Source organism: Toxorhynchites rutilus, chromosome 2 (assembly GCF_029784135.1).
Source record: "Toxorhynchites rutilus septentrionalis strain SRP chromosome 2, ASM2978413v1, whole genome shotgun sequence".
Lineage (NCBI taxonomy): Eukaryota > Metazoa > Arthropoda > Insecta > Diptera > Culicidae > Toxorhynchites > Toxorhynchites rutilus.
Genome location: NC_073745.1, coordinates 200,962,128 through 201,084,023, shown reverse-complemented (window position 1 = coordinate 201,084,023; position 121,896 = coordinate 200,962,128). Strand labels below are relative to the sequence as shown.

The following is a 121,896-nucleotide window of genomic DNA, read 5'->3' as shown; positions in this document are numbered from 1 at the left end:
ATGAGGAACCGAAGAGATAATAAATTGAAGCGATCTTTTAGTGGGAGTAGGCCTGCCAAAACCTCGAGACTCATGGTATGCGTTGAGGGCATACATCCCAACGCAATACGGAGACAAAGATACTGAATTCGCTCGAGTTTAATGAGGTGTGTTTTGGCAGCTGATTGAAAACAGAAACTGCCATACTCCATCACTGAGAGAATAGTTGTTCGATACAACATTATAAGATCTTCGGGATGGGCTCCCCACCAGGTGCCGGTAATTGTACGGAGAAAGTTTATTCTTTGTTGACATTTTTTACTCAGATACCTAATATGGGCCCCCCAAGTACATTTGGAGTCGAACCATACCCCAAGATACTTGAATGACATAGCATGAGTGATCGGTTTACCCAAAAGTTGAAGCTTTGGTTTTGCTGGTCTATGCTTCCTAGAAAAAACCACCATCTCTGTTTTCTCCGTGGAGAATTCGATCCCTAGCCCAATGGCCCAGGTTGAAAAATTGTTCAAAGTATCTTGTAAGGGTCCTTGCAGGTCGGATTCGTTTGATCCTACGACAGACACCACTCCATCATCTGCAAGTTGTCTTAGGCTGCAATTTTGTGTAAGGCAATTGTCGATGTCGCTTACATAGAAGTTGTACAAAAGGGGGCTTAAACATGAGCCCTGGGGGAGGCCCATGTAAGAGAACCGACTTACTGCCGAATCTCCGTGAGAAAAGTTCAAATGTTTCTCACAAAGCAAGTTATATAACATATTATTCAATAGAGGCGGCAGACCCCGAAAGTGTAATTTGTCTGACAAAACCTCTATTGAAACAGAATCAAAGGCCCCCTTTATGTCCAAGAATACTGAAGCCATTTGTTTTTTTCCGGCGTAAGCCATTTGAATTTCTGAAGAAAGCAACGCAAGACAATCATTCGTCCCCTTGCCCCTGCGGAACCCATATTGTGTATCTGAGAGTAAGCCATTCGTTTCAACCCAACGATCAAGGCGAAACAAGATCATTTTCTCCAACAATTTCCGTATACAAGACAGCATTGCTATTGGGCGGTACGAATTGAAGTCGGACGCGGGCTTTCCGGGTTTTTTAATAGCTATAACTCGTACTTGTCTCCAATCATCTGGAACAATATTATGCTCCATAAACCGATTGAATAAATTCAACAAGCGATGTTTCGCCACATCAGGGAGGTTTTTCAGCAAGTTGAACTTAATTCTATCCGATCCCGGCGCAGAATTGTTACATGAAAGGAGAGCAAGAGAGAATTCTACCATCGAAAACTCGGAATCAAGATCGCACCTATCTTGTGAAATATCTCGAACAATTTTTTGTACAGGAACGGAATCGGGACAAACCTTCCGTGCAAAATTTAAAATCCATCGATGTGAATATTCCTCGCTTTCATTCGTTGAAGAGCGATTTCTCATGTTTCGAGCCACTTTCCATAATTTTTTCATTGACGTTTCTCGTGACAGACCTCCCACGAAATTTCGCCAATAAGCACGTTTTTTCCCTTTGATCAAGTTTTTAAATTGATTTTCAAGGGATAAATACGTTTGAAAATTCTCAATGGTTCCACTTTTCCGAAAAGCTTTAAATGCATTCGATTTATCCTGATAAAGCTTGGAACATTGGCTATCCCACCATGGATTGGGAGGCCTTCGACGAATAGTGGAACCTGGGATGGGTTTCGTTTGAGCGCGAACCGCGCTGTCATAGATCAAACGAGAAAGGAAGTTATACTCCTCCAATGGAGGTAAACCATCTTTGGAATTGATGGCTAGAGCAATCGCGTCCGCATATTTTTTCCAGTCAATGTGTCTTGTGAGGTCATATGCCATGTTTATAGATTCAGAAGAATTCGACCCTATGGTGATGGAAATTTCGATTGGCAAGTGATCACTACCGTTGGGATCCTGGATTACATTCCACTTGCAATCTAACGATAGTGAATTCGAGCAAAGCGAGAGATCAAGAGCACTTGGGTTAGCAGGAGGTTTAGGTACACGTGTTGTTTCCCCAGTGTTCAAAACGGTCATATTGAAGCTGTTACAAAGGTCATATATCAACAGTGAACGATTGTCGTCGTACTGTTCCCCCCAGGCAGTTCCGTGAGAGTTGAAGTCTCCCAAGATCAATCGTGGCTCAGGAAGGAGTGAGCACATGTCAACAAGTTGCTTGCGGCTAACCGCAGATCTCGGAGGCCAATACAAGCTGACTATACAAAGGTCTTTGCCTCTGATGTTTGCATGACAGGCAACAGCTTCGATCCCTCCAATAGGTGGAAGGTCAATTCTAAAAAAAGAGTGACACTTATTGATCCCCAATAGTACCCCTCCGTATCTGTCATCGCGGTCCAAGCGTATTATATTAAAATCGTGGAAAGAGAGATCATTTTGAGAAGAGAGCCAGGTTTCGGACAGTGCAAAAACATCACAATTGACTTTATGAATTAGAAATTTGAATGTATCCAATTTAGGGGTAAGACTACGACAATTCCACTGTAAAACAGTGATATCTCCGACCTCTCTATTTAAATTAGACATCAAGAGAGATAATCATTGCAAGGAGGGGCCATGTTTGCATCAATTGTTGCAAAATTGTCTTTAATACTGGAAGCATTGAGATGACAATGGTTCTGATGGAGTCGGAAACATTAAAACACTTGAAGATTTGATCCAAAAGGTCAGACAACTTTATAAATCCCGATTGGGAAGTTGAGCTGGACGGAAAAATAGGGACAGTTGGGGTTTTCGATGTCCCCTCGAGTGCTGGGTCGTTCGAAGATGAACTATTCCCACGGAAACCAGGGGGAACCTGATTTTGCTTGTCCGCTGCACTCGATTTTTTAGGCAAGCTAACAGGGGTTATCACCGGAGGGACTTGTCCTTGAACTTTGGGAGTGGTCACATTTTTGCGCCGGGGATTCCCTTTGGAAATAACCGTTGTGCCCCCGCTAGCTGTGTCCGCTTCTATTTCGTCAACTGGCAACGTAGCGAAAACATTATGTGTGTTGATTGGTTGTTGCTCTTGAGCCAGTGGAGAAGCGCCCTTCAAAATTTCCGCAAAAGTGCGCTTCGAGCGTTCCTTCAAAGAGCGCTTCTGTTTATCCCAGCGACTCTTGTAAGTTTCACAAGCTGAGAGCTCATGTGGGGATCCCCCGCAATATGGACATTTATGCTCAGTCGCACTGCAGGATTTCCCCTCATGTTGCTCTCCGCAAGTGGCACAGCGCTCCTTGTTGGCGCAATAATCTGCTGTATGACCAACTGACTTGCATTTGTTGCAAGTCATGGGCTTTGGCACGAAGAGTCGCACTGGAAGCCTTAATTTATCCACCATAACGTAGTCAGGGAGGGCGGAACCAGCAAAAGTTACTCGAAACGAGTTGGACGGCGTGAATTTTTTTTCTTCCCCATTCTGGGAAACTTTTCCTAGTTGCTGGCAGTCCAATATTTTAATTTGCTTCAAAGGGAGCTGTTTAAATCTGCCATCTCCCTCTTTTATTATTTCGCTCGTCAGACCCGTTTCTGTAATCACCCCCGCAATTTCTACGTTATGGCAGGGCACATATACGCGATATTCTATTACAAAACGATTGTCGACAACAATATCGTTAGCGTGCTTCCGATTAGCCACGACAACACGCAGTTTGTTCGGTCTAGCCTTTCTAATTTCGACCACGGAGGAATAATATCTTGCCAGATCTTTAGAAATTTGAATGACATTTAGAGATTTTCCTTTTGGTTTGGGCCGGAAGAAAACAACCCATGGGCCAGATCCAGGTGAATCTTCTGGATAGACCTTGACACGAGGAGAGGAAACAACTGAGGGGGACGAGGTCGATTGTTGAGCGGGATCAGGAACAGTAGGGCTGGGAGGCAAGTTCGGGAGTTGATCGGAAGCGGGAGCAGGAGATTGAGGGGGTGAAGAGGAAAGGTTTGCAAATTTTCTTGAGGGGGGCTTGTTTAGGTGACTTAACTCTCCCTCTAAAGAGACATCCGAGGGGGGAACGCGTTTAAGCGACTTTCCAGCTCCCGTAGATATGGAGGGGTAGACAGTGGATTCAATCTCCATGTCAACGGTTCCTTCTTCATCTGCCATTTAAAGTGGCAGATGTACACTTTTTAGTTAATTTTTCAATTTTTTGTTTGTTTTTTCTTTCTAAAGCTAATAAACTTAACCTAATAAAATTATTGATACTTATAATGCACACCACACCAATGCGGATAATCTCCAACGCGTATCAATCCTTCGGTGCAGCTGAACCGGTGTATCGCACCACAGCACGATAATGGTGTCGATGACGAGAGGCGATAAATTCACCAGCACACAGCACACAGCGCCCGCGCTGCAGGCCTTCTTCCTCCTGCTTGTTGTGTCCGCTTCAATGCAATCCAGCTACAATCTAGGGAATCCCGTTATTGCGCACAATCACTTGACCAGTCACGAGAATAACGGTATCACTTCAACGATACACGATCACGAAATATATGCGTCCGGCGGCTTCGAACTTAGGAAGACGAATGAAGTACGTTGCTCTAATTCTAATTTAAACAATTTTCTATGAATTTTTCAGATATTTTTACCAAAATTTACCGTTATAATATAAAATTATCTTTAGACATAATTTTTGTATAACATGTTTTCACCACTTGCAGGCAAAAGTGATTTTCATTTACATGGAGTACCAATTTGAAGTTGGAAAAACAATTTTCATTCATAATTTTTATTCCAAAGTGTGTTCATTCCTTCTGCGAAATCATGTTGTCATGCATGCTCCCCCAATTCGTAGGCTCAATGCCGTTAACGCGAATGACTTGTGTATTGTTTTTACTTGTATTTTGAGAAGTGGAATTAAAATACGCGAAATGGAGTAAGTGCAAATGTTTTTTTTTATTCTTGTATTTTAGTAAATAATATTTTTGTCGTATTTTAGGCATCAGAAAACAAACAGACAACAATTCGCTCACCTTCTGGCCATCATGGAACAGAATCCCGGTGTGGCCAGAGGTTGTAAATTTATCTCTAGGGAATCAGTAAATGCTTTATGGAAGACCATAAAGGATTCCCTGGATAGTTTGGGTCCTCCCACACGCACCGTTGCAGCATGGTAAAAAGTGAGTTTGTTTTTTGGACTACCAATTGATAATAAATGTTCTGTTTTCAACTTTCAGGTTTGGACCGACAAAAAATTGCAAATTAAAAAAAAAATGCAGCACAACAAAAAAGAGATAACGGCCACTGGAGGTGGTCCTAATACCCTCCATACATTCAATGATGTAGAGGAAAGCATGATCCGTCTTCTTTCTTTAGAAAGAACGGTAAATAATGACGGTATAGTATTGATTTATCTTTAAATATATTATGATATTTTACATACCCACATTCAACATTTTAGGACACATTTTTGGACTCGGTGAACCTTCTACATCAGTGATTGTCGAAGAGACACATTCTGACCAGGTTCCAATAACAGAACCTAGCATAACGATCGATGAATCGTTTCCAGCTGATGGATCCATCGAAACCGGGACTGGAAGAAGTCGAGGCCGCGAAAGAGGGACTAAGCGGAATTACAGAAGAGCTTTTCTCGAAAAACAGTCCGACGACCTTTCCGAGATGAAGAAGCATGTCTCGGATTGTGCCAGATACGCTCGCAAAACTTATGATTTGCAAGAAAAGCGTTTGCGCTTCGAAAAAGAGAAGTTTGAATTCAAAAAGAAGATAATGCTCGAGGAACAAAAAAATCGAAAACTGCAGTTGGAACTGATGAAGCAGATTCTTCAAGAGATAAAACGACCTGGCGGTTATATTCAAGAGCAAGATCAGAGTGATACGGATTGTCTTTTATCTTGTTTTAAATTTTTCATAAATAAAAAATAAATCTATATGCAGGGTGGGCCATTTAAAGTGGAAGGATTTGTTTTTGCAATAGCAAAGTAAAGAAGTGGAATTTTAAATATTTTTTTTAAATTCATTTATTTTGGTCCAAGTAGATTTGTTCTAACTACTTTTTGATTATGATATCTCGTAAATGACCGCCTCTGGCCTTGACCGCAAAATGTGCCCTTTTTTCGGCATTTTCCAGCACTTTGCCCAATGTTTCGGCCGATATGGCAGCAATTTCTTGTCGGATATTGTCTTTCAGCGCAGCCAGGGTCCTTGGTTTACCAGTGTATACCTTGGATTTTAAATATCCCCATAAAAAAAAGTCAGGAGGCGTCAAATCAGGTGATCTCGGTGGCCAGTCATAATCGCCGTTTTTCGATGTTAATCTTCCGGGGAACATTTCGCGCAATAATTTGGTCGTGGCAGCCGCTGTATGGCATGTAGCGCCGTCCTGTTGGAACCAGTAATTGTCCAATTCATTTTCACGAACAAATGGCAATAAAAAATCGGTTATCATTGTCCGATAACGCTCCCCATTCACGGTTACCGTTGCTCCATTTTCGTTTTCAAAGAAGTACGGGCTGATGACTTTATCGGCATAAATGCCACACCACACAGTAACTTTTTGGTCGTAAAGAGGTTGCGTTTCGATGAATTGAGGGTTTTCAGTAGCATAAAACCGACAATTTTGTTTATGTACTCCTCCATTCAAGTAGAAATGCGCCTCATCAGACATTATGATTTTTTGCCAAAAGCCACAATTGAGAAGTTATTTTGAATGTACAGCTGAACAATTTCAGCGCGTTGTTTAGGTGTGTATTGTTCCATGGTTAAAATTGTACTGAAATGACGCTTCCAACGCGGTATGACATTTGTTAATCTGACATCTCTGTCAAAAGTTATGGGGTTGCCAGATGCTTCCACTTTTAAATGGCCCACCCTATATATATATATATATATATATATATATATATATATATATATATATATATATATATATATGTATATATATATATATATATATATATATATATACGGAATTCTATCTGTCTTTCTGATTCTTATGAACTCGGAAACTACTTAACCGATCGACATGAGAACTGGTATGTTTTTGGGTTTTTGGTATCGGGGAAGGTACTTATGATAGTTCGAGACCCCTCCCCCTCTCTGCCATACAAATGAATCGCAAATTTCTGAATTACTCGAGAATTAACTAAGCAAACGGAATTAAATTTGCCATGTGAGCAATGTTTCCAAACGAATAATATGCTAATACAGCCGACTGATAAGCTCTATGGGTTGAATAAACGGAAATGATTATATTTAGGGCGGGTCGAATGGTTCTGAGTAAAGTCGCTTATGGCATGGCTTGGATGATATACATATAAGTAATGACACTGGGACTGCTAGCCCGGCCTTCTCGCCTGTTAGCCTTCTTGCTTGCTTTGGAAATCCTAAGTTTTTCTTCCTCCCATTCATTCCACTGCTCCCGGATAATCTCTTTGATACATTCGCCGAAGACTGTGAATTTATGTTTAATTCCATCCTCGTTAACAAGATTGCAAGGTTCCAACAGACGAGCTTCGATGGCAACTGAATGTTTATTCGCTTACGTTCCTTTTCCTCTTTTAGCAACTTCCCCTTCGATTGTTGTAACGCGAAGGATGTGAGATTTTTGCTCGAGATGGAAGATAGATTCCGATTATTCCGATTCCGACAATTCAATTCCTTCTCGTGTAACGCCTGTGCCCAAGCTCACTCATGATCAGTCTGTCTCTTTCACGCTTCAAGCAAATAATTTCCCTTCTGCTTTCCTCCGTACTGTTTTCATACACCGCTCTCTAACCAACTTAGTGATGAAACGGCCTCACCTTAGGATATACTTCTAGGCGCCTTGGTCACAACATTTGTCGATTCATCGAGTCAAATGTTTGAGTCCAACATTCGAGTGAAACGTTGGACGAGTCGTGTGGCGCCCGCATTACAAACGATTGGTAATATTTATAGAAAATTTGTACATTCTACTGTTTGCATTACAAAAGATCTGGAAGCATTTTTTAGTAATCCATTTTCTGGGTGTATCGACACAACTCGATGATAAACAAAACAAAGTACAACTGACGTTTCTTTTACGGTGGGTATAAACTAGTGATATATTCATGTGAAGAAATATGATGAGATTTATAGAAATCGCATCAACCGTTTACACTAGCGCGAACTTATATACTGATTATATTCTTATTTTCAGTGAATTTATTCACCTGAAGTAGAACTGCATCCAACTTTAGTGATTTCTCACCAGTGAGAAATTCACCAGCGTTTACATATGCCTGAATTTATCCTATACATAGTGGTTATATATACCTCGAAGAAGAGTATCATACATATTCTCACCCGTTTACATCTATTTCCGTGTGATAAAATTTATCTATAGCTATAGATCTCCCAAATGTAAACGCGCCATTAGAAACGACATCGGAAATGAACACAAGGTCATTTTGGTATCCACTCCACATTCTACACGAAGTTCATTTTTACACTTCACGATCGGTGGAAACGCAAAAAAGTGAAGTGAGATGTAAGCGTAGTGGAAACGTAAGTGTAAGTGGATACGGGAATAAGGCCCTGTATGCAATAGTGAAAGTAAACAACCACATTGAGTTGTATTGGTGTGGTTACATTGCTTCCCCCTTGCTTCGTTCGAATTCGTCTGTTTCTATCGAACAAAATTGTTTGTTTCTATTCGTACAATCAAATTTTCGTGCGTACTCCTATCCAAAGTAACCTTAGCCTAATAGTGAACGCGATGAGATGCAGGCGCGGGAGCGGGCGTGGGCTCGTTTGCGGGAAAGCTCTTTTGTACACAAATGCGGTAATAAAATGCAAAGCTCCTGGACCTGTCATAGTTAATGCGATGCGTATCTCAATGCGGAGAAACTGTTCGTGGAGCGTTTTGCCGCGTGTGAACGCAATGACGGTTGCTAGGTGATTTTCATCTATGACAAATCATGACAACTGGCTTCTTACTCTTCTGTTTGCCTTTTCCTCAACCATGAGCGAGAAACAGGGATGCCGAACCACTCGCAATGTTTTAAAAACAAAAAACTTTGAAGTGGCTTGGCTGTAAGTAGTTCATGCAAATCAAATGTCAAATTTCGTGGCATAGGTGCGTTCGTAATTCTTCGGATCGTTTGACGTTCACTCGCAACCGAGTAACAGACAACGTCTAACCCCGGCTTTAAGGCTCATTTAAACGTTGTTATTAACTGACTTGACAGTGAGCAGCTACTGAGCCAGTGAACTCGCTTGACAATTGGTTGCCTCGCGTTGTCCGTTCACACGGTGTGAGCTGGTGGCGAGAAATTAGATACTACAGCACGAGTTTACCAGCGACGCCAGGTGATATCTCAAATGCCCATCAAATAGTCAGAAACAGCAATCAGGTCCGAATTTGACAGATGATTTGCAAGTCATTCGTGTGTTTTATGATGATTATACATAGTTTTTTTGAATGTAGATTGCATACTATCATTTTTTATCAAGCTGCCACCACGATGTTTGACCAAATCCTTTGATCTCAAAATAGCGTTCATCTTATCGTTGCTGAGCCGATTCCAAAGCTTATTTTTGTTCTGATCATAATCGCTCGACAGTTGACAAGGAGTGAGGCATAGTGAGAACGTTACAAATAAGGCATCGAAGCGTCGGAAAGGCGAGCAAACCGCCAAAACTCTACTTTCTCTAGGCATACAATTTTTGTCCATCAACCCTGCACATACCTATTCCTACCGCGAAGGTTAAGTGACCCTTTATGAATAGTTAGTGAACAATGACTCGATTTATATGGTTTTGTTGAGAAACGTGACTCCTCTACTCCTCTCCTCTCCTCTCCTCTAAATAATGAAATAAAAATCTTTCAGTTTTCAGTTGAGGTTTTTCCGCCTGGAACAAAGGATTCAATCTGTTGATCTGGGGCAAAACATACGTCGCACCATCCGACGCGAATCCTTGTAAGGAATTTCGTCCTTATGAAACTGATCAGTCATTGCATTGTAAATGTTTTTATGATCAGCAGCACCAAGCGATACTCCGGCGTAAAAGTCGTCATGTACCTTAATGTTGCTTTGTTCAAATGTAAGAAATTTCACAAATGGAAGAAATCTGTACCAATCTGTACTTTTTGACGAAAATCTGTACTCTGTACCATACAGAATCTGTACCAAAAATAACGAAAAAATCTGTACGTGTGGCAACACTGTTCATGAGGGATAATATACTTGCAAGAGTGAAATAGGAAAAGAAATTTATGTGCCTTTCTTCTGGAATATCGTTCAGAACATTGTCGATATTTTTTAGAATCTCTTAGCATCCATAGCTAAGATAATTCTGGAAGTATGTGAAGCCAAAATGGCAGTCTAAGGCCATCTACACACTAGGCAACCTAAGTTGGAAACCAACTTAACGAATATGTCAAAAAAGTTGAGAGCATTTGTAATCAAATGGGGGCATACACACTAGGCAACTGACAACTTAGGTTGGGCCAACTTTTTCGATTCAACTCAGCATGTCGTGTGTTGGCAACTTTTTCGTTCAATTACTTTTGACGTTTTGATTCCTGCGTTCGTTGAACTTCAATGTTTATCAATGGTAATATATATGTATTTACAAAGTTGGCGCAGTTGTTCTGTAAACGAACGAGATGTAATGCAGAAAATTATTTATTTAGCATTCGTATACATTTGAGTTAAAAGTAAAACCATGTAAAATGATATAGATTTCAATTTATAATTTTCCTCATTGAATTTTAGAGCGGTACTTTTTTCAAGACTCAATAAATGGGACCTAAAAAGGAAAAAAATACGTTTCCAGGGTATCGACTACCTGGAAACTCCTTGAATATCAGTGAATTTCGTTTTACCATTGTACAACTTAATATCCGGTCAAACCGACACGCTTCAGTTGTGTGGTGATGGGCTTTGGACTATGAAAGTGTTTGAATTGTCCAAGTGTGGCAAATATCTGGCCATCGGTGGAAGTTTTGGCGAAATTTATCTGTTTGTACTAGGAGCAAAGATAATCATAACCAAGCCCCGGGCAAGGGGATATGATCCGCGAGTCAAGATGTGCTACAAATTTAGCTGTCATTGCCAAACCTATCAAATTACTCGGCGAACTCAAGGCAAATCTATGGAACAAGGTGCGCCCATTCGCTAACTAAAAAAAGAATTGTTTTTTGAAAAAAAAATTTATGTGAAATGTAATGATCATGATGATCACAAGGGTCTGAATGATAATATAAAACGTAGAACCCTAGGTTGATCACTTGAAATGTAGTATTATATTATAATGTAAACCAACTTAAGAAATTGAAAGAATTTAAGTGAAATAAAAGGGTTTGAATGAATTCTGCATTATTTCAATAATTTCAGTTGTATTTAGCTGCTGCTCATGCTTTATTCGAAAATTTGCGTTTTACGTGCGGAAAAAATGAAGCGTTTGCCGAATAAAACGTTCTATTGAATAGAGTTCACAAACCGTGCACAAGTGTAACACAATAATCACAAAAACTCACCATTATAATATAAAATCAGCATCAAACACAATTTCAGTTTCATATTATTTCACAATTTTCGAGGAAACGTATTACTCTATTACATAGAATACATATTGAATACAGAAAAGTAAATTTTCATTCATTATTTTTTGTTCTAGAAGTGTGTTAATTTCGTCCTTAATTTCGTTTTCCAAATGGCGCAAATCATTATGGTGCCTTCAACGCAAAGACAATAAATGAAACGCTTGCAGCGTAAAACGTAATGAATATAATGAATATAGCAATGAGTATTTCATAAAGTATCAGTATATTCCACAAATTGTGCTCAATCGTCTTAATTTACTTTTGTGTATTTTTTAAATGGCTGCAGAAAACCACTTCACGTTTTGACCCACCTGGTAGTATGTTAAGTGCCTTGTTTTACACCAGCTTGAGAGTTTGGCAGTTCTCGCGAGTGACAGTGGTCGCAAATTGCATTTGCGACCCGAACATGTTTGACGCTGTCAAATCCTATGTGCTAGTATACGGATGCCCTCAGGCTGATCATAACAGATACAAACCTTAAATTCAAAATAAAACTCCTAAATATAAAGGTCAAAAGTCTGGCAGTACATTTGCGAACAGTGGCACGTAGCAATATATTTGTGAACAACGTACACGGTGTCAACAAAAATATTGAATTCAAAATTCTTTGGCGTTTTCGGCTTTCGACAACAAAATCCCTCGAAAATTTGATGCCATCTGACGATTATAGGCAGAACCATATCGGAAGCGGAAGGTATAAGCAGTGAATCAAGAACTATTAAAAAAAAATATAACAGGTTGTGTCCAAGACACGACCGCATTGTTGACGTAGAACTACGTTGTAGTTTAATTCAAGTCGCTTGTTTATAACTGCGAATATTATTTTATAACGCCATGAAATATTTTTTCTTGTAGAATCATTTGACGATTATTCATTCTTGTTCTCGCAGAATAATAATGCTCGAGATAAGCGCAGTTATCATCCTTAGTAGAGAATGTTTTGCTACTGGCAAGCGAAACCAAATCATTGACAAAATTCCAGAACATTTATTTGGTGAGCTGACGATAGCCTAGCTTGATGATTCCCCACACAATTGTGTAGCTTAGAACCTTAATGCAATGGCGTCAGTTTGAGGCAATTATTGCAATGCTAGAGACATTAGCGAGTCAGTAGTTTGGTCTCGTCTACAGCTCAATCCGAAACTAAGACATGTGAGACTTCAAACTTCTTCAGTTTATTCGACTCTAACCTTCAAAAAGGCCCTTGGAAAGCTTTACTTTTTCCTCGTATTACTCCTCACCGTCCAGCTCGCCCAGCAACGATGTTGTTCAGTCGGTGTCCTCACGAAGAATGAAAGTTTGCCTCAGCGAGATCCACTGTTTATACTCTAGGCAAATATTCGCCTTCGTTCTTCTTCTTTTCCTTTGTTCACGGAGACTTTAAATCTAACGATTTCACCTTCGTTGCTCGTCCATAAGTTGTCCTTTATAGACAGTTCTGTTCGGGAAAATGGAAACGTTTATAGTTTTTATGAATTTTAACCATTTACACACCATGGGATTGTAATGAATAGCATATAAAACAAATCTTAGAGAATTTCCGATTCGTTTGGTATGTAAATCGGCAAAATCCGTTCGCGGCAAAAATAGTTATTAACGTTATATTTATTTCATAAAAATGTGACTTGTTTTCTGATTTGGCACCCTTAATGAAAGACGTAGTTCTACGTCAAAAAAACGCTTCAATGTCGTGTGATATTTTGACCCGTTGTTGTGGTACATTTTGGATATGCAAAAGGACGTCTTTCCTCGCTTATTTAAGAATTTTAGTTCAAGAAAACAAATGTGGCTATGATGTGGATGCGAAGAAACGTTGAAAAAAGTAGTAAAAATACATGTTCCATCCTGTTTTACTTAAGATGGGTGTCTTACCTTATAAGAAAGCTACTGAACAACGAAATGGTTGAAGGAATCAACATTAGTCCCTAGAGTGAATCAATGGAAACTGTACGTGCAAGTTGTATGGCAGTGAAACAGAGCATGAATTAGTTCACACAGATTTGTGCGGGAGAATGGAGAATACGTCCTTTGATGATTATAAGCTGGGCTAAGCAAAGTCATATTCAACTGAGGATAGCCAGGGGACTGTAAAGATTTCCGCCTTCGCATTCAATTAGAAATTAGTTTCGGCTTCAACTAGCAGTTTCTCCTTCAACATGACTCAACAGTAATTTGGGGGTTTAGTTTTTCCTCTACGACGCTCCGAGTTCATCTCATTCTACGTTGTCAAATGAACTTTGCAGCAAATTGAAGTGACTCCCCCAGACTAAATTCGTTTCTCTCTCTCTCAACGTAAATAGAATATGTCCCCGCTTTCTACAAGTAGTGGTAGGTAAAGAAAAAAGCCAAAAACTAATTTCAACATAACAGTTGCACAGTGCTTTTAAGATTAGCTCTTACATGTATCATGTATGCATGTATCGATGATTGAGTTCACGGTACCATTAATGGACGGTGAACAATGGAGTCGTCCATGAATGCTAAAATAAGAATTGTGTACGCGGGCATCGAGATTCAGGTCAGGGTGGAGTAGTAGTGGTGGATTGAAGTAAGGTTGAATGAAGAGGCAGATTTGTATGCATTCGTCACGTCAATTAGAATAACCATTTGCTAGGATAGATTATCAGTCATCCCCGATTTCAACGTTTGTCAATTCATTTCTAGTCATTTCAAGTCATATCGACGGCGAATGCCGTAGTCGTCCTACATGCAGCGAAGCGACTGAGAGGAGAGTCGATTTTCATGTTTTGTCTTCGAAAATGTTGGACCTTGATTAGTACACAGACGCGATTTCGAGCTAAAAATTGACACACAAACAGTTTACAAGTTATAAGACGTATTGTCGCGTAGAAGTGCTCAACTATTTCGATTGTGATACTCGGGTTGAGTTCGGTTTTCATCAATAAGTGAAACAATTATTTTAGTGTAGATATTTAGTAGTAAAACTTTTTTTTCGATAAGCGCAATAAAAATATATAGAATAACAATAAAAATATATACTTTAAAATATACGTAAACAGTATTTGAGCATTACTATTTGCAAAGTAATTCGTATTTTCTCCGTAACATCATAACTGCAAGCTTAACTTTCTATCGATTAAACTACGAAGCTTTGATTATTATCACAAAATTCGTAAATATTGTCAACAAATTCGGTTTCTTTAACATTATTCCTCTTGGATGACATGCTGGATTTCGATGATGCAGCAGTGCTGTTCCCAGGGAGGGCCATCGCTCCGATTGCAGTCGAAGAGGACATCTCGTTCAGACTGTCCGCCGTGGAAGCGGAAGGAGAGTAGGAGGAATAGTATCCTCGGAATTGTTTGGCTTCTTGAGCTTCCAGCATAGATTTCAGGTTATCGATCAGTGGAGATTTTTCTTCAATTTCAGCTTTCGTATGAAGCAGTTCCTGCTCGATTTCGATTATCTCCTTGGCGCAAGCGTCGATCGATTCCTGCAGGCGTTCAACGTGAAAATCGAGTCCGATGTGCGATCGGTAAATTTGATTCTCCGCCCGAAATTTGGCACTCTTCAGTTTTAGGCGACGGAGAAGTTCTTCTTCTTTCTCGAGCAACTGTTGCATTTCCCGCATTTTCGTTGCGATTTCTTGGCGTATCAAATCAAAGCGGAACGATGTCCGGTTGAACGTTCCTTTGCGCAACTCGAGATTAATATTTTCAAAATCGTCTATTGGTGGTGTAACGTCATCGCTGTCATAGTCCAGCTTGCGTCGATTTGCGTTTCGACTTCGTAGTGAACCATACCGTCGTTTGGAATTGAATTTTCGTTTCGGTGTGTCGTCTAGAGTAACCTCCTCCATAGGTTCCCTAGTGAGCTTGTCGATTTCAACCATTGATCCAAAATTTGGCTTCTTGGGGAGTGTATTCTTGCGCCCGAGGGCATTATTCGTGAAGATTCCACTGTCACTGTCGGAAGTATGCTCGATAACCAGCAGCAACTCGTCTTCGTTTTTCAGAGCGTCGATGTGGTCAGATGATTCGTAGAATCTGGGCTTAAGGACCTTGGTCTCCTTAGCTTTCTTGGCGGAGAACAGCTTGCTGGGAAACGTGTTACGTTTCACCTTCTCCTTACACCTGCACTGTTCATCGGACTCATCGCCAGTAACGGCAATATCATATAACGTTGTGGCATCCTCGAGAAAGTTCTCCATGATGACCGTTTTGCCAGAGTGTCGCTTGACATATTTGCTGTATTTGTCTTGGTTACGTTTCTCCGTGGTTTTCTGGCTGTGGGTGGATGAAATTAAGGAGAGTATTATTCGTTAGTAAACAGTTCGCACTGTTCTATTAGGTTGAAGGTGAGGAATGAATGAAATATGATTACATTAAAATTTGATATTAGGAATTTTAATCATCTCTTTCACGAAATAACCCTGAATTTCTACCATGATTCTGAAAATAAAGCCCAGTGTACTGACAGCTGCCAAACTTGGATGTCATTCAACATGTGATATTTCTGAGTTTATAGGACTGCGATTATGCGTAATAATTGCATTTGAATTGAGTTTTTTCATTGTTTCAAAATCTGTATTTTTCCTCTTTCGATACATCAAATGGAAGCCATGAAAAAATCCTTTCCTTAATGAACTTGTATCCTTTTAATGGGTTAGATGAGATAACGTGGTAGAATCCGGAACCACTTTCTGTTCAAAAATGTACACAAAAATACGATTGGAGCCATTACTTCCCCTTTTTTCTGTTTATTCAATTATACAGAAGAAGACAAAGAGTCATCATTTATCATTTTTAAAAATAAGTCTATAGTTAAGATCTACATAAATATAATCCGAAGTCAAATAAATCCATGACTACAGAAATATATTATAGATAAAAATAGCATTTCTCCTTCGTTGCCACGTTGTTCGGAACATTGTTTGGAAGGGATTGTAATAACTTTATAGCCAGTGACAGCGGCGTAGCGTGACCGGGTAACAGGGTGTCTCTCCTTCAATCGACACTTGTTAACATGTTTTTTTGTTTTTTAATTAAAGGTAAATTATACTAAAAAACCTGTTTATTATAATATTAGAACAAGAAAACAATAAGCAAATTCGACAGAATTGACAACAAAGCCAATCTATTGAGGCGTGAGGCGTGAATTGCTTTCGACTAGACTGCTTCTTTTAGCAACAAGAAAAATTACCAGTCTGCTCTCAATGTTACCCAGATGTTATATTTAATTTTGAAATTGTTCTGAGCTAGACCTACTTCACGTACTACACAGAATTATAATCAAAAATTGCTGATAGAAGGGACTGTGTACTAGATCTAGTATTGGAGTTCTTGGTAAGATCGCCAAAAAATTTAATAGCTGTGATCAGTCCATCGTAGTTCGCATAAATTAGTTTCTCAACATTATAATGAACACTTTATCGAATTTGCAACAATCTTTTTTCCATCAAACCTGCATGGCTAAGAAGCGTATCTTAGGGATGAGTTGATCTTTACTGAATCGATTTTTGAAAAACCGAATGCCTTTTTTTCCAATTTATTTATTTATTCTATTTAAGTGTTGCCTTTGTTTAAACATGGAATAAACATTCACATTTCTATCCAAATTTTATTTTGATTCGCAGCATGAAGCATAGAATTTAATCGGCTGAATGGAGGTGTTCACATTTAACATGGAGTTTAAAGTTAGCCACTATTCGACTATATAACCGGACCGAGTTGTAAACAACAGTAATTGATAGAACCAAAATGTCAGTGAACCGCATCAATATTGGGTACACTGGCAATATGAGAGATTTGACGTTTTAGTCGTACCCCAGAATTTACCACCATCTGACATATCGTGATGTCGATGATGAACTTTTATGGGCACCTTACACGATCAAACTGATTGACAATAAGTGTCTTCAATATCGTGACAGCTAGGCTTTCGACATCCGATCTAACCTCAATCAATATTTTGCCACCTTACACGGTCAATATAGCCCTCAACCCGAGACAACGAAAATGTTCGCGATGGCTAGTGGCGACATTCGAGTTTGGAATTCAAACTATTCTCCATCAGATTAGAAGTCTAAAAGGCAATTTTCAATTGGTAAAATTTGAATGAAAATATCTACTTGATATTATTTAATTAGTTGAAGCGCGTAGTCCTAACTCTAATTTAACCTATTTTCTATGAATTTTCAGATATTCCTACTAAAATTTATTATTATTATATAACGTTAGTTTCAGATACAATTTTTGTATGGGATTTTCTCACCACTTGCAGAAAAAAAGTGATTTGCTTTCACATAGAATACTAATTTGATTTGGAAAAGTTAATTTTCATTCATAATTTACACTTTAAAACTCGTTTTTCCTTCTCAAAAACACATCATAATACTCGCTTCACAAATACAGACTGATCCTTTCAGTTTCAGGGATGCCAGATTATTTTAGATTCCGAAAATATATGCAAATTATATTATCTGCAAGCAAATGTTTTTATTCGATAAATAAGACTATGACAGTAGAACCCGATTATCTGTATCTGTATCTATTTCTGTATTGATAAAACATAGTTTCTATGTTTAAACATCATCCCGACTATTCGCGGATAATAGGGATTCTATTGTAACTTGAATTAACACATGATGTTTTTTCACCTGTGATTTTCCCAGATCTTCTCATTCTACAAATTTTATAGCGGAGTGTGAAGAAAAACACAACTTAGACTAAAGTGGCTGCTCCGCTGGCTAGCGCAAAGAATGACCGAGTTCAATGTTAAAAAATTCCTAAGGCGTTGTTAATTTTCATTCACTCTCTCACCATCACATTGTCAGTTTACTTTGAGGTTTTGATTTGTATCGCGAAAAGTACTGTATTTTGCTATTTCAGGTGCAGTAATTTACATTTAATGCGACATATTTCTAATTGGACAGACCTGTATGCTACACGTTTAGTTAGACATTTTTGTAAACATCGAGTTCGGCCAGACGTCGACGCTGTACCACTCTCATCTTCAATGTCCAATTACAGGTCAAATCGCCTCCAATGCGACACTGAGTGGTTCCTCGGCATGTCGCATTAAATGTAGATTACTGTATCAGTTTTCCAAACCAAAAGCTTTCATTTATGATTCCTACAATTTCAGAAGTTTATAAATTTTAATTGCAATCGCAAAAAAGACTAACAAACATTAAATGTCCGCTTGCAAACTGGCAACTCAGTCTGGAAGTCCGTGAGGTGAAACGTTATCATCATGCATCCATATGAAACGTCACGATATTGATGCCCGAAAATCAGAAAATCCGGATTTCTGCGTTGTCGGCCATGTTCAGCTGTCATTATGCTCTCAAATGTCATCATATTGTCAATAAATTTGATCGTGTAAGGTCCGCTTAAGGTCCGCTTTACAGCAGAGGGATAGTGAGATATGCGATGCTAGGTAGAGTGAGATAGCGATAATCGTGCCATACACCTGGACTGAACAGTCGGGCGTTTAGTCGCTATCTCCCTCTACCGAATCGACTATATCATTTCATTCTTTCCAGTCCAATTGTCCTCATTGCATTTTGAATCGACTTCCCCAAAACGAATTCGTTCCTCTTTTTCTCTCTCCCATGTACGTGTGCATGCATCGATGTTCGGGTTCAACGTGGTTTATCATACGCTACAGGTGAGTTAGATTCTTTTGTATCGTACACGAAAATTACTCACACGTATAAAATAGCGTGCAGTGTGTGTGCGCTATTTTGCTCGCTATTTACTAATACTAACGCGAGGACCTTTATAGCATACCTAATAACTGGCTAAGTTCGTTGGTTTGAGCTCACGACGGGTAGACAATAAACCTTCCATTGATGGGGTAACTACTTTTTTGCATCAGAAATCATGTTTTTGTTCCTCTTTATATGGACGTAAAATAAGATTGCATACGCGGGTATAAAATTAGTGTCAGGGGGAAATGGAAGTGTGGATGGAAGTCAGTTGAATGAAGAGGCAGATTTGTATTCATTAGTCGAGTCAGTTAAAATAACTACTGACTGGACTAGTTCACCAGTCATCTTCGCTAGTCAACGCTAGTTTATTCATTTTCTAGTCAAGTCACTTTTTGTTGGCGACGACTGCCGAAGCAGTTCAAGTCGAAGCGAAGTTACTGAGAGTAAAGTCGGTCTTCATTTTTCACCTTCGAAGATTTCGTGTTCTGATTATCATGTCAGAGCTACGAAAAAATCGGTACGTTACCTTATCATCGAGAGGTGATTTTGTATTGCCTCGCCCTGTTTTAGCACTTTTCTCATCATTCGATTTATCAGTCCAATTTTCTCCTTGTGTTTTTTAGATTTAGGTTCCTAATAGACAAAAAAACAGAAAGAAAACAATAGATGTAATTCAAATTATTCTAAAAAATAATGAAAGAGTTGAGTGTAGAATTGGGTGCAGACAGACTGGCTCAAAAAATACAAACCTTGTTCAGTTTGGTGCTGTCCAGGTTAGCCTTATTGATTTTCAACCGAAATTGAACCTGCGGGTGGGGAGACAAATAAAAATGATGAATTAAATGGATTGACAAGAAACGTTGATGGTGACTAAGTTTTTTTTTGGAGGTGGAGTTGTAGCTACCTCATTTTTGGCGTCGCCCCATGCGTTCCAAATGGACAGCAGTCGTGTGTCGCCAGTCAGCACTTGTTCTACCTCACGCCATCTCTCTGTAATCACGTAATCGTTCACATCACGCGACACTGCGACATCTAGAGTTGATGTTGGTGGAAGAAGAAAAAAAGTGATTAATACCTGCAAATGAGTCACGTTTCATGCGTTTCATTGCAGACCCAAAGGCCAAAGGTGAACAAAGTTGTTCTTATGGTTATATTTCTGTACATAATTATGTCAAAACACACCTTTGTTATAATCCCCATTCTGGAGTTCATCGTCGATCAATGCTTGAATGATATTCCCGCATGTCGTTGTGTCGTTGATACCTGCCACAAATCTTGGCTCACCCCGAATCCAAATCGGGATCTCATTTTCCTCATCTGATGATTCCTCGTTGTCATTGTTGGCACTTCTCAAATCGGTTATGGTTGCATCGTCGTCTTCCGTATCGTTAGCCGAATCGCGATAGTAGGTTATTGGATTCCTCTGCAATACAATCAATGGGAATGCATTAAGTGTTAAATCCACCATAGCAAAATCTTCTCTCAGAAATAAACCATTAAGATGAAATAAAAACTCTCCAAAGCTAACAATTGCAACAATGACTGTTACCGCACCCATGTATCAAGTAACACAGTCGATTCATCTTCCGATTTGTATACTCCCAATTCAGCGGGAGAAGAAAGCGAAAAGGCAAATTCGTATGGAAACTAAACGGTCAAAATTTTAATTACATCGGATGAAATCGAGATGTTCAGCTGAACAAGGTCATGCAGTGCAATCGAACAGCCTCACGTAATCTCGTCCACTTCAACTGCTATCTTACGTAGAGAAAATTAGCACTCTTTTAATTGTCTTAATGTATACTTAAGGAGCGTGTTACAGATTTTTTTAGAACATGTAACAGTTGATGATGGAGATTATGTTAATTTGCATACCGAAAACTATCTTTCAAAATAATTCATAACAGCTGAACGAAGTTGATGAAATGTTGATGCAATGGAACTTGATTTATTGGCGAAAAGTACGATAAGATCTAGAATAACATTCCAATCTTGAGGGAATAATATTCGTCGATTCTAACGCTTTGTACATCGTTAAGTTGTTATTTGTCAATAATCAGGTAGTTTACATTTTTGCTGTTCGACCATAGCTCAATTGATCGCTTTGAGCTATGGTCGAACAGCAAATTAGTTTTAAAAAAAATTGGTTCAGCAAACTGAAATGAATTTTTGTCATTGATCAATAGTAAATTGGAAATAATTGCTGAAACAATAGATTTGAATGGACAAAAATGAGAGCAGCAAAATGTTGTCTATGTTTAAATTAAATCGAAATGTTTTTATTAAGATGCAAATGTAACATCAAAGTAAGGGGAACAGTGTACCAAATTTTGCTCGCATAGAAACAAAATCCAATTTATCACCTCGCCAACTTGACAAAATTCGGCTAAATTAACTGTGAGAAACTTTATTAAAGTGTTCGGAAAACGTTTTGCGACTGCTAGGAAACCAGGATAACGAGAAAACTAGAACCAGAAGGCGGAAGTGATCCGAAGAAATGTGGAGCGTTTCCAAATGTAATCATAACCTTGTAACCCACACATTAACACTCCTATACTCACGCATTGGTCTGTCAGACCGAGAAATCAATAATTCGTTCATTTCTCAGAAAATATCAACACTACGACTTTGCGATTCTCTCTAGCTTCGTTATTCGTCGTTCGTCATCGTTTAGCGTATCGCATGTGTTGGTACAAAAAGGACGTGTGCTACTTTTTTAACACTTTCGGTCTGACACAACGACGCGAGTATAGGAGTAACTTTTTTGTACAAGTGCCTTTTTTCATATTCTAGAATATTCTTGAAGGAAATGCATAAATTAATGTTAGTGGATTGGAATTATTGAATATAAGATCATAAGATCATTACCGGACTATTCTTATTTGATTTCAGTCTCTTTTGTAACTGGATTCAACGGATCCATATATTAACTATTCGTCGATATATTCGATATATTAGATTCATACGTTCAAAAGCAAAATATAAATGTTTGACTTTCGTATGGTTATTCGCTAAATATAATGGTCATACATATACACACTTGTGAAAGAATTTCACTTGTGGAAGAATTGTAAACAGTAAACTAAAAACTAATCGGTGGCTTATGGTAATTTTTAACAGTTACAGTTTCGGGGATATTTTTTTTTAAATGGACGACATCGACAAGAAAACAAGAAAAAGAAAAGGTAGTTCCTAGAAATCCTTTAATATCATCTTTTTATGCCCTATCTAAAAAGGCATTATATCTTAGTTTCCCAAGAATACTGAGACAAAGAATATCAGAAATCTGCAAACATTATATTCCAGAACCTTTATCATCTGGTAATTATCTAGAAGGACGTTATACATTCTTCTCTTCGATAAAAGACCCGAAAAACACGCAACAACTGCATGAAATGTAAAAAATATGTTTGCAGTTATGCTATATTCTGATTCTTACTCCAATGAAACCACAATCGATTAATACGTTTTTATGTGTTTTATAGCTCATTATACTTCCATGAATTATATTTAGTTGCTTACTTTTAATTAATAACAGTGAAAAATTCGAATTTCTTTATTTGTGTTGGAGTATCAAAAATGACTCTGTTTTGAGGAGGCTGAATTAGATGACTATTAAAACATTGTAAAGAGGAAGAAAACATATTTTTTGGTGTTTTTTCATTCAATCATATCCTCTTCTTCAAATAAATGTCAATAAAGCCGGAAAAATACACAATGGCAACATTACAGAGAAGTTCAATTTTCGGTCTGTGACACCGTGCGCGAGTATACGTGTTATGATTTTGCACGCGAGTACAGGAGGGTTAAATATCTCTCACGAGACCGTTCGTCATATTTTGATTGATGTTTTGGGCATGATGCGATGAGAATAGTTGCAGCCTGACTAGTGTCAGCTAGATTTTCTTCAAAAATTTCATCGCAATCAAGTGGCTGAAGACATACTTGAACGATCAAATTCTGATTCCACGTTCATCCAACGCATAATTACTGGGGACGAGACATGGATGTACGAGTATGACATCAAACGAGTTAACAATCATTGGCATGAACCACTGCAAACGAGCCAAACCAAACCAACGTAACCAAAAAAAAAAAACCCGTCAAAGTCGATCAAAAGTGAAGGTAATGCTGACTGCTTCCCTCGATATTCGTGGGAGGAGAATTCTCGCGTAACTTTTGAAAAGGTCCAATGAAACATTTTCGTCAACTCGAGAAAAACGAAGTTGAAGACCCGAACATTATTCCGCAAATTGTCTTAAAAGGTATCGATCTTCATCACTGCTTTCACCAATAGCAGCCAAAAATAACTCTGAAAACCCAATCGTAACTGTTGTTTCGGTGCGCACCCGTGGCCAAGTAGTTAGCGTCTCAACTTATCATGCCGGGTGTTCGGGTTCGATTCCCGTTCTGGCCGGGGGATTTTTCGTCAAAGAAATTTTCTTCGACTTGCACTGTGGTCACGCGTATTCAAGAACTTGCCCCTTGGAATACATTCAAGGCGTGTTATTTGGATTAAGAAATCTCAACTGAGTATTAATAAATGACGCTAGTTAATGCATACGTTGAGACGGCAAAAGTTCCACAGGGAACATTAACGCCATTAAGAAGAAGAACTGTTGTTTCGTGATTTGAGCTTAAAGTTGCCTCGGAGCGAAAAATGTTACATTGGACGTTTCGACTGCCGCGTTTGCACATTGGACATATTACGTTGCACGATAAGAATTTGAAACTAACTAATAATCAACAGTGCAGATATCAACATTCTGTTCTAAAGACAGATTATTATTGTTATCACTCGTTGAATTGCACTGAGATCGATAACAACATCTAAAAGAAACAAAACCTCAAAACGACCGAAGTACGACTTCGTGTTGTTTTGAATGTTTTGTTACTTCGGATTTTTCGAGCGTCGGAAGAAAGTAGCGTCCGAAGTAACAGCCGAGTGCTTAAAATCCAAATCTGTACATTGGATATTTTTGGTATCGGCGATAAAAAGATGAAGAAGATAGATACGTGAACGATTGTTTTTGCAGTGCATTCAATGATTGAAAATTATTAGCGTGCATCCATTAACTCGATTTGTTTATATTTGTTACATAAGACCTTTTCAAAAGTTAGGCGATGATTCCTTCCGGAGGGCCTAACAGTCAACAAAGAGCATTACCTTGGTGTTATGAGGCCATTTGAGAGAGAAAATTCGTCGCGAACGGCCAGATTTGTGGAAGGGTAATACTTGGATTTTACACACGATAATGCGCCAGTCCATCGATCGATCATCGCGAACGAACTTTTTACCAAAAATGGCACGAATGGGATTGAACAAGCACCGCACTTTACAGATATGGTCCAGTGTATTCCTTTTTTCATATTTCCTGAACTCAAATTACCGCTTCTTGGGAATTCGTTAGGTTAATTGAAGACAATTCCTGATACATCCATAAAACTTCGATGACTGGATTATACATTGGAAAAAGGGTATAGTAATACTACTTTCAGACGGCGAAGTTCCTCTAGGAACGTTATGCCCCCGAAGAAAAGGACATTTCTTAAAGAAATGAGATCTTCGCTAGGTTTCATCAATAAACCCGGTCTTTGGCTGCAGTTTTCCCCCGCGTGGCACCAATACTTCCCGAGTCTTGCTCCGCCTGGTCCAACTACTTTGTTCGCTGGTCTCCTCTTCTTCTCGTCCTCATCGGATTTGATGCGAACACCATCTTTGCGGGGTTGTTGTCCTTCATTCTAACAACATATCCCGCCCATCGCACTTGTCCAATCTTGTCGACTTACTGAATGCTGGGTTCTTCGTAGAGCTGTGCCAACCTCCTTTTCCATACTCCGTTTTCCTGTTCACCGTCGTTTATTGTTCTGAGCACTCGGCGTTTGAAAACACCAAGTGCTTGCTTGACCTCTCCAAGCATCGTCCATGTTTCGTACCCGTTAAGGACTACCGGTCGTAGAAGAGATTTGTACATAGTATACTTTGTACGGGATCGGAAATTATTGGACTTATGAAATTTCTGGAGCCCATAGTAGGTACCACTTGAAGCTGCGCTGCCGGAAGAGGAGAGCCGGCTGTTTATGTGTCTTCGAATTTCCCGGCTGTTGTTGTTGTCGGTTATTATCGACGTGCCAAGGTACACAAGGTCCTCAACCACCTCGAGTTTGTCGTCGGCGATTAGAACACTACTACCAAGAGGAATTCTTCTCCAATTTACTAGATTCGTGGTTATTTCTCTCCAATTCCGCTGGTACCACGTGCTAACCATGTCCTGTTCCACTTGGTCTAACCAATCGTCTCGTACCAGCCGGAATCCCGATGAACACAATTTTCGCAGGATAGTTGTCCGACATTCTTGCAACATGTCCTGCCCAACGTATCCCTCCAGTTTTGATCACTTTCTGGATACTGGGTTGCGTGAGCTCGTGCGCCATTCAGGTGTTCATCGAAGTGCTGCCTCCACCTCTCGGCCACACCACGTTCGTTCGTCAGGATACTCCCATCCTTATTCCGACACACTTCTACTCATGGTACGAAGCCTTTTCGGGATGCATCGAGTTTCCGGTAGAACTTTCGCGTCTCATAAGAACGGTGCAGCTGCTCGAGTTCTTCACACTCCTCCTCTTCCTGGCGGCGCTTCTTGTCCTTGCAGAGTTGGGTTTGCTGTCTCCGCTTTTGTCTTTATCGTTCCATGTTCTGACAGCTTGACGCAGCATTGGCTCCCGCGTAGCGTTCTTCTCGTGTTGCACTTGCTGATCACTCATCATCGTGTCCTAGGATATTCTCCGCTACGCTGTTTTAATTATGATCCAGCAGTCTTCAAGAGGAGCTTCGTTAATTTGGTCCTCTTCCGGCAGCGCAGCTTCAAGCGAATGTAAGTATCGGCGACATCTGCTTGTTTCAGTCGCGTAAGATTGTACCGACGCGGGCATCGGTACCAAATGTTGTTTACAACGGAGAGTTTTGGGCGCATTTTTACAATCACTAGGTAGTGGTCTGTTTGATTTGGTTGACTAAGCGAAAAAAAACTTGAATCTACTAGAGACTTTGTCGCGAGCCTTGTAGAATTTGGTTGGAATTGGCTTTCGCATAAGTTTCATCGTCGATCAAGACACATCTATCGCGTTCCGTCACTACCTGGTCTTACAGCTTACGAACCCGGATTCTGGCCACCGTCTATTGTTTGAGGTTTCGGTTGTGGTTTAAATTTGCTCGGTATCACTTACTTGAAACAAATTGATCGCACAATACAGCGGTCAGCATTCAGATTATTCGTAAATCGAGTGACAGTCGTGAGAGTTTCCTTGTACTGTTTAATAACTTACGACACAGTAGTGGATAATCCAACAGTTCTATCAACTCCTGAGTTGACGCTGATGGATTGTGGAGGCGCACAACTATTCGTCTTTTCTCCTCCTGCACTATGAATATCTCAGAACCACGTGAGTTTTAGACTGCGAAGAAGGATACTGAACAGAACTGTTTTCAAACAACAAAACGCTGTCAAACGCAAAAGCTTACATTTCCGACCACTGGGAGCGTCACTATCGCCAGGCCAAAGTTGATCTTAATGATCGAAGCTTCGCTGTACATGCCGTATAGTTTGCTCTGATCTATAATTCCATAGCTCTATAGTTATTACAAAATGACTCTTTCTAGTTCGTAACATAGTATATAGTATGGTTTGTTAGCATACTAGGCTTAAGGTCTCTTTCCAAGAGAATTAATTGTTTCGTTGATCGGATATTGAGGTGTAAGTCACTGCAGTCTAAAAAATAATAATATTCCAATTATGGTTCGTCAATAATCACAACGCCTGCGCTGCGGCGCGTTATTTCGGTAGCTGTATTGTGCCAAATTAGTGACTAGTGTTGTGCCCCGGAATTTGGATTACATTCTCAGGATTAAAAAAAAAATAAATGAACGAATTATTCATTTATCATTATTTACACAGTGACAGAAAGAAAAAAAGTACAAATTTCGATGGAAAGTCTACAGGAAATTAAGGAGAAGTCAAAGATTTGTGAGTTGGGGGGTCTTTTTAGCCATATTGGTCATATTGGTGACAAATGACCCCAATTGATACAGAATAATTACGTTCACGCAACAATCATCAGCGATGGAGATCGATTCACGATTAAAATCCGGCTCTGTTACATCTAAAATGCTAATGAGCCTCAATAAATAAACACATTGGATAAAAAAAAGATTTGTGAGAATGTATACATAGAGGAAGGTTGTAATGACTCGACACACTAGGAGCAATGGCCATTTATCACATAAAATTCTTGTTTTTTTTGAGTTCGGCATTGGAATATATAGTATGACTCTTTAGCTATGTTTCCTACTGGTTGGTATGGTTCATACGTGTGGAACAGGGGTGAAAAGAGGCCAAACCAAAGTATCTGTTTACGACACTTTCAAAAATGGTGGTCCTGAAACGACCCCCCCCATAGTCTGAACTGGGCATCCTTTTTTGCAGCGAATCGTCTCTCAATTTGCTGAAAATGACGTACACACCCCATTAATTAGGTAATGGGTGAAAATAACTGACGAGTGGAAGTCGAATGTAATCTTGTTTTGACTTCCGGTTTGTTGATATTGTCTCAAAATGACTAGCAACCTTTACGATATGTGTACTGGGTAGAAGGGTTTTAGCCGCAGAAGTCCAATATCGTACTCCGATGCGGTTGATGACAACTTCCGATTCTTTCAAAACGGCTATAAAAGATCAGAAAAGGAGTAAGTTAGACAAAGAAAGTGTTAGAGCGGAATGGCGATAGTAAAGGAGAACATGCAGAAACGCAACGGAAAAGAATGCAACGACTGTTTCGGTTTAGGACCAACGATCGGATTAGGACCATCTTTCGCAACGGCTTTCGTAGTTGAAGTGATAAACACTGAACTAAGCACTAAGAATTTTCAATTCCACTATTTTCACGTTGTTCGTTGAAGATCTAGTTTGTCTTGTTTGGAATAAAATTGTAGCGAAATTAAAAAAAGATAGCAATTCGGTGTTAAAGAACCAATTATAATGTAGTTTGAGAGGATTTATTTGGTTGATCAAACCAATGGAAAGAAAGTTACCCTTGATAGAAGTCCAGCGTATAAAAATCTTCAGCACATATCAGATTAAAGTTTTCCGAATCATAACGCCTTATTTCGAATTACTACCTTACTAAACGGGTATAGATTTTCGGGTTACCATAGTTCCCATAGCATGGGCAGTTTTATCGATTGTGAGTGATCAAATGTCATTACCATTCTAGGTTATAAATAAAATCATCCCAAGGTGGATGGGTTGCTCGCGAAAACTGCCATAGCTCCAGGGAAAATCCAGCTATGGGTCACGTGACCGCCTAACCAAAACAGTGAAAGTGACAATGATACATTAGTAGCGATTTAACGAAACGCTTTGCCAATAGATAGACTCTGATTTGGGTGGGAGGCAAACAAATGAGAATCGTCCTTTTGGTTTCCGCCCGAGAACGCGAACTAGCAAACGCGAAACGTTCAAGAGCTTCGGTCGACAATGGACGGAAAATACATAGGCTGCCACAGTTCGCTACACGTAAATCTGTTTTTATTTATATCTGTTTCGTTATGTTTGCATCGATCAAACAGAGGGAACAGCAGAAAAAAAAGTCCCGTTCTAAACAGCAACTCATGTTCGCCGTTCTTCGGGGGGAAAGAGCTAGTGATAGTTGATTGTGTAATCCCAAGATTGCAGTGGTGAAACATTCTTCCGTCTGCCCCCTGCTTTCGCCAGGGCCCCGTTTAAACTTTAAACAGTAACTATGGATAATTTAGTAATCGGAAACTTGAGGCTTTCGTGCCGACTGCCAATAAACAACCGTAAAATTACGGCCACATCTAAGCTACTAGAAATAGTGCCGGCCAGACTTTGGGCTGCGATTTATTACATACCGATTCACGTTTTACCGCACCCTTTTCGGTGCCCTCGAGAGTCCCATTCTTCCCTCGGGAAAGAGTATGCGCTTCCGGTTTGGAATCGTTCCTGGGGGCGACCAATTTCCCGGCGTTGTTCGTTGGAGGAGCCACAGCAGCAGCAGCAGCAGCAGAAGCCGCCGCTGCCCGTCGCCGATGACTTGCCCTGGTGGGTAGAATCGGGCTGTAGCTGCTTAGCTCTTCGTCGGCGGAGATGGTTGAGGATACATCGGCGTTTCCGTGAATTAGCGTTGAGTTTTGTGGTGCCATTTAGTGGCGGGTCTGCAATGAAAGGTAACAGCAGAAAGAGAGGCTATTTAATCAATAGAATGTTGCAGGGAGAAAGTTTCTTTTCGTGTATTCTAGAGGTTTTTTTTACGTCATATGGTAATATAATGGTAGGGCAACGAAGGCTGACGTTATTTGTACTTTTTGATGTCTGATTGCATATTTTACATCGGAGGCGTTCTCTGTTCATAGTAGTTGGATGAAAGGGTATGATTATATTTTATGTTCAATGCAGCTTTGGATATTGGAAAAATGACGCAGTCAGTGGCATAGTCACGAGCAAAATGTTTACGTCAAAATAATCAAGATTCGATATAGATTATCATTACTCGGCACTCTTGTCTATCGGCATTAGTAATTGAGTGAAATTACTTGTGCTAACGGACAATTGTTATTTCTTTCGGTATGAGTGAGTGAGTAGAGGATTTCAATTAACAGTTATAGAATATGAAAATAGAACTTTATTATCGAATACCACAAAATGCTATAATAGGCAACCGCAAGCCAGAATCATACATTTTCACATATTATGGCTTCTGCAAGATAATATTTGAAGAAACAAAAGCCAGTTATTCAGGGAAACGTTCAATGGGTAAAAACTGGAAGTACGTTAAAACATTCTAGTTGTAAAGAAGCGAAAGCACTTTAAGTGAAAAGGTAGCTCATTCGAATCCTATTTCTCATTTTACCTTCATTCGTCATCTTCAATCGAGAAACCACACAGACTGTTCAAAAATTCATATTCCAATCTCTAGAACACAAATCTATTTCAATTTGAATCGAATACATCGTACACAATGTTGAACAGATTATAAAACATATCTTTCGTAGCAGCGGTCGTAGTAGGCTTATCTGAAATCTTTTGACAGACATTTTTTTGGAAAACCTGTTTCTTTCGACGGTAAAAATTTCACAATTTCACGTTTTGTTTTGAAAAAGTTGGAAACCGAGAGAAGATATTTGATTTTGGACACCAACATTAAAAATCTGGCGTGGTCAGGTACTAAAATCGCGAAATCGTTGAAAGTGGCTCAATCGACCGACCTTAAACGTTTCCGCGAACGTACAACTGTTGTTCGGGTGGATCAGAGGACGCGTCGTAGTGGAACTGACGATCGAAAGCTGAGGTTGAAGGTATTGATAATAATTGAGGTAAACCCGATACTTTCGGACTATGACATCGCCAAAAACACAACTCTAACCATAATACCACCCGGAGAATCCGTACGCGAGAAGGTTATTGTAATTTTCGTGCCTGCAAGCAACCAAACAGGATGTAGAGAAATGCGGGGCGAAGGTGCGCACGAGGCAAAAGTGCGCATTGGACATTTTGAAACAAACGAACACAAAATTTCGACAACAGTGTAGTGATTTGATACATTATTACACCAGCAGCTCACACATATAAACAAGATACATTTCATAAAAGTGGCATTTTTTTCAGTTTTGGAGATGACGATTAACTTACCTAAAATAACTGGAAAGTTCGAAACTACACCGTCAAGGAAACCTTCATTCTATAGTAGATAATAGTGCGTATTCGTTTTTGTGAAAAAGTTCAAGAGCTTTTTTCAAAAATTCGATTAGTTAAAAAATTGCTTGTGGGGCAAAGGTGCGTAGTGGCTGTGGGGCGAAAGTTCGCATCAGCGTTTTGCTTTGAAAAAAAAAAGTAGAATGTTTTCAACCAACTCCAGAAATGCTCAAATGGCCCGAGAGAGATTTCGGGAGGGAGTCTCGAGGCGCCGGATTGCGGCAGACCTCGGTATTTCTGAATCAGCTCTGAGGAAGAGGCTCATATCAGTGAGCAATTTATGATTTGAATCTTCTTTTATAGATATTTCTACTTCTGCAGGGATGTGTCAGCGAGCACGTTAGGTGGTTCAGACAAGTATTTACGAGAGAGCAGTCTGAGGATCTGGCGAACCACTGCAGAACACTGGATAAAGCTTTCTATGGTATGACTCTCAAAGATTTGCGTCGTCTGGCGTTTGATTTTGTAGAAGCCAACAACTTCTAGCACGAATTCAGCCAAGTTGGGAAACTGGTAGGAAGAGATTGGGATTCTAGCTTCACGAGGAACCATCGTCTGTCTCTTCGAATCCCACAACAGCGCAACGAAACAATAGCGCTCCAATGCAAAGCGTTGGAATCCTCAGAACCGAAATTCGCTTAGAAATAATCCAAAATGAATTTCAAATGAAAAATGTTTTCATTTTCACCGTGCACTCAATTCAATAACGGTTATGTTTCGTTTATGTTTATGTTTTTACAATGAATTTTAAATGAATATTGTTTTGTTTTCAACAATGAGATTCAAATAAATCAAGCGAAGTGACTATGTATTTGTAAACTTGATCTATATTGATAAAAATGATTTGGTGTCCGTTCCTCACGATTGACCTCAAGAACGGAGCAACGGATTTAAACAGTCAGTATCAGGATTAATGTGTCTCAGTCTTAGTCTGCATCAGGTTTATATGTTAAAAAAGAAATTATATACTTATATACTTGTGTGTTCGAAATTATTTATATCAATATGTAAATTGTGGGTGGGACGAAGTTCGCCGGGCAGCTAGTTTGTTATTGAAAAGGAATTCTGTTTCAAATGTTGGACATTTTCAGATATCTTATATTGTCAGTCTCCTCCCTCCCAAAAAATTCCAAGTGGTATGTTCGACCATAACACCAACTCACCTCCACCCATAAAACATCATACAACACCCCTCTCCTCCCCACTGGATGTTGCTTACACATTCTGGGAATGATGTTTCTTCCGCTGGTAATGATAAAGCATTTATTTTTGTTATAAGTCACCTCAGAAGTACAATTCTATAAGTACGCACTTTTGCCCCCACTATGGGGCAAAAGTACGCATTTGCCATTTTGTATTAAAATAAGTTTTTGGCTCACTACAAACAAAATTCGAGAAATTCTTTCACTACGTTCGAAGGTAATATATAGTTACAATTTGCTAAGCAAACTGAATTCAATTTGCTTTTATTTCAAGAGTTATTGGACGACAACAGTTAGGTGCGCACCTTTGTCCCGCACTACTCTACAGTTCGGCGAAGTAGATTTTCGGTCGTATCATGCCAGCAAACACCCTAACTGGACACTGAAACAAAACCTGGTAACTAAAATCCTTGCTAGGAATCTGTACGAGCGAGTATCGACCAAATACAAAGGATGCATTTTTGTTTCCCTGCTTTGCGACGGGACAGTTTGCCTTTTCGGTTGCGCGTTGCTGTTTTGTACATTTAGTTGCATATCGAAACGTGTTGCTGTTAGAAATCATGTCATGCAAACACTTAGAACAACTTAGAGCATTTTATGGGAGGAAAGGAATGATTTCAGAAGTGGATAATTGAGACGCAAATATGCTTTTTTCGCACTGAAATGCATATAAACCATCGAAAAAAACTAAATGGACGATAACTTCGTCAAATGTGCTTCTTTTTATATACCGCACAAAAAAAACCGCACAAGAACAGAAAACCCTTTTTGTTTATTATACAATTTTAACAGAAAGCCAGCTGGGGGTACACAGTAAGTGTCAAATGTATTGATATACTGTATTGCAAATTTGTACATCATTAAAATTTAAAATAAATATGTAATTTATATTATTTATATAATCAATTATACAGGGGTGTCCATCTTTACTACCTTGTCCGTCTTTCCCTATTTATTATCTATTATTTGCACCGTGACAATTCTTTGCTATCAAAATTCTGTTATGTGTAAAATATCAGCGCGATAACGTATGATCATTTGTAGATATTTTTTCTAAAGGTAGTTTCGGTCAGTGTTGCCAATATTCCAAATTTCGTAAGATATTCCAGACTGTTTTGGTACATTTACTGATATGCAGACACTAGCTTTAGTTTATTTGCTGAAACAGTTCTGATTTCTCTTGTTTTTTACCTTTTTTCTACATTATTTTTATTTTCAATGTTAATAAGTAAACTAGAATCAATATTGTGCTGGTGGGATACTCTGGATGAGAACTAGAGGTGTGCAAATCAGCTCATCATGATGAACAGCTCTGATCATATCAGCTCATCTAAATGAGCTGTTCTTTATGAACAGCTCTTCAGCTCAGCTGTCAGTGCCGACTTTCAATTTGGGTCTCAAACTCGATAGCCACGAAGCCAGTTTGAAAATGTTAAAATTCAAATGAAATTTTTCACACCATATTATTAATTACTTGAAACACGTATTCCAGACTATTATTTACAACAGACTCGGCGAGTACAACATTTCCGACATTTTTACTGAGGCTTTACATTACAATAGAAAGTTTTCTTCAAAAAAAAAAAAAAATCTTATGAGATTTTTGCACCGCCTGCAAACAAAGTGTTTTTCATTGAAATAGAATACTCATTTGATACACAGAAGTTAATTTTCATTAATAATTTGAATTTTAAAAACGTGTTCATTCTGCCTGAGAGCCAATTATTATTTTTGGCGCCCCCTAAACTGGTAAACAAAGCTCAATGCCGTCAACGCGAATATTGAAGTTGTTGAAAAGACGAGGGACAAATGAAACTAAACTGATGTCTTAACACGAAGAGCGAGAGACGGTCAGTTCATTTGAATCTTACAGCTCACACACTCTCTTCAATTCTACAGCTCTTTTCTCTCCTTCATCATCATCAAAGTGAGCTGAAGAGCTGTTTGATTTTTTTTGCGAGCTGTTCCGCGTCAACTCACTTCAAAGAGTCGATTCTTCGGAACAGCTCATGAGCGGATGGCACATCTCTAATGAGAACTGCTTCCCCTAAAAAAGAATGCATTCAAACGTATTAGATTGGCATTGATCATTGATGATTGATTGGGTATATACATTGTTTAACTCCCGAGCCCGAACTCGAATGAAATTTTTTGGTGTTTTTATAGTTTCGCGAGTCATAATGAAGCGTCATTCGCTTGCAGAATCCTTACGCGCTGTGCATTTTGGAAAATCTTTACCTTTCGATATGTCAACATGCAAAAAGTTGGATTTGAACAAATTTACTATTCCCAGTGTGTTAAAAGCATTTTCTGAACGTTTGACTATCGAAAGGGACCCAAGAAGTGACAAATATTGAACGTGCGGATCGTGCTATGAACAGAAAGAGCAGGACGATGCTGCAAAAGAACCCGATCTCAAAAAATAGGAATGTCGCCGGGATTCGTCCAAATGTCAAAGGAACGTTCTGGATTGATGTCATGAAGAGTCAAAAAAGTCCCCAACTGCAACAATAAACGGAATTCGATGGCGAAATCACGTGCCCCAAAACTGTATTGCGATTGTTTGACGAAGTTTTCATGTGTTGTTACGAACGATGTAGCTTACGTTCTGGGGTATTTTGAACAATTCCTGATATGTTAAACTGTAATGGGCAGAAACGCAACACCTGAATACTTCAGAACGAAAAAGCTGACGAAGTTTTCCAAAAAAAACTTCTTGATTGGCAAGCAATCTGCACTTGTCGCAGGATGAGTCAACATTTGATTACCACCGGCACAACTAACAAGGACAAGGAGGGTAAAACTTGCCAATATTCCTGATTGACCTGAGTTACGCCCAATCGAAGGATATATGATGAATAATCATGTTTTTAACGTGTGAATTTGTAAACCATATCCCATATTTATGAATTAAATAGTTACGTTAGAAATGGGCTTCATAGCTGTTTTCTTTTAATTTTTGGGTATCCAGATTATAGCGGATACAGACCTCATAACGAATGAATTAGAGCCTGACTCTTTCATTTTCTTCAAACGGAAATCCATCTCAAAAAGGTTAAAGGATCACTCTGAATGGGTTATCCATTTGGTTATGCGAAAAATAAAGTCTTGTCAAACATTGATGTCATCCAACTTGCGATTTGATTATTTTCAGATTTGTTACTTCAAAAGGATTTAGCGCACGTTTACTGCCTTACGCAAAATTTATTTTTATTTTTTTCATAACATTCATTGAGGCTCAGACCCCAATTCCGGTCGATTATAAAAAAATATAGAAACCGTTATCATGTAAAACATAACCAAAGGATTACTAATATTATGAGTGATATGGAATAAACATTATTTTACTAATGTAAAAATGAAACATGTGTAGATATGGACTCGAATAATTCAGTTAAATAAACATTGAATACATTTCAATTGTTTACAAGCAAATGCAATTTTTCAATTCAAAGGAACAGAGCAGAATTTTATTCAAAATTGGGACGTCGAAAATAGATGCCCTTGCAAACCAACACCAGAACTACGATCGTTGCCTTTGATGCTTCCGTGATAAATTATTTAATGGGATCGAAAGCAAGGAAATTGGCACAGAAATTTTCAGAAACGAAACAACTAAATGTTGTTACAGTTTCGAGTTCATCGAGCAATGTTCAGCCAGTCAAGAACACGAGAGATGAGTGCAGAAAAATGAGAGACAGTTACAGTTGACCTTTGAATGGGTCTTGTTGCCATTTATTGAACACTTCGAGTAGCAGAAAAAATAAATAACTAATTATTTTAGACATAAAAAATGAAACCTTATTGAGAATTACATTGGAATTGGATGCATTTTTCTATTTCAAAGCATAAACAGCATTGTTAGAATACGTCCACACATCGACATTTTGCTCGAATCAAATCATCAATCGCCATTGATTTGAAGAAACATTGGAAGAATCAGTGTCAATTTAACTTGATTAATGGAACATATATCCTATGGGAAATTCACGCGTTAATCATGCCGCATATTGTTTAATTGGTCAGTATATATCCGCCATAGTTTCGAGGTCACAAAACTCATCGATATGATGGCACCCATCTATTCGTGAATGGTTACAGTCGAATGGCTTCCTGCTGTATAACATAAACCTTCTTCATTTTCAACTATATTTGCGTGGGAGCATTTCGCGCAACTGGTTCATATTGGGCATGAAGGCTGTTTTAATTTTATATTCCTGAGATACATTCCCAGCATAAAAGTTATTCATTCACGGTGTGTCCGTGGCTTTTGTGGCCAATCGACTCGTGTCAATGTTAACCAAAATCGTGGTTACTGTGGAAGCGATTCCTGCTTTGGTTGTTTAAGTCTTTCGTCTAGTATTGACATATCGAATTCGTCAAAAATGTTAGTGGATATCGAGATTCAGAAAACTGAAAAATGTTGAGTTCGTTTACACATCTCTGCATGGAGGTAACGGAACACAAAAGATAATAACGTGATGGTGATCCACCGGAATAGTAAAATGAATCGACATTGAGAATTGAGGAGCCCACATTTCTTTGAACCGATAAACTTTGCGCACTGGTGGTGGCTCTCATTCTTCACTGAGAAAGTAAGCCATCGTTCACGTATCCGCAACAACCAGGAGAAAATGAATCAGTGTTGATTTACGTCCAGATTCGTGGACACCCCCCTGCAATCGTTCCGCTGCTCGGTTGTACTTACTATATTTATTTCGTCTGTAATTAAAATGATATTAGCATAATAAAACATATAATGGAGTATATTCTGCTACCTCGTCGTTGAAATATGCGCGCTTCGCTATTCAGAATGGAAGAGTTCCGCGGCACATGTTGTTATTGTTTCCGCTTTGGTCTGTTTCTTTTTTTCATGCAAATATCCGCCGCGGCCAAAACTAATTAGAAAACCCGATTAAAAGCTACTGATAGTGCTGTGTGCCACAGTCGAGTCGTTTGCTTGTTCCGCTGCTTTCTCCAGAGCGCTTAGCGCCCTAACGTATCCTTTCGTTTCCATTCGCGTTTGAAGGGAGCCACCGTTGGGTTCTTCAGATTTAGACTCTTTGATATCAAGCAAAGAAAAAAAATCAACATGGCTGAGGATGTACCCCACGCAGTGCTTTTTCATGTTCAAATGTCAAACGGTGGGCGGTGAACGCCGCTTATGCACAAAAATATGTTTCCTTCAACCGACCTTTGAGCGATGCGATAGTCGTCGTCACAAAAGCATTTCAGGTGTTTAAACAGAGCAAAAGACGAACTGGCGCCATGGATTCTAACAGTAGAGAAAAAAAACATCCATTTTGTGTAATACGACTGTAATCAATTTAATAGCACCGGGTAGTTCTGCGAAGTATAATGGAGTCCAAATGGGGTCTACGCGAGGTGGAGTTCTAAACACGCAATCAGGTCGTTTTCAACGAAGCGCTAGTTTGCGTGTCGTTTTTGAGAAGAATGTTCAGAATGTTCGTTTGAGTTATATGAGTTTTAGACATTGCTGCCTTCGTAGCTTTCGATTTCATGGTTTTGATCAATATGATGTTTGGTATGTTTCATTTTGACATTTTTGACATAGGACTACGTCTTACATTAAGGGTGCCAAATCAGAAAACAGGTCACGTTTTAATGAAATAAAGTTAACGTTAATAACTATTTTTGCTGCGAACGGATTTTAACGATTTGCATACCAATTGAATCGGAAATTTTCTAAGATTTGTTTGATATGCTATACATTACAATCCCATAGTCTGTATATGGTTTAAATTGATGAAAAATGGAAGCATTCACATTTCCCCATACATTTGTTCTGTCCATTTGTGTGCTTTCCCGAACAGAGCTGTCAATAACGGGCAACTTATGCAGCCGCTAGAATAGAAACAACGAAGGGGGATAGCGAAAAGAGAATATTTGGGAAGTGAACTCCACCCTTGCGTAGTGAGTAAGCTGTCGCCAGCGTAAGTATTGCATCTCATCTAAGGAAAATTCTCAGAATGTTTATGTGCCCGAAACAACAAAAGTCGCTTATTCTGCTCGTTTTGTATTTTATGTTTCCCTTCGAGCTGTGAACGCTAGTGAATATTTCACTCGAAGTGCATCTGACATTGAAATTAACACAACCGAGCCATGGCAAAGCAGGCAAAAAAAGAGAAGAGTGCAAATGATTATAGGTCGCTTCTAGCCATCAGTGTTTGGCTTCGTGTGTGTTGCTTGTTTTCGATGCGCGAAATTTAGAACTTGATCGATACTTTTAGTTGCCATCCGTATTTGCTCTCGTGCGCATCGGTTCTGTTCTGATGCAACAAGCTACTAGCTTTGTTGACGGTTTTGACCGAGAGACGAGAAACGATTTTTCATAAACAGTTATTCTCGCGATGTTTCATTTTTGTCGTTGGAACTGTGTGCATCTGTTAGACGCGTTTTTGATGCTTGTTCAATGGCGATGCACGGAAAATGCCTCTCGTTCAAATGCTCAGTGCAATGCGTGCATGAATATAAAGAAACAAATTGCGACCAATTGACCAATTGGTGTATTGTTCTCGCAAAGGCCAGAAGGAATCGTTGCTTCTCGAAATGATTCTACAAAACCACGCAAGCCATTAAACCTTTTCAGGGTCCCCGGAACTTTTTACTAGAGTTATTTATGAAATTTCGACGTACACCATGGTTTTTTTACGCGGTTTTTTTTACGAGATACGTATCCCCTGCGTAAAAAAAAACCTGGGTGTATTCGCAAATAATATCTGAAATGACAAATCAACAAAATAAAAAATTGATTGCGTAGATTGCGTAGATTGCGTAGTCCTGCGTCCTAAGCGGTCGTGTCTCGGATACAACTCCTCGAATTTTTTTCTGGGTCCAAATAAGGAAATATGACACTCATTGCAACGGGTTTGATAGAAAATGTTTCGTGCAAGTTGCGGTGTGTATACAAAATAAGAATTCTTTGCTGTGGCGACATATAATGAACATCCACTATGCATTCGTTGAACTCTGTCTGTCAAATTGATTTCACGTCAAAAACATTCATGTTGTACTTGACATGTGTTCTTTATTCTGTCCGAGGAAGTCGTGTAACATAAACGGAATGAGAACGCCCCTCAGAGCACTCTAGTTCTAATGATTTACCTCATTTTCCGGAGCCTTAGCCAAGCACCACTGTACTCATAATTACTCATCATCATTTTGCTATTGATGTGAACATTAAAGCACCCGTTATCGGCGGCATTGGTAAAGCGTGATGTATGTGAATGAAAATGCAATGATTATGCACACACCAACCTGCTGCGGGAGGCGAAGGGAAGCAGCGAGGAAATAAAGGAAAACTATGTATTTTCCGCTCCAATTCTGCTATGGAGCAAATTCTACATCGATTATGTTCATGTTCGAATTTGTACGCACTTAATAGCACACTGAAGTCAGCCGACGATAAGCCGATTGGTTGTCAAGGTGAAGTTAATCGTTGTTGTCGGTGTGCAGTTTGTTATTAACAAATAAGTCGATTTCACATGTGATTGGTTGTTTTTATTTTCCTTATTTGTACTAATAAGTAACAATGTTGAGGAATAAGATACGGAATCGTGATTTGTGGTCGCTGTCTAGTGAACTAAGCTCTCAATCATTTAGCTGGGAAACAAACTACAATATGTTCTAAATGCGGTTTCAGAATGGCCAAACTCAACTTACGTCAGCGCAATCCTTATCGACGATCTCAAGTTCTCGGTGAATCGACAATATTCCTGTAATGAAGGGCTTCTCTTAAAAGTAAATGTCCTGATACTATATTTGATTACCTTCTTCAATCGATCGATGTAACGGGTTATATACTTCGATGTTATGATGACCATATTATATGTCCATCTGGTGGAGATACAAAGTTTGCTCACGCACGTGTCGGGTCACCCTCACGTGGCGCTTTCGTTCATATTGCTTGATGATTTCATCATGAAAATTTTTATTTAGGGATTGCAATTAAATAACTATTCAGCTGTAATATGAAAAACAGCGATCTACGAGAAATGAGAGTACGAAAGCGGGATTTTACTCCAAGCACCATACGAAGAACAGTTTATATCTCGCTTGGGACAAGTAAAGGCATTACACGTCTACAATGGATAATTTGGCTCCGATTAAGAAGATGGAGGCTGTAATTTGCTCGAAAGGCTCGAAAGAAGATTGAGGCTTCAAAACGGACTGTGTTACTCGTAGTTACGGCCAACATTTCAAAAATCTAAAAACGTCAAAAATTCAATATGAAAATTTATATTTTTTTGTATGGTAATCCAATTGACCCAAAAGGTTTCATTTTCTCAGTAGCTGGACTGCTAAAAGTTGTAAGTTGTATCCAAGAAGCTCCCAGTGAATGTAGTAACGAATTTCTTTCTTTTTTTGATGTTTCTAATATCGAAACCATACATTAAAGTTGTTATAATGCAACTTTATTGTGAAAAGGATACAAATGAATTCTTTAAAATGTTTCCCATCGCTAGCTACATGTTTTTCCTATCATTCAGGCAAAACTCGAATACCCTTTTCGGTAATAGCCTTCGTTGTTTGAATCCGTTTTTGGATGTCTTCATATGAGCGTTGATCAGCCAACACATGTCCCATTGAAAAGAATAAGTAATAATTGGACGGCAAAATATTTGGGGGATTCGGCGAGTGGGGTAGAAGTTCACGTTTGAGTATTGCCAAGAAGGTTTTAACGGGTTTGCCAACGTGAAGCCGAGCGTTGTCATGCTGTAGAATCACTTTTTCGGACCTCTCGTTTACTGTCGTTTTTCATGCAGTGCTCGGCTCAATTGATTGCGATACATATTCTCATTCATGGTTTCTTCCAGTCTCAACAGCTTATATTGAATAATACTGAACTGGTTCCGTACAATACACTGTACTGCCCATGTTTGCATAGGAGACGTAATCAGCAACATCATTAGTGTTGGGAAAACACAATTTTGTTGTTTTTTTCCCTACAAAAGTAACCATGCAAATTTCTAATGAAATAATCTGTGGAGTTGAAAGATATTATTGGCAAAAAGAGGGCCCAGGAGATTTTGCGGATTAAAACATATTTTTCCCATTTGGAAAACGTCTATTTATGCGGACAATCAATCGTTTCAATGAACATTTGTCCGCATAGCTAGACGTAATCACCAGGTTGCTCTGTCTGTAGTGTTAGTATTTACATTTCCGATAACAGTCAAAACGTCTCCTCCGGTAGTTTCAGTTGTTATCGGATAAAATCAAAAAGGTTTGGATGAAATTTAGTGATGTGTCTGGAAAAGGTGCTCTGGGTTTGTTGCGAGTCTATGATAGTACTTTTTTCCTGAATACTCTGTGATATGATAAGAACAGCAGGTTCGTGGTTTTTCAATTAATTGAATATGTAAAGGCAATCTGAAATGTTGGTAATTTTAGCAACATGATTTACCGATATCACGATCAATCGCATAAAGATGGTGGAGTGACTTCCACCAACGGTATGAGTAGCTGAGTATGTGGAATAATTCGATGTCGAATCCGAGGAGTTATAATGCCAAGCTAATATTATTATATAATATTATTTTAACACAAGGTAATAGGACACTATCGTGACAGGCATGTTTGGACTCTACAAAGAATGTAATTCAAATGTAGATTCTCAGCTTATAGCGCATAATACTTATAATTGTTGATTTTCGAACGGTGTATGAAAGCTGTATCGAACTACGTCTGTTATTCAGACAAACAGTGATTTTTCGGAAATATTTTTTCAAAATTGCTCAAATGTTTTCGACCAAAAAATGTTTGTTTTATGTTGAGCAAACGTATTACATTACGCAGAATGCAAAACGGCGAAAAAGTCGATTTTGCTCATTTTGTCGCTTACGTCTCCTATGCAAACATGGGCAGTGTAGTGAATCAATTTTTCATCACCCGTTGATTTAACCATTCCCACCGCGTTCGATAGCTTGGAAATGATATGAAGGCCTACTCCTGATGCTTTTTATGCGTTTGGCACGGATCCTCATCGAGCAATGACTCCAATTCAACGTCTTGGAAGATTTTTAACCTTTCATTTGGGAGGACTGTTGTCAGCACCAGAATCGCCATTTTTGGTCGATCAATCCCGGAATATTGTTTCACTGAGAGCAGCATATTCTTGAATATTTTGTGTTTTTGCATAAGAACTCAGTTGCGTACCTAATAATAACTCGACCGATTAAGATTACATTGAAGGCTGAATTAGATGAACATGGCAGAAAAATGTTACTAAGAATGAGAAAGTTTGCGGTGGAGTTTTTATGAATTTGTTCGATTTGCGATGCGTTCATTATTTATTGAACAATTAATCATCGAAGACGGGGGAAATATTTAATTTATACAACAATATCTCTGTATTGATAGGACTTACAGGAACGTAATAGGAATCAACTGGAAGCTGGTTGATAAGGCTAATTGTATTTGCTATTGAATTAGTTGGCAAAAATTTTGTTAATCCATAAAATATCTGAAAAAAAACAGAAAGAAATCGATTTTTCATTTCTTCCCGATATTTTTGTCCACTACATCTACACACACCAAGATAAAAGTTTTTGTTCGTAAAATATTCCAAAACTCGAGAGTTTAAGCTTCAAAACAGTCTTCAGAGTGCAACGCGATGCTGATGTATGACAAGTTTTTTTTTACTCATTTGAGCTTCCACTCCTTGTATAGCCATGCGCAATGGCGAATGAACACGCTCCGAAGCACAGATCAAATGTTTTGTTGTCAGCCTCGTTTTTGCACTGAGTTTTGCGCCGAATTTTGCTTCGTATTTCTATACCTGTACCAAGAGAGAACACGTGTTTGTTATGAACGCGTGCTGATGAAAATTAAACCCAAGCGCAGCGCAGCATATGTTATCTTAAGGCTGCTTCAAAACAGTGTAGAATATCAACAAATATACACGAGTAACGAATATGATGTTATTTCAGTGTAAATGACTTTTTTTCAGCTTGAAACACACTGCCCTCATTATATTGATGACAATAACCAGCGAGTTCATTTTGTTCATATCGCTGATGCATGAACAAATTTGCTATAATGAATGAATGCGGCATTGAGGTGGGTTCTTAACTTCACTGTTATTTATACATTGAATATCAAGAGCAACAAATTGATATTCATCACATTCGAAACGATATTCGTTCCGGCATTAATTTTGAGGTAAAATTCAAAAGTTAAAAAAAATTGTCAAGCTGGACCATTTAGATGAAACGAACTTTGCGAGAAATCGCGCAGGATTTTGTTTGGCGAGACGGTAACAACGGCATAAATAAAAACCAACCGCACACAGCTGCCTCATGTTAAAAGTAAATAACAGCTGATATTCATTTGGCTAAAATGAACTTCAATTTTGGCATCTTGAATAATCAAGATAAAAAAGACACTGGGTGGAAAAATGAACTTCAAAGCATATTGAAGAACAAAAATTCATTTGCTCATAAAGGGTGTGTCACATCAAATTGCATCACGGAAAAAACGCTATAGAAATTTAATTTTTAGGAATTAAATCTCCAGCTTTCGCTTATAATCAGATAAGAGTGTATAGATCACGTTGGCCATGCTTCACTGTCAATTTTTCGTAAATTTGGAAAAATGTCGTCGAATGAAAAAGAGCGTCGTGAATTAATCCTGTGCACTCATTTCGAGAATCCGGAGTTGTCACATCGGGACATCGGTAAGATGCTGGGAATCGTCCAATCCACGGTCAGCAGAGTACTAAAACGATATTTCGAGAACCTAACCATCGACCGGAAGGTGAAGAACGGCAAAAATGGATACTCCGTCAGTGAAAAAGATCATAAGCGCGTAGTTAAGCAGTTTAGACGTGATCCGAGAAGTTCGGTCCGGGATGTCGCCAATAAACTGAATTTGTCAAGTTCATTCGTCCAGCGAGCAAGCAGCGGGAGGGCCTGCGTACATACAAGGTTCAGAAGGCTCCTAACCGCGACGAAAGGCAAAACATGGTGGGGAAGACGCGATCCCGGAAGCTGTACACCGAAATGGTGACGAAGCCGCATTGCCTGGTAATGGACGACGAAACCTACGTCAAAGCGGACTTTCGTCAGCTGCCGGGCCTGTTGTTCTTCTCCGCAGAGGACAAATTCAGCGTTCCGGAGGAGATTCGCAAGCAGAAACTATCCAAGTTTGCCAAAAAGTACATGGTGTGGCAAGCAATCTGCTCTTGCGGAAAGCGGAGCGCCCCCTTCGTGATGACCGGCACGGTTAACGGGCAGGTTTACCTTAAGGAGTGCCTACAGAAGCGCTTACTACCACTATTGAAGCAGCACGAGGGCCCGACCATCTTCTGGCCGGATCTCGCTTCGTGCCACTATTCAAAGGACGTGTTGGAGTGGAACCTTCGTGCCAAAGGAAATGAACCCGCCCAACGCGCCGGAGCTTTGCCCAATAGAGAAATATTGGGCGATTATGAAGCAGGCCCTCCGGAAGAACCCAAAAGTTGTCATATCGGAGGCGGACTTCAAGAGAAAATGGATTTCTGTTCAAAAAAAACTACAACCTGACGTTGTACAGAACCTTATGGACGGGGTAAAGAGGAAGGTGCGAGCATACGGGCTTGGGCTCGAAGTATGAATAAAAAGAAAATGCCAAAAGTTGTTTAATAGTTTTTATTTTACTGTCTAAAATTTTCAAAAGGATCGGTCTACTGGGCGAATTTCTACAGCGTTTTTTCCGTGATGCAATTTGATGTGACACACCCTTTATTCACTGGTTGTCTGTATCTGTCATTTTGATTTCCGTTTGGAATATATAGGTTTTCGATGCAACCTAGCCCAAAAATCTATGCATTTGAGCTTAGCGAAGATGATTTTTTTTAACACTGCTTTAAAATGATGTACATCCCATGTTTATGCTATCTTTATCTGTATTCTTTGTACAAAAATGTATTTTATTTGTTATGAAAAAATAGGACATTACTTTTCGGGCAACCCAATAGTATGAGTCGTGTGTTTAACCGATGTAGCTTCTGTTTCGATTATCATGTTTCTCGTTCGTCCTTTAAAGCTCTGTATAAGTTAGTTGGAAGAAGTATCCGTAGATTAGTAGTTGGACTGCGATCATTAGGACACTCGTTTGGTAAATAAATAAAAAATTCAAAAAAAATAACTTGACGTTTGGTAAATAAATAAAAAAAAAATTAAAAAAAAAGAAATCAGTTTCACCATTGCCCAAAACCTTATGCGTGGTGGTAAAGGTATTTCAATGAAACAGTCAAGTGGAAACCTAACCATAATATTGTAGTTTATTCCCTGAATGTCTTAAGCAAACTCGTTCAAGTAAAAATAATGATTTATGGCGACTATTTTTTTGTGGGAGCAAATTAAACGAAGATCTGGTCGCTGAGGTGAGTAAACTACAGCAAATGTCAAAAAGTCCGATGCACAGGATGTTCAGAGAAGACGTTGGATGTTAACCGCACAAGTAAGAACGAGTACATGGTAAAGTAGGGTGAATAGAATTTTTTAGGTTGGCATTAAAAATATGTCATTCATTTTGAGAGGAAAAACTCTTTCTTTTTGAAGACAGTGAAAACTGTTGTCAAATACAAGTACAGGATTCCACATCGCGCAGTTTTTTAAGGATCATTTGCTTCTTCATGCCTCTAATGTGTACGGAGATATTGCGATATTGCTTCCGGTAGGACTCTGCCTGGCTTCATAAGATTCTTCGTGTGGGTTATATGCTGCAACGTATAAAAATACGATGGGACTGAATATTGACCAAGTTAGGAAGTTTTTGGTGTATTGAAGGACAAATCCCTCACGGTGTGCCAACTGTGACGGACTCACAAAACGTTTGCCCCGAGTTATTGGAGAAAAAGATGAAAGATTTGATTTGAAGAAGATCTGAAAACGAAATTGTGCTCTCTAGGTCTCTACGGACCAACACTGAACTCACAACGGTTGCAGCGGTCACTTTGTAACTGATCAAATCCGGTAACGGTGATCAAATCCGTGCATCATGTGATCGAACTCTTCTCACTGGTGGGAAAACAAAAGGGCATCTTATGACCATAAACACATATTTGGAATAGATAATAGAGTAAAAATCTCGCTCGGGTCTTTGAAACACTTTTAGCGATTGGAGATCATTCCATTGAACTATATTATTTTCTGCCGACATTCATCGAGCGCCCAAACGCTGGAAAATTATGCATTCCATCAACGTTCGCCAGATATTGATGGCAGCAGCGGACGAACAATCAGCGCTCCGTTCCGAAAGGTTCACATGCGATAATTGCAAAATTGGCCATACGCGTTTTCTGGCACAATGATCTGAAGAGTGGATGCTGCAATGATACGCATTCATACCGTGTATCGTAACAGGCTAATTGTCGGTACGTTTATCGGTTATGTTCTACATCACCCACCTCACTCACCCATCGCGGGCAGTTTTTTTTTATTGTTATGATGGGAACCAAACCAAAATTTCGCAACTATTGCCAATTCATATTGTGTTTTGTTTTGTTACGCGTATTTTTTCTAATAGCATTTGTTTTGTGCGAATGGCGGACAAAAATGAGCAGAGTTGAATGCGAGAGAAGAGATCACATTCCACTTAATTATATTACTGGTGTCGGCGGGCAGTCAATACACCATTTGAAACGGGGTGAACTTACAGTCCATCATTTTCAGCTGTACGCAGTTGCCGCGGTAATCAAGCTTAAGTCTTCTCTCAATGGGTTATGATGGTTTCGTTTTATATTTTTACGACGACACAGGTGGAATGCTGTACCTTTGTGAGATCGCAGATGTTTATTGTGGATTACTTTGGTCACGACCAATTTATATATGTTCTCAATCCAACGAAGAGTATTGTTCAAAGCGATCAAAATACTCATGTTTTGATGTATTGCGTTATATACTCTATCTGCAATTTCTGATTGGGTTGATTATCTTTTTAATGCATTAGTACTAATTTGAATATGTAATTTCACATTCCAACTAATTATCACACACTCCAAACTGATGGATGACATTATGTTCTGATGGATAAGCTAAGTGACTGATGAATTTGAAAGCTTGAATATATCATCGTACACGATGGATCGTTTCATTGCACTCGGAATGAAAGCTGTTTTTATTATAATACGTGTGGGTGCCTATGTTGGTGATTTCGCATAAAGTTTCTCACCACCAGCTCTTATCCCGCGCTTTTCCAACATTGTAATGTATTGCGATGGGGCTTTTTTTACTCCGTTGACTGCCCATTCAGTTAACGCTAAGTCATTCAGTTTTTCATTTCGATCCAATTCCATATGCGGAGCATCATCATCATCAACCAGTACTACACGATGACGCGGTTCTTGTTTGGATTGAAGAACATGCGTGTATGAAAAGATTCCTTCAGGCGTGACAAAAAGCTTTCGAGCGGCTCTGTGGTGATATGGTCACGTATTAGGATATTGGTAAACATGTATCAAACGTTATTTTCTTGATTCAAATATTAACTTATAGAATTTCATGTCAAACACAAAAATGTGATATGTTCCATTTAAAACAAGACTCACTTTAAAAAAAATCGATGAGTGTTACCAAACAAAATGATGATGGATGACAATTTTTTAAATGCTACACTTCCGGGAATGACATTTTGGCCACGCTACCGGCCCTATCTGTTCCCACTCTCCCCTGTTCTTCCGTTTTCATAATATAGTGTGAACTGACACGGTCTTCTGTCCCGTCATCATACCTTGCTGAACCCATACCGCGCACTCGCAAACAAATCGACATCGCCATCGACCTGAAGAAGTGTAGCAGCTCTAACATTTGCACGCATCGCTGACCAAATTTAAACGATGGCACGAAAAGATCCACAGAATGATATCAAATAGCACTGTGAATTCTCCCAGTGCCAAGGTTCATAATTGGCTCATTTCCATTTTTTCTGGTCTTCTCGTAGCGAACAGGTTGGGAACAGTATGGTCTCGATCTGGTGCCCGGAAGAGAGCTGTAAATCTGATGAGTTTATTCGGAGCGTCTGTCCCCACCCGCACTAATGACGCGTTATCACTGACGCGTGGATCATAAAGTAAGCTTAGGGTGGGGGAGTGCCGGGTGCCGACCGGTGAATCCTTGCGTGTGTCTCGTTTATCTTCATTATCATTTGGAGGGTGTTTTCGGGGTTTGTTTATTTTGTTACGTCGGTCGACCAGGAAGCAGTTGGTTGTCGTTGCTTACGGGATGTTAGTCTAGGATGGGTGTTGTTTGTATAAACCTGTACAGCGATGACGTGATACACATTTCTGGCACGACGAAAACAATGATCATTGTGGTGGAACAGTGTAATAAAATTAAATTAAGGGTTCGTCTTTGGAGCTGAAGCTGAATATATACGATGAAAGTAGCGGTTGGATTCGTTTATCAAAATTATTGGGCTCTATTATGTATCACGAGCCCACCAATTCGCTCATCACAGAAGATAACTGTTGACATGCTTGACCATGTAAGGTCCATACCGGACTTAGCGGTTCATGCCGCGCGTTAACCGTGGGACAAGCCGCAGCGGCGACTCCTTAACGTGATGCAAAAGAGATATGTCACACACAGATGTGCGCCTTTAGATGCGGTATCGAAGCTGCAGCGATGAAAAGATGTGTCACACCTGTTTTGTGATTTTTGCATCAGTTCTGCCACTCGCACACATTGTTCTTGTTTTAAGGTGCTTTCTGACGGCTTCGTCTTGCGTTATCAAGTATTATTTTCACGAAATCAGGAAGTATTGTAAATGAAAATCAGGAAAAACGCGGTCACATAATTTTTCAAAACAATATTACATTTTATTTGAAAAACTTCTCGAAACGTTTGAGCAGGGTAAATATTATTCAGTTTTCGCTCTGAAAAATCTTATTATTAAGGGTATATTCACAATTTTGACGCAAAGATAGATAAGAAATTAGGCAAAATAAGAATAGTTCCTAAAAATCCACAGAACATTAGCTCCGTCTATAATAGTAGGGAAGGCTGATTCTAAGTCAACCCCCTGAATTGTAGAGACCATAAAGTATCGAAAACTTTATATATATTTGTTCGTATGGAGACATTTTTCTTGATACATTCGTTCTGGACACCATCTTTCCCTCTCAAAAATAGAAAAAAAAGACGGGTGGGTAATGTCGGGGACATAACCGGAGTGACGTAGGACTATACAAAGGGGACAGCTTTTGTTAAATATATATTTTAAATATATTGTTTTATTTTGTTCTCCTACGTGAAAAATGAATTAGTTTACTGTTTACTTTTTATGAACATGTTGGTGGTTCTGAAAAGAACCTTTGGTGTTGTGTTTTGTTTTTATGATGTGATGCGATGCGATGTTAAACGATGCCATACAACACTGGTTTACGGCTTGAAAAAAAATGAGATATTTTTTTGGGCTCCGCGCGTTTTGTACTCTAGCGGTACACACTCACAGGATAGAGACAAATCGGCAGACTCAGCCAAAGGGGCGAGTCCAACGAGTCGAACGAATGAGCGTTAAAAGGCAGCGATGGCAAAAAAATATATTCATTACGATTTGTTCGCTCGTTGGATCACATGCAGTTGTTTCTAACAAACACGAAGGCACCGAAGACTAGTGGAATAGTGGAAAAGCCGCCAAAAAGTTCGGCACGAGGCAGATGAATATTTCGGTAACCGACAAGAAGAAGGAGAAGGAATCATATGCTATCTACATCATAAGGTGCTGAATCAGGATCATTCCGACACCGGTTTCTCATCAAAGGCGATGAGCGTCAATGCATCTTTGAGCGTATCGTAGCGGAAGCTCCGCGTCTGATCCACTACAATAAGCAGTCAACCATTACGGCGTGGGAAATTCAGATCGCAATCAGTCTGTTGCTGCCCGGTGAACTTGCATGCGGTTTCCGAAGGTACCAAAGCGGTGACGAAGTATATCTGCTCCAAGTAAAGAGCGTTTTCCGACTGCTGATCCGGAAGCAAACCCTAAAAAGGGTCCTTTTCAGGACCACAAAATCATCTTTAATCTAAAGAGTTTATTGTTTTGTTTATTGAGTTTATTGTTTTGTTTATCACTCGATATAGGACACATAGCAAATACCATCTCAAAAACATAGGTTTAGTGCAAGATGATATTTGTCGTTTTTGTAATACCGAACGCGAAACCTCGGAACATTTGCTCTGTAATTGTGGAGCTCTAACTAGACGCAGACTTCAATACCTTGATAAGGCTATTCGGGAGCCCAAGGAAATTTGGTCTGCGTCGCCGATCAGGATTATAAAATGTATCAAACAGAGTATTCCTGACTGGCACCTATCTCGCTATAGCTTTCAGTCTACTTCTTCATCAATAAGCAGTAGGTAAGCTTGAAGCGAAGTACAAAAAAATGGGATATACCACAATAGTTCAGAATAATGGACGCAGTGGTTCACATCCAACAGGGGAAAAAAAATCACTCGATATACCTATCTTGTTCGGCTAAACCTTCCTGTTTAGCGATTACGTTTGCCACTCGCCACAGCTTTCACAGTTAGAAAATTTCTTCGCATCCAGATTGTGACATGTTGTACAGTAAATTACACTTAATGCGATGTGCCGAAGCACCACTCAGTGTCGCATTGGAGGCGATTTTAACCTGTAATTGAACATCTGCGATGACAGTGGTACAGTGTCGACTTTCAATGTGGGGTCATAATTTGGACCCCGATTTCTATGTTTACAAGAATGTCCAACTAAATATGTTGCATTACATGTCCGTTCAATTAGCTAAATGTCGAAATAAATGTAAATTACTGTACTTTCAATCTGGAGGCAATTTAAGAATTGGTGAAAATTGAATAATTGCGAAAGTCCACAACCATCAATAAGCTCAGAACAACTGACAAATTCACATACTCATCATATCCTGGCAAACAAATTATGAAAAAAACAATTTGTGTTTTATTATTATTTTGGATATTATTTTAGAATGCATGTTATACAACTGTATTTCGTAAACTCTGATAAGCGCCGTGTTTTATGGAATGGTTCCAATTTAGAAAACTTAGTACTCGTGGTTTTGAAAAAAAAACATTTCGAACGCCCTTGATGCCGCCTTGTTCTGGATTTGCCACCAAAGCAGTTTGTATAAAGAACAAACTTTTTTCTTCTGCTACCTGCTGCCGTTTTGCGATTGCGTTTGCCACTCGCTGCAACAGCCTGTGGTTGTCTTGGTGTCCACGGAACCGATTGTGGTCTGTTCTGAATGCGGGTTTTCTTATCGTCGCGATCCTTGATTTGGTTTTGGGATCCTTGGTCCTTGGTTTGTTGATGTGATGTGATGCGAAACGATGTGGTGTTAGGTTTGGATGAGAATGATCGTTACGGAAGGAAGGAAGGTATTGTATTATAGAGACTTTAAACTTTTTCAGTTCATTCGTCTCTAGCCTTGAGAAAGGCCCTTTGAAAACTCTACTCTACTCTACTCCAGCGCTACCACCTCCACCCTCTTGCCTTGAGAAAGGCACTCGATCCCTCGCCGTCCAGCTCGTCCAGCAACGATGTTGTCAAGTCGGTGTCCACACAAAGAATGATCGTTACGGCAGCGGAGCGGGGATTTTTAAGCTGACTGGCTGACTCGAGAATTACGCATGTGTGAGACTGCGACCAATGTTCCGTTCATTTTTTTCTTTTTCCTCTCCAATCGTGCTTCATTGTATTTCGCTGCTGCTCTGGTTGCCCGTTTTGGTCGGTACGATTTGAGGAGAACAAAATAGACCAATCAAAAATGGGCACATAGTGTATTTGGACAATGCTTGATATTTCACAATTATTCAATTGTTTATCTCAAGAAAAATGAAATGTTATTCGTTATGATAGATGCGTATATATATTTCCTATCAATTGATGCAAACACCTTTGCGATCTATTGAGAAATGCCCGAGTTATAAGCGTTCCAAATCTTGCATTTTTTCCTACTTGTTCAGTGCCTAGACTTTCATTTCACCCCCTATATCTTCCGGTTAGACGTAGTCCTACGTCAAAATCTGAAAAACGCGGGACTCGATTTCGGGCCACCCCGCCTAACGTGTACTGCAGACATGACCTATTCATTTATATAAAAATGCATTTTTTCGCATTTTTCCTTTGAAAGATGTCACCATAGAACCAAATTGTTAGCGTTGCGACACCTTTTCTTTAACACTATTGAAGATTCGGTAGCTCGGCACCTGTGAAATCGATCAAAAAAGTGTGACATTGACCTAAACATATCGGAAACCAACGTAATTTGACAGCTACTACAGGTATGCCATAATTTTTGTTTTCTAATCTAAACTACTACGAGGCTACGAAGCTTTGCACAGACAATTTTGTTGATTATCAACTAGTACTAATGCGAGCATAGCATACCGGGGTAATTGCCAATGTACGATGATCAGAAACTAGGCAGCAGGGATGCCAGGTGATTTTTTCATATGTCTTCACATAGTACAGAAAAATATCTTCAAATGTCTTCCAATCATATCGGAAAATCTAAAATTCATAACTCACTTTTAAACAAAGTTTGATAGCTCTTATTCAATGATTATTCTATATGGTATTGTTATATACTACGTTTCATAACTATAGAACCACTCATTTTTTCTGAGTTTCCAGAGATATGTAAAAAGTCGGATGAAACTACTTCTTACATATCTACGGAAACTCAGAAAAAATGAGTGGTTCTATAGTTGTGAACCGTAGTGTATAGCGCATTCATTATACTTAACTTGAGGCTTAGAAGTTTATTCCAATAAATGTGAACAAAGAATATAAATGAACTAATATCTTCTAAAGACAATATGTATTCAGAACGCTTGAAATTCTCCTGAATTTGAAGTAAAAGTCGCTTTGTTGATGAATTCATTCTAAGGTATTGTCAGCCAATAGTTAGAATTTCATTAAAACAATAACTCAAAAGCACGTACGCTATCACATTGAAATGTCTTTACATGTTTCATAATGTCTTCAAAATGTCTTCACAATTAGTCAAATGTCTTCAAACATGACATCTCTGCTGGGCAAGATTTTGTCATTTTGATAAATATGAACAGGGATGCCAAATGTGAAGTATGAATTACTTTTCCAAAACAAAGTTCAAACATTGGCCAAAAATTCTAATCATGATAATTGTCATCTCACTTCCGAAATCGCAAAATAATAGGGAAGAGTAATTTCATACAAGTTCTCTATATCTATTTACTCTATTTACGATTTACGGCCCGCATTTCTACTAAAATTGACCCAATATGATATAAAATGGTTATCAGACACATCTTTCTTCTAAGATTTGTTCACCATTTGCAGAAGATGCGTTGCACTATTAACTAGAATATTTAATATGGAAAACATATATAAATTTACAGTTTTTATTTAAACATGTGCACAACGGAACACGAAGTTCAATGTCGCCAACGCGAATTCCAATGATTAACGGATTCCAGTTGAACAAACTTCTCACTGCAGAACATATGGGAAATGTGAAGGTCCGTATGACGAACCAGCCGAAAAGAGTTAAAAGTCACTATAATACAAAAAAAATATGTGAAGTCGATCTTCTTCGAATTTTCCTAATTTTCTTCTAACTAACTAACTAACTAACTAACTAACTAATTAAGTTTTTCTAGTCGTAACAATTTTTTATGGGCGGAGACGAACACAACAACATAAGCAAGTGAGCAATTCATCACTCGCTTTAGACCAGTAGATTGGCCGCCTTGATCGTGCGATTTGACGCAGTTGAACTATTTTCTGAGGAGATATGTCAAATCTCTTGTTTATACTGATGGACCAGCATCGATTTGAGCACTAGAAGTCAACATCACATGTGTTATCGTTGAGATACCGGCCGATATGTTCGAAAAATAACTCGAAATTGAACTTCTCATATGGATCACCCAAAGCAGTCGTGGCCAACATTTATATGAAATAATCTTCGAAATATAAACGGCAATTATTGATTCAAGACTCTGAATAATATTTGTTTTAAATTAAAAACCAAATGCTTAAAAAATCACCCTTTATTCCAACATTTATCAAGCGTAATTAAATAATTTTTGTTTTTTTAACGATCCCTTGAATTTGCCTTATCGACCTCAAATCTGTCAGACTTTTGCTCGTTCTAAACATGGCTGCCTATGACATGGCTGGTTCTATATCGGGAATCACTGTGGATATGATTGTACTTTATTGTGGAGTAATACGACTTTTGATACAGTTATAACTTTTTTTGGCGTAGAACTACGTCTTACATTAAGGGTACCAAATCATAAAACAGGTCACGTTTTTATGAAATAAAGTTGACGTTAATAACTATTTTTGCCGCGAAAGGATTTTGGCGATTTACATACCAAACGAATCGGAAATTCCCTATGATTTGTTTGATATGCTTTACAATCCCATAGTCTGTGTATGATTTAAATTGATGAAAATTGGAAACATTCCAAATTACTCACTCGCTGATGTCTCTGGCATTGCAATCATTGCATCAAACTGACGCCATTGCATTAAACTTCTGTGCTACTCAATTGTGTTGGTAATCATCAAGCTAGGCTATCGTCAGTTCATCAAGAAAATAAATGTTCTGGAATTTTGTCAGTGATTTGGTTTCGCATGACGGTAGGAAAAATCTCTCCACAAAGGATGAGATCTAAGCTAAAGGGTGTGTCACATCAAATTGCATCACGGAAAAAACGCTGTAGAAATTCGCCCAGTAGACCGATCCTTTTGAAAATTTTAGACAGTAAAATAAAAACTATTAAACAACTTTTGGCATTTTCTTTTTATTCATACTTCGAGCCCAAGCCCGTATGCTCGCACCTTCCTCTTTACCCCGTCCATAAGGTTCTGTACAACGTCAGGTTGTAGTTTTTTTTGAACAGAAATCCATTTTCTCTTGAAGTCCGCCTCCGATTTGACAACTTTTGGGTTCTTCCGGAGGGCCTGCTTCATAATCGCCCAATATTTCTCTATTGGGCGAAGCTCCGGCGCGTTGGGCGGGTTCATTTCCTTTTGCACGAAGGTGATCCCGTTGGCTTCGTACCTCTCCAACACGTCCTTTGAATAGTGGCACGAAGCGAGATCCGGCCAGAAGATGGTCGGGCCCTCGTGCTGCTTCAATAGTGGTAGTAAGCGCTTCTGTAGGCACTCCTTAAGGTAAACCTGCCCGTTTACCGTGCCGGTCATCACGAAGGGGGCGCTCCGCTTTCCGCAAGAGCAGATCGCTTGCCACACCATGTACTATTTGGCAAACTTGGATAGTTTCTGCTTGCGAATCTCCTCCGGAACGCTGCATTTGTCCTCTGCGGAGAAGAACAACAGGCCCGGCAGCTGACGAAAGTCCGCTTTGACGTAGGTTTCGTCGTCCATTACCAGGCAATGCGGCTTCGTCAGCATTTCGGTGTACAGCTTCCGGGCTCGCGTCTTCCCCACCATGTTTTGCCTTTCGTCGCGGTTAGGAGCCTTCTGATCCTTGTATGTACGCAGGCCCTCCAGCTGCTTGGTCCGCTGGACGAATGAACTTGACAAATTCAGCTTATTGGCGACATCCCGGACCGAACTTCTCGGATCACGTCTAAACTGCTTAACTACGCGCTTATGATCTTATTCACTGACGGAGCATCCATTTTTGCCGTTCTTCACCTTCCGGTCGATGGTTAGGTTCTCGAAGTATCGTTTTAGTACTCTGCTGACCGTGGATTGGACGATTTCCACCATCTTACCGATGTCCCGATGTGACAACTCCGGATTCTCGAAATGAATACGCAGGATTAATTCACGACGCTAATTTTCGTTCGACGACATTTTTCCAAATTTACGAAAAATTGACAGTGAAGCATGGCCAACGTGATCGATACACTCTTATCTGATTATAAGCGAAAGCTGAAGATATAATTCCTAAAAATTAAATTTCTACAGCGTTTTTTCCGTGATGCAATTTGATGTGACACACCCTTTAATCTAAACTGGCTATATTAACAGAAAGGGCTTCTGTTGAGAAGAGCGCAGAATGGAGATAAGTTTATGTATATTTAGATGCTTCAATCCATCGATATATGGATATTAAGTGCGTTCGTGCGTGCTTCATAACCCGTACTTACTTATCTTCTATCATAATCTTCGCTACGCTGAAACCCCATTTATATCCACTCCCGTGTGCATTGGCTCTGTAACGATGCAACAATCGCCTTATTTTTTAGGCTATAATTGACTATAAATATAAATATAAACAAGGAGGAGAGATAGCGGAAGGGAAATATTTACGCTAGAATATTGGTGATGAATCTCTGCTGAAGAAAATATTCAGCCTTTTTCAAAGCAGTTAAAATTGTTTGTTTTCTGTCGTCAATGTATTGAACTGACGCTATGGTGAAGCAGTTGTTAAGGTTATGCACCAAAAAATTATTTGGGGAATATCAAGTTATTCAATAGGTAGTATTAAATTATTAATTTATTTAGGCTCGCGTGCCAGTCGCAAAACTGCCTTCAACTAGGATTGCATTTGCGCTAATCTTGATCATAATGAAGCAGTGCTACTTTTTTCGAGGTTGCTGAGATAGAATTTATTTCGAAAATTAAGTCAACAAGAAAGTGAATGTCGTTCTGAAATTTTGTATGTGATTTGGTTTCGCTTGCCAGTAGCAAAACTTTCTCCACTAAGTATCACAGCTGCGCTTATCTCGAGCATGTATTGGTCTGCGAGCACAAGAATGAAAATACAAACAATTATCGTCAAATAATTCAACTATAAAAAAACATTTCAGGGCGACCCAACTGGTAGAATGGTTATTTCAAAATTTTCGTAGCATTATTAAATAATATCCGCAGTTATAAATAAGCGACTTGAATTAAACTACAGCGCAGTTCTACGTCAACAATGCGGTCGTGTCTTGTACACAACCTCCTTTAATTTTTTTTAGGCTCAACAATCTTTCTTAAAAAAAGGAATTTTAATCGTTACAAATTAAGTATAACAGTTCGGCTGAAAAGTTTGTAATGTACAGGTATTATAGCGATTATAGCGATCTTGCAACTTGATACCATTTTTATAGAACTCTTTCAGTTTTCCTCAAAATAGGCCTCAGTTTCGGTACTCACTTCATCATCGGTCTTAAATTTCTTGCCAGCGAGCATTCTCTCCAGGTCTGTGAACAGAAAATAGTCGCTGGGGGCCAGATCTGGAGAATACGGTGGATGTGGAAGCAATTCGAAGCCCAATTCATGCAGTTATACACGAAATTTGGATTTTTCCATTTTTTTCCACAATAGCAAAAGTTACTTCACTTTCAATGCTGTAACTCACGAACCAATCCGATTGCTGTCAAATTTTGACACGTATCCATTGAAAGATGGTGCTTTGTAATAGTCAAGTAGATTTTTGCAAGAGGCGCCATCTAGACGTCAACCTTATGAACTTTTCAGCCGAACTGTTATACCAAATTTACAGTGTGTCGACCAAGTTTCGAGAATGGTAGCTTAACTTTTGGAAAACTTTTAAACGAGTTATTCTCTAGGTACTGCGAACAGATTCAAATTGGTTGTCAAAAAGAATCCAATAGAAATATCGAAAAAGATCCAATAATCAGGAAGGGAAAAAAGTGCCACATTTCTTATGATAATCCACGAGAAAGAGAGAAAGTATTGTAATTAACATCTTGAGCACCGCCCTGTTTTTGCTGCGCTTTCTACTCAATCCGCATTACGAACGCTTGCACAATATCAGTGTCGGTCCCAGCTCCCAAATATATTTATTGTACATAAAGAAAATAGTCAGAACGTAGTCACATGTTGTTACTTTGTCTTACTTTGTAACTGTCACTCGCAGTGATCGTCGCTCTCCTAACAAAAAGTTCAGCGTTGATCCCTAGGGACCGGCACGGCGCTCAACGTGTTAAGGGCAAAAATAATCGAATTAGAAGAAAAGAACGAAATTCATTCGTTCGTAAATAAAATATTTTTAAAATTTATTTGAACTTAATTAGTTTAATGAAAAGGCGCTCAAAATCGTAGCTGTTAGGTATAACTTTTAAAATCGGCAAATAATTTCAATATTTCAAAAAAACGTTTCCTGAATTTTCGATTCCTTCGTCTATCCGCTGCGTGGAGCAGATCCTAGGTAACAAATGTAAACAAATCGAGTCAATGGATGCACACAATTAGTTCTCAATCATCGAATGTATTGCGAAAACAATCGTTTAAGTATCTATCCTTTCCAGCTTTTTATCACCGATACAAAAAATGTACAATGTACAGATTCGAATTTTAAGCACTCGATTGTTACTTCGGACGCCTGAAGCTCTACACGTCCGAAGTGACAAAATAATCAAAACAAGACGAAGTCGTACTTCGGTCATTTTGAGTTTTTGTTATTTTCGAGTGTTGATATCGTTTTGGTGTAATTCAACAACGAATAACAATAACAACAATAATGAAGTGCAAATATTTGGATCGATGTTCAGTAGTTATTTTGAAATTCTCATCGTGCAACGTAATTTGTCCAATGTACAAAGCGGTCAGTCAAAACGTCCAATGTAACATTTTTCGCTCGGGGGCTTCAATTTCAAACTAGAATCACATAACAACAGTTTATCGTTTATTATTGACTGCTAGTGGTAAAAGTAGTGATAAAGATCGATTCTTTTTGAAATTCGCGGACCAATGTTCCGGTCTTCAACATCATTTTTCTCGAGTTGATGTGAATGTCACATAGGACCTTTTCAAAAGTTACGCGAGATTTGTTCAAAAACGCAAAAAAACAAAGCCAGAGTCACGAAAAACGTGTGTTTCTTTGATCGAGGCAACCTTCGTCAGATAGTGTATGGTGAAAAAGTTTTTTTGGTGTATAGTGTATGGTGAAAAAGATTTTTTTAACGTAGGACTACGTTTTTGATTTCTATATAGGGGGGTTACTCTACGAAAAATGTAACGAAATATTAAGATATTTCGAATGCATATTACGCAGAATCCTACACAGTTTGACGCATAAAAGAAGTATGTTTTGCGAGTAAATGTTAATGTTAATGTTGCATGTAGCACGAAATCGTGTGCAATAATTCATTCTATCAAACAAATTAGACATCCAGTCAATGTGTAGGAATAAGGGTGATGTAGATGGTGGAGTGGGCTAGTAAGATGGCTGCAATTCCATAGAAATTCATTGGGTCTTATTCCCGAATACACTTCACGATGAAAACGAAATGAAGTGTATCCGCGACGACAACGGTATGGTATCGACATCTGGATGCGAACTTAGTTTTCCGCTAAAACTTATCATTATGATATAGAATTATCTTCAGATACATTTTTTTGTAAGATTATTTTATCAGATGAAAAAAAACAAAGTTTTTCTTTCACAATGAACACTAATTTGATACGTAGAAGTTATTTTTCATTCATAATTTCTATTTGAAAAGTGTTCATTCTGCCTGAAAACACATTATTATCTCTGACCCTTCACTAACTGGTAAAACGTAGTACATTGACGTGCCGTTCATTTCCTCTTACACAGTGAAGTGTATGTGGGAATTAGGCCCACTATTTTAGAGAATCTTTATTGCAGCGATACCAAGGTGGTATTGTTACGGCCCACAGTGTCAGTGTTTGTGACGTGAAATGTAGTCTGCAAACGAACATTATTTCACGGAAAAAGCTACTACTCCCGATGACTTACAATACCATAGCTATCCATTAAAAATAAAGCAGCTTGATGATTTCATGTCCACTTTTCAGGGCCACCATTCGGAGTTTCAAAGGAGTCAGACTAACATATTTCTGAATAATGAAAAGAACTACAAAAAAAAAACAATTGTTCCGAACAATCACAGTCCTACGTAAAACTTACGTCCGTGTCCCTAGGGTCAGACCCTTCTACTTTTTCGGCTTAGAATCTTACATGATTATTTATAATGACATTACAAATAAGATCACTAGCAGAAATAACTTCAGTCCTCATTATTACAATTTTTCAACCATATACAATTATTTTTATTGTCATTACTTTTTAATTTTGACAGTTTTTAACAATGTAGTAACTCTAGCTTCCATAGCCGTAGGTGAAATAAACACATTTAAGAAATGGATTTTTTAAATGAAAAATAACTTTCTTGTATCAAATAAATAACATGATTAATAGTTTGGAAAGTTTGCTGGATGCAATGGAATAATTTTGGCCGATTTGATTTGTCCTTATAATGTCAAAAATTTGTAATGAATGAAGAAGGCTCAGAACCACATGTTTTAGCTTCCAACAAACAGTCAGCATTTTGTCAATTATTTTTTGCATAATAATCTTGATAGCTTATGATCGTTTCAGAATTTTTTAAAACGGTACTTTCGTAGTCCCGAAATGAACCACCTTAAACTGTCATTATTGGCAGTGTTTTAGAGTAATGATGTGCAGAGATCACTTAATCCAGATTTTTCGAAAGATTGCCCATTATTCTAACCTTTTCATCTCTTACACGATCTTGTTCATGTCAATTTTATTATGACATGTCATTATAAATGATCGTGCAATTGATTCATCAGAACATTAAAAACAATCTAATAATACTTCAAAACTTTTTAGCTGTGTTTAGACCGTTCAAAATCTAGGAACAGTGGTTTAAAAATACGACGAAAATCAAAAGACGCAAATCCGTTCATGATCGATTCAGTGGGTATCAGCATATCATCATGATAATGACTGTTGGTGCAATTTCCGTATGGAGGGCACCGCAAATCGTCTATTATTACATCAACATAGCTTGACAACAGATTAGAGAAAAAAAACAGGAAACAAAATTAAGGCTCAGGACACCCGAGTGCACAACCTCTCTCAATGAATAGCGATGATAGAGCAACGTTCTTCTCCTCGTCCATATTTTATTCAGCCTGGCAATTTCGATCTGAATGATTCATTTTCATGTCGATTCTCGGTGGTGGTGAACTGCCGGAAATGTTGGTATCGAAAGCAGTCAATCACATGTCATCGATGTTAGTATGTTTGGGATTTGTACGATTTTCCAAAGGGCAAATTAGCGTTCCAGTAATTGCTGTTATTTTGAACGTTGGAAGTTTTCCACTCAATTTTATGGAAGTCGTTCTGATAAATTTTGTCCTTCAGAAAACAGGTTCAAATATAGAATTTTCAGAATAAAACCAATATTTTCAAAATTAATCTGAATGGAGACAAATTTTGAATCGAGCCAGCCGGTAGAATCAGACGGACTGTGTGCTATTCGGAAACGTGGTTTTATAATAATTTATTATTCTGACTTTTAAATTCTCTTGTTAGGTTAATGGAGTGTATCTGGTGCAAATTTCCTGAATCACGAAACACCAGTCTCGCCTTTGTGCTGTTCGAAACTTTTTCTTCTGCGAGTTCACTCAAGCGTGGCAGGACATGTGTGTTTTGGATTTCAAGTGGATCTGAATCGATGGAACTGATTATTTGACGAACACTAGACGCCTTCGTTCTAGCCGATCAAAAGGAAAAAGGAAGCCACCATTATTTTTTTTTCGCTGCTATGACTAATCATTCACCCAATGTTCGAAATAATAAATAAGGTTCTTGGAAGAATTATTCAATTCTGCTCTTATTAATTATTTATGATTGTTTTCAGAAAGTTACAAGTGTTGAAAAAAAATACTTACGAGATCATAGCACCGTGACCGATGAATATTCTTTATCTTCTGGTGAATGTTCTGCACTGAAGAACACTAACAACGATGAGAATTTCGACGATCTACTTAAAAACTTTGATTTTCTTTATCACACTTCGTTTTTTTTAACTACAGCTCAGTTGTAAACGTTTTCTTTGTTAGTAACTTTGAATCATAAAAATAAGGATACTATCTTCACATCAGCAGTAAATCAACAGAACAAAAACCAAAGCTATTCTCGTGGGGGGGATTTCGCAGCACACTTAAGTCCACCATGTCAGAACCCAGACTGCCAAGTAGTCGACGATCTCGCCAGCGCGCTAGGTTCTGTCTGGCTCGTCCTGGCGTGTGCGACTCCGGTGAGCGCTCGTTATCCTTTAAAGCTGGATACCGAACGAAATCTTGGTAATTCACAATATCAAATGATTATTGGTCATGAGCTCAATTTAAAGTCTGCCCACTCACTCACTCATGCACTAGCTTCGGCGCGGGGGTCTGTTTCCTGCTGGTCGTCGGAAAACGGGCACTAGAAGGACGTTTGCGGAGGAGGGTACCACCATCCCCTACGTAGGTCTCGAACCCGGGGTTGGGTGAACAGGGGTGGGTTCCCAAACACTTGCCACACTCTAGCGACGATACACAGCAAACACACGAGGAGACCGCATCGAATCAGCAGAGGATCCTTACGAACGGGCAGACGTACCGACTGGAACTGTTTTGTATTTTGCGTTACTTCGGTAACCGGAGTGTGTAGTATCCTTGACAACAAACGAACAACTAAAGCACTATTTGGGTAGCTTATGTATCGTGAGGTCTGCGTGATGAGCTTGGCTGGTGGTAGAAGAATTATGTACATAGGGGCAGGCAAGAGCGAAAAACATAAAGAGCGGCGGCGGCGGGGAAAAAAATAAACGGGAGAAAGAGAGCACACGCGAACTATCAAAAAAGCACATTGTGATTGGTGGGGTGGCTCTCGGATCATTTTGCGCTTCGGTATGATAGTGTTATAGATTTTTTTTGTTCTGACAGAGAGAAAGTAAACCTGAATGAACATCGAAAACCACATGATTCATCAAGTTAATATGTCTATACACGTGTTGAATGATATCGGGGAATTATGGATGGTATTTTTCCACTTAGTTGTGAATCAATCGATGGTCCTTTAACCATTTTTCATACGATTATGCTAACACATAGAAATACATTTCCACTTGTTCTACATTCCGTGTTTACAAATCAAGTCGTCGTCGTCGTAGGTTGACTAATTATAATCATAAAAAATGTTGTTATGCATAATTTAAACAAAATTGATAAAATAATTCAAAGCTTCAATTGTGACTAATTATTGTAAGGGCATAATCACAATCATCGGTCTTTTCTTTCTTGAAAATCATTACTCAAAAACCAGCTGTTTGATTAAAATATGTTGCAAGAAAATCGATAGACTACCTAGACAAATTAAAACATTGAATAATGTGGTAAAACGGAAGTGAAATAAATAATATAATCTACACGATATTATACAGCCATTCCATGCCAAATCGATATAGTGGTTCTCAGATTTTCGTCAAAAGTGGTAGTTTTGTTCTTCATCGCAAATTATTAGACCCGTATTTTTTATTTTTTTTTGTTAAGGTGACCATTTCCATTGTAGGGTGGTCCGAAAAATCAATTTTTTCGTCTTTTTTCCAAAAATGACTTTTTTCAAAAATTCATATCTTTCGAACCACTGGACCAATTTAGATGTTCGATATATCAAATTAAAGTCTAGCTAGTAGGCCATCTGAATCGGTCCAGTAGTTCAAAGGTAATACATTTTTGGGAAAAAAGGGAAAAAATGCGAAAAAATTGATTTTTCGGACCACTCTAGAATGGAAATGGTCACCCTAACAAAAAAAAAAAAATAATAAAATACGGGTCTAATAATTTGCGATGAAGAACAAAACTATCATTTTTGACAAAAATCTGAGAACCACTATATCGATTTGGCATGGAATGGCTGTATATATGAATGATGAATATACGGAATTCACTAATCGTTCTTAAATTATTTAAATACAGGCAAACCTTTTTTGTGCGGGGGATAGGGACCGCACAAAAAAAGACGGGTGGGTAATGTCGGGGACATAACCGGAGTGACGTAGGACTATACAAAGGGGACAGCTTTTGTTAAATATATATTTTAAATATATTGTTTTATTTTCTTCTCCTACGTGAATACCTACCTATCTACCTGAAAAATGGATTAGTTTACTGTTTACTCTTTATGAATATGTTGATGGTTCTGAAAAGAACTTTTGGTGTTGTGTTTTTGTTATCACTCGATATTCCCATCTTGTTCGGTTAAACCTTCCTGTTTAGCTATTGCGTTTGCCACTCGCCACAGCTTTCACAGTTGGAAAATTTCTTCCCATCCAGCTTGTGACATGTTGTTCAGTAAATTACATTTAATGCGACGTGCCGGAGAAACACTTTGCCACTCACTGAAACTAATTGTTACCTTGATGAGCGCCGAACCGAAGCTGCTCTGTTCTTGATGCGGGTTTTATGATTGTCGTGAGCAGCTTTGCAAGCCAACTCGAGCACTCCGACGGCCGAAACTCTATAATCGCTGTTAGGTATACTGGTGCTCCGGCACCAATCCGTTCGGCCTAGTTACCCTTGCGGAGCAATCAGTGAATGCGACCAACAGGGAACTGCACACCTGCACGATTCGAGTTGGACTTTGCCTTTCCCTTAACTTGTCCTCCTTTGTTACGTCCACGATGCCGATGCCGTACAACCACACGGGTTTACGGTTTGAAAGAAAATAAGATATTTTTTTGGGGTCCACGTGTTTTATACTCTAGCGGTACACACTCACAGGATAGAGACAAATCGGCAGACTCAGCCAGAGGGGCGAGTCCAACGAGACGAACGAATGAGCGTTAAAAGGGAGCGATGGCAAAAAAATACATTCATTACGATTTGTTCGCTCGTTGGATTCACATGCAGGCTAAAAAGGGTCCTTTTCAGGATCACAAAATTATATTCAATCTAAAGAGTTTATTGTTTTGTTATCACTCGATATTCCCATCTTGTTCGGCTAAACCTTTCTGTTTAGCGATTGCATTTGCCACTCGCCACAGCTTTCACAGTTGGAAAATTTTTTCCCATCCAGCTTGTGACATATTTTACAGTAAATTACATTCAATGGCACGTCGCATTACCACCACTCAGTATCCGATTGGAGGTAATTTTAACCTGTAATTGAACATTTGCGATGTGTCGACTTTCAATGTGGGGTCATAATTTGGACCCCGCACTCTATGTTTACAAGAATGTCCAAATAAATATGTCGCATTGCAGGTCCGTCCAATTAGCTAAATGTCGAGATAAGTGTAAATTACTGTACTTTCAATTTAGAAGCAATTTAAGAATTGGTGAAAATCAATAAGCTCAGAACAACTTCCATATTCACATACTCATCATATCCTGTCAAACAAATTATGAAAAAATCAATTTGTGTTTTATTATTATTTTGGATATTGTTTTAGAAAGCATTGAACTGTATATCCTAAACTCTTTTTTGGAAGGTTTAATGGCCCTGAAAAGCGCCTTGTTTTATGGAATGGTTCCAATTTAGAAAACTTAGTACTCGTGGTTTTGAAAAAAACCATTTCGAACGCCCTCGATGCCGCCTTGTTCTGGATTTGCCACCAAAGCAGTTTGTATAAAGAACAAACTTTTTTCTTCTGTTACCTGATGCCGTTTTGCGATTGCGTTTGCCACTCGCCACTCGCTGCAACTGCCTGTTGTCTTGATGTCCACCGAACCGAATGTGTTCTGTTCCGAATGCGGATTTTCTTATCGTCGCGAGCAGCTTTGCCAGCTAACTCGATCACTTCGGCGACCGAAACTATATAACGCCGGCTGGGTGGACTGGTGCACTGGTACTAACGCGCTCGGCCTAGCTACCCTTGCGGGGAACTCCAGATCAACACGGTTCGAGCGGGATTTTGCCTTGCCCTTCACTTTTCCTCCTTTACCATGTCCAGACATGGCTGCTTGGGTTGGTTTGTTGATGTGTTGTGATGCGAACCGATGTGGTGTACGGTTTGAATGAGAATGATCGTTACGGCAGCGGAGCGGGAATTTTTAAGCTGACTGGCTGGCTCGAGAATTACGCATGTGTGAGACTGCGACCAATGTTTCGTTCATTTTTTTCTTTTTCCTTTCCAATCGTGCTTCATTCTATTTCGCTGCTGCTCTGGTTGCCCGTTTTGGTCGGTACGATTTGAGGAGCACAAAATGGACCAATCAAAAATGGGCACATAGTGCATTTTTACAATGCTTGATATTTCACAATTATTCAATTATGTATCTCATGAAAAATGAAATGTTATTCGTTATGATAGATGCGTAGATATATTTCCTATCAATTGATGCAAAAACCTTTGCGATCTATTGAGAAATGCTCGAGTTATAAGCGTTCCAAATCTTGCATTTTTTTCCTACTTGTTCAGTGCCTAGATTTCCATTTCACCCCCTATATCTTCCGGTTAGACGTAGTCCTACGTCAAAAGTCACATAAAAAAAATCGTGCAAAACTTCACCAGCAGCTTCAAAAAATCAAGTTCGGTACACATTTTGAAAAAAACTTTTTTTGTGCGGTAGATAGGGACCGCATAAAAAAAGTTCCCCCCAAGAAAATAACTCAAATCCACGCCATTCACCGTTCAATTAAAAGTTAAATGTTAAATGGACGATAACTTCGTCAAATGTGCTTCTTTTCATACACCGCACAAAAAAATCGCACAAAAACAGGTTTTACTGTAAATTCAAATTCTACATAGTGATTCAGAGTCACTTCAGTCAACTCAATTATCAAGATTGTTTTCGAAACGGGTGAATTAAATACACATTTAGGCGGTTTTATTTAAAGTATATTGAAGTATATGAAGTGAAGTGCACAGAAAACAAATAACATCGGTATTAGTTGACTTGCAGCATCCATAGCGAAAACATCGTGAGGCAGTTCATGTCCACCGGATAGAGACGATCTGGCATTCCCAATATTTTCTACCTTTTGTAGAATCAGTGGATTTTCTCCCTCTTGGAATCTGGAATGGATTTACAAACGAAGGATTCACGAAATATTTGTTCCATCGAATTATCTTTTATAGTTTTTTCATCGTCATCCGAAATTTAGCTACTTTTTAAGCATACGTTAGACTTTTTTCACATAAACATTCTCATGAGTGCCAATTACTCTAAATCACCCTGTATAAAATGAAATAAGGAAGACGCTGTGACAGTTCCCACGTATGTTAACGAATTAGACCAAAAGTTTTAGTTGTATCTTTAGAGAATTCTCGTCAAACGTCACCATAACGCTGTCAATTTGTTGCTCTCTTAGACAAAGCCAATCTCGAAATCGACGCGAAACCTCCTGCGACAAAACTCGTCTCTAGGGGTGGAAAAATAGACACGCTGTCCGTCATATTTTTTAAAATCTGTTTGACCTGTTGTTGAAGGACAATGCTCTAGATTCTGTATCATGGTATGGGGGTTCGGTGTTTCGAAAATTTAAGGACCACGGATTCTAAAACATTCGGATCTTCGTAAATCAACAGTACTGATTCTGATACAACCAGTCTTATCATCTCCAATCACACCTTCAAACAACACTTTTTTATCCTAGGATGCAACATTTTTAGCGACTTGGAAGCTTCTTATCCCTCACAGACAGTTATCACAGTCGAATCATTATGCCAGTGACCAGCACCTGGCTTCCAACAAATCTGAAAACTTGAATAATAGGGTACTCGATTTAGTGTTTCTGACGAACTTCATGGTATCGTCTACTCCACTGTTGTTTCTGGACAATCATCATTTGTCCCTTATTTTGTTACTTGACGTTACTTTGTCTCACTCGAAGTCGAACATTTATATTTCAATTTTCAAGTTTGTAATTTTGACTGTTTGAACAACTCACCCACCAATACTCTACGTCAAATTGGACGAATGCTACATCTACGTAACTCTCTTAGGAAAACACGCGACCGATTCTTCGATATTCGAAAAAGAGTGCAACAACCTTCTTCTGTATTGTTCTCAGCACTCAGCGCTCGAAAACACCAAGTGCTAGTCTTTTTTGAGCATCGTCTACATTTCGTGCCCGTACAGGACTATCGGTCTAATCGGGGATTTGTATATGGTACACTTCGTACGGGTTCGTAGTTTATTGGACCTTAAAGATTTGTGGAGCGGGCCAAAGCGGGCACGTCTTCCGTTGACCATGCGCTTTCGAATTACACGGCTCTTGTTGTTATCAGTGGTTATCAACGACCCGAGGAAGACAAATTCATCGACCAACTCGAGGTCGTCGCCGTCGATCACAGCACACTTACCAAAAAGGATTCTGTTACGAACAATCCTTCCTGCTAGCATTTATTTAATCTTAGACGCATTGATCCCAAGTCAAATCATCCATCTCGTGTGTTCTTCTGATGATGTCCACGTCATCGGCGAAGCTGATAAACTGAATGGACTTGTTGAAAATCGTGTTAAGCATATGGAAACCCACTCCCCGCAAAACACATTCCAAATCCATTTCCTTTGCAAAGCTGAAGATTTTTTTTGGGTATGCTTTCCTCATACTCGTTCTTACTTCAAAACTACTTTACTTAGCAAGCGATCGGGAGTAGTGGTTAACATCCGTACCTTTCACGCTAAAGGTCTCGAGCTGAATTCTCACTCCCGACATTTTTCCTCTGGAATTAAAGCCAATCTGTTTATGCAATCGCCGCATCAGCCGCAAGGCTGATAGTCACTATAAGAGCCCCCGCAGACTGCAGACTGATTGGTCGGCTTCTTAATCAGTACGGAGAGGTATGCATGTGCGCACATTACGCCGCTTCAGTTGGGTCGGTTTTTGCACCAGAAGGCCGACCCGACCAAACTCTTGGTTGACAGAAAGTCTGTAGTATGCGGGGGCTCTAATACAGCAGAAAAATATAGCGGGTTGTATCCAAAACACGATCGCTTAAGACTTAGGACTACGCATTCGTTTTATTTGATTTTCTTGTTTATCATTTCGGATATTATTTTCAAATGCAAATAAATTTCATGAATCACTCTTTATTATAAGTTTCTGTGAGCCTGGAATGGGTATTAACCTTTGGATTTCTTGAAGCAGTTTTAGAAGCAGCGATTCTTTCTTGTCCTTGCGAGAACAATATACGAACTGGTCATATGTCATATGTTTGTTTCTCTATTTCATTGCACGCATTGCACTGAGTATTTATCGCGCTCCCGGCGGCCTTTTTCGCATTCGACACACACGATTGGTCATATCAAGTGTCGTGCTTCATGTTGTATAGTGTTTTTTAGTTGTAAAGCACCTATAACCATCTTTCGTGCATCGCCATTCAGCCAGCACCAAACAAGCCTTCCACAGGTTGCATTTGTTTGTCTTTAACTGGCACTAATTCAAAAATTACGCTACGTAGGACAACTTTGTAGATTCCATTTGAAAGATGAGAAAATATTATATAGGATGCAGTTGGGAAACTTTCAAATTAGTGGATTTAAGTAACATCTTAGGAGTGAAAAACTTAAAAGTTAGCGGTTTTCAAGGTGTTATTCCTAATTTTATCAAAAAAATTCACAATAAACTTGAATGTTTCTATAAACCATGTTGAAGCTCTCTTAATGTTTTACAATTCGTTCTTTGATACCTAACTTCTATATCTCTTAATTTCGCTGCAATATCTTTTTAAAAAAATCCTGGTGAATTTTCAACTAGGATATACCAAAATCACGTATTTTACTCCATTGAACTAATGGCAGTCAATTAACTTTCACTTAAACGTTGAAATATTTCACTTTCGCTATAAATAATTCATATTTGAATTATAAAAAAAATTGTTTTGAACTGTATATAGTCGAGTCGTACCAGTACCAGTACTTATAAGGTATTGACACGGTTCGAGAAACTCACGAAGAGAACGAAAAAATGAGATATCAAAAAACGGCTATGTAACGCTTTAGATTATTTATTTTGACATGCTGTTAAAAAAATTAAACCAAATCGGTCGAGTAGATCCTGAGATATCGATACCACCAGCTGAAAAAACTCCATCGGAACCAGCGGAACCAATAGTGAAAACACTTTTGCAGCAATTGATGCAAACATGACCTCTCCTTGCAATGATTGTCTCTCTCGATGTCTAATTCAAATGGAGAGATCAGAGATATCACTGTTTTACAATGGAATTGTCGTAGTCTCATCTCTAAATTGAATAGATTCTCTTGCAGATAGCTCATACTTTTGGCTGTAGCTTTCCAACGAGATCAAATATCGAAAAATACTTTTGGGACAACCTTTCTGAGGGCATAAGCTTTCTCAAAATGTAATAATAAAAAAAAATATTTTTTCGACCTTCCAATGCTTAATTTTGCTTAATTTTATTTTATTGATAATGCTTAATTTACAAAAAATAGCAAGTTTTTGCTACTTAGTTTGTTGGTTCAAGTAATACTTAAGGACACAATAATGTTAATTTTGTTGTCTTCTAATCTAGATCGGAAAACATTAACAAAATTTTCAGAAGAGGAAAACGCACGTTCAGAGTCCAATAATGTTGCGCGTACAGTACGAAGAGCATCGAATACCGTTGTCATGTAGGTATTTGCCTCTAATGCCCTCTGTATCAGAGAACTCTCTTTGTATCCGAGAACTCTTGTCTGAGGGTCAATCAATTTATAGACGTTGACCTTGGGCTGGACGTTAATATCTTTGATTGCTGCAATCGGCGTTCAAGTTTTTCCTTGATGCTCAACTGTTCTGCAGGTTCTGCATAGTCCAGTGGATTTTTTCCTTCCTATTGTCTAGTTACTGAATCAATATCATAATTGTCAAATTTCATTAAGTCACGAACAATTTTAAATACCTGCTTGATCAATGCAGTCCATGACGTTTGATAGAAGACGCCGAAGTCATGATGAATTGTGTCATGACCAGGACCTGAAATCTTCGAAGGTGAAAAATGAAGACCGACTCTACTCTCAGTAGCTTCGCTTCGACTAGAACTGTTAACGGCAGTCGCCGTTAACAAAAAGTGACTTGACTAGAAAATGAATTGACTAGCGTTGACCAGCGAGGATGACTAGTGAACTAGTCTAGTTAATGGTTGTTCTAACTGACGCGACTAATTAATACAAATTTGCCTCTTCATTCAACTGATTTCAATCCACATTGCCATTTCCCTCTGGCACTAATTTTATACCCGCGTACGCAATCTTATTTCACGTCCATATAAAGAGGAACGAAAACTTGATTTCTGACGCAAACAAGTAGTTACCCCATCAATGGACAGTTTATTATCTACAAATCGCAAACTCAAACCAACGAACTTAGAAATTTATCAGATATGCTATAGAGGTCCTCGCGTTAGTATTAGTAAATAGCGAGCAAAATAGCGCACACTTACAGAACGCTATTTTATACGAGTGAGTAATTTTCGTGTACGATACAAAAGAATCTAACTCACCTGTAGCGTATGTCAAACCACGTTGACAAACCACGTCAAACATCGATGCATGCATAATGATACATGGGAGAGAGAGGAAAGAATTCGTTTTGGGGGAAGTCACTTCAAAATGCAATGAAGACGATTTGATTGGGAAGAATGAAATGATATAGTCGAGTCGGTAGAGGGTGATACCGAGTTAACGCCCGACTGACTGTTTGGTGTACAAACAGCGTGAAAAAGCCAAGAGTCATTTCCGACTGAATGCGGATATAGTCAGTCAGATAGTCAGCTGACTACACTCAGTTTACTATGACTATGCCGAACCCTGGTCATGACCACGATTATTAATATACGCGAACAAATCTGCATATACGAAACGTTTTACTGCAATCAGGGCTTCAAGGGCTTCGAAATCTCTGATGGTTGCTCCGATAGCTATTCTAGCATAAATTGCAATCCTACGTCAGCTTCATAAAGGGCGCGGTTCTTCCGGCACAGTAGCAGTTCAACAGCGACCAGAACTGGTTCGATGGCATCAACCAATTCTTTCATCGCTGTCCGTTCTTTATCCCTGAAGTTTAACCTGTGTTTCGTTTTCAATCGAGCATTGAACTGAAGCTCGGAGGTCGTAAAATCGGCGCAGCACTTGTTTTTTTTTCGATCTTATTTTGATTCTCGGGCAATATTTCAAAGCGGAACAAAAGCAAAATTATCGAAATTACCGGTTTTTGGTTATAAAATTACCGGTAATTCGGTAATGAAAAATGATCCGATATCACCGGTAAAACCGGTAAACAATCCCTATTCCAGACCGGGGTTCCCCTTTAAACGTTGCCATTTTGGATAGCAACCCAATTTCGCACCGGCCGTTGCTGTCATGGTTGCCATTTTACTACTTTCTTTTTCGCACCGGTGGTTATTAAACGAGGATGTTTGTTTTTGTTGATATGATTGTTTGCTCCGAGGTTTGAGAAACTCACGTGTCGTCAAAAGAAAAGCACAACTCACTTTTCTATAAAACAACTTAATCAGAAGGAACGCAGAATGGAGAGAATCAAAGCAAAATTTTGAAGTTTGCTGCCAATAGCAACGTTGCGATGAAGTTACTACTGCGTTGCTAAATTTATGAACCAGCTGCAGCAGTGCCCTCAAAATATCCAGTTAGTAAAATCAAGTATCAAAATTGTGAATTGCAATTGCCACCGTGTCCACGCTGATAATTGACCGATAATGTTTATAGTTATATTGCAGCAAATAGAAAGAAGTTGAGTATCAAAGTAAGAATTGTAGAGCTGTTAAGATGAAAGATGAAAGAACGAAGCTATTGTAGTAGTATAGGTGAAACCACGTGTTTTTTATGGGGTAATAGTGTTTGTGAGAGAAAAGCAAAGTACACCGTTTGTTTTGGTTTTGGTATATAAATAGATCAATTCACTTATCACACTGTGTGTGCACTTCATTGACACGAGTCTTAGAATACATTTGAAAAAAATAACAATTCAACACTGAAGTAAAATGTATGAACGATGTGTTGCGATGAACAATTACAAATTGCAATTCAATTGCAATTGAATCTTGAAAAACGTAGAACTCTTAAATCATTCAGTGCTATTATTTTATATACATACCTGTCGATGGCTCATATCAAGTTCTTCCGCACAGTAACTCGATGTTGATAATTCCTTAATATTCCTTAATAATCGTATTTTTTCACATATTCTCGTTGGGGAGCTTTAATTTTTCTCTTCGTTGGCCGAGGCATTTTGATTGAATGTAATACTTTTCCGTTTACTATTTCTGACAGCAGAGGCAGGCGTGGCAGTGTTCCGAGCTCTGCAATACAATTTTCTTAACCAATGTTAAAGTTGCTAGAACACACATTATAGACCCATTAAATGTAAAAATAATAATTGTTTTGATATCAACACAATTTTATTTTATTGATTTTCATGACATGAAACGTTATGACTCAAGGATAACATTTTATTGAGTGGTTTTTATAGTTGTTTCGATGATGTTGTCTGGAATCAGTGTCGAAAAAGTAACGATGCTTTCACCAATACAAACAAAACCATGAAAAATGAAAATTTAACTTTCAGAGCACTAACTCGAGTTTTCCGACGTTTTTTATTATACATTGCGACGGCAGATGAAAATTTTATATCTTGTGAGTAATCGATTAGAGTTTGGTTGATATTACTTGATGGGAGGTGTGCGAAAACGACCACTTTCTACACACTGTTTCGCAAAATTATTGATTTTTTTTTGCATATCGGACGAGGGGTGAGGGAGGGAGATTGTGGCAGCCATTTGTGGCTTCGTTCCACCTTCACCTTAAAGAGCTCTTATTTGGTTGATAGATCAACATTATCATACACTTTTAGAGAAAAATAATAAAAGCCCCTAGGAAAACACTTTTCAGTTTCCTAGATTACCTGATTCCACTAATTTAATTGTTTTACAAATGCATTCAGTGCTAAGTTCTCACATTTTTCAAATGGAAGCAACAGACTCCGCCTGAACAGCGTATTTTTTTTTTAATTGAAGTTAGTTCAAGACAAACAAGAAAAGTTCAATAACACTGTCATAGTTGAGATTTGACCATGTGCGTAGAAGGATTGTTTTTATCAAATATGAACCTCTAGCATCTCCTGAATAATTATGAGCAAGCTATTTAACACCTTGTGTATGTGGTAAGCTTTTCAGTTTGAAAAGAATATATTGTCCCGGAAAGATTGACAACCACCACATGCCGGCTCGCGCCAAGCAAATGGCATGTGGCGCTGGGGTTGTGTTAGTATTTCTTTTTTATAGTTCGATCATTGTCGGCGGTGCATGGTAGTGAGTGACGTAAGGGGATACATAAAATTCACCTGTGCTATTATGGCGTAGTTTTCCTTATTTTCTTTTCTATATACACAGAATTATACCCTCGGTCGTTCCTTGTAATTGGGACCTACGAGAGAGAGAGAACACGAGTAAGGCCAGAAACAGTTTCACGTGGTGTGGCGAGGGAAGGGGAAAATAACAAAACTATAACAGAATGTTGGCTGTTGGCTGACATATGCGATTCAATGCGGCGATATCGGGAATGGCTCCGTTCCATCGCCAACCCGTGCGAGTGAAGACTCACTGTCAAGTACGATCGGTCAGTTTGAGGCTGAGGGTGGATTTTCCAAAGGTGAGAGTATAACGATCGCTGAGGATACGGGCCCGGCTCGGAAGCATTGAAAAGACTAGGGTCATGAATAAAAATTCGTATGGACATTTTAAATGTATATACACCATTCATGATTTTTCATTCGACAAACAGTGAAATCAGAAGGATTTTTGTAACAATATGATCATTAAGTATTTTTTCATTAAATTAAATTGAACATATATAGAACTAACTTCTGGTTTAATTCATATTATTAATGGAAGTGAAATAATCTGTAGTGTACTTGTAGATATGATGTTATGCTCCAGATAGAAAGAGAAAGGATCCAGAACTTGTCTTACTATTTAACATGTATGTAACACTGAGGTAAAATATGAGCTTAATTTATTTTTACTAGCTGAGAGACAGAAAATCAATTTATTCGAATAGTACAAATGATTTTGATTCTAAGTATATTTGAGCATTTGCAAACAATAAACCTCATTCTATGATAGAAAATGAAAACGCAATGAATTAATTTGAATTCCTCCTTCTTCCTTTGGCGGGCATTTTAGATGTTTTCGAATCACGAATCACGTTCATCAGGTGAAAATCTTTTTTCTCATGAGGAACTTTTAAGTGTTTTTTTTCATAGATTGATGTTTAAGTGGACAGTCAATAGTACTGTTAATATTTTTTCAATAACGTTAGTTTTTCAGACTCATCCACCTGTCATCTATCGTTTACAGAGTCAAGTAATAAGAATGCTTTATTATACGGATTGATTCAATAATTTCAATCTTCAATTTTTAATAATTAAAAGTATTGTGACTGTGATTAGTCGGAACCAGGAACTAGGAATAAGGTGGGTAAGAAAGATGCTTGAATGGATGGAGATTAGAGGCAAATAAGCTGTCAGTGAAATCAGTTTTTTCGAGGAACACTTTTTCTCCATTATAGTGACTTTCAACCTTTCAACCTGATTTGTCACTTTTACTTTCATTTTTGGAAAAATGTCGGTAGTGAGAATTGAACTCGTGACCTATAGTGTGAGAGGTACGGATGTTACCACTGCGTCAGATCGTCTCCCTTGCGAGGAACAAACAAATGGCTAATGTTGAGGTCATTACTAGGTAGGATAGTATCTTTCAGCCATGTTCTTAAATAATGTGCCATGTTGTCAAAGAAACATGAAGTTCAGCATTGCCCTAATAGAACACTACTAATTCTGGATTTATCATGTTCAATAAACTACTCTTTAAAATAAAAAATATAAATAAAATTTTACTTTAAATTTTACGTATCGAATATGTTCTGAATATGAATATTTTTGAATGTGATGAGCACGTTTCCCAGAAAACCGAACTAAAAAAAATACTTTATCTGATAACGATGATGATGATAAGATGATAAGTTTTTGTGAAAATGTCAGACAAATGGTTACGTTAGAGTCAATTAGAATCAGGACTAAGTGTTTCAAACATTCAAAAAAACATCAATTCGAAATACAACTATTGAAACTGACTGTGGGCGTGCTAATCATATAGAGTAGGAGAACCGCGGGTAATACGAACAGTGGGGGTAATATGGACAGGTGGTTGATTTGTAAAGTTACATTTTTAATTTCAGATTTCTGTTAATGAGAACATCTTCTACACGTTATTCTATAATATTTAAGCCACCCTATGGCAATTGAATACTCATCAAAAGTGGAAAAGGAAAAGGAAACAAAAACTGAAAATCATGCATGGTCCCACGTGTGGATGTAATTTTAGCTGCTTCGATATTAAGCATTCGAGTGGTTTAATATCAAAATTCAATTCGCTGATGGTTATATTTCGGTTTGCGAGTTAACAGAGAAGCGATATTAGGTATGTAATAAAAAAACATTTTCATTCAATTTCATTCATTCATTCATTCAAGTTATTTCATTTTTGAGTGGAAAATTTAAATTATTGAAATAATTGTACTGGTGGGGTAAAACGGACAGTTGCCAGTTAGAGTGAGATGGACTGTGAAAAGTCTGTTTAATCTATACCTAAGGAATGCCCTGCGTCTATAAATGGAAATGAAATCGCCGAATATGGACTGTTTCGAAGCTGGCTGGAACCAAAAGCAAAATATTTGAGGGTCTGTCCGTTTATACCGCTGAAAAGCACGATGTCACTTCTAGGTGGATTAATTCGATTTTCCATCACTAAACGGAAATTCGGGATGAGTTCAGACCTTGGTTGAATAAAATTATTCCTTTCGCGATCGATAAGCATCTGCGCTTCATACATTACAAAACTGTCCATATTACCCGCATCGAAAAAAAAGTTGTACTTTTCGGTCTGTTTTAATTTCAGTAAAAACATTGAATAAAACTTTTTTGTAAAATATTTGACCAATTAGGTAGAAAACTGTATATTGACTTGCAAGAAACTGCATCAAAGTTTTGGGAAACATAAGTTTTCGAAGATATAATGGAAGTTCTTCTTGACATGTCCGTTTCACCCCCACTTCCCCTATCTCTCTTTCACGTCAACTTCGAGCTTTAACAAATGTTATTGGCAAAAGTTTGGGCAGACGGCGCTGGCCTGGCAGAGAGAAGTAGTAATGGAGTTGTTTCGAAATACGTCTGAAAATATAATGAGAAAATCAAGAAGTTTGGATGGTTAGAGCATTATCTACAACCGTCTTGCAGCTTCTGGGTGGAATACCTCTCCGTTGTTAAGTTAATCGAGGCAATCCTTCAAATCTACTTCGAAAGTAACACTTTATTCCCTACAATTATTTGCAATCTCAAACATAGCTCGAACCGTTTTTGAGCATAGAAAAATGAGACCATGAACTTTTAGCTCAAAATTTTCACCCAGAAATTAACAGGGATTCTTCTGAAATATGATTAACTTTTTTTTGTATTTTTACCGACATACCTGAATAGTGTTAGAAGTGCTTATGAAACTTTTAACAATCTTCTTATGGCGGCTTATGGCGGCAATGAGTCTTTCGTGAGATTCTTGAAACGCAACAATTCGTGTTATCAGTGTACTTTTAAGGGAATTAGAGATTCCAAACCAGCGGTACTTGTGTGCTCCCGTGGCCGAGCGGTTAACGTCACACATTATCATGCCGGGGGTTCAGGCTCGATTCCCGTTCCGGTCGGGTGATTTTTTCGTCAAAGAAATTTTCTCCGACTTGCACTGTGGTCACGTGTATTTTAGAGCTTGTCACTCAGAATGCAATCAAGGCGTGACTTCATTGGCATAGAAATCTGAACTAAGTACTAATAAAAATGACGCAGGTAATACTACGTTGAGACGGCGAAGTTCCTCTAGGAACGTTAGAGCCATTTAAGAAGAAGAAGAAACCAGCGGTACTCAATCTTTTTGTCAGACGGGTCACTAACACGTGGTAGTCATGGTTAGTGATGTCTAAATTTTTCATTTATTCGATTATCGATTAATCGTTGGGGCATTTTTCAATATTCGATTCATTCGAATAATTGTCTTTCAATATTCGGTTAATCGAACGAATATTTATTTCTTGAAATAATCACGTATCACGTTGTCATTCTGGTCGCGTGGTCTATCGGGTTGTCGATGTTCGATGGTTGGATAAAAAATGTTGGATAAAAAAAATATATATAGCATAATTCTTAGCCTAAAAAATGCATTAACCTTGACAAAGATTCCTTTTTCCATTAATCGCGATTACAATCACAATTATTCGATGTATCCATTATTTTGATTTCAATTTATTCGATACAAAATTAATCGATTATAATTTCAGATATTCGATTATTTGAATTAATCGAACGATTAACCGACGTCTCTAGTCATGGTGTCTTGGGCCGCTAAAAAAGATAAATAAATAAGGGTCGTGTCCAAGACTCGACCGCATTGTTAACGTAGAACTATGAAATCCCAACCGAATCGAATCGACAGCAACCGCGGGACAACTTTTCACCTTCAGTTTTTCACCGAAGAACGTAACTCTTACAGCTGAAAAATACCTTCTTAACACTAGGCTTGAAAGGCGCTACACTTTGATGACACTTCAATGTTCAAATTCACGAAAAATAATTGATCGATCGGAAAAAGTCACAAATGAGTCATTTATGGTTTATGTGTCATTCTGTTAGCGACCAGATGGCGAGGCTTTGCAAATGGTTTTCCTTTTTTGGTCTTTTTTTAAGGCTAGAGGAGAAGGAACCGAGAAAGTCAGAGAGTCTGAGGGAGCCTCTATAATTCAAAACACCATTATCAAATAAATCCGAACACGCTCCTAAATTATCAGAATCTCTCTCAGCGAAAAATTATAAAAATAAATCCGCTTTTGATTACTTCGAATATTATTTTAGAATATATCGAAACTTCCAAAATAACTCTCAAGTCGAAAGTTTCGTAGCCCTGAAAAGGACCGATGGGTTTGCGTGGTTTTGTGGTGTTGAAGAAGTGTGATTCATGATTCGTTTTTGTTCTCGCGAGAACAATACACGAGATTTGTGACTTCTTTGACAATGCAGGTAACGCATTCAGGATGTATCTTCTCGTGCTAGACACAGTGCGGCCCGAGATGATCACATATCCGTACGTGTGATTCAATCATACACCATCAATCTCCACATAACGGTATGAAAAAAAAAATGACACGTCCTATTTAATATTTCTCTTCTGCTTTGCTTCCGCCTGTCAGTGCAGGCTTTGCACTATGCTTACTTCGGGCATATTCTGCGGCGAAAGATTTTGCACACGGTAGAAAAATAGAAACTGAGGTTCGTCAGGACGAGCACAATGTTTATAGTGCTTTCACGGCCATTCGGCGACATGCATCAACCGTCGACCAATTTTGACTTCAGTGGACTTTCAAGCTTATTTATAGATTTTGTGATTTCAAAAGTTTGCACAGTTTTTGAGCCATGACACAATATATTTGGGTCAATAAGTAACACATTTTATCTTTCGAAAGTGATGCTCCTACCACTTCGTTCAACCGACACAGCGCTATTATCTCTCAGATAACTGCACCCTAAATGTAACGTTTTAGAAATTCTTACATCCCAGTACAGATGCATAATTGATGTGGTGGCATGAAAATTGACGCGGTGCATTCACCGAACAAAATTGCATTGCAAAATTGTGTGCAATATATATCTTCCAAGCTACCTTTTTATCGAGCAGTTGTGTCTGACATCAGCATACAGAGAGACTATTCTGTCCGCTAGCTGGATCAAGACTGTGACTTGAATAATGATGATCATGGTTTTAATCACTTTCTTGAATGGCGCTAATGCGCCTAATGGAACTTTTGCCGACTCATCGTAGGTATCAACTAGCGTCATTTTTAATAGCACTTAGTTACGATTTCATATGCTAAATAACACGCCTTGAATGTATTCTCGGTGGCATGCTCTAGAACAAGGTTTCTCAAAGTGGTCGACCCCCTGGGGTCGATTTCTGTTTCCCAGGGGTCAACATAAAGAAAAAGTGATTTTTGGGGTCAACGAGGTCTTAGAATCGACTCCCATAAATTAACACAAGTGCTTGTTTGAAACTTTTAAGATACTTTATAAGTTGTGCTGCTTGAACCAACTTGTTATAAGAATAACTAACATTTGAGTAAAAAGTATTATTGTTGCGATTTTTATTAACCTTTGCGGTCAGAGTTATTATTGAAAAAACATGAAAAAACAGTGATGTACATTTTTTTAGATTATATGCGGAATATGTATAACTTGTGAGATCATGAAAGATGAACAAGATTAATTCATTTTTATTTAAACTTCAGATAAGTATTTACTAAACAATGTGTTTCAAAGAGTTGTTTTCAAATAAAAAATTAATGCTATAATTCGTATAGTATCTTTTGAAACAGTCCCTAAGATGCAGTTCAAGTGTTCGCATGTATCACCAAAATAATTAGTTTGGCGTCTTCAGTCTTTTATCTTTCTGTTTGAACATACAGAACAATGCTCTTTGCCGCAATACATGGAGTTTTCCTTTAAACCTTTCCTCGAGCATGGGTGACAAGTTTTGTTTTTACTGAGTACCGTTATGTATTATTCATAGGAGCACCGTTTGGATTCGAGAACGAATTCACAAGACATTACAATTCTTTTAAAGAAAGTGTGAAGTGATATATTGTTGCATAAAGTACAAGATTAGTACACTTCCTCACTGTGGTGGCTGAGAGCAGACAAACGACCACAAAGGGTTAAAAATGATTAATTACGCTTGATATTTACATAATTTTATGTCTATTTATTGATGAGAGAATGATGTCGCGTTTACTCACTTTACTAACCGCAACGTTTTTGAATTGGTAAGTATTTTGAATGAATAAGACATATTTTTTAACGAAATAACCAAATGTTGCTGCCACAACATTTCAGATTGCAGTGAAACGTTGTGGGTCTAAAGAAATTGGTCATCTGAGCAACTTTGCATTGAAAAAAAGACTATTTTTTTCAAAATTGTTTTTTAAAGAAATTACACTGAAAAAAAATTATTCTTAAAATTGAAATTCATTTTTCTCAAAAATGTATTTCTTTTAAATTCTCAAAAAAAAGGATAAATTACACTTACAATTTCAAAAAGCCACTTATACATCGGAAGATGGATACTTTTACGGAAAAAAGTTTTTCTAACAACAACTTTTACATGTTTTCTCTGAAATAATTACAACTAATTCTAATTTTGTTTAAAGTCAAGACAGCGATATAGCGTATTCAACAAAGTTAGTACTAGTTTAATAGTTTTGTCTCAAAGGTTTTGGGTTAACTCTAGGTCTCCGAGTTGGCGTGAAATTCGTCTATAGGGGTCGATAGTATCGCTTCAATCTGGTAAAGGGGTCTCTTGCTCAAAATAGTTTGAGAATCCTTGCTCTAGAATATGCGTAAACTGGCTCAGAGCTACCTAAGATATTCCGGACGGGGATAACCGATTGTCTGCCTAGTGCCCTCAATGCTCTGGAAAGCTGAGAGCGGGCAGCATGGAACCGAAAAGATTGTTTATATTCAATAAATTGAAAACGGACGGAGCTTAAATTGCGATATTTATTTATCCACTTTATCCGTAGAACGAAAGCAAGATTTGCTATTCCTATTTCAAGAAAACGTGCTCTGTCTTACGTCAAAAAATAGATAATGAACTCTAGGGCTTTCGTTCTTGTTGCACATACAAATTTATTAAAAATAAAGTGACACCAGCTGGGCCGACCAGGAGAGCCTGAGTATAGCTGTTCTAAATCATGTAAGACCCATATTTGTAAACAAATAATCAAATCAAAAAGTAATCCAAATTGATTTATGTTGTTTCTGTTAAATTCAATAGATTTTGAAGTGTTCTACGTAGTTCTCCAGCTAGTATAAATAATCAATGTTCAATCGTTATATGAACAAAAATATTCCTAATGAGTTTCGATTTTAATCATGCTAATTTTCTGGCTCAGATTTCTAATTCTAATTCTGAAAAATTCATTGACGTCAATACTTCAGAGTTTCTGAACTGAGAAATCTCAAACTATATCTTCACGGGAAGTGAAGCTGTTGTCCCGTCCCATGTGTAGTTCAATATTGTAATTGATGCTGGGTCAGATATACTTTCAGGCCGTAACTACGGTTAACATGGTTAATTTAGAAGTCCTTTTCCGTGGTAAATCGATCTTGAAACAATTGAATAATTTCGAGAAGTCTATGAGGTTGTGCTCCCTTGGCCGAGTGGTTAGCGTCATAACTAACATGCCGGGTGTTCGGGTTCGATTCCCGTTCTGGTCGGGGGGATTTTTCGTCAAAGAAATTTCCTCCGACTTGCACTGTGATCACGCGTATTCTAGAGCTTGCCACTCAAAATGCATTCAAGGCGTGTTATTTGGCATAGAAATCTCAACTAAGTACTAATAAAAATGACGCAAGTAATACTACGTTGAGACGGCGAAGTTCCTCTAGGAACGTTAGTGCCATTAAGGAGAAGAAGAAGATGAGGTGTCACTGAGATTTTCCCAGGAAACGCATAATTTTATATATAATGTGTATAGACAAATTTCACGGACCATTTCAAAGCAATGTTCAATTTTTTCCTCCTATAGGTATATTGAGTGCGGGAACACATGATGTGTTCGTTTCGTAGCAATGATATTCAGCTGAAAAAAAATTAGCCCTAATGGCGTCTAACATGAAGATTAGTTCTGTTTGATATGAATTGTTGCAAAGAAATTCTATGTCATGTTTGAAATACAGCATAACACAGCTAACTAAGCTAGAGGTGCGATTTTATTTTTGTCTCTCTTCATCTTTCCTCAGAACCTGCACGATAGTGTATCCCTTTGCGTGCTTCTCTTTTTTTGAATACGGAAAGAAGGGGGAGGAAGTGCTTTCTTATATATTACTGAACATAATGCGGTTTGTGTTTGATTTTTCTCGGAGTATTTTTGTTGTTTTTCCCATAGTTGTACATAGTTGTATGTATACATCTAGTGATATATGCAGGTATTATTGCAGGTTTCTTGCTTATATTGTCGCTGTTTTTAGTTTGATTGCTGTGATTTTTTCAACATTTTCGTCTATGACGTATGGAAATTACTCATAAGCGAGGTGATTACCAGGCTTTGATAAGCGTACACTCGAGAAGTCAACCGATTTTCTTGAATCCGGTATGAAATGGGTTATTTCGAATGGCATAGTTGTGTTTTGCGTTCGGTCGATAAAATCTCGGAAATTAGCTCGGCTGTGGGCAAATTGTACAAATTTGTGGCCCCCTCACCATAAAATGTGACTGGAAATATATTTTCAATAAAATTATTAATGATACGTGGTGCGGAGTAACTATATCCTGATTTTTTTATTTTCTTCGTCTCGAGTTCTAAAAACTCCATAGACTGAAACTTAGTCTAAGTTCCTTAATCTACTTTTCAACACGTATTTAGACAAAATAAAATCAAATACAGCACTTACATTATTGAACGATCTAACACAGTTATCAAAAGGATTGTTGTACCCATACATTTATGACGGTTAATTACAAATAAATCACGCTCACGAAGATGACGGAAAGGTGCGTGCAAGTTGATATTTTGCAGAAGAGAAGGGCAGTCTATGTATCCAATGATGAGGTCAAATACAAACAGTCTCTGAAGGTTGTTGCGTCTATCGGCTAGAGTCTAAGGATCGAACTGTTCGATCAGAAAGCTGATAAGTTTGCTTGGATAAATTAACACGCATTAATAAAAATATTCAATTTCATATCTTTGTTCAGGTCCAAACAGGTAAACTCTGTTTTGAATTCTTCAAATGTAAATGCCAACGGTTGACAACTGGTGGTATGAAGAAGCATAAAAATTGCGAAACATCGACTGCCACTCAGTATGTAACACCGAATATTAGTTGTGTTACCTTGATTTAACAATGTTCTTAATAATTTGGGACTTTACAGTAAAAAAAGCAATATATTTATAACTCGAAGGATTGCCCATCGCTAGTCACTCGTTTCTTTTTTCTAAGATAGAGTGTGAATGTTGTGTTTTAAAAAACTAGATTCCGGAATAACGTTAATGTATTAGGATCAACGTGTCGTGCCTGCCTCAAACTATGTCCAATGGAGATCGGGAAACCAGGTGTGCGTGTTGAAACTGTCCGGCTATTTTCGATGGAGAAAATATATAACTTTCAGGAGAACCCCAAAATATTTTCATTCAACACAATTCTACACATTTCGTCCACCTCCCAGACAAATTGTGGATCGCTTTCCAGTAAATCGGTTTTTTTTGTTTCGACAAATAAACATTCTCCGACCCATTTTACAACATCTTTATATCCCCTGGAGGCGATCTGGTGTAGTGGTAACATCCATACCTCTCACGCTAAAGGTCACGAGTTCAATTCTCACTCCCGACATTCTTCCAAAAATGGAAGTAAAAGTGACGAATCAGCCAAAAGTGTTGAAAGTCACTATAATATAGAAAAAAAATCTTTATATCTGGCAAAGTATTGCTCTGCAATTGCATGTCTTATTGAAGCAAAAAGGTGATAATCTGACGGGACCAGAATAGGAGAATATGGTGGGTACGATAACGGTTCCCACTAGAGGGATTTTATTGCGTCTCTCGAGGCTTTATCGATATGCGCCTGTTGCGTTGTTATGCTGCCATATTATCGGGCCCATTTCGGTCTTTTTCCGTCAATACAAAGTTCAAATTTTACATTTGTTGTCGGTAGCGATCCGTTTTCTCCGTTTCACCCGGTTTTAGTAGCTATTGGTACACTATACCAATATAGATCATCGTCTTTTGATCGAGACGAACCGGTTGTGCAGTGAATGGCCTGTTTTATCAGGTGAAAGTAATTATTTTTTACGCTTAGGGTTCTCGAAATAAATCCATTTTAAGCGCCAGTTTTCACGGGTAGAGTATATTCACCATTAGCTTCCACAACCAAACTATGTGTCTCGGCCGCTTTTTTCGTCAATAAAAAAAAAAACAGAAGAAGCAAATGCCGCAATTGTTCTTCATTCGGAACGAAGCTCGAAATTTGAGATACGTTGAGTAATCATGTTCCTTCGTTTTTTTGCAGGATGAAACTAGCTTATTTTTGATGATTAATGTCGGAAAACTACATGTATTAGGTTGGAGAATAAGACATCCTTTATTTTCCCGGCAGAGGGCTGTAGTGATCGATATCTCGTGTAGTATCGATCAAACAATATCAAATTTATGCTCGTTGTTTCGCTGTTTTTTGTTTGTTGCGTTCAGTTGTGAGTTACAGGGTGTTGGCAATGGAAGTCAACAAAGAGAATATTCGGTACATTTTACAGTGTTTTCTTTGGTAAAGGTAAAATTTAAAGCCAGACTGGTGAAATTGTGAATGGTGTTTACGGCGCACTTGAGATTCTTCGCTTGATGTCGGGATGGTGTCTTAGCAAACCATTTACTTGTATCCGGGAATACCCCCTTTAAATGGGTTCTCCCTTCAACGGTTCTTAGAAAATATGCCCCATATTTTGTGTGTATTTCCCACTCGCTCACCTCTATAGAAACAAACAGTGGTTTTCGCGATAACTTGACGATATTTTCAAGGCTGTCAGTGTTGGTGTATGTGATTTGAAAAAAAAAGTACAATTAAGCAGCATTTCATTGAAAATGTTGCTATTTCAGAGGTCTAAGAATATTTTTCTCCGGCCGGACCTTATTACCCCTTAAATATGCAAATAAGTAACAATACAATTGTCAAAAAAAGGAAAAACATTTAGTTACAAGATTTTATGACCCAATTTTGCCCATGACGTCATGAAACCGTGAGTTTTTCAAACATGATTTGATTCTTCCATATACATTCCATATTGAATGCAAATAATGACGACACCTTTTTTTTACCAATACAAGTACACTTTGCCTTCAGCTTCACCTCATACACTTAGAAAAATCCTCGGTAGAAAACTACCACATACCTTTGATAATACAAACATTAGTAGAATGGACATTTTTTTTGTACATATTGCCAACTAACTCACATTCCTACCAAAGGTTAGTATATTGTACTCTCTAATATTAGTGAACTTGAATGTAGTCATATCTGAAGACTGGTGAGAAAAGCGTGCATTAACCATTTTTATTGTTGTCATAAGGCAATACTCATTTATTCATTTATTCATTTTCATTTACGGAGGTATAGTATGGATATAATTATAATACGTGCATTTTCGTCTGGAAAATGTGGCCGATATTGGGCATACGATTCATTGTTCTCCTTGACATATATGTTTATTAGTACGGTAGAAAATGATTATAGATTGATGGCATTTACCAAAAAAATCGTTATTGATACAAAACAAACTTATTTCGTGAAAAGTCACATCACCGCGTAAGTTTCGAAATCCGCGCGAAAAAAAACCGCGTAAATTCCTAAAACCGCATAAAAAAACCATGTAAAAACCGCATAAAAACCGCGTAAAAAGCAACATCAGTGGTTTTGGATAAAATTTTAAAAATCCAAGCAATAAAATGATAAAAAATCATCAAAATCTTTAATTTTTATGCGTTTTTTCACTTTATTTCCTGTAACCCGTAGCTGATTTTTGCGATCAAAAATCTAACTCAAAATTATTTTTTTATCTTTCAATTATGTTAAGTTTAATCTTTATAAATTTCACTGAGGATTTTTGAATAACATTCACGAAAATGCACTTTATATATGCTTTTTTACGGAAGTCGGATGAAAGGCCTCCATATCATCCCTGCTCTTGAATCATCCCAACCTAACGTGAATTGTAAGGTGCTTTTTCATATTTTTTTTTTTCATTTTTTCAATTATTTTTTTCTCAAAATTAGTATACAAATTTAATTTGATGCTTCGTTTTCTATGAATTCAACAAATTATTTCTATGAAGTTCTACAACAACTATTGCAACTTAATGTGTTGAATTTCGACAGTTTGCTAAGGAATAAAGAATCACAATCAAGCACAAGTCGACAGAAGTCATCTCTAGTGCAGAAGAGATTTCGGTTTATATTGAGATAGCGGGTGTATGAGCAAACCGATAAATTTAAAAAGGTTTTTGACACTTCTGGTGGGAATGGTGTTAATGCTTAGGGTCGTCTACGAAATTCGTGTGAACTAAATAGATTTTATTCTTACTTTCCCACCAACAAACCGGAACGATTCCAGTGTAAACTATATGTTCATTTCCAAGTCAAATACTGTTTAAATTCCCACCAATATTGCCCAACTGACGTTTCACTCGGAGCCTAAAATTAAAGGACCTGCAAACTCGTCCTTGCTTGGGATGGGAACTAAAATTGAAAAAATTCCATATGAATGTTTGCGGCGAAAGGACATAATTGATGGACGAATGATCCGATCATATGTTAGCTCTGTAGCGGAATGGCGCGTAACAAGTTCCGAACAGCGGCAACGGCAAATTCCATCAAAATTGTTTTTTTGCCCCCTGTTCCTGTGTTTCCTGTGGGGTAGAAAAAATACCACCGCGCAGCGTATTTGAACCTTTGGCATCGTAGGGCAAAGCCAGAGGGGTCGGAATTAACGTTCACTCTATCGTGTGGACGGAGAACCTACACATGGGAACAGGTTATAATTAACCGTTGGATTTGACTTTTTAAATTGATCCCATCGCCCTTTGCAGGTGAGCACCTGTTGGTGTCTGTTGTGAGCGGTAAGCGGTTGTTCGAGACCAAGATTTTAAAATTTGGTCAAAAATGATATTTTAATTTTTTAGCTTTTGCGACAAAAACATTGTTGATTTATTCTCAAACTAGACAAAAGCGGATGGCCCAGATACTGCTTAAGCAAAACGGACCAAGAAGCTCGGCACGTGTCATTACGCATCTGCCAGTTCAACCTGTTCCATTCCAGAATCCTTTGCCTTTTAAAACCTGTCCTTGTTTTCTTTACCGGCTGCTTCACACGTGATCGTTCGATTTCGTTTCCTATTCTTTCTTTCGTTCCACTTTACGCGCCCCTCAATTTCTTCAATAATATCTTCCTATACAATATGTATGCCTTCCAGAACACAACGGAAGCGAAGCGGGAGAAGACAGCGTGACAGGTGTATTCCAAAATTGCCGCCGTTTGCTGGCGCAAGGTGTTTACCGCCACCGACAAACTGGTGGCTACAAAAATGACAATCTGCACAACGATAACAATTATTGATCTCTCAGGTAGATGAGCTGCAAATCAAAGGGAATAAGCCGACAAGCCTCGATATTCGTGTAACGCTTTCGTTGCATGTGTGGAATCTTGGGTCAAATTTTTGAAATAGTTTGCGGTTTATTCTGTTTGGATTTAGAAACGACCCTTACGTCGATGTCTGACCTGTGGCACAGGTTATTTCCAGCACAGACATATGTGTTGTTTTTATCTCTTTCCGCTGAATAAATTTTCTGTAACCCTCTGAAAACATTGACCGGTGAGCGTTGGATTCCAACGGACAAAATTTTAATTTCACGTCTCGCTTCGCTGGGTTCCATTCCCTGCTCTGGAATGGAAACCATTGTAGCAGGGAATTTAAAGCTGACTTCAACAGAGGCAGACGATGCGAATGATTATGAGACACATACAGTGATTATACGAATATATACTGCGTTGGAAACCATACCTTTTGGAGCTTAAAAGTCATAAAACAATGCAGGAATCACAACACTTTTTTTTTGTTTTATTTCACCATACATGAAAGTAGAGATCATTCGAGTGAACTCTGTCCACATGTCAGTAGTTGATTTTTGCGGTTAATGTTATCTAATTGTTATGGGCGGTGTTGATTTTGTGACGTGCAATTGCAAAATCTTGACGTGATTATGAGATCAATGATGATAAACGTTTAGATACTCGTTATGAGATAAGATCGCATCTGGAAACTGACTGATTATTCTATTTCAATCTCAACTTAGCTTCTGCGGGTTAATGTTGGCGGGTGATGTGAACAGTTCTAGTAGTCATTACTAACGCATCTTGTACTTAGGTTTTAGTTTCACATGTCTCCAAAAACTCTCAGTCAGCATATACAATGATTTGTGCGAACCAGTGTTGACACACGTACATATTTGGAAAGGTACAGATTTTTTCGTTAATTTTGGTACACATTCTGTACGGTACAGAGTACAGATTTTCGTCAAAAAGTACAGATTGGTACAGATTTTTTCAGCATGTGAAATTTTTTACATTCGAACAGAACAACATTAAAGTACATGACGACTTTTACTTTTTTTGACGACTTTTTTTTTAATTTTAGTTTATGACAGTACGCAATCTAGATTCAAAAAAAACTATGTGTAATCATTGTAAAACATACGAAGGACTTGCGAATGTAAATGTAGTATTTGTAGTAAATAAATGAGCATTTTTCCTGCTGGATTTCTACAACGAATATTTTCGATGGTACAGATTTTTGGACGAAAAAGTACAGAGGAAAAGATTTTCAACCCCTTTGGTACAGATTCAAATGTGGCAACACTGGTGCGAACTATTTTACTGTTAGAAATGTGACTTGACCGTTTTTGCTACATGTGCTTTTGTACCTCTTTGATTTGGAAAAATTATAGCAGAAGTTCATCGATTACGACGAGATGATTGTGGTGAACGCACTCGTGTTCAAAATGTAGAATATTTCTCGAAAATGCCTAGTTATTACTCAGCGCTGCTAGAAGTTCTACAATAGCTACATCCTACCACACCTATTTTATTTAGTCTGCCTCTCGGATTCTGCTGCTGATATGCAGCTTAACGTAGAGTAATTCCAAACCAAATCATTCGTCCGCAACCTTGACCCTTTTCGATTTTTTTTAACATATATTGTGACATATTGGCAACTGATGACCAATTTGAAGTACGACTGACTTTTTATAAGATTATATTCAAGATGAAATAAGTAAAACACTTTCTAAGTTCAAGGGTTTCATTTTGATTAAACGTAACATACACTGCGTTTCACAACTATAGAACCTCTCATTTTTTTTTAGTTTCCAGAGATATGTAAGAAGTCGGTTGAATTGAAGTATATAGTGTACGACATAATAACTGTCTTCATTTATAAGACTGGCCATTTTAACGTTGTTGTTGTGTTCAGGCGCGAAACATTAAAAAAATAAAAACTCCAGTGTTTCATAACTATAGAACCAGATGGAAAAACTCTCACTCCTTTACAAAATTAACGTCAATTTCACATGAATTACAATAAGTTCCTAATTCGTAGGCCATCTTTAGCTCTCAATCAGTTCAAATAATTTTTTTTCTTTATTTTTTGAGACTTTCAGCCTCCTGGGCTGGTTCGTCTCAGTGGTTTTGACCAAGCTGCGCCATGTTGTAGTGTGTATCGCGTTCTACGCAGAGGATACTGCTGGATAAAGCTCTTCAAATTACTCATACTGCTTGTAAACTGCATCTACTATTCGTGCAATCACTCCTCATATGTTCTTGATAGGGTTCTGATCTGGTAAACAAGCTGACCAGTGCAGAATCTGGAGTCCCTATTCAATAAACCATGCCTTGACCTTTCGGATGTTATGAATTGATGCCAAATTACTCAATTATCACATTGGTTTTTATGCAAAAACAGCAGTAAATGATTCTGAAGTACTTCGCTGCTCTCTGACTGTACTTTGGTGTTGATGAAAAGCTATCTGAACCAGGCCGTTTTGAAAATATTTTCCTCCAACCATCAAATTGCCTCCTTCAAAATTACGAGTTGAAAAATTATATGACACGGTCCATAAGTCCTCTCAGTATGATGAAATTCTATTCAAGTTGAATGTTTTTCATCAAAGATGTTTATGGAATAGTGAAACGCATGGAATTAGCTTCCACATTAGATTTAAGACCCGCAGCTTTGGAGATCAGACTTTTATTTTTTTTATCCCATTTATTTATTTCTTAGGCTCATTAGCATTTTATCTGTAACAGAGCCGGGTTTTTATCGTGTACATGTACATGTGTTTATGTTTCTATAAATTGTAAATTACACATTAGTAGTAGTCGAGCCATTTAGGCGTTAGGTTTTTCTGTTCCATTACATTATGGTAAATTACACTGTAGTAGCTATTTAGGCGTAAGGGTATTCTATCTGTTCTTCCATTGTTCAGCAGACCGGACAGCGGAGACAGTTGATATTGATCATTGTTGGGTTATTTATAGAACAGCAGCCCGATGTTTCTTGCAGAGCAGAGCAGTTGTATGGATGAATCGATCTTATTTCGACCGTGGATCGTTCTCCATCGCTGATGATGGTTGCGTGGACATAGTTATTCTATAACAACACAAAGATGGTCAATTGAGGGCCCTGAGTTTGAACTCACGATCGATCGCTTAGTAAGCGAACGCGTAACCAAGTGGCTACGCAGACCCCCCATGAGATTTTTATGGTTTGGGAAGAATTTTCTCGAAAAGGCCTGGGTTAGGTAGCTTACCATTAACACGAATGAACAGTCAGAAGTGCAACGAAGTATTTCAGAATCATTTACTGCTGTTCTACATCAAAAACAATGTGCTAATTGGGTAATTTGGCATCAATTCATAACATCCGGAAAGTCAAGGCATGGACTATTGAAAAGGGACTTCAGATTCCGGATTGGTCAGCTTGTTTGCCAGGTCAAAATCCTATCAAGAACTTATGAAGAGTGATCGTACGAAAATTAGATGCAGCTTACAAGCAGTATCATTGACTTGAAGAGCTTGATTGAGCAGTATCCTCTGCGTAGAACGAGATACACACTACAACATGGCATAGCTTGGTCGAAATCACCTCGAATGGATTATTTGAACTGATTTAGAACTAAAGATGACCTGCAAATTAGAAATTCATTGTAATTCATGTGGTATTGACGTTAATTTTGTAAAGGAGTGAGAGTTTACCCATCTAGTTCTATAGTTATGAAACACGGAAATTTAAGTTTTTTTAATGTTTCGCGCCTGAACACAACAATCAAATTCAAATGGCCTGTCATTTAAATGAAGAAAATTGTTATATCCTACACTATATACTTCAATTCAACCGACTTCTTACATATCTCTGGAAATTCAGAAAAAATGAGTGGTTCTATAGTTGTGAAACGCAGTGTATAATAATACAGATAATGTATCAAAAACTAAAAATAATTATGCAGGTAGAAGTTAGCAGTTATCATACCCCTTCCTTCAATAATCTAGGACATTGATGAGACTAAAACCCTTTTTTTTTATTGAAAACTATTAATTTCCTCCCAAAAATGCATTTGAGGCATGGCTGTTTTTATCAACCAATTTAAAAGATAACATTTCGACACCACCATGTTATCTCTCTTATTTGCGCTGTAATTTTATTTTAAGTACCTCCAAAACCACAAATTCCTTTTTTTGATCTGTTTGAAATAAAATTGTGGTAGAAGTACGGCAGATAGTAGTGTGGTGTCATGAAACGAATGGTAGAGACGTTTGAGAGTTTTAATTAGGATGTTAAAAACAGTCAAGTTTATCATACATTCAGGGAGAAAATTAATAAAATCTATAAAAAATACTAACTGATAGAGGGTACAAATTGATGAAAAAAATCGCTCTATGAGTATGGTCAAATCTCACCTCTGACAGAGTTACTGAACTTTTCTTGAGTACAATCTGTTTGCTTTAAACTAACTATAATTCAAAAATTACGCTACGTAAGAAACGTAAAGTACCCGATGGTCGTTGGCCTCCAACTTCAAGTAGGTTCAGGAATTAAATTGAATTCAATATATTTGCTTTGTAAGTAAAGACTTTGAACAATTGCCATGTAAGATCAATTCACACACTGTAATAGATTATGTTCTTCGTTACAAGTAAATTTGATGACAGCCCTTTTACGTTTGATATGATGCCTGATATGATTTACGTTTGATATGATGCCTATGATGTTTGATATGATACCAAAATATGCGAACAAGAGAATTGCCAAACAATCATTGTTTACATACCCATATCATGTTTTACTTACCCATCTGAAATTATTGCATCTTTCATGTGTACGTAGTTCTCGAACCGGGAATTTGCTTGATTTGATGAACTTCGGGCACTCAGTGTCGATTTTGACATGCACGTCCAACGCATATTGTTGAATCAATCGACGTTATCGCAGCATTTTGCTTAATCATCAAACGATATGCGTGGAAATTCAGTGAGAATCTTCCAATGCAGTCGCACTTTGCCGGATTTTTTTTTCACCATCACCTTCAGTCGTTTCTTATGGGTGATAGCCTGCTGCTCAGACACAGCCGACCTCGACTGACGGTTTTGCCTAAAAATGACCATTTTGCCCAGGTACTTCTTCATCGTTTGGCCGGTTGCCCCGACCTCCCGGTCTAATGTGAGGAACTATAAAGCCATCTTGCTCTCGGTCATCCTCTTCAGCTTCTGCTGCACTTAATGGTCGCGTAGTATCGTCGGGCGGGCGGAGCCTGGTGTCTGTTCGACGCTCTTGTGACCGTTTTTATTTATTTAGTTATAAAATATACGAGTGCGTTTTTTCACCTGTTTTTTGTTCTCTCGTTTGACATCGAAGCAACATCATTGCCGGAGAGCGTCGAGCGGTAGTTGACACAACTAGCGGATATCATTCATACCTAATGCTTATTTCACACACATATACATACACAGTTCGATACAAGAATAGAGAGCCCTCTGCATCATATTAAATCGTAACTCACTTTGTGTTGCGATTTAATATGTTCTATATTTAATATGTAGACCTACAGTGTTACAATTTAAAATGAACATTTTTACTACTGAAGTAGTAAAAATGACAAAAATAACAAAAAAGTTGTTTAAAAATTTCGATACATTTTAAAATATGAAGTGATAAACAAGTGTATTGAATAATATAATTTCGCAGTTCTACGTCAAAAATGCGGTCGTGTCCTAGATACAATCCCTTACCATTTTTTCTCTAGAAATATTGATGAAAAAAAAAATACTAATCAAGTCGGGTAAGACGGACACTCCACCGAAGCGAGTGATAAACATTTAGTTTTAAAAACAATTTGATCTTTTTTTTAGCAGATACCCACTAACTACGTTTGCAAGTGTAATTATATATCATGGACGAATCAGCAGAGCGGTTTCTAAAACGTAATCCGAATTTGTCAATACGAATGCCGGAAGCTATTTTAGACATGAGAAAATGAAAAAAAATACAAGCCCTTCAAGGTGATTTTAGTCGAGCCTTTTTGTTCGATCATTTGTAAGGTCTATTTGAAGACCTCCAAAACTTATCGAGTATATGAACTTGAATTTTCAGTTAGTGTCCTTTTTTCGCATCCTCGGTGTCCATATTTCCCGACAAGTGTCTGTCTTTCCCGACTCAATCTTATTTTTTCAAAGATGTCGGACACATTCATTTTGCAAAATTTCTGCCTGAAAGACGAATATTATTATAAAAAGAGACCTATACTATCACTTTGTGGTGAGATAGACATTTTTGTGAAATTAACGAAAAAAATCAACGTTTACTTGAGGTATCCGTCTTTACCTGAGAGAGAGGAGCCAGCTGAATGACAGTTATTTTGTTTTCTTCTTATTCTTTTTACGCGTTTTTCATCAAGAAAATTCAAATCGGACAATTTGAATCAAGAATCAAGCAAGCTGTAGTCATTTGTTTTTGAGAAAAGTTTTCAAACTTGACGTGAATCTTTGTGAGTACTTTTGTGCGTTTTTATCCCCGATTTAATTTTTGACGTAGTATTACGTCTAACAGGAATATATGGGGGGTAAAACGAAAATTTGAACACTGATCATGTAGGAAATAATGAAAAATGTACCAGGTCAGCCCACATCATGGCTTCCGGCCCACTGCAATTTTTTTTTAATTCTGAAAATCTCGATACAGTTGTCTTAAACAATTATTTGGATGCATTCTAAAGCATTCTAAAGTTTGCATTCTAAAGTTTGGTTTGGACTACTGTTGCTATTCAACGAAAGGTGGTGCCTAGACAAATTTGTGAAATTTGGGGAATGATGATTTTGAAAGCATTTGAGATGAAGTTTTGCTGTAATCATACTGAAAAACTAATTTTATATTCAATGTGTTCCCTCTGCCATTCCTCACAACATCCACTTCCCATTTGAGAAATTGTTGAGTGAACATCGTTTATGCTAGTGTTGAGCGGCTATGAATTGTCTTTCTCAAGATTCATTGTATCCCTAATAAGTTCTCGAAAGATATAAACTTATGTTGATCGCACTTGATCGAAAAAATTACAAAAAGAATATATTCGATCGCAGTATTTGATGAACTCTTTCGCAATTTGGAGTTCTAAAAAAAATAATTTGATTTGCTGAAAACACAACAAAATTTATCGTGTGGCGACGGTAGTTTTTTTTCGAAGCCGCTGCTGATTTCTATGGCTTCGGGGTTTTCGGCTTCTGTACAGTGATTTTCGAGGATTCATTTGACTTTCGCTTTCGGACAGCCGCAGTAGCAGCAGCTTTCTTCTTGCTGGTTGCCTTCTTCACAGCAGCAAGTTTAGGTTTATCTTTGCAGCGGTTACTGTTTTTTTCTCTCCCGGGAGCAGCGCAGATTATTTGCCAGCAGCGATTACATTTTTTGGATTCTTCTCGGCAGATGTCTTCAATGACCTGCCGTTATTCCGCGAAACGGTAGTCCTTTTCGATGCTGGTGCCTTCATGATCGCCTTCTTAGCGGTACCACTCTTCTCTGCGGTGGCCTCCTCTTTGTCCTTAGAGGGAAGCTTGAAAAAACACGCCTCACCAGTGCCCTTCGTTTGCCCAAACAGGCTCTTGGTGGTGATTTTGTTCATCAGCGCTTTCTTGATGAACGAAGTTAGCGTTGCCACATCAATCTTGAGCTGCAACCTCTGTACAATTATAATTGAGTGGATTTCCGAGCGGGCACTTACTTATATACAGATTTTTGTGATTTCCTTGTTTTCTTGTTGCTTGTTTTCAAAGCAATTTTTGAGCTATTGGAATAAGTTTTGACGTTGGACTACGTCTGTGATTTCTATACAAGGTGCGCACTCTACGAAATTGAAAATGAGGCATGTAACGATTCTTTAAGAGATTTCACACGCATATTACGCAAAATCGTTATTAAATAAAATGATGATGGTCCCACCTCATTCCCCTGCAAAGGTTTGAGCGAGGCGAGTTATCTTATTGATAATAATTATATTACGGTATTTATATTTTTCATCAACTAACCAGTGAGCAAATTAAATTGAACAAGAAACCGGACTGGTTATCTCGCAGACATAGATTACTAAACGAAAGAACAATTTAAGCCATTATCTAAACGTTTTTATTCCATGGCATGTCGAGAGAATTTCCAACCCGGGAAGACCCTAGACCGATCGGGAATTAAACCCAATACCTATGTCAGTATTAGCCAAGAATTTACAAGGGAATTCTCGCATTATCAGATCCCCGGCCACGGTGCTATCGTTTCCGAGTTCGAGCAGCTGAGTATACCCAAGCCTAATTCTTCAGACACATTACTTATCCCAAGGCATGTCAAGAAAGTTTCCAACCCGAGAAAATCCTTGACCGATCAGGAATTGAACCTAATACCTATGTCAGCATTAGCCTTGAATTTACAAAGGAATTCCCGCTTTACTAGATACCTGACAACGACCTATTATGCGATCATTTTCGAGACCAGACAGCTGAGCAAACCTAAGCCTAATTCGAGCCGATACTTCAGGCCCTACATCTAACCTAGGGTATATCGCGTCAACCTGAATCTGCAATGAGATCATAACGCAGAGAAATCTTGTTATAATTATCTGTTGAGAAGATGAATTTACAAGTAATCCGGTTGAGCTATCCCTAGCTTCACTCCGGTTTCCACATTAAACATCTTGGAAAGCTTTTGTTTTATTCGTGGAAAACTTCTTTTGCTTATGTTCAATCTCATGCTTTTCTATGTGTTTCAATGCGCGCGGGCTCAAACTATAGTTTAAATTAAATTCAAGTCTTCGACTAATGGAGAAAAAAAAATTGTCTAATTAAACAAACTTATAACGTATCATCATTGTCATAAGATAAGAAACCCAAATATCCGTTATAACTTCGTCATCTTACATACTAACAATGGTTAACATTGATTTTATACCGGGTTAAAAATCTAAATCATACTTCAAAAACTCTTTACAAATACTACGGAACGTTCGAAAGCTAGTTGCTGTCTTTGCTTCATTGGGTAATGTGTTGTACAGTCAATATCTTTTGTAAAAAAGTGAGTTTTGGGTACACGAAATTCGAAAGTTCATGGTTCTAAGTCACTTGCTTGTCTTGTGTTATATCGATGTATATCTCTTCCATACGTTATCGCGTTTTGTAGATAATTCGGTGTCATACCGTTAGTCATCTTATATATGAACGTAAGCGTGCAGTACTTAATACGCTGTCCCACTGACATCCATTGCAGGCATTCGAGCATAAATCTCCGTGGAGTTAGTCGATCACATCTCAGTATCAGGCGCCTTGTTTTGCACAATTTGCATTCTTTGCATTTGCCTCTTATTTGCGAGAAATAGCACAAAGGCCCAATATTGCGATATATGTTATGTTTAGACAGCTAAACATAAGTCATTTTTTTACTCAAACATGAACAGTGAATATAGTATACAAAGTTAACAATTTGACGATTAAAATGGGTATGTTATTTCGATTTTACCAACCACTAGTTTTCCCCCACAACGCAATGAACAAGTCTGTTGCCTACATACGGGTGTTAGCTCACAATGTGAGTCGATGCGTATTATGAATTATTCTCCATTTGGCGATTATAGACATTTATCAGTTGGCAGAATCCAAGGAGGGATGATCTTGGAATTATTTTGGATGATTTTACTCTATTTTCCCTAAAGATTTGACGAGAGCCTGGCTCAAAAGGTTAAACAATGATAGAGATTTCATTAGATTGATGTTCAGGATGTTGTTCAATCAATTCGTACTAAATTCACGTTTTTACCGTGTAGGTCTTGCTACTAATAATGTATGTAATTGTGGTCCAGAATATCATGATATCGAGCATGTTGTTTGGTAACGTAAAAAACAGGAAGTGGGTTATATCTATGGTATAACTGCAATGGTGACGTAGGACTATCGTTGATTCAGTGATCATTTGTTTGAAGTTGAATCTGAATCCATTCTGAATGAATGACCAAATGAATATTTGAGGCACTTCGAAAACTAGAGCTCTTTCGCTTGCATGTTATTTTCAATGCCAAGAGGAACTGTCAGATTATTTTGCAGCATCGATATCTTTCCGGATTCTTCTCGAAGTCCACCAGTGGTTAATTAACCACCACCAGTGGTTAATGCTAACTCGATAACCACCTGTTAATTGCACTTGATTGAAAAACCACAAAATCAATTGTATTTGGTCGCAGTATTATATGGATAGAAAACGTTAAAATAAACTCTTTCGCTTGAATGTAATCTTCAATTCCCAAGGGATCTGGCAGATTATTTTTCAGCAACGATAATATCTTTCCGGAATCTTCTCGATGCTGGATGGCAACCAAACAAAAATAGTTCCGCGCGTGTATGTGTGTGTGGTGGCTGCTACGATGTCTCAAGCGGAACCGTTTTTCGATGCTGATACTCTCTTGGTCACCTTCTCTTCTTCTCCTGCCTCCTGCCTCCTGCCTCCTGGCTTTTTTGCCCACCCTCACAGTTCCAAACAAACTGCATGTCTTTCAGGTCAGGTCAGGCTAGGTAATGAATCCCTCGATCCCTTGATTCCTCGCCGAAAAAGAATAATTTTCAGAAGCTTTCCTGTTTATAACCACCTGTTAGTAGCATTTGATTGAAAAATCAGTGTCGCAGTGTTACATGGATCGAAAACATTAAAATGAACTCTTTCGCATGAATGTATTTTTCAGTTCTCAGGGGAACTGGCAGATTATTTTTCAACAACGATTGAATCTTTCCGGAAATTTCTCGATGCTGAATGACATCCAAACGAAAATAGTTCCGCGCGTGTATGTGTGTGTGTTGGCTGCTCCGATGTTTCAAGCGGAACCGTTTGTGGCATCACTCTCCTCCTGATGGATTCCCTTTCGGCCTAAGGTGCAACAAACAGGCTCTTGGTGACACCGTTCATCCGCGCTTTCAAGATAAACGAAGAGCTTCACCACAACAGCGACAACATGCTCCAATCGCTGTTCAATTATAACTGAGTGAATTTCCGAGTCCACCGATGGATGATCATTCAAATTTGAGCTGACTGACGTGATGAAAGAATAGGCGTTGATAGGTCGATTCGTGGAAGTACCGTTGGTGATTTCAACAGATTTTTTTTTGAAAGCAATTTTAAGGCTATTGAAACAAGTTTTGACGTAGGACTACGTCTTTCATTTCTATACCGGGGTGTAAAATCAAAGTTTCGAAACCGAAAGCGTTACGCCGGAGACCGAGATTTTGAGCGTTAATAGCTCCTGAACAACTGAATGAAATGGTATGATGAACACTTCATTCGAAAGATAAAATGTCTACGCGTTATATAATTGTTACTTTTTGATCCAAAAACTTGTTTCAATAGCCTTAAAATTGTTCTCGAAACAGGCTATTGAAATCACCAATCGGTATATAAGCGAGCGCCGCTCGGAAATCCACTCAGTTCTAATTGAATAGCGATTGGAGCAAGTTGTCGCTGTTGTGGTGAAGCTCTTCGTTTATCATGAATGCGCAGATGAACGGTGTCACCAAGAGCCTGTTTGTGCACCTTAGGCCAGAAGGGAATCCATCAGGAGGAGAGTGATGCCACAAACGGTTCCCCGGGAAGACATCGCTACACACACACATACACGCGCGGAATTCTTTCCGTTTGGATGCCATTCAGCATCGAGAAAATTCCGGAAAGATTTAATCATTTCTGGAAAATAATCTGCCAGTTCCTTTGGGAATTTAAAAATACATTCATGTGAAAGAGTTTATTTTAATGTTTTCTAACCATATAACACAGCGAATTTTTCAACCAAGTGTAATTAGTAGGAAAGCTTCTGAAGATTATTCTTCCCCATCAGTAGGATATTTCCGTATCCAATATTGTATGCGCACGCAATCGATTATTGCTCAGTCGCCGAAAGTTTCGAGCTCAGAGAGTTCATTCCCCTCTAGTTTGCCTTCCAAATTGCCATCGTAAACCACACCTTCTCTCGATTCAATCTCGCACAAAAAGCATACTTAAGCGATGTTCTGGTGGTGAGACGCATTCATTTTTCGTGAGGACATCGACAAGACAACATCGTTGCCTAACGTGCTGGAGGAGGTGGACGGCGAAGTATCGACACATACACGCGCAGAATTCTTTCCGTTTGGATGCCATTCAGCATCAAGAAAGTTCCGGAAAGATCAAATCATTTCTGGAAAATAATCTGCCAGTTCCTCTGGGAATTTGAAAATACATTCATGTGAAAGAGTTTATTTGAATGTTTTCTATCCATGTAACACTGTGACCAAATATTTTTCAATCAAGTGATATTAACAGGTGGTTATCGAGTTAGTATTAACCACTGGTGGGCTTCCAGTATCGAGGAAAATGTGGAAATATCTAATCGTTGCTGGAAAATAATCTGCCAGTTCCCCTTGGAATTGAACATTACATTCAAGCGAAAGAGTTTATTTTAATGTTTTCTATCCATAAAATATCCATATAATACATTTGGTTTTGTGATTTGTCAATCAAGTGCAGTTAGCAGGAAAGCTTCTGAAGATTATTCTTCAGAACAAGGTTTTTCGTATCCTATATTGGATGCATAAAACCTTGTACCTCCAATGTAAAGCTCTCGTTTTCGAAGTCCCTCTAATACTCATTTATTCATTCATTCAGAATGGATTAAGATTCAACTTCAAACAAATGATCTCTAAATCAACGATAGTCCTACGTCACCCTTGCGGTTATACCATAGATATAACCCACTTCCTGTTTTTGGATCAAAAAGTAACAAGTATATAACGCGTAGACATTTTATCTTTCGAATGAAGTGTTAATCATACCATTTCGTTCAGCTGTTTAGGAGATATTAACGCTCAAAATCTCGGTCTCCGGCGTAACGTCATTCCCTTCCCTATAAATAAGCAGAACTTAGCACCAGATGAGATCAATTTACTAAAGCAGCTACACAAAATTCCCAAGAGAGTCCTCATGGCCATAGAATAACGAATGTACATCACCTGGCTATAATGTTATTACAACCCTCTACAAACAATGTTCCGGACAACGTGATAACGTAGTAGAAAATGCTATTTTTATCCATAATAATATATATTTCTGTAATCATAGATTTAATAGACTTAGGTTGCTAGCAATGTAGATCTAAGCTATTTAGACTTGTCTCCTTAGACTCTCCTTAATAACCAAATAAATAAAAGATGGGTTACGATTTTAATGTATTTTGTGCACATTTTTGAACATCGATATAAAAAATACGTTACACGTTAAGATTCAACTTCATCCTTCCCGTTTAAAGAATAGAGGTTAATACAAGAAACTGTTTTCCCAGGACTTCCAATTGATGTATCAAAAGAGTAAAAGCTACAGATTTCTTAACAACGAAAAAAATCAATTCAAATACAATTACTACAAACAATCATAGTCCTACGTCAAGTTTCCGTATGTGCCCCTAGATCCAGACCCATCTACTTTTCGGATCAATAAGTAACAAACATATAACGTTTGGACATTTTGTCTTTCGAATGAAGCGGTTATCACACCATTTCCTCCAATCGGCAAAGAGTTATTAACGCTCAAAATCTTGTTTATCCAATGTAACGCTCTTGTTTCGAAACATTGAACTTACACCCCAGTATAGAAATGGAAGACGTAGTCCGACGTCAAAATTATTTTTACATAAAAAGTCTTGAAAAAACATGTCATGTCAAAATTTTCTACAGATTTCAATGTTTCCCCTTGGTTCACCGTGACTGGCTCGCGCTGACACTAGGGTGATCAAAACAAACTCGAGCTGGCTCCTCTCTTTCAGGTCTTTACCACACTTTCCCTATAGATGAACGATGGACCGTTAACCGTCTTATCATAAAGCTTATTCATTCATATGAATCGCGGAATCGATTTACGTAGAGAAAGCTGTCAATATAAAGCGCGTGTCTTACCTTATGGATTGGATATTGAAAGCCGCTTGAAGAAATGTGGCATCGTGTATATGTACTCAATTTTTTTAATTTTTTTATAGTGACTTTCAACTCATTTCGGCTGGTTCGTCACTAATAAGTACTCAAATGTTTGTAAGTCAATAAATTATAAAAAATATGAATCGAACGATAAATTCTTAATACGGTGACAGATTATTAATTATTTTTTAATATTGATGTAGGATCATCCACGATAACACTTCTTACCGTAATCCACAAAGCAAAGACATTCGCAAGACAGGTACCTTCATTACAGTAGACTGGGGTGAATAACTTTCTCATAACACAGCATCCGGCCAATCAAACAACAAATTTTATTGCAATACTGATTTTATATTGATTTTATTGATCTCTAAACTGGTATTGTTAGAGAAATACATTCCATATGCTACAATGTGTAACCGAGCATTGACAATAAAGCTATTGTGGTAGAAGCAGAGTGAAATGACAATAGAGTGAGTTCATCCAATCGGAGATTATTGAGCAATATATCATAATGCACACGCTGCATCTAATCATTTGTTCCAGTACCGTTGTCGGGTTGTAACCATATATTGTTACAAATTAGAATCTCGAATAAAATTTGAACGAAAATTTTTCACCATTTGGATTCCGGGAGAGGTGGTCGAAGGTCGAACGAACAATGTTCGACGACAGCAAACCAATAGGAAACCCCTATTATATTTTGAATCTCTCCCATGGTGGGTGGTTGGGTGAGAATAACCACTAGATGGCATCGATGGATAAGACTGAATGACAGGTTGGAATGGTAGGAAAGTGGAATGGTTGGAACGGAAGAATTCGGGAAGAAGGAAGGAAGAATAGTTCGAGATAGGAATTGGAAAGGAATTGTGCTCTCTTGGGTTTCGACCGCAGAAGCGTGCACATCGATCGAAGTGATTAAGTTTTCGTATAAGTTTTCTGTATGATTAATATCACGTCGTCAGACCAGTTCATTGAGCGAAAAACCCGTCTACAAAAACCCTGGTCGCTGGCCGCAGAGGTGTCCAGCTAAGCATCAAGGACCAGCGATGTGCCTGCCTCGCCCTCATCAGGCCCGTGCTGGTACGGTAAAGGAGATACACAGACCAGTTTTCACGAGTTTCTCGTCACGCTCCACTCGTTCATCGTCAGGGACGACACGGAGGTTGCGACCTTCCACCGAAGCCAAGAACCTGGAGAATCACCACGTCATACCAGTCGCCCGTTCGCCGTTGCCGACCGCCATCTCGCCGATACCATTCCCGTCCGCGCCGTAGCCGATCATCACCCGTCAGTACCCGTCGCCAACCCGAGATATCAACCAGTAACCGGAGAAGGATCCGTGAGTCAATAAATATTGTTCATTAACTTGAAAATTACTTCTTTTCGATAACCCAAATCCGAAAGCCTCCCCACACAGCTCACGCGACGACCCTGAGACCCGAGGACCCAAAAGAGACCTTTCGCGTCCACCCCTGCCGGGTCATAGATAAGGCCTGGGGGCTTAGACTGCGCTCCTCCTGGAACCAGTGAATCGTTTCCTGGGGCTGAGAGCAGCCGCACCAGAAAGTAAATCGTAACAGGGTAAAGTGCAGAATGTGTTATTGAAAATTAGTATTTCACGGTAGTACAAGGATGGTTCCAATCGTATCAACGAGCGCTCGTTACGTTCTCTTATTTGATTCATTCAATGCACACAATATTATGTTTTAAATCACTCATGAAACAGAAAACTGACGTGCCAACGAAAACACTGAATGAACGCAGCGTGAGAGTCATCGCTTGGTATCTGTGCGCTTGTTCATCGATGCTCGCTTGTATCATTTTATGATTCGTTCATTAGTTTCTGCCGTCGCTCTACTTTCGTTTCCTGATTCGATTGGGTGCTTAGCCTCGGAGCTTTGGATCGAATCGCATTGTGATAGAGTGGTGTCGCTCTCAGAAAAGAATTGCATCGCAAGGCAAAAATGCGATGCGATGAAAATATAACTTTTCGTTGTGCTAATGCTCGCAGGTGCGCACCTAACAGTTGTCGTCTAATAACTTTTAAAAGACTTACCAAAAATTGCTTACCAAATAGTAACTATATATAACCTTCGAAAACGCAATCTTTAAAAACTTTGAGTTTTGCTTGTCCAATATTTATACAAATTATACAATTTATACAAATTGTCAAATGCGGACTTTTGTCCAATAGTGGAGGCACAAGTTCGCAGCCTATTGGGCAAAAGATCGCACTTATTGAAATAAGCTTTTGAGATAAGTTGTATAAAAAATCAATGATTTATCATTAGTAGCGTGTGAAAAAATCATTAGTAGCGTGTGTAGGCATCATCTAAGAGGGGATGGGTAGTTGATTACTTGCTGGCTAGACTGATTTGTTGTAAATTTCGAAAAGGCATACGATGCATCCTCATGAAGCTAGATCTCGTCCCTCTAGTTTTGTAACCTGGTTGTATCCACGCTGGATTTTGATGGCTTTCGCAAAAACACCAAATCTTTGAAGAAATCGTTTTGTCCAATGGTCTGCAATGGATGATCAGTTTCTCAGACTGCTCACTCTCGACTAGAGATGAAACGGCATGTTGATTTTATTTTCACTCCGAATAATCGAATTTTCCGGATAATCGAATCATAAAAAAAAATAAAAGGAAATCTGTCGGTAAACGTAAAAAACTATGATTCGCACTGACTTATTTGTATAATGCAGTATCTTAGCTACAAATTGACTAGCGGGGGAGGAGTAATGTTTTGAAATTCAAAAAAAAAAATCATTACCTTGTTACAGCTCATGAACCAAAATATTATTCAAATGATCAAGTTCCAATACAAGCAAAAGCGTGTCATCCAGGAGCCAAGGAGAGTTCGATGAGATTGTTAAGCGAATTAACATTAGGGATGCTATGTTTTGGGTGGCCGACGCTTGGGACGAGATACCGACTGATTCCAATGTGAAGCCATGGAAAATGTTGATATCCCGTTGTCGGCTTTAAAAGAACGCATGAATGCATGAACGGCGATTTTATGGTTTTCGGAAAACCGAATTAAAATATACTAAACAGACCCTGCTCATCCTAACTACATCCATGTTTCATTGAATTTTCATATTAGGTATGTTTAGATAATAAATCGATGTATTCATTTCAATTTGGAATTTCCAACGTATATAAATCTACTGCGGATAATCAAAACTAGTTGTATTGACCAACCCCTTTTCCAGCCCTCTTCTCTATCTCTGTTTAAATAATCATATTTATAAAGTATATTAACAAATTATTCTAAATGTTCGATAAAAAAAAATCAAAACCAAAATACTCCAACCTGTACTTACCCTTTCTTGACTAGTATTAAAATTATTTCAATATATCCCCAAAAAATCAAAATTGTAACCCTTTCTGTTATTAAGTTCATAACAGAAGAAAATCTGTTCAATATTCCTTGCAGAAAACGAGATACTCTATTAATATGTGTTCTTCGCCTTCACTCAGTTTTTAAAGTCATTTAATTCATCCTACTCAAAACAAAATTATTGATTGTCGATCTGGGAGACCGCGCGGGTATATTAGGGTTAAAAACAGGTTAAAAAGGTTTTGTTGGGAGAAGTAATGGATACAATCTGGAATGTAACGTTGTTTGATTGTGTGAAATGTTCTTTCGGATTTACATTAGAACTTTATTTTCCTTTCTTGAATAACTGTATTTAAAAAAAAGAAACATCCCGCAAAAACTGAAATATGTATATTCGGAAGATTACTGTATCGTATTCATTTTCCATTGATTGGTGAAACGGTATACTCCATGCGAAAACTGGTAAATATTGACCATCCGGATAACAGAAAAAACCTTGCTATCAATTTCATATCACATCTGTGTGTATATTCGCATGCACCAGACTTTTTTGACGTAGGACTACGTCTAACCGGAAGATATAGGGGGTGAAATGGAAATCTAGGCACTGAACAAGTAGGAAAAAATGCAAGATTTGGAACGCTTATTACTCGAGCATTTCTCAATAGATCGCAAAGGTTTTTGCATCAATTGATAGGAAATATATCTACGCATCTATCATAACGAATAACATTTCATTTTTCTTGAGATAAATAATTAAATAATTGTGAAATATCAAGCATTGTCAAAATGCACTATGTGCCCATTTTTGATTGGTCCATTTTGTGCTCCTCAAATCGTACCGACCAAAACGGGCAACCAGAGCAGCAGCGAAATAGAATGAAGCACGATTGGAAAGGAAAAAGAAAAAAATGAACGAAACATTGGTCGCAGTCTCACACATGCGTAATTCTCGAGCCAGCCAGTCAGCTTAAAAATCCCCGCTCCGCTGCCGCAACGATCATTCTCATTCAAACCGTACACCACATCGGTTCGCATCACAACACATCAACAAACCAACCCAAGCAGCCATGTCTGGACATGGTAAAGGAGGAAAAGTGAAGGGAAAGGCAAAATCCCGCTCGAACCGTGTTGATCTGGAGTTCCCCGCAAGGGTAGCTAGGCCGAGCGCGTTAGTACCAGTGCACCAGTCCACCTAGTCGGCGTTATATAGTTTCGGCCGCCGAAGTGATCGAGTTGGCTGGCAAAGCTGCTCGCGACGATAAGAAAACCCGCATTCGGAACAGAACACATTCGGTTCGGTGGACATCAAGACAACAGGCAGTTGCAGCGAGTGGCGAGTGGCAAACGCAATCGCAAAACGGCATCAGGTAGCAGAAGAAAAAAGTTTGTTCTTTATACAAACTGCTTTGGTGGCAAATCCAGAACAAGGCGGCATCGAGGGCGTTCGAAATGGTTTTTTTTCAAAACCACGAGTACAAAGTTTTCTAAATTGGAACCATTCCATAAAACAAGGCGCTTTTCAGGGCTTAAACCTTCCAAAAAAGAGTTTAGGGAATACAGTTCAATGCTTTCTAAAACATTATCCAAAATAATAATAAAACACAAATTGATTTTTTCTTAATTTGTTTGCCAGGATCTGACGAGTATGTGAATTTGGCAGTTGTTCTGAGCTTATTGATTTTCACCAATTCTTAAATTGCTTCTAGATTGAAAGTACAGTAATTTACACTTATCTCGACATTTTGCTAATTGGTCGGACCAGTAATGCGACATATTTAGTTGGACATTTTTGTAAACATAGAGTTCGGGGTCCAAATTATGACCCCACATTGAAGGTCGACACTGTACCACTGTCATCGCAAATGTTCAATTACAGGTTAAAATTACCTCCAATCCGATACTGAGTGGTGGTAATGCGACGTGCCATTGAATGTAATTTACTGTAAAATATGTCACAAGCAAGGTTTAGCCGAACAAGATGGGGATATCGAGTGATAACAAAACAATAAACTCTTTAGATTGAATATAATTTTGTGATCCTGAAAAGGACCCTTTTTAGCCTGCATTTGAATCCAACGAGCGAACAAATCGTAATGAATGTATTTTGTTGCCATCGCTCCCTTTTAACGCTCATTCGTTCGTCTCGTTGGACTCGCCCCTCTGGCTGAGTCTGCCGATTTGTCTCTATCCTGTGAGTGTGTACCGCTAGAGTATAAAACACGCGGACCCCAAAAAAATATCTTATTTTCTTTCAAACCGTAAACCCGTGTGGTTGTACGGCATCGGCATCGTAGACGTAACAAAGGAGGACAAGTTAAGGGAAAGGCAAAGTCTCACTCGAACCGTGCAAGTCTCCAGTTCCCTGTTGGTCGCATTCACTGATTGCTCGGCAAGGGTAACTAGGCCGAACGGATTGGTGCCGGAGCACCAGTATACCTAACAGCGATTATAGAGTTTCGGCCGTCGGAGTGCTCGAGTTGGCTTGCAAAGCTGCTCACGACAATCAGAAAACCCGCATCAAGAACAGAGCAGCTTCGGTTCGGCGCTCATCAAGGCAACAATTAGTTTCAGTGAGTGGCAAAGTGTTTCTCCGGCACGTCGCATCAATGGTAATTTACTGAACAACATGTCACAAGCTGGATGGGAAGAAATTTTCCAACTGTGAAAGCTGTGGCGAGTGGCAAACGCAATAGCTAAACAGGAAGGTTTAACGGAACAAGATGGGAATATCGAGTGATAACAAAAACACAACACCAAAGGTTCTTTTCAGAACCATCAACATATTCATGAAGAGTAAACAGTAAACTAATCCATTTTTAAGGTAGTTAGGTAGGTATTCATGTAGGAGAAGAAAATAAAACAATATATTTAAAATATATATTTAACAAAAGCTATCCCCTTTGTATAGTCCTACGTCACTCCGGTTATGTCCCCGACATTACCCACCCGTCTTTTTATTCGATGTTTTCTCTTTTACGTTAGCCGTGTGGTCCTGATTTTTTTTTTATCGATAAAAGTTACCTGCTGGCGGTTTTCCAATTTCCTTTAATGCTGCTGTTCTTCGAAAACAAACTACTGTACCACAAGCATTTACAAAACATAACATCTTTTATCGCATATACAATTAGCTCACATTAATCTAAAATATGTACTATACCTGATAAATTTTAAGAATAAGTAGGGGACATTCAAAACAACTGATCGAATAAAAATCGCCGCTTTGTTTCCTGCTTATAAATATTTGTACGGTATGCACCACAATATTTACTGACATTTGCAGCATCGGCCCCCTAAAACGCTTGCTGTCGGTATGATAATTGTTCAAATGAGTGCAATCACGGGAAAATTATCGCTTGGCGATCCTTATCTGTCTCATCCACACACAAATCCGATCGATGGAGAGTGAATCATTGGTCGACAGAGCTGCTGTTCTTTCTACTTACGAGACTGAATGAACTTGTCTACCACATGTTCGGATTCGTTCACTCACTGAGTGGTATCGTATGATGCGAGATCAACACATTGACTGAAGAAGCTGTTTTCACACGCTGAAAAAAGTTGGATGCTTTCGTCGATTCTCTCGTCAATCACCACGCTTTTTCTACACTACTGGAGATCGCCGAAAATCACGACTGAAACCTCAACTGTGATTATGTTTTCATAGACTATGAAATGGCAATGATGAATGCAGCCGATACAATAGTGCCAGATGAATCCCACCATGGATGTTTCTTCCATCTAAATAATTTTTGTTCTGAAAACTCACGTACTTTGACTGTAAAACTATCTATCCGAAGGACTGTTGCGTTCAACTTTCTTACAAACAGGTAGTTCCCTCGGCTTTCTCGCCTAGTAAACAAATTCATATGGCTCAAGAGCTCAAGAAACTGAGCACATCTATTTTCGGATGATTTTTTTTATCATGTTGGTGAGAGCTATGCGGTCCTATAAAGGACGTAAATAGGCTAATCATAAAACCATCCGGTTTTCCAGGATGACACAATAAGTGGAGCGCTTTTTCAAGGAACGAGAATCATTCATTCTATCGGGCTCTGAAGGAACGAAACGCGAATACCGAAGTACTTCGTACGCTGTCACCGGAGCGGGTAGCTATAAAACCGAAAAGAATCTCCGAGAAAGATAACATATTCGAAAACCTTGTGAAGTCATGCAAACTAGAAAATGTAATTGACTATCTCACTGGTGCCGCCATGGCTTTAATGGGGTATTTTATGTAGAACACACGAATTTCAGACATTTTTTCAAGCTCCGTAAAAATAAAACATATATATTTTTATTATCCATTATACAATTATTAATTTATCTATATTTTAGCAATATAACAAAAATTGAACAGGAAAAAAATATTCATAATTAGAATATTTACAAGCTGATGAAGTAAGGGGGGAGTTATGCCATCTGAAACAAAAAAAAGCCAACAGATTTTGAATCAGTAAGGATGCTGCAATCGCATGAACCTCGGACAAGTCAAAAACCTATTTTTTGACAAAATGGCGGCCGTTTGAAGAGAAAAATGCACTTTCAAAAGTTTTATCTAAGGATACCCAATTTTTAAAAAATTAAAGTAAAAAAAATAATTTTTATAATATTTTGGTTCATGCGATAGAGAAATGCATGCAGATTGTATTCATTTAAATTTGACATGAATTGGTTTAGTAGAGCTCGAGATATCGTGTACGCCAGTTTGAAAAATCTAGTTTCGAGAAAAACGTGTTTGAAGTTCATTGTTATGGCCGTACCAGGTTAAACACCGCATCACTAAAATAGCTATATTTCTAGACTAGAATACTGTCGTAATCAATAAACTTTTTTTTTCATTATTGAACTGTAATGAACTCATAGTAAACAAATAACACTGCTTGAACAGATAACATAATAACATTTCTCCGAAAAATCTCAAATCCCCTATTAAATAAAATTAACTCAATATAGGTCGGACTCGATTATATACAGACTCGATTATATGTGATACGATTATATACAATTTTGGACTCGATTATATACAGTTTGAAAAAAAAATTTTTTTTATGTTTCAAATATGACTTATTTCAAGAAGAAATGTAACCTTTCAACGTTAGGGTGTAATTTAAGTGACTAATTCATATACAGGTGGGTAAAAATCGTGATTTTTGAAGATTTTGCTTGAATTTTCACCAAGAATTAATTATATCGATATTGCAGCCAAATTAAGATAGATAGAAGTTGGGTGTCAAAGAACAAATTTTAGAGCGGTTAGAGAGCTTCAATTTGATTGATAGAAACAATCCAGTTTAATAAAAAAAATCAGGATGACATTTATAATAATACACTAACAATTACTAACTTTTAAGTTTTTCACTTCCAAAAATTATTAAAATCCATTAATTAATATGTTCCACTACTATATCCTGTATCAAATTTTCTCATCTTTCAAATGAAAACAACAGAATCGTCTTTCGTAGCGTACTTTGTAATGTAGAGCCAGTTCGAGGCAACAGAGTCCGAAACAAAAAAAAAATCTATAACTCTGTCATTGTTGAAATTCGAACATATGCGTAGAAGGATTTTTTTCCATCAAATATGATCGTCTATCACCCTCTGAGAGAATCTAGATAATTTTTTTTCATGTGAGAAAGGTATTTTCTGATTTTAAGGGGATGAATCAAAAATCAAATTCCTCTTTTATATTAAAAAAAAAGAAAAATACATGCAAAAAAAACCAATGAAAAATATTTTTTTTGATTCGATTATATACAGGATTCGATTATATATATAGTGAAAAGAAATCAGAAACTATATATAATCGAGTCCGCGCTGTACTTCAACTTCAGCGTGAGAGAATATTTTTAAAGAAGGAATAATTTCCTTAAATTATTGGAGTTTGATTATATAAAGAACGTTGATTTCGTTCCCATTTCTTAAAAAAATAAATTTCTTAAATTTCAATAAAATAATTAATTTGTTCTCGACATTTCCAGGAAATTAATTTTGATTTTTCTATGCTAAAATGTTCTACAATAGATTACAATGGTCCCTCAATCTTGAAGAGCAGCCCTGAAACAGAACGATTATTTAAAAGTTTCATCATTGCAATTTTATATTTCGCGTGGTATGTTTACTGCTCTTTTACGTCCTACTAAATAATTTTATTTGTGATCGAAAAGTTTCATAAAATCATAATTTTATTTCGAAGAATCTTCTTCGGTAAATGCTACATTCGGATAAAAGTATTTCGGCTGAATATTATTCGAGTGAATATTACATAACACATAAATGATACGATCTAGTGATGAAATTGTTTGCGCTGTTGGTATGATTCATTTCAAAATATGTGAATATTAATACGACAACAACTGGCTTAGGTCTGATGATGAAGCGGCAAAAATGAGAACATTCGTTCGCTACAGAATGTGCTCGGCTAGAAAAAAATGACAACCGGAAATGCGCATGCACGCGGTTCCTAAGATAAGTTCTTCAACATTATGTCAGACATTTTTGTTGCTGACAGCTTTTAGATCGGATGGAAAATGGCTGCAGTCCTGGAAACCTACGTTTGCTCAAGGAAAATTCCATCATTTTTCGTGGCGTTTGTCTGATTGGTATGATTTTTGCTCCCATTCGTGAAACAGTTTCAGTAGCTACCGACACACGAAAAATCGTCACAACGCATGAAAATTGTGTACTTTCCTATCACATAAGTAACACCCAATGCTCTTTGACCTACGGAACAGGTTAGGGTTACTTTTGATTGTTGGACGGATATTTAAATACAGATTTTCTTACGTCGGTAGGATAGGGAACAATTTGCTTTGTTGCTGTCGGATGGTTAAAACTAACGTGACTATTTCGTCGTCATCTATGTAAATAATGCTAAATTATACAGTTTGCTTGCGAAGTGGTTTCGTGTATGATTAACTCACTTTCTAGATCGTCGGTGACGTGGTTGTTTTCCTTTCTTTTTTTTTTTTGTTTCGGTAACAATCTTAATCTAGCTTGATAGATTTGTTGGCGCAAGCGTTTCCGAAAAACGGACTATAGAAGCTAGTCACATTCTAATATTTCAAGATTGTTATATTACAAATCAACTTCAAATTTATTTTCAATGACAGGGCGTACAACTTTCAGAATATGTATTGTAATTTTTTTTATAAAACCATGTTGTAATATTAAAAAATGTTATGTATTTGTCATTTGTTTGGATAAGATTTTCTTTGTTAAATTTCTCCGAATTCATGTGGTTTGCACATATACGCCGGATTTCTAAATATGTTAGACAGAAAAGCTTTTATTTTTTATGCCCCCTCATGTATATGCAAATATATTCGAAAGGCCCTATGTAAAACCGAACATTCTCGTTCTAGGAAAGCACCAATTTTCCCAATCACGGCACCAGCCACTAGCCATTGCCGTTGGCATTGCACTGCGCGGGAAGTATTTACGTAGTCTAGAAGGTGCTGGGTAAATGAGCTTTTCACCCAATTTCTGTTTTAGTGCCTTTTCGTGGGGTGCTTTTTGACCAGTAATCCACCCATCCCAGCGCGATAGTTTTGTTTTGTTTAGGCCTCTCGGCAATAGCCGCCCATTTTATGCTAATTCATGTTTCATGTTGGAAACATGTATATTTCGTGATTGGAGTACATACAATTAAGTTTTCTCTAGAAAAGAATTCACGTTATTTATACCTGGAATAAATCAATTTGACATTCCTCGCTAGCAGGAGCCTGGATACGATCCATAAAGTATAGTATGTGAAGCAATTTGTGGGTTTATGTTCGGGCAAAACCTGTAATCACCTGTCAGTATACTATCTATATTATCCTAAAAACTCAAATCAGCTTAACCTTCTCTGTTCTTGCCAATTAACGAATATGATTTTAATAGTAAAAATCAACACTTGCCGCTACCTTCAAAAAAATTAAATGAGAGATTAACGGGTGAGTCATACGTAGTGAGACTAAATTCATGTCACGTTTTCCGTCACACGCTCCAGAGAGACTCAAACAGATATGTGTGGTATTGCTCTCCTCTTTGTGGACGTTGTTCGTGCTAAGTGTGTTTTCGTTCGTTTACGCGGAACTCAGTTTTCTCCGAGAGCGCGTCTTTCGGAGGTGGCTACACGAAGAACTTTTTGCCAAAAATAACATACCATAACAAACCGTTTTTACGTGAAGAAGACAATCCTCCAATCCCAAGGCCAATCGAGTCGCATTGAGTCATACTGCTCTAGTCGGTGTACGAAAATGGTTGAGAAGCCACCACAGCTCAACAACACAAATTCCGTATCATCAGATGTGCTAAAAAATGGACCTCAATGTGGTTTAGACCATGATGGCGATGGTTCCGGGAATCTTAAGGAAAATAGACGATGAAGGCCCGCTATCTGTCTAATTGTTTCTCACCTCAGACGGACATTGTATGAACTTGTAAAATGTAAAAATCTAAACCACCGAAAAATCACAACTAAGTGCCGATACCCAGAAAGAAATAGTATTGATCAGTTTAGACTCGCTAAACTATGGTTTATGTAATGTATATACAAAACGTTTTGTTTTTTGTGTCCCGCGTTAGACCTCTGACCATCTGGTCACTTTATAGTTATAAATATCTATCAAACTCGAACGCTATTTCTACACATCTATCACAATGAAAAGAAAATCAACCAATCGCGCTGAATTCCAAATCACTATAGAAAGGATGCCAATTTTTTTTTGAGATATCTGCTATGAAAATATATGTGTATTTCCAAAAGTGTTTGCTTTACGAAAATATAGTTATTAGAAAATGAAATTTTTTAATGTATTTTCATAACTGCAATCTATGAAATTCGCATGAATTTCATTTTTTAGCAATACATTTTTTATTGCATTTAATTCTCTTTTAGTTAATTCAAAAATTAAATGACGAGTGGTTAGAGCTTAGGACTGGTATGTGTGAAGAACAAGATTCAATCAGATTTTCGATCCCTGCTTTATTATATATTACGTAACATTCTTTTCTTTCAAAGAGGAATTGGTGATACACTGTTTGAAATGTAAGCGACATTCCATATAAAGATTCAGAGTTGAGGGTATAAATTATAAAACCGAGACAATCAATTTTTAATATATCGGGTAAATGATCTTGGTTTGTCCGATTTAGGGTGTTTTCACGCAATTAGTATATGCGAATCGATGTTTCCTCATGAAAATCACATATAATCAGGACGAGTTTGAGCTTGCTGAAAGGCTCCAAGTCAAGTTGCTAATAATACCATAAGGCGTTTAAATTATTCAAATTTTTTCATTTTTTTAACGATTTTCCTCAAAGCGAAATTATGATCATGGTTTGTCCACCTCTGATCATGGTTTGTCCGGTTTTAGAAATGACAATTTTTGAATGAAAAAATCGAATTTTCAAATAGATGTTGCATTTCTCATTGCTTGAGTTTACTGTCATCATATTGGTCCATTCATAATTTAGGCTTTCTTTAGAATATTACCTTTTCTTGGACATTTTGAAAGTGTTCACCTCAACACACTCAACACAGTGAAACTTTATTTCTGCTATACGCGGAGGACACAATAAACAAACTGCAGCGCGCCAAGCGGTTACCATAGAAATCATGTGGACAAAACAACATTAGTGAATCGGACAACTCATGATCAGAATTGAGGTTATCGAAATGCATTAATTACATGGTTTAGCTATGTAAATCTGATACAAATGGTATGGCAAAGCATGATGTTTACAATATTTGTAAGTGTTATAATCCAGAAAAGGTCTGAATACGTACCAAATAATCATCTGGTGATTGATTATAAGTTAGCTCAAATGAGAGGCGCATTGATACCAATAGAAGGTGGTTTTATATTATTTTGGTTTTTTTTAACATGTGAATCCGTACAAATCTATATATATATATATATATATATATATATATATATATATATATATATATATATATATATATATATATATATATATATATATATATATATATATATATATATAAAAATCTCGTGTCACGGTGTTTGTTACCGAACTCCTCCGAAACGGCTCGACCGATTTTGATGAAATTATACTCAAAATACTTGGTAGGTATGAGAATAGGTTGTAAACTATATATGATACCGGTAGGATACCGATAACCATACATTTAATACCGAATAGTTGAGATTTCTATGACGAACAATACGCCTTGAATGTATTCTGGAGTGGCAAGCTCAAGAATACGCGTGACTACAGTGCAAGTCAGAAGGGTTTCTTTAACGAAAAATCTCTTGTATAAACATTAAACCAACGAGACCCCGTCACAGATACTTAATTCATTATGAACATCATTTCTCATTTTGATTTAATATTTATGAACATGCGACGAAACAAACAGAGGGCGCGCTCGAAGGATTTTTATGTTTATCATATGGTGTTTTGACATGGTCAAGAAACGCCAATTCAAGATATCGTAAGCTGTGCCAACAATTTATGGTCGACATATACGCGAAGGTAGAGATTGAACGACTGCAATTCTTACTACACAATCAACAAAAGCGGTGCGAGGAATAATACATTCACTTGCGAGACACTATCATAAGCAACGCCGACACAGCTTTAGTTATAGCCAGGCCAAAGCGCAATGCATTGTCATGACATTGCGCGTGTGTTCAAACACAAAATGAAGTTCGATCGTATTCGTCCCCACATATTGTTGGTTGTATTCTGTTGAATGGAAAAAGCGCAATTTTGCATTCTGTTCAAGCTCAAGTCCAATCGAGTTGAGCAAATGTGACAACCTTGCCACGCAATTCGACGTAAACAACATTGGTCTCCATGTTCCATTTCTATGAAGCAAAAATAGTAATGGTTTTTCGGGTGGAATAAACACGCAAAATTTAGCATTCAAACACATTCAAAACAAATTTAGCATCCAAACGAAATCGAATAATAATTTTCATTCAAATTTCAACAATTTAGAATTATTTCCGGAATTATGCCGATCAGATAGAGAGTAAATTGAACCACAAATACGGATGACTTATTTTGACCATTGTTTCGCGACAAGGCGAACGAATTTAAGAGTGTAAAAGTCGATTTGGATCGAATTGTAAAATCCGATCACTCATATGCATATATGAATATTGAGTTCTACAAATCGGTGAAGAGTAATAAAAACATCCATGAATAAAGGAAGCAATATGGCTGTGTTTCAAACTTAGATTACCGATGTGAATACTCCTCGATTGAATGACAACGATAAAATAACGCGATTCCAAACAGGCCGATCAATCAGCTCCATTGAAGTTAGCTGGCGTATCGCTGTTTTCCAATTTATGAACGAGACCAAGCTGTTATAAACTAAGCCATGTTGAAGATCACATGCACGTATTTTCTAACAAGGAGACAGCAATAAATATTGATTTTCTATATTTCATTTTTTCTACTTTACGACAAACTTATATTATTTTTTTCAGTTGACGTTTAACTTTTAAGAGATCAAACATGTCAGTTACGTTAATGAAATACACCAAGAAACATCATATAACCTTTTGTTCAAATCATTTAATTTTTTTTTTATCGGTTACATTCGATTTATTTTAAAGATCGTTAAAATATTCAAACACACTTACAATACATTAGTGTGTTTTCTTCAACACCCAAAATATTCACTAGAAATAATTTATTTGGCAGAACAACGTTTGCCTGGTCAGCTAGTATACTATAAAACTACTGCAAAAAATGTAAAAGATTATTTTATTTCTATGTTTTGAAACAGTCGAATACCTGATTTGACACAGGTGCGCTGAAATAGAGCATTCAAACAAGTGGACAAACCATGATCATATTTTCGACTGGACAAACCAAAATCATTTACCTCACTAATGTACGCTAGCAGGAGTGAGCAATTTTTAGGGACGAAATTCGGTTGAAAAAAGTTCAAATAATATGACAAAATTCACTTACCAAGTCATATGTATCATAGAAGAAATACTTACTTTCTGCCATTCTGAACCCAAACACATTGGTGGTTCCAGTGCATTATGCTCCTCACTGAATTCCTCCCACTTTTCCTTAAGGGGGTATTCTAGTGTAGAGACACGAATTTCGGACGTTTTTTCGAACTCCGTAAAAATAAAACAAAGAATATTTTTACTATCCATTATATCATTATTCGTTTATCTATCTTTCAACAATAAAACAAAAATAGGACGGAAAAAAATATTCATAATTAGAATAGTTACATGCTGGTGAAGTGAGGGTGTTCAAAAAAAAGTTGTGCCATGGCGTACACGATTCCAGTCCTTCTGGTTATCTGAAACAAAAAAATCGAACAGATTCTGAATCAGTAAAGATGTCGCTATGGCATGAACCTCGGACAAGTCAAAAACATGGGTTTTAACAAAATGGCGGCCGTTTGAAAACAAAAATGCTGTTTAAAACGTTTTTTTTTTGCGTTTACCGATTTTTTAAAAATAGTAAAATTAAAAAGTTATAATTTTTTATTGGCGATAGAGAGATGTATGCAGATTATTTTCATATAAATTTGACATAAATCGGTTCAGTAGAACCTGAGATATCGTGTACGCCAGTTAGAAAAAAACTAGTTCCGAGAGAAACGCGTTTGAAGTTCATTGTGATGGCCGTAACAGGTTAGATACCACATCACTAAGATGGCTCTAACTAGGTAAATAATAGGATTTTCGATAAGTCCTTTCTAGAGTATATTCTTGAATGCCTAAACTACAGAAATATGGTAAAAAAAAAATTTCGATTTTTTCAGATTTCTAGACTAGAATACCCCCTTAACCGGGATTCTATTTGAATCGCCTCTACAAAAGCCTCGAGCAATGTCTACATTCGCTTTCATTAGTTCAACGAGTTGTCAAACTAGTAGTGATTTCCTTCAGAATTTTCCGATTTTTCTCCGATTTATTGATTTACGAGCAGAGACAAATACAACAAAATAAAAAAAGCTTAAATTGGAAGATTCCCTCTCTCGGGTTTTGCGTTTACCAATACATTTGGCCTTTCATTTTTATTTATATAGATGAAAGAAAACTGTATCTGTGTACCATGTAAACCAAATAATATCGCATTATCAAAAGCCTTTCAGATATCCAAGAGCGCCATTGATGACGTCTTGGACAACAACTTGTTTCGCTTAATGATATTGGAAACTCGAGTGAGCTGATGGATGATGAACCTTCCTTTACGGAACCCAAGTCAAGGAAAACACCATTCTTATCAGCGAAATATTATATGAAAATGAGGTGCTCAGAATGCAAGGGGTCTAAGTGACTTGATCGATTTCTCTTCATCAACTTTTTATTTAGTTAATAACTCAACTGTAAAAAAGTTCCAATTTAAGTTAGCTATAGAATCCGAAAGATGAGGCTCTGACCTATCTTGCACACTGTCAAATACAGCTGGGAATGTATTTACAGCTAAGTTATGACCAAAATAGAGAATCGATGTAGAGAAATCGATCACATCACTTACACCCCTTTCATTCTAAACCCCTCAAATATCTTCCTTAAATTCTAACTCTTTGTGTTACAACGAAATATATTCAGCGTGGTTCAGCGTTATAGAAATTGGACAGAGTGTAGTCGAGAACCAGGGAGGTAGACGTTGATATGTGGCTTAAGATGTGTTTTGCTCGGAAGATATGTTTTGCTCGGTCAAAAAATTAACGAGCTCAACACGAGCATGCTTTGTGTTTGATGATTTGAGTGAATAGAGGGATAAGCTGCTCCGCTGTGAACAAATCATCCGTTAAGGGTTATTACTATTGTGCCAGTAAAACCCCGGCGAGGAGGAGGAATTCTCAGATGCGGTGACTGCTGTAAGCGTAGGCCTGCTCGAGTTTGTCTGAGAGTTGACGGCATCAACAGTTGGTGGAGTTGAATGGATTTGAAAAATATGAAATGAGAAAAAATATTTGCTTTATTTGTTCAGATCTCGGAAAAATATCCGAATTTGTGCCTCTACACTAGAATACCACATTAGTACGATCTTGCAAGCGTGCGCAAGGTGATAATCCAAGATGGTCGTTTTTTTTTCCCAAAATATATTTTTTATTAAGGCACATGTGGCGTTAGCCTGACGGGGCCGGGAGTCCAATATTTTGACAATTTTTGTCTTACAACTATGTTAGTAATATGTAACCGATTACTCGCGGTTGGCTCGAGGTTAGTATTACAAGTGTTCTCATAATTGGTATGTTGCAGTCTTCGATGCTCTGTACGTGTGCCTGATACGGGATACTTCCTATTGGGATGCAGCTGACCATCCTATCAAAATGATATCATCCCTATTGTGAAGCACTATCATATGTAAAAGTTTTCTCAGTATCGTTCCGTGAACTTTTAAATTCAAAAAGTTGAGACAGGGCACACATTAAATAGAACATATTATCATAACTGCTAAATACGCAGTTAATGTGCGTACGTTTCTGTGAACTCATTTCTTGTTGATTTTATATATTTACCACATTCCTAATTATCTTCACTTCATGCGACTCGAATGCCAATGCAGGATCGATACTCTGATGGATATTAATCAACTCTCATTGACGTCGATTATAACACGCGAACGTTAGATTTTCCACCATTGAAATAACGTTTCATTGATGGTAGTTTGGTTGGACTTTTTTTTCTATTCTAACTAATAATGTTCGTTTTCACAGAATAACAGCTTATGTAGTATTCATTCGTAATTGCAATTCAGTGCAACGGCTGCCAGTAATGTGTAGGTTTTTCATATAAAATATTTCCAGTTGAGTGAATATGGACCCATCTTAGGCACCAAAATGAACCTATCAAATGGGTGGTAGTTGTTTGCTCGCGCTGCTCAGATAAATAATTAATCTGCATAGTTTAGGTGACATTTTCCTGCTCCCTAAGCACACGGCATTTGTACATATGGTTTGAGTGTGACAGGTCAATGCTGTCGGACATGTCACGTGATTATATATCGTGATTAGACACGGAAAATGAAATCATGGTGTGTAAATATCTCCCGCTGCTAATCATTATTTACATTGCTTCGTTCCTCTATGTTATGTTGAAGAAATTCAGTCAATAGATGAAAACACAAAATCCAAAACCCATTTCTTTTGAAAATTGACAATTAGTCCATTGATTATTGTTATTATTATTATTTTTCTTCTGCTTCTTAAATGGCACTAACGTTCCTAGAGGAACTTCGCCGTCTCAACGTAGTATTACTTGCGTCATTTTTATTAGTACTTAGTTGAGATTTCTATGCCAAATAACACGCCTTGAATGCATTCTGAGTGGCAAGCTTAGAATGCGCGTGACCACAGTGTAAGCCGGAGGAATTTTCTTTGACGAAAAATTTCCCCGACCAGAACGGGAATCGAACTCGAACCCCCGGCATGTTAGGTGTGACGCTAACCACTAGGCCACGGGAGCACGTTTAATTTTTCTTATTACAATATTTGAAAAATTATAGGAGGTTGTGTCCAAGACATGGCCGCATTGTTGCCGTAGAACTACGCTGTTATTTTATTCAAGTCGCTTGCTTATAACTTCGTATATCATTTTATAATGTTGCGAAATTTTAGAAATAACTGTTTAGTAGAATGGTTTGGACGCTCTGATTTTTTTTATTGTAGAATCAGTTGACGATAATTGATTGATGATCGTGTCAATGCAATGAAAATTAACCTCGATTCTATCTCGGTGACCTTTTTCGCAATTGACACAGACTCGGCTACACTCGATTATATACTTGTTGCACCAGAACCATTATTCCTCATCTCATAACTACATCAATCTTTCTTTGACACTGAATGGAAACAACAACAATGACAATACTTTGTTATTGAACTATGCCTATGCCACTATGCCTCACTTCTCTCAATTGTCGAGCGATTTTTTTCTGAATATAATCAGAACAAATTAGCTTCGAAATCGGCTTAGCAACGATACGATGAACGCTATTTTGAGATCAAAAGATTTGGTCAAATATGTTGGCGGGAGCTCGAAATTTTTAATAAATGCTAGTATGCAATCTAGATTCAGGAAATTTATGTACAGGTCGGATATACAGTTTGAAAAAATATTTTTTTTAATATTTCAAACAGAAAAAAAATTCAGTGGGGTTAAAATAGGTGCACTCGTGGCCGAGTGGTTAGCGTCTCACATTATCATTCCGGGTGTTCGGGTTCGATTCCCGTTCTGGTCGGGGGATTTTTTTGTCAAAGAAATTTCCTTCGACTTGCACTATGGTAACGTGACAGTGGCCACACGCTTCTCGTACAGACTGAACTTTATCGTTGCTAGGAAACCGAACAAGTACTGATGGGACCATGAAACTTGGTGAGAGTGAAGGGGGACATCGGACTACACGACTGTAATGTAACAGCTTTTCTTCGCTCCAAATTTCTCTGCTGAGAGCATTCGCGATTTCACTTACAGAACTTATGGCATCACTAGTTAAAGTGAATACTGTATCATGAT

At 38.1% G+C, this 121,896-nt stretch overlaps 1 protein-coding gene across 1 annotated transcript; it reads right to left on the bottom strand.

The window, feature by feature from the left end:
- Positions 1-14,463: 14,463 nt before the first annotated feature.
- Positions 14,464-62,534, bottom strand: LOC129769735 (uncharacterized). Its single transcript, XM_055772177.1, has 8 exons — positions 62,309-62,534; positions 61,831-62,004; positions 29,137-29,439; positions 20,391-20,631; positions 20,113-20,240; positions 19,958-20,014; positions 19,735-19,841; positions 14,464-15,780 (listed from the first exon to the last, which is right to left on the bottom strand). The coding sequence occupies exons 3-8, from the start codon at positions 29,425-29,427 to the stop codon at positions 14,631-14,633; spliced, it is 1,974 nt and encodes a 657-aa protein (XP_055628152.1). The 5' UTR covers positions 29,428-29,439; positions 61,831-62,004; positions 62,309-62,534; the 3' UTR covers positions 14,464-14,630.
- Positions 62,535-121,896: the final 59,362 nt, after the last annotated feature.

Coding starts and splice junctions, on each gene's coding strand:
- LOC129769735 (XM_055772177.1), bottom strand. CDS start 29,427: ATGGCACCACAAAACTCAACGCTAATTCACGGAAACGCCGATGTATCC. Junction 20,015..20,112: donor GGGGCGACGCCAAAAATGAG/GTAGCTACAACT, acceptor CCCCACCCGCAG/GTTCAATTTCGGTTGAAAAT. Junction 19,842..19,957: donor ACAGCACCAAACTGAACAAG/GTTTGTATTTTT, acceptor TTTGTCTATTAG/GAACCTAAATCTAAAAAACA.